The 131,102-nt window shown below is 42.2% G+C and overlaps 2 protein-coding genes and 2 pseudogenes across 6 annotated transcripts; 2 read left to right on the top strand and 2 right to left on the bottom strand.

The window, feature by feature from the left end:
* The first annotated feature begins 24,212 nt into the window (after positions 1 to 24,212).
* On the top strand, positions 24,213 to 33,115 carry AGT (angiotensinogen). Its single transcript, XM_053604588.1, has 5 exons — positions 24,213 to 24,331; positions 26,995 to 27,853; positions 29,147 to 29,414; positions 31,230 to 31,374; positions 31,983 to 33,115. Exons 2-5 carry the CDS (start codon positions 26,998 to 27,000, stop codon positions 32,172 to 32,174), a joined length of 1,461 nt encoding a protein of 486 aa, XP_053460563.1. The 5' UTR covers positions 24,213 to 24,331; positions 26,995 to 26,997; the 3' UTR covers positions 32,175 to 33,115.
* A 4,503-nt stretch (positions 33,116 to 37,618) lies between these two features.
* On the bottom strand, positions 37,619 to 105,459 carry COG2 (component of oligomeric golgi complex 2). 5 transcript variants are annotated; one of them, XM_053604583.1, is made up of 19 exons: positions 105,307 to 105,459; positions 104,615 to 104,722; positions 96,010 to 96,171; positions 94,443 to 94,508; positions 91,587 to 91,667; positions 89,646 to 89,749; positions 86,634 to 86,742; positions 85,879 to 86,058; positions 84,089 to 84,213; positions 61,107 to 61,233; positions 54,591 to 54,730; positions 47,604 to 47,665; positions 46,894 to 47,045; positions 44,562 to 44,759; positions 43,434 to 43,506; positions 43,014 to 43,156; positions 41,591 to 41,730; positions 39,887 to 40,067; positions 37,619 to 38,331 (listed from the first exon to the last, which is right to left on the bottom strand). In XM_053604583.1, the coding sequence occupies exons 2-19, from the start codon at positions 104,684 to 104,686 to the stop codon at positions 38,230 to 38,232; spliced, it is 2,217 nt and encodes a 738-aa protein (XP_053460558.1). In that variant the 5' UTR covers positions 104,687 to 104,722; positions 105,307 to 105,459; the 3' UTR covers positions 37,619 to 38,229. The 5 variants fall into 5 exon arrangements, with proteins under 5 accessions (XP_053460558.1, XP_053460559.1, XP_053460560.1 ...); XM_053604584.1 differs by lacking the exon at positions 105,307 to 105,459 and adding an exon at positions 105,248 to 105,266; XM_053604585.1 differs by lacking the exon at positions 105,307 to 105,459 and adding an exon at positions 105,195 to 105,213.
* LOC128595594 (centromere protein Q-like) lies at positions 56,627 to 58,469 on the top strand (annotated as a pseudogene).
* LOC128595593 (gamma-tubulin complex component 5-like) lies at positions 77,163 to 83,803 on the bottom strand (annotated as a pseudogene).
* Positions 105,460 to 131,102: the final 25,643 nt, after the last annotated feature.

Raw genomic sequence — 131,102 nt, 5'->3', positions numbered from 1 at the left:
CTCCCATTTGGATTCCCTTTATTTCCTTGTCTTGCCTAATTGTATTGGCTGGAACTTCCAGCACTATGTTGAATAGTAAAGGTAACAGAGGACAACCTTGTCTGGTTCCAGTTCTAAGAGGAAAAGCTTTCAGTTTTACTCCACTCTGTAAAATATTGGCTGTGGGTTTGTCATAGATAGCTTCAATCAGTTTTAGAAATGTGCCACCTATGCCTATACTCTTCAGTGTTCTAATTAGAAAAGGATGCTGGATTTTATCAAATGCTTTTTCTGCATCTATTGAGAGGATCATGTGATCTTTATTTTTGCCTCTGTTAATATGGTGGATAACGTTTATGGACTTGTGTATGTTAAACCAGCCTTGCATCCCTGGGATGAAGCCTACTTGATCATGATGTATGACTTTTTTGATGATAAGCTCTAAACTATTGGCTAGGATTTTGTTCAGAATTTTTGCATCTATATTCATGAGTGAGATTGGTCTGAAATTCTCCTTTTTGTTTGGGTCTTTTCCTGGTTTTGGTATCAGGGTGATGTTTGCTTCATAGAATGTACTGGGGAAGATTCCTTCTTCCTCAATTTTTTGGAATAATTTCTGCAGTACAGGAATAAGCTCTTCCTTGAAGTTTTGATAGAGTTCTGGTGTGAAGCCATCTGGACCATGGCATTTTTTGGTTGGAAGATTTTTTATTGTTTCTTTGATCTCAGTGCTTGAAATTGGTCTGTTCAGGAGCTCTATTTCTTCCTGGCTAAGTCTAGGGAGAGGGTGTGATTCCAAATATTGATCCATTTCCTTCACATTGTCAAATTTCTGGGCATAGAGTTTCTGGTAGTATTCAGAGATGATCTCTTGTATCTCTGTGGGATCAGTTGTTATTTCCCCTTTATCATTTCTGATTGAGGTTACTAGAGATTTTACTTTTCTATTTCTTGTTAGTCTGGCCAATGGTTTATCTATTTCATTTATTTTTTCAAAAAACCAACTCCTTGTTTCATTAGTTTTCTGAATGATTCTTTTGTTTTCAATTTCATTGATCTCTGATTTGATTTTGGATATTCCTTTTCTTCTACTGATTTGAGGCTTAGATTGTTCTTCCTTTTCCAATTCCATAAGTTGGCTTGTGAGATTGTTGATGCGCTCTCTTTCTGTTTTTCGAATGTAGGCATCTAAAGCGATGAATTTTCCTCTCAAAACTGCTTTTGCAGTATCCCACAGGTTTTGGTAGCTTGTGTCTTCATTGTTGTTATGCTCAAGGAAGTTAATGATTTCCTGTTTTATTTCTTCCTGCATCCATCTGTTATTCAACAGAAGATTATTTAATTTCCATGTCTTTGTGTGGGGTCGAGCGTTTTTGTTAGAGTTGAGTTCCACCTTTACTGCCTTATGGTCTGAGAAGATACAAGGTAAAATTTCAATTCTTTTGATTCTGTTGATATTTGTTTTGTGTCCCAGGATATTTTTGAAGAATGTTCCATGGGGTGATGAGAGGAATGTATATTTTTTATCTTTGGGATAGAGTGTTCTATATGCATCTATCAAGCACAGTTGTTCTAGGGTCTCGTTTAAATCTCTTATATCTTTGTTTAATTTCTGTTTAGAGGATCTGTCCAGCTCTGTAAGAGGAGTGTTAAAGTCCCCTGTTATTATGGTGTTATCAGATATCGTATTGCACAGACTGAGAAAGTTCTGTTTCAAGAATCTGGGAGCATTTAAATTGGGTGCATAAACATTTAGAATTGATACCTCTTCTTGTTGTATTTTTCCCTTGACCAATATAAAGTGACCATCTTTGTCTTTTTTGACTTTAGTTGCTTTAAATCCACATGAATCTGAAAATAAGATTGCAACTCCTCTTTTCTTCTGAATTCCATTTGCCTGAAAAATTGTCTTCCAACCCTTGACTCGGAGCTTTAATTTGTCTTTTGAAACCAGGTGTGTTTCTTGCAGACACAAATGGATGGCTTGTGTTTTTTAATCCAGTCAGCCAATCTATGTCTCTTCAGTGGGGAATTCAAGCTATTAACATTTATTGAGATAATTGATAAGTGTGGTAGTATTCTATTCGTCTTATTTGTGAGAGTCCATTGCTGAGTTTTATCTTTTGCATCAGTGTGGAGGTAGGTTCTGTCCTTTAATTTCTGAGTTCTTACTTTGCTGCTGATCCATTGTAGTGGTCAGTTTGCAGAACAGGTTGAAGTATTTCCTGTGGAGCTGGTCTTATTGTGGCGAATTTTCTCAATGTTTCTATATCCATAAATGATTTGATTTCTCCACCAATTTTAAAGCTTAGCTTAGCAGGGTACAGAATTCTGGGCTGGAATTCGTTTTGTTTAAGTAGATTAAAGGTAGATGACCGTTGTCTTCTTGCTTGGAAAGTTTTATTAGAGAAGTCTGCGGTCACTCTGATGGATTTGCCCCTGTAGGTCAACTGGCAGCTTGGAGAATCTTTTCTTTTGTCTTGACTTTGGACAGGTTCATCACAATGTGTCTTGGAAAAGCTCGGTTAGAGTTGAGGCGACCTGGGGTCCGATATCCCTCTGAAAGCAGTGCGTCAGAATCTTTGGTGATATGTGGGAAGTTTTATTTTATAATATTCTCTAGTATGGCTTCCATTCCTCTGGGGCATTCTTCTTCCCCTCTGGGTTTCCTATAACTCGTATGTTGGAACCCTTCATAAAGTCCCATAATTCTGACAGTGAACGTTCTGCTTTCTCTCTCTTTTTTTATGCCTCTTTTACTATCTGAGTTATCTCAAGAACTTTGTCTTCTACCTCAGAAATTCTTTCTTCTGCATGGTCTAACCTGTTGCTGAGACTTTCCATTGCATCTTTAAGTTCCCTAATTGACTGTTTCAGTTCCTTCAGCTCTGCTATATCCTTTTTATATTCTTCATAGTGTTCATCTCTTATTTGATTCTGTTTTTGCATTTCCTTTTGGTTATTTCCCACTTTATTAGCCATTTCCTTCATTGTTTCCATCATTTCTTCCATTGTTTTCAACATGTGTATTCTAAATTCCCTTTTTGTCATTCTTAACATTTCTTTGTAGGTGGAATCATCTGCAGTAGCTACCTCATTGTCCCTTTGCGGGGTTGTTCTGGACTGGTTCTTCATTTTGCCTGGAGTTTTCTGCTGATTCTTCCTCATGAGTGCTTTATTTTATCTGTTTCCTTGCCCTAATTTTCCTTTCACTTCCTCTTGCTCTTTAAGTTCTCGTGCCTGTGGACTAAGGGTTCAATGAGTCCTTTTGTTACAGGACCAGAAGGGTGAGACGGTTGAAGAGCAAGAAAGGGATGAAAGAAAGGAGGACCGAGTGAAAAGAAAAAAAAATAGAGAAAGGAGAGTGGGTGGGTAAAAGGAATATTGACAAAAAGAAGAGAGGCACAGAAAGAGGGAGACAGAGCAATATAGGTGTACAGTAGGGTACTTTGACACAGCCTTTAAAAAACCCAACCTTCTGGGGGTGCCCAGTAGGGTGGTTCCCTTGAGGTCAGCAGCTCTTTGGTAACCCGATCAGACACAGTACCCCACCTCCACCAAGTAGAGAGGAAAGACAAAAATGCTATAAATCAAACCAAAACAAGCAAACAGAAAACTTTACAGGATAAAATTGGATGAAAAACCAAATAATAGTGGTAGAAACACTAGCAAAAATGAAGTTCAAGTTACTGAAAAAGGCAGCAATGGGAAATCATAATTAAACTAGAAAAAATGAGAAAGAAAAAAGATCTGTATGGAAAAGGTTGAAATTAAAAAACAAAACAACATCAACAACATCAAAGTAAACAAAAAAACAACCAAACCAAAACAAAACAAAACAAAAAAAAGAAAAGAAAGAAAGCAGTATGTATATATCGTTGAATATTGTCTGGGCAACATGTGGTCTTCTGGGTATGAGATGTTAATCACAGTTCTGATACGACTGGAGGCTGCTGATTTCTCAAACCCCAGCAGGTAGACACCCTAAATCTCTTTTCAGCCCACTTAAAAGGCACTTTGAACTTGTAAACTTGCTGACCAGAAGCCTTCCCAGGAAAGTGCTTATTGCTGGAATCACTGCTCAAGTGACTATCCACTTACCCAGTGTGCCAAAACCAGTCTCACTCTGCCCCTGAGGGTTAGGGCTGCAAGGCAACTCAGACCCCACCCTTAGGCTACTAGGTGGCTGGGTTACCAGCTCCCACCCGATTCTAGCTCTGCGACCCTCAGTGCGGAGTTTTCCAGGGCAGATCACTCACAATGGCTCCCTGTGGCCAACAGCCAAACACTATTAGCTCCGTCTGGCTCAGCAGCTCAGACTGGGGTCTTAGACAATGGCCAAAGCTCTCCCCACTCCCGCTCAGGCTCTCCCCAAGGCAGTTCAACTGAGTTCCAAGTCCAAAGACGCCAGAACAGTTCACAGGTAAGGCCTTTCCGGTTTGCAGTCTCGCTGCTACTGAACTTACAGTTGCAGGCTGGTTTAGACCGATTGAACACACACGACCACTTGCCGGTTTTCCACTGTTTTAGTCCTCCTCTTGGGGTCCAGAAGTCTCTTGCTGACTCCCTGTTTCCTCACAGGGGTGATGATAGGCAGATCCCACCAGCCAGAGATGCCTGGAATCCTATCTCCCCAGACTCACGGTGCCCAGATGCAAGGAAGCTGTTACTCGGCCACCATCTTGCTTTTCTCCCCCCATTCATCAATTCTTTTCTCTCATCCCCCTTTCTTTCTTTCTCCTTCTTTTTACTTCTTTCTTTTCTTCTTCTTTCTCCCTGCTTGCTCTTTACCCTTCTCTTCTCTTTAACCTTATACCAAGAGGACACCCAAGGTGATTTAAAGCAAAGGCAGAAGTGTGAAGGAAAAAGGAGGCCAAGGAGGTTAACAGGAAGAAAATAAACATGAGGAGGAAGAAACAAAAATTCTGGCAACATGAAAAACCAAAACAGAGTAACTCCCTCCAGGGCCCATGAGACATCTACTGCAGAGGACTCCACCTGTAAAGAATTAATGGAATTGATAGAAAGGGAATTTAAAATATGGATGATTGAAACAATAAAGGGAATGGATGAGAAAGTGGAAAAACAGCACCAAATGATGGATAAAAGATATGAAGAATATCGAAAGACTATGGTGGAGCTTAAACAAATGAAGGAGGCAATCAGGAAATTTAAAGATGCAGTAGAAAGTTTCAATAACAGATCAGACCACGGAGATGAAAGCACCTCAGAGCTAGATGATAAAGTTCTTGAGTCAACCAGGTAGTGAAAGAGGTATAAAAGAAGAGAGATAAAAGCAGAACATTTGCTCAGAAAATAATGGGACTTCACATAGTGTTCAAACATAAAAATTATAGGAATCCCTGATGGGGAAGAAGATTGTCCCAATGGAATGGAAGCCCCATTGGAGAATATCATAAATGAAAACTGACCAAGTTTCACTAAAGAGTCTGACTCACTCCTTTTAGAAGTATATAGAACCCTGGGTCATCTCAACTCAAAGATAACCTCTTCAAGACATATTGTAATAACCTATACAAAGTCAAGATAAATGTGGTGCATCTTACAAGGGTATATGTGAAACTCAGTAAATGTAGAATGTAAATGTCTTAACACATAACTAAGAAAATTCCAGGAAGGCTATGTTAACCAGTGTGATGAAAATGTGTCAAACGGTCTATAAAACCAGCGTATGGTGCCCCATGATCATTGCATTAATGTACACAGCTATGATTTAATAATAAAAAAAAAAGTCAAGATAAAAGAGAAAATTCTGCAAGCAGCCAGGAAAAAAGCACCAACTGACCTACAGGAGCAGAGCCATTAGGGTGGCAAAAGAATTTTCAGCTGAAATTTTCTAAGCCAGAAGAGAATGGTCATCCACTTTTAATCTTCTTAAACAGAACAGTTTTCATCCCAGAAGTCTGTGTCCTGCCAAACTAAGCTTCAAAACCAATGGAGAAATCAAATCTTTTGCTGACATGCAAGCACTGAGGAAATTGGCTACAACAGACCAGCTCTACAGAAATACTTAGACCTATTCTCCACACTGATCATCACAATGGGCTACCAGCAAAGTAAACCCACAGCAACTAAAAGTCAAAACTTAGCTTCCACAATGGTTCAAAGGATAAAACTAGGCAATGAACTTTCAGAAAATAAGATGAATAGAACTCCACAACACTTATCAATTCTCTCAATAATTTAAATGGCTTGAATTCCCCACTGAAGAGGCACAGGCTGGCTGATTGGATAAAAAAAAGCACAAATGATCCCTATGCTATCTCCAGGAAACATACCTAATTTTGAAAGACAAATCAGGACTCAGAGTTAAGGGATGGGAAACAGTATTTAAGGCCAATGGAAATCAGAGGAAGGAGGGGTAGCAATCTTATTTTTAGATACAAGTAGATTTAAAGCAACTAAAGTTAAGAAAGACAAAGATGGTCACTTCATACTGATCAAGGGATCAATACAAGAAGAGAACATTTCAATTCTAAATATTTATGCACCCAACTTAAATTGCTCTCAGATTTATGAAACAGACCTTGCTTAGTCTGAACAATATGATATCCCATAACACCAAAATAGTTGGAGACTTTAACACCCCTCTGACAGAACTGGACAGATCCTCTAAGCAGAAATTAACAAAGATACAGAAGACTTAAATGTGACCCTAGAACAAATGGGCTCCATAGACATATACAGAATACACCACTCCAAAGCTAAGGAATATACATTCTTCTTGTCAGCCCATGGAACATATTCCAAAATAGATCATATCCTAGGATACAAATCAAACTTCAACAAAATTAAAAGAATAGAAATTATACCCTGTATATTTTCGGACCACAAGACAATATAGGTAGAACTCAACTTCAACAAAACGTTCATCCTCACACAAAGGCATGGAAATTAAACAACCTTATGCTGAATGATAGTTGGATAGAGGAAGAGATAAAGGAGGAAATTGTTAAATTCCTCAATCATAACAACAAGGAAGCAACAAGTTACCAAGACCCGTGGAATACTCTTAATAGGAAAATTTATCACATTAGATGCCTACATCCAAAAAGCAGAAAGAGAGCACATCGACCAACTAATGAATCATTTTATGGAAATGAAAAAAGAAGAAGAATCTAGACCAATATTAATTAATGAATATCGATGCAAAAATATTCAATAAGATCTTAGCAAACAGGATTCAACAACACATCAAAAAAATTACACACCATGATGAAGTTGATTTTATTCCAGGGTTACAGGGTTGGTTCAACATATGCAAATCTAGAAATACAATACATCACACCAATAAAATAAAAAACAAAGACCATATGATTCTCTCAATTGATGCAGAAAAAGCCTTTGATAATACCCAGCATTCTTTCATGATTAGAATTCTTAAGAAAATAGGCATAGAAGGGACATTTCTTAAACTGATAGAAGCCATTTACAGCAAACCCACAGTCAATATCATTGAATGGTGTAAAATTGAAAACATTTCCACTCAGGTCAGGAATGAGGCAAGGATGACCACTGTCTCCACTGCTATTTAACATAGTAATGGAAGTCTTAGCCATCACAATCAGGCAAGAGAAAGTGATCAAGGGTATCCAAATAGGGTCAGAGGATATCAAACTCTCACTCTTTGCTGATGACTTGATCTTATACCTGGAAAATCCCAGGGACTCAACTTCAAAACTCTTAGAAGTGATCAAGGAATACAGCAGTGTCTCAGGGTACAAAATCAATACTTACAAGTCAGTAGCTTTTATATACACCAACAATAGTCAAGCTGAAAAAACAATCAAGGACTCTATTCCTTTTACAATAGTGCCAAAGAAGATTAATTATCTGGGAATTTTTACCTAATAAAGGACATAAAAGATTTCTATAAAGAGAACTATGAAACTCTGAGAAAAGAAATAGCTGAAGATGTTAACAAATGGAAAAATATACCATGCTAATGGCTGGGAAGAATCAAATTGTTAAAATGTCTATACTATTCAAAGCAATCTATTGAACGCAATCCCTATTAAAGCACCATTGTCATACTTTAAAGAACTTGAAAAAATAGTACTTCATTTTATATGGAATCAGAAAAAAACCTTGAATCACAAATACATTACTCAGAAATAAGAACAAACCAAAAATTATCACATTACCAGACTTCAGGCTATACTATAAATCTATAGTGATCAAAACAGCGTGGTACTGGCACAAAAACAGAGTGGTAGATTTATGGAACAGAATAGAGAACCAAGAGATGAACCCAGCTACTTATCATCATCTGATCTTCAAAAGCCTATCAAAAATATTCAGTGGGGGAAAGACTTTCTATTTAACAAATGGTGCTGGGTGAACTTGCAGGCAACCTGTAGAAGACTGAAACTGGACCCACACCTTTCACCATTAACAGAAATTGATTCTCACTGGATAAAAGATTTAAACTTAAAACATGAAACTATAAAAATACTAGAAAAGAATGCAGGGAAAACACTTGAAGAATTCAGTTGGGGAGAATATTTTATGAAGAAGACCCCCCCCCACCGGCAATTGAAGCAACACCAAAAATACATTAATAGAATCTGATCAAACTAAAAATCTTTTGCACAGCCAAGAGCACTGTAAGTAAAGCAAACAGACAACCTTCAGAATGGGAGAAGATTTTTCCAGGTTATGCTTCTGACAAAGGTCTGATAACTAGAATCTACAGAGAACTCAAACTAATCACTAAGAAAAGAATAAATAACCCCATTTCTATGTAGTCAAGAGACTTGAACAGAAACTTCTCTGATGAAGACAGGCGCATGGCCTACAAATACATGAAAAAATGCTCATCATCCTTAATCATCAGAGAAATGCAAATCAAAACCACTTTGAGATATCATCTAACTCCAGCAAGATTAGCCCATATCACAAAATCCCAAAACTACAGATGCTGGCATGGATGCAGAGAGAAGAGAGCACTTCTACACTGCTGGTGGGAATGCAAGCTAATCTGACCTTTTTGGAAAGAAGTTTGGAGAACACTCAAGGGACTAAAAGTAGACCTATTTTGTTTAATTCTGCAATTCCTCTACTAGGAATATACCAGATGATCAAAAATTATTTTACAACAAAGACATTAGCACCAGAATGTTTATTGCAGCCCAATTCATAATAGGCAAGACATGGAAACAGCCCAAGTGCCCATCGACCCATGAATGGATTAACAAATTGTGGTATATGTACACCATGGAATACTATGCAGCCATAAAAAAGATGGAGACTTCACATCTTGTATGTTTACCTGGATGGAGCTGGAACATATTCTTCTTAGTAAAGTATCTCAAGAAAGGGGGAAAAAAGTATCCAATGTACTCAATACTACTATGAAATCAATATATAACCACCTACACACTCACACGAATGGCAAAACATAACTATAGTCCAGAAAGTAGAAGGGAAGAGGAGAGAGGGGGATGGTGGAGGGATATAGGAGGAGGGAGAGTATTTGGGGGGACCTCACCTAATGTGCATGATGCAATGGTACATTTCAAAACTATTAAGAAATGAGTATAATTGTGATGGATGTGTTACTTAGTTCAATGTAAACACTTCACATTGTATATTGAAGCAGTACCTTGAACCCCATAAACGCATTAATGTACAAAGTTATGATTTAATAAAAAATAATAAAATAAAAAGAAAAATCTAATCTCAAACCCAGCCAAAGATATAAAATAACCAAAATTAAATCAGAGATTAGTGAAATTGAAAACAATAGAATCATTCAGAAAATTAATGAACAAAAAGTTGGTTCTTCAAAAAAAGTAAAATCAATATACCTTTGGCCAGATAACTAGAAATAGAAAAGAAAAATTTCTAATAACTTCAATCAGAAATTATAAAGGAGAAATAACAACAGATGTCATGGAGATACAAGAGATTATCTCTAAATACTACAAGAAACTCTATGCCCAGAAATTTGACAATGTGGAGGAAATAGATTAACATCTGCAATCATACCCGCTGCCTAGACTTAACCAAGAAGAATAGATCTCCTGGACAGACCAATATCAAACACTGAGATCAAAGGAACAATAAAAAATTTTTTCAAAAAAAAAAATTCCCTGGACCAGATGGCTTCACACCAGAATTCTGTCAAACGTCCAAAGAAGAGCTTATACCCATACTGCAGAAATTATTCCAAAAAATTGAGAAGGAAATTCCCCCAACACATTCTATGAAGCAAACATCACCCTAATGGAAAAATCAGGAAAAGACCAAACTAAAAAGGAAAACCACAGACCAATTTTACTAATGAATATAGATGCAAAAATACCCAATAAAATCTTAGCCAATAGATTACAGTTACACATTAAAAAATCTATACATAGGCTTGGCACCCGTAGCACAGCAGTTACAGTGCCAGCCACATACACTGAGGCTGGTGGGTTCAAACCTGACCTGGGCCAGCTAAGCAACAATAACAACTGGATAAACAAAAAAAGTAGCCAGGGTGTTATAGAGGGTGCCTGTAGTCCCAACTTCTTGGGAGGCTGAGGCAAGAGAATTGCTTAAGCACAAGAGTTTGTGGTTGCTATGAGCTTAGACGCCATGACACTCTACTGAGGAAGACATGGTGAGACAGTCTCAAAGAATATGTGTGTGTGTGTGTGTGTGTGTACACACATATATGATGATCAAGTAGGCTTCATCCCAGGGATGCAAGACTGGGCTAACATATGCAAATTTATAAATGTAATTCACCATATCAATAAAAGCAAAAACAAATATGATCCCATCAATAGATGCAGAAAAAGCATTTGATAAAATTCAGCATCCTTTTCTAACAAGAACACTTCAGAAAATAGGCATAGGTGGCACATTTCTTTTTTTATTATTTCTTTTATTTTTCTTTCTTTTCTTTTTTTTTTTTTGAGACAGAGCCTCAAGCTGTCGCCCTGGGTAGAGTGCTGTGGCATCACAGCTCACAGCTACCTCCAACTCCCGGGCTCAAGTGATTCTCCTGTCTCTGCTTCCCAAGTAGCTGGGACTACAGGTGCCTGCCACAACACCCGGCTATTTGGGGGGGTCGGAGGGGGTTGCAGCCATCATTGTTGTTTTGTGGGCCCAGGCTGGATTTGAACCCTCCAGCTCAGGTGTATGTGGCTGGCGCCTTAGCTGCTTAGCCACAGGTGCCGAGCCAGGTGGCACATTTCTTGAAGGCATCTATGGTGAACCCCTATCTAATATCATACTGAATGGAGTAATACTAAAAGTTTTCCTATTTAGAAAATTTTATTTTATTCAGCCACTAAAAAAGATGGGGACTTTACATCTTTTGTATTAATCTGGATAGAGTTGGAACACATTTTTCTTAGTAAAGTATCACAAGTATAGAGAAGCAAGAATCGTGTGTACTCAATTCTAATATGAAACAAGTAGATGATCTAATACATGCCCATATGAGAGGAAAACTCAAATCAATTCAAGGTGGAGGGTAGGGGAATGAGGGAACAGGAAGAGGGAAGAGGATGGGTGTGTTCCCACTTACTGGGCACAATGTTAGAGTGTATGGCACACCTCTTGGGGGAAGGACACAATTATAAAAGGGGCTTTGCTTAATAAATACAAACATTATAACCCAATTCATTGTACCCTCAATTAACCTGAAACAATCAAAAAAGAAAGAAAGAAAGAAAGAAACAGCACCTTTGAAGAAGAAAATTGCCCTGAAAAGAAAATCTGAGCTAGGTCAAAAGTCTGTTTGGTTTGAAAGGTTGCTCCTTCTAGGAGTGATTCGTATTGTTTGATAAAAATTCTCCAGTAATTTTCTGGTTTATATTAAGGAGATTAAAATTCTTACATAGAAGACATGATAGTTAGAAGGCTGATAGTTAGCCTTGGGAGTGGATTAAGGACCTTTATCCAATCTCACAAAAAAGTTTAAGCAGACATTCTTTATTGTGTTCATTTTAGCAATGATTTTTTTTATTTTCTCCTCGCTAATATGCCATTATTAATAGAACTTTGGCTTTCTCACAAGTCTCTCTTTTTTGCAAAAAATTTTCAATGAACTTTAGCATGTGTTATTGTAGCAGACCATATACCTTTAAGGAAAGGAGGCAAGCTAAGCTCTGAATTCTCTGTAATCATAAGAAACACAGGTAACATCTCAGTAATATAACACCTTTGTAATAAGGGCATGGGGAGGGATTCAGCTCTCCTAACACGAGAGCTCCCGAGATGAGAACATCAAGAACTGGCAGTCTCTTCACCTGTGGTGCAAGTAACCACAGGATTGTGTCTATAAGAAGCTGCAGGAGAAGGCAGTCCGGGAGCATGTTCTTTCGTGGACCGGCTCACTGTGACTTTATCACTTCTCCTGCCTGCAGAACACCTGCATGACATCTCTCTACCAAGACTGCTTAGATTCATTCTCTCACTAAGACTGGTTCTCTCCCTCAAAGACTATTTCTCTCTCTCCCTTCGGCTCAGGCAAATAGCCCTCAGGCACCTAAGGGTAATTGTTCCTGAGCAAGACAGTAGCACAGTGGTCCAGTCCGTGTCCAGAACTTAGATAAGCTGGGGCCAGAGACCTGGCCAGTCCCAGCCTGACAAGTGGCAACCATGAAGGGACTCAATATGTTAAAATCCCCAAGTAGCTGCTTTCAAATGTCCTAAAAGCATCATTGTATGAATGAGCTCCCAGGATCTGAGGAGTTAAAAGAAGGGAGAACTATTAAAGGGTACCGTCTGCAGAAGATAACAGACCAGGAGGTGACCTGGGCCCAGGGAGTGGGTGGAAATGGCAGAGGTGGAGGACGGGCTGGAAGAGTGAGTCAGCTAGTGCAGGAAGGAATTGGTTTGGAGGTGAAGTGGGTATGGGGGGGGTCGTGAGTCCTAGATGAGAATGAACATGTGGGAATCAGGACTAGTAAGGCTCTCAGCAAGCCAGTGGAACATGTGAAAGCTAGGGAAGGCCTGAAGGACAGAGGAAGAAATTGGGGAGGGTGTGTCTAATCCCCTTTAATTTATAGAGAGGAAAGAGGGAATAGCTGGGGATCCCACAGTCCAGGGGTCCAAGTCAGTCACCCAGGGCAGATGTGCATCCCCACAGAAAAGTCCTAGGGCATGGCTAGGAAACAGGTTAGTACACTTAGCATACCACCTCCACCACACACACACACACACACACACACACACACACTCTCATGCATGCATGCATACATGCAAAAACTGCACACACAACCCACATACACATTGAATAAGTCCATTTAGTGTTGCTATACAGGAACACCTGAGGTGGACAGTCTATAAAGAAAAGAGGTGTAGTAGGTTCATAGTTCTTCACGCTGTACGTGAAGCCTGGTGCCAGCACCTGCTTCTGATGGCAACCTCAGGCTGCTTTCACTGACAGCAGAAGGTGAACAGGAGCCCAAATCTTCTTGCTCAGAGAGGAAGCCAGAAAGATAGGGGTGAAATGCCAGGCTATTTTTAACAACCAGCTGTCTTGGGAATAATAGAGCAAGAACTTAATCTTCAGCACCTCCAGGAGGACATTCATCTGTGGGATGTCCTAAAGATGGCCATGTATACATAGGGAAAATGGGAAATTGTATCTAGATGTAAATATTCATTACTAAATTTAACAATATATTTCTCTATGTGTTGATATATAAATGTAAAAAATATTAAAAATACAGGTTAGGCACAGTGGCTTATACCTGTGATCCTAGCACGCTGAAAGGCCTAGAAGGAAGGATCACTTGAACTCAGGAATTTGAGATGAGCCTGAGCAAGAGCAAGGTCCTGTCTCCATGTATTGTGGTGGGTGCCTATAATCACAGCTACTCGGGAGGGTGAGCAAAAGCCTTGCTTGAACTCAAGAGTTTGAGTTTGCAGTGAGCTATGATGCCATGGCACTCTACTGAAGGTGACAAAAAAAAGTTTGTGTATGTAGATATATAAAATATAACATGAGTTTGTTGATTTTTTTCTGTTATGGTGACTTTTGGGGCACCCTGTATTCATGAGGGATCTGCTCCTATGACCCAAATACCTCCTATCAGGCCCTACCTCAACATTAGAATCAAACTTTGACATGATTTGGGGGTACAAATATCCAAACTACAGCAAACACATACCACCTCACAACCTCACACATGCTTGCACGAACCATGCACACAAATACCACCCATGAAAACACATGCAAAACAACTCTCCCACTCCACACACCTCAGGATGTGCTTTTCTTGAGGGGGAAAAAATGCCTGTTCAACTCCACCCAGGTAGGGTTCTAAATTACATATCCATGGACCTCTGGGGATGTGTGAAGCCCCTGCGATTGGAGTAAAATTGTGTGCATACACGAGTGTTTTGTGTGTTCTTTGGACAATGGGTCTGTGGTTTCATCAGTTTATTTAAAAAGGGGCAGTCCCAGTCAGCTAAGAGGGACTGTTTATTTCTAGCAGAGGGCAGGACACTGCAGGTGGACGATAAACATGGAATAAATGTCAGAGAAACAAAAACCAGGTGATGATACTATCCCCTAACAGCAAGGCACAGGGAGCTCACCAGCCAGAATGAGCGTGGGGCATACCATCAAAGAACAGGGTGGAGGGGGGTGCACTGGTACCAGGATACAACAAGGGAAGAAGAGTAGGAACCAGCTAGTTGCAAAAGCAAGCACACAGGGGTGGAGTGGGCCTCTGACCCTCTTGGCTCACTCCCTTGCCTGGGCAGTGCAAGGAGGGGGAATCCAGGGAGCCTCTGTGTGCCTTTCTTAAGCAAGTCCCTTTGCCTTTGGGTTGCCTTCATGCCTTCAAGCTTAGTTGTCTCAGCTTGTGTACCTGGGGGCTTGGCAAGGTGGTGCACACTTATAATCCTAGTGCTCTGGAAGGCTGAGGTGGGGCAATCACGTGAGGTCAGGAGTTCAAGACCAGCCTGAGCAACCAGGCTGGTCCATCTCTGTCAAAAGTACAAAACTTAGCCAGACACAGTGGCATTTACCCGTAGTTCCAGAGACTCAAGAGGCTGAGGCAGGATTACCTAAGCCCAGGAGTTTGAGGTTGCTGTGAGGTAGGATGATGCCACAGCACTCTGTCCTGGGCGACAGAGCAAGACTCTCTCTCAAACAAAGAAACAAACAAATAAAATCACCAATAAAATCACCTTAAGCGGCTAAGGTGCCAGCCACATACACCTGAGCTGGCGGTTTTGAATCCAGCCTGGGTCTGCCAAAGAACAATGATGGCTGCAACCAAAAAATAGCCGGGCTTTGTGGTGGGCACCTATAGTCCCAGCTACTTGGGAGGCGGAGGCCGGAGAATCGTTTGAGCCCAGGAGTTGGAGATTGCTGTGAGCTGTGATGCCACAGCCCTCTACAGCTTGAGGTTCTGTCACATAAAAAACAAACAAACAAACAAAAAAACAAATCAGCAAAACTGTCATGAGTTCTAGTCAGCCCTTCACATCTCACAGACACATGCTGTGGACTGTCCATTTATTTATATTTTAAAAATAGATTTTTTGTTTCATGAGTCAACAGAGTCATTGTAAAAGAAAAAAAATCTTGAGGAAAATAATTTCAAAAACACAAAGAAGAAAATACATGTTGGGCAGTGCCCGTAGCTCAGTGGGTAGGGCACTGGCCACATACACCAAGGCTGGTGGGCCTGAGCCTGCTAAACAATGACAACTATAACAACAACAACAACAAAAAGATGGCCAGGTGTTGTGGCAGATACCTGTAGTTCCAATTACTGGGGAGGCTGAGGCAAGAGAATTGCTTAAGCCCAAGAATTTGAGGTTGCTATGAGCTGCAACACCACAGCACTCTAGCCAGGGTGACGGCTTGAGACTCTATCTCAAAAAAAAGAAAAAGAAAATACATTTCCCCCATAGCCCTGCTATTCAATACCACATGCTTTTATTATTAATATTTTGGCACATGCTCTTCCTGTCTCCTCTGTATTGGGAGGGGGACATGGAGGGAGACACACCCCAGAGACACTTCAACACTCACACTGCATGGCTAAACCTCTCCTGTTTTTGCTCTTGTTACCTTCCCAATGTGTCTCCTGACCAATCCTTCCATGATTTCAAGAAGTCCCCTTCCCACATCCCTGTCTTCTGTATTTATTTTACATAGCGCTCACCACTGTCAACCTAGAACAACCACAAGGGTCAGAATCTAGTTTAAAGAGAATTTTTCAAGCAAAAAGTCTGAGGACAAGCCAGATGGGAAGCACAGACGCTAGAAGGGAAGTCAGTGTTCCCAAGTGTAGCTGTTTGAGGTCATTTACGTACACAGAGTTTAGGGAAGGTTACAAGAACTTCAACGTCTTTCTATGCTAAGCTTAGTGCATAGTTACAACAATCTGATTAGTCAAGTTAGTCTTTTTCTTTCAAGAAAGGTACTTTTAACATTCCACCCTGAAGAGGATGTATCAGTCGTGGACCTTCTGGTCTAAGTAGGACAAGACAATGAGGAGGCAGTTAATCAGAGTAAAGATCAGAGACTGGGGGGAGGTCTGGTCTCTGTCTCTCCTCGTCACTTACACAGCGAGACCAGTGAGGAAGGAGGTTCACAACCTGAGAGGTGGAAGCTGCAAACACACTGCCTGACTCACTCTCTAGGGCTGAGCTTCTTCCTGGACAGGGAATTTAGCAGGGGTTCTCAAACTACGGCCTGCAGGCCACATGCGGCAGTGTGATTGTATTTGTTTCTGTTTTGTTTTTTTACTTCAAAATAAGATATGTACAGTGTGCACAGGAATTTGTTCATAGTTTTTGTTTTTTTTTTTTTGAACTATAGTCCGGCCCTCCAACAGTCTGAGGGACAGTGAACTGGCCCCCTGTTTAAAAAGTTTGAGGACCCCTGATTAGAGGGTCCTAAAATTTCATTTTCTTTTACACCACCTTCCAGCATATTGCCTTATCAGTTGTTATTTTTGCTGTTGAAGGGGGGGATCATTCCAAGGGGGGATGGCAGGCACAATGACCGCTCCCTGAGGACAAGGATCTTTGTTTCCTTCCCTGACATATCCTTAGCACGAGGCACAGTGAATGAATGAAATAAATTCAGAGGCTTTAAAGAGCTAAAGTATTCAAACACCTGGCACACAGTAAGTGCTCAATCAATGGTAGATCCTCACTTCCCCTTCTATGTCCAGGTCAGCTTGTCACTGATCCTTAGTTGGCAAGTGGTGCCTGGCAGATTCAGAGGTGGGGACCTGTGAGCCAAGTGGGACCCTAGACAAGTAATTTCTGTGGAGGCTCTGTCTATATGGACAGAGTCATTTCAGAAATATATTACAGAATTCCACAGGCCCATGTCAGATATTATAAATTTTTTAAATGAAACTTTAGAGTTATCAGTGGAGAAATGGGGCTTATGTACCAGCCAGTGAGTGGAAAGATTCTTGCTCGTTTTGTGATGGCTTGTGAACAAGTCTAATGACCCCTCTGTGTTGTTTATAATCCTCTCCTTTGAATGGAGAGGATTCCCAGGCTAGGAGGGCTTGGTGACCAGAATTCTATAAGCTTTTTTTCTTTTAAGTTTGTTTGTTTATTTTTAATGTCAATAAAGGTAGGGTATACAAGTGGTTTTCTTGATAAGTGAATGAATTATATAATGGTGGAGTCAGTGTTTTCCATGTGTCCATCACATAAATAGTGCACATCCTACCCGGTAGGTAATTTTAGATCCAGCACCTTTTCCCACCCTCTCCTCTTCTGAGGTCCATTATGGTAATCTGTGTGACTATTTGTACACATCACTTAGCTCCTGCTCACGAGTGAGTACACACGGTGTGTGTCATTCCATTCTATAGATTCCTCACTTAGGATAACGGTCTCCAGCTCCATCCAAGGTTCTGTGACTTATGGCTAAGCAGTGCTCCATGGACAACACGTCTTTACAAAGTCTCTTCTCTTGACCCTCACGGACATCCAGGCAGGGGCACTCCTACAGTGTGGTCTCTGTCAGTGCTGACCAAGCCCACCTCCCACACCAGTGGGAAAGGTGGCAGGGGTGGCTGAGGGCAAAACAGTCTCATTGCCCCAAGGAATGCTCCTTACTCATCTGGCATGACTGAAGACCCACCCTGGGAGCATGATGTCACCACATTGACAAGAGGGTGAGGCAAGAGGGCACCTGTCAGAATGGTCTTTAGCACACAGAAAGTCCTTGGAATAGATAGGACAGCCTCCCCTGGGCAGTGACATGGGTTGTAGAGTTTGCAGAGGGAATGACGTGGCCTCTAATTCCAAGTTAGAGGCAGGGGCACACAAGGAGAAAGACACTGCCGGCACCTGTGCCCACAGGTGCTAGAGAGCAGAGAGAACACCATGGGACACAGGAGGGTGAGCAGACACCTGAGCCTGTATACAAGCACAGGGACTGGAAGTGGGCTGTTGGTAGCTCCAAGCTCTGAGGTCTTGTGTGTGGCATGAAAATCTTTTAAGTTTGTTTGTTTGTTTATTTTTAATGTCAATAAAGGTGTATGAGTGGTTTTCTTGATAAATTGATGAATTATATAATGGTGGAGTCAGTGTTTTCAAGAAAACCACTCATATACCCTACCTTCATTGACATTAAAAAATAAACAAACTTAAAAGATTTTCATGCCACACACATCTCTCCACAGGAGCCCATCACCACCACCCTGGCAGCCTGGTTTTATGTGATTCTGCTGTTTAATACCAGTGACAGAAATCCTGTGCCAGCCATTCAGAGTGATTTAATCAGCAGACTGCCCTCTTCAGCTAGGGAGGCCCCCAAGGGTTATTTGGACATCTGGTCAACCCTAGAGCAGCTTAGAGGTGAGTGGGGGTGGGACTTCCAGGGCCATGTGGGTTATGGTCCTGCTCCCTGCCAACTCCGGGCACAAGAGGGGCACTTAAAACATTTAAAGCAGGGGTTCTCAAACTTTTTAAACAGGGGGCCAGGTCACTGTCCCTCAGACCATTGGAGGGATGGACTATAGTTTAAAAAAAAAAACTATGAACAAATTCCTATGCACACTGTGCATATCTTATTTTTAAGTAAAAAAACAAAACAGGAACAAATACAATCACACTACCTCATGTGGCCCACAGGCTGCAGTTTGAGGACCCCTGAGGAAAATGCTCTTAGATTCAGCTTGGGGTCTAGGTCAGTACCACTGGGAGGTTCCATTCCACTTCAGGGTTGCATGATTCACTCTTCTTGTCTTAGTTGGTACACTACCTCTGGAGCATTTAGAGATAATACATAAAAATCTGTTTATGCACATACCTGGGGATCAGGACCCCTGCCCCCAAGCTTCACAAGTTCAGTAAAAGGTGTGCAGAATGGTTTGTCTGGAGGGCAAATGTCCTAGCACTCCTGGATACTGCCTTTTTTGTTGAGACAAGGTCTTGCTTTGTGGCCCAGGTTGGAGTGCAGTGGCATCATCACAGCTCACAACAGCAGCCTCCAACTCCTGGGCTACATGTGCATGCCATGATGCCCAGCTTACTGTTTATTTATTAGTTTGCACATACAGGATCTCACTATTGTTGTTCAGGTGGGTGCTATCATTTTTGTAAAGCATTTGCAGTCCTCTGGCTATGACTACTCCTCAGAAATGAAACTTCAATTCCATATCAACAACCACAACCTAAATTGTGTTTGTAATGCTCAAAGCACATGACTGAGGGGAAGCAGACTACCAAAAATGTGGAGAGAGCACCCTTCCCTGCCAAGACCTTCCCCAGCTGGCTGTGTCTTTCTGTCTTGCAGGATTGGACGCGTTTACTTAAGTTCCTGTTCACCAGGACAGCTGCACATCATGTCTGAGAGGGGGAGGCTGAGGACAAGGACAGAGTCTACACAGGTGTGCACTGTCCATTCTGGAAGAATCATGGCCTACTCGATAGGTCGAGGGGTCTTGGAGACCCTGGCCCAGGGGCAACTCCACTCACCCTTGAGGTGCTGCCTTAACTGTGCCTTTCTTGAGGAGAGTTTTTTCCAGCCTCTCAGGCTGAACAGGCTTTCTGCTATGTGGTCAGAGGACTCTCTGCTCCTGCCCTTTCTAACATTTATCCCAACTGCCAGAAAATCATCATGTGTAATAATGGATTAATCCTTACTCCATGTGGGACTGTCAGCTTCATGAGGGTGGAGTGGGGTTTCATTTCTTCCCTGTGATCACCTCAGAGATGAGTTGTGTGCATGTAGTAAGTTTTCAATAAGAAGCTGTTGATCCAAAAAATGAATGTGTTAGAAAAAACATGGGCATCAGAGTCCATGACGCCCATCATTTTCTTTCTGGATGACATTTAGCTCCAGATTTAGTCCACGATTCATCATTTTCTTTCTGGATAACATTTAGCAAATGGCTGAAACTCTTCTGACCCCAGTTCTCTCTCCCTGGAGGCTGTGCATAATGAGACTCATATTGCAGGCATGTTGAGAATATTCATGAACCTGGCATGTAACAGCTACTCAGTAGATGTCAGTTCTTCCTTCCGCCCAAGAGTTGAGAACAGAGCCTCCTAGTCCCTCCTCTCCCTTTCATTACTCCCTTTCTCTAGAGAGGAGCTCACAACTCAATGTGTCCTTCTCCTCCCTCTGGCTTCAGTAACCATCTCCTGCTGGCCCTCCCAGAGGCCACTCTCCTGCTCGCCTGTGACATCCTCTTCCTTGTTGGTGACCTGTACAGAGTTAGGGAATGACTGATCAGGCCTGATTTGAGCAGAGGCATCTCAGCACCAGTGTTTTTAAGCCATTGTGACGCACTACCCAAAAGTCCTCATTCAGCCCCAAACTCCAAGCTTAACAACCCCCTCCCCTAGGCTTCTGGGACACCATCCCCCTCTTCTGGTACTGCCTGCAGACCCCTCCTGCCCCAACTTCTTACCCCTCCACCACTCCCGCATTTTCTGCTCTCTCTCCTCCTCTTTAACTCGCCTTGGGTAAACTGCCTCCATTCCAAGGACTTGAGTTATGCCTTGATGCATTTGCCTCCCTAAAGGAAAACCTGTTTGTCTACAACAGTGTTTTTCAAAGTTTTTTTGTCACATGGCACATTTGAATCTACAGTTAAACTTCTACAGCAACTTAAATTATGTTGTTAAAAAAAAAGAATATACTTACTGTGCTTTGAACCTCTTTCAAAAAAATTTAATTAATGATCTTTAAAAAATTTTATGGCACATCTAAAATCCTCTCATGGCAGGAGTGTGCCACAGCACAAAGGCTGAAAATAACTGCTCTAAAACCTGTACTGCTGACGCCAGATGAGTAGTGTAGGCAAGGTTTCCCATGCTGACCAATTCTCCAACACTCCAGACACCAACAGGGGGTCCTGCAATTCAGTTCTGATGCTCACTACCTGGAGCTGCTCAAGTGCTTGTTTACTTGGTTCTGTGTAATTTTTTTTTTCTTTTGTAATTTTTGGCCATGGCTGGGTTTGAACCCACCACCTCCAGTATGTGGGGCTGGCGCCCTACTCCTTTGAGCCACATGCACCACCCAGTTCTGTGTAATTTTAAAGTTTATGTGTATAAAGCGAAGCTGTTTCTGTGAAACTGTGTATTTTGTAAATAAATACATTACTACTTTGAGGCTCCAAAAAAAAAAAAGCCAGGGCCTCAGCATGGAAAGTCCATTTCCCTCACTCAAGACACCAGCCATTAATAGTGGGCATCCAGCTTACCCACACTTCTGTCCAGCTTGGCTACACATCAGGGCTTCCTATGACACCCCCATGTTTGATAATTTGCTAGAATTGCTCACAGGAATCAGAGAAACGCTTTACTTGCACTGACTATTTTATGTGCATTATAAGGGGTGCGTGTGAACAGCCAGATGAAAGGGTATAAGGGGGCAGTGTAGAAGGACTCAGGGCACAGGAGCTTCTGTCTCCAGGTGCAGGGTGCCACATTCTTGGCTTGTGGATGAATTTGCCAATCAGGAGACTCTTTGAACCCTATTGTGCAGGGTTGTTATGGGGGTTCCATTACACACACGTGATTGATTAAGTGACTGGTCATTGGTGATGGAACTCAATCTCCAGGCATTCACCCCTCCCTGGAGGTTGGAGGGTGGGACTGAAAGTTCTAACCATCTAATCCAGTGGTTCTCAACCTGTGGATCAAGACCCACAGGAACTGTATTAAAGGGCTGCAACATTAGGAAGGTTGGAGAACCACTGCTCTAATCACATGGCTGGTTCCTTGAGTCACCAGCCTTCATCCTGAAGCTATCTAAGGACTTACGACCATCAGTGGACATCTTTTGAGCAGAAGAAAGATAGTCTTATCAGTCTGAGATTCCAAGGGTCTTCAAAGCTCTTGTGTCAGGAACTGGGAGCTAAGATGAAATATTTTGGACAAAAGATTCTCTGATCACACTTAACACTCAGAATGTTACAAGGGTTTTAGGTGCTCTGTGCCAGGAACTGGGGGCAGAGATCAAATATGCCATACCCTACCCACGTGTCTCCCACCCAAATCTGCCTCCTGAGCTTTGGAATTGTCTGCCTGAGTATTCACCACTGCCTTCTGACATACACCTAAAAAGAAACCCATCCAAGGTCAAGCTCTTTGCCTCTCAGCTCATTTGCATTGCTGTAAAGGAAAACCTGAGGCAGAGTAATTTATAAAGAGAAGAGGTGTATTAGGCTCATGGCTCTGCAGGTTATCCAAGAAACCTGGTACCAGCACCTGCTTCTGGTGAGGGCTTCAGAGAACTTCCACTCAAGGTGGGAGGTGTAGGGGAGCATGTGTGTGTGGAGATCACGTGGGGAGAGAGGAAGTCAGAGAGAGGAGGAGACACCAGGTTCTTTTTAGTAATCATCTCATTCAGGAACTAAGAGTGAGAACTCCCTCAGTTTCCCAGGAACACACCCAGCCCCTTATGAGAGATCCACCCAGAGCCAAAACACCTCCTACCAGGCCTCACTCCAACACTGGGGATCAGATTTCAACAAATCATCCCCAAACCACAGAACCTTCTGAGCTCTTCTACCTCCTGTGTCCCTTGTTGGCTTTGGGCTCCCTTGTGCTCTCAGTTCCTGATGTTGGTACCTCGATGGCCGAGCTTTCCTACATGATCGCTCCAGCCTGCCTCTCACCACATCAGAGCTCTGGCTTCATGCCACTGCCTCACTCTGCTACTCAGACACTTTCAGTCCCTCACCCAGAGGCCTCAATGCCCTCCTCGCAGGTGTGGTGTCCAAGGGCTTCTGTCATAAGGTCCCTACCTCCCACATCAGGATGCTGAACAGGTTCCCACCTCCCGCATCAGGATGCTGATCAGGCTTCCTCCCAGAGTTTGGCCTGGCACTCTGGGACCCATAGGCTTGGTAGGGAAGGGTGCACAACACAGAACTTTGCTGCTGTCCCTGTGGGTGGCAGACATTGGCAGCAGCGGCAGCAATTTGGCCTGGTCTTTGCTGCCACCACACATGCTTCGCCCCTTTGTGAGGGTCACCCGAGCCTCTCCCGCCAAAAGCCCCTCTGAGTTCTAAGTCAAACATGCTTATGCTTCGGTGCCTGTGGCTCAAGGAATAGGGCACCGGCCCCATATACCAGAGGTGGCAGGTTCAAATCCGGCCCTGGTCAAAAACTGCAAAAAAAAAAAAAAAGGAAAAGAAAAAAACATGCTTATGCTTCAAGGTGTGGCTCTGGTAACATTCCTCCCTGAACCCTTCTCCAGCCCTACCTCCTTTCAATAGCCTGAAAGCATTTTGTTTGTGTCTTTCAACCTGGCCACACTGTCGTTGCTATTTATCTGTCTCCACAGCTAAATTGGAAGCTTCCAGAAGGTGCTTTTTGCTTGATGGTATGTTTCTCCCAGTGCAGGGGTAGGAGCCTGATGGCTGTTAGGAACCTCCCAAGGTCTCATGTCTGGGGTTGAGTCGAAGCGGCCCCAGGTTGCATGAGCTCAGCTCTTCTGCCCCTGGTGCGCTCTCTGCCCCACTTTAAGCCAGCCCATCCTGTGGCTTCTAAAAAGCACATCACAAAGGGTCAGAAGGCCTGGGCAGTTGGACATCATCACACAACACAGGGGACGCTCCCATGTCCGGTAACAGTGGCCTTCACTCCAGCAAACTACTGTAAATGAGTAACCCAGCCTGCACCGCTCACTCTGTTCAGCAGTGAAGCTACATCGATCAGCATGACGTCCTGGAAGGGGTCCCAGGGTAAGCACTGCTTCTGGCTTTCATCCTCCTGGAGGCCTATGGTCTGGCCAAGTGATGCAAGTGCCTCCCGCCCAGCCTGTGCACAGAATAGCCTGGGAACAGCTCCATCTCCACCCCTCGAATATAAATAGGGCCTCGGTAGACCAGCCAGGGAAGAGGCTGCTTTGTCCTGTGGACCACAGTGGAAGGTAAGGTGGGAGCCCACTCAGCCCCTTCTCCCTGTCTCTCTCAGGAGAGCCTTCGCATGGAGGGTTAGGCATAGGAGCAGAGTCACGGTGGCCAAGAGTCCACCAGGCCCTCTTACCATAAGAAGGAATAGCAAGGCCAGAGCAAGCAGGGGCTGGCAGGTTGGGTCAGGTAATCAGCCTGCCCTCCCCTGAGACACGCTACCCGGCTCTGCCCATTTGCTCATCTATAAAACGGGACTAATAGCAATGCCCAGTCCCCCTCTCTCAAGAGAACTAATATAACACAGGGTGTTTCTAAACTTCAGTATAAGCTAAAAAGGTATATTCTTATTTTTTCAAGGCAGTATAAATTGGGGCTTAAGCATGTGGACAAGTCAGACTATGGGGGGCAGGTCTTGGTTTGAGTTTTGGCTCTTACTCACTGTGTGATCTCAGGTGAGTCACTGTACCCCTCTGTGCCTCTGCAAAACACCATCAACTAATTCACTTGACACGCACATATCCAGGACTTACTATGTCCCAGATATTCTCTTGGGAATGTAGCTGTCTCAGAGAAATTGAAGGCACAAACCTGCCCCCAAGGGTTTTATGTTTGCATGGGAGGAAGCAGATGAAACACGGAGCACAGCCAACACCCAGCTAGGCATGCAGACCTGAACAAGAGGAGAGAACTGAGCAGGATAAGAGAGTTGGCAGGACCCAGCCTGGCAGGGAACATTGCAGGGAGGAGATGAGGGCTGTTGTGAAGACCAGGCAGATTGGTATAAGACAAGTGCTCAGAGGAGTGCCCCACGAGTGGTAGGTGTCACAGAAGCATGAGCTGTCACCTTCACCATCAGCCTTTAGGAGCCACAAGAAGGAAAGAGAAAGAGCAGGGGAGGCTGGGAAGGAGAGGTGAAGTAGGGGAAAGGCAGGAAGGGGTCAGGCATGCCACATTACGCTCCAGACCCTGCTGCCTACACACCTATAACCGGTATGCACTGGAGCAAGACAGGGAGTGGGTGCAGCTACTTGCATCATCCAAACCCAGGCCTAGGGGTGCCTATTAGACCAGGCCCTCACCCCCCAGCTGGTTCCCATAGGTTTCCCCTGCTGCGGAACTGGTGTGGCTGTCCAGATCAGGCATGAACTGCCAACCTAGGCTTGTCTGCACAGAAAGGCCTGCGAGGAGGAGGGGGACTTTCCTGTTCCTATTTTCCATGTCACATGACTTTGCATGAGAATGGTGGATGGAATCGAATGGTGGGGAGGGCAGGTGAGACTGCAGTTGAGGTCAGAAGTCAAAGTCCCCAGAGCGGCACGAAGCACACCATGCATTTGAGCTGTTGCTCCATGTTGAGGGCAAGTACAGGTTACCAGCCTGGTGCATTGCAAGGGAAGTAGCTGTGTGTGTTCAGGGGAGACAGGACAATGTAGACACCAAGGTGGCCTTGGACCCCAGGCCTGGACCTAGACACCTTGGACCACAGCTCCAAGAAAGCCCTGACCAGTACAGGGGGAAGGGGTAAAGAGAGAGGCAGGGACAGGAAAGCTGAGAAATGACTGGTATTGCAGTCCACCCCTATATGGGAAATGAGTGAGATGTGGCACAAATCATTCAAACTGAAGGAACCGAGGGAATGAGCATTCACCCCTCCAGGGAGCAGAGTCAGATGGGACAAATTAACAGGGCTCCTGGGCTCCATCCTGGTGTGCTGTGAGGGACAATGCGGGCTAGGGAAGAGGGCTTCCAAGAAGCAGGTGCCAGAGCTCCCCTGGCCCACCCTGGTGACCTGTGCCTGGGGCAGAGGAGCAGGGGATCTAAATCCATCTCTATATCAGAGTGACCTGAGAAGTTTCCAAAAAAAACATCTACACCAGGCCCTGGTGGGGGGCATGCCTCCAGTGGGTGGGTTTGTCACTCCACGTCGGGGCTATGCCATGTGGGAAAAGTTGAGAGTTGCTTTGGGTTTGAGACGCGAGGGAAGTTCAAGCCAAGTTCTGGAAAGTAAAAAGCCCATTCCCAGGCCACACCATTTATCTTCTCAAGGGGTGGGAGGTCTATACAAACATCTAGTGACCAGCACAGGCTTGAGTCCTAAAGGGAAACTTACAGCCATGGGTTCATGCTCATGCTCAGTGCCACAGACTTGGGGCTTCAACCACAGAAGTTTATTAATTGTCTCATGATTGTGGAGGCTGGAAACAGAAGATCAAGATGTAGACAGCGTCCGTTTTTCCTGAGGCCTCTCTTCCTGGCTTGCAGATGGCTGTCTTCTCCCTGTGTCCTCAACTCTCTATCAGCGTCCTAGTCTCCTCTTCTGAAAAGGAAACTGTTCACAGTAAATTAGGGCCTACCCTAATGACCTCATTTTAATTTAACCACCTCTTTAAAAGTCCCATCTCCCCTTGTAGTCCTGAGGACTAGGACTTCTACATTACGAATTTTGTGAGATAAGGGGGCAGAGGGGGCATGATTCAACCTATAACAGTGCACTTTGCACTTGGGTCAGATAATTTCCCTGGAAGTTTGCCCCCATTTCTTCTCTTCATTGTTTGCAGCGTGATGGATTTCTATTGGGCTGAATGGTACAGGGGACAGTGGAACGACTGGAAGTCTGGCTAGAGGGCTCTTAGTGGTTACTTATTAATCACCTTTTCCCCTTCCCAAAATGATATTTCAGGGTATGAAGGAGCGAGTGCCCTGGTCAGAAATGGCTTCTGCTGGCATAGCCGTGAGGGCCATTGTCCTCTGCCTTGTGGCCTGGGCTGGCCTGGCTGCTGGAGACCGTGTGTATATACATCCCTTCCATCTCCTTGTCTACACCAAGAGCAGCTGTGAGCAGCTGGGGAAATCTAATGCAGAGACACTCAAAGAACCAACCTTCACACCCACCCCAATTCAGACCAACACAGCACCGGTGGATGAGGAGACCTTGCACCATCAGCTGGTGCTGACTGTGGAGAAGCTGGAGGCTGAGGACAAGCAGAGGGCTGCAATGATTGGGATGCTGGCTAACTTCCTGGGCTTCCGCATGTACAAGGCACTGAGCGACACATGCAACACCGCTGGCGGGGCTGGCGTGCTCTCCCCAATGGCTCTCTTTGGCACCCTGGCCTCTTTCTATCTGGGAGCCATGGATCCCACAGCCCACAGGCTCCAGGCACTCCTGGGTGTCCCTGGGGAGGACCAGGACTGCACCTCCCGCCTGGATGGGCACAAGGTCCTCTCTGCCCTGCAGGCAGTCCAGGGCTTGCTGGTGGCCCAGGGTGGGGCTGACGGCCAGGCCCAGCTGCTGCTGTCCACAGTAGTGGGCCTGTTCACTGACCTGAGCCTGAGTCTGAAGCAGACATTCGTTCAGGGCCTGGAGCTCTTCACCCCCATTGTCCTCCCTCGCTCTGTAGACCTCTCCTCGGACCCAGATCTTGCTGCTGCAGAAATAGATAGGTTCATGCAGGCTGTGACAGGGTGGAAGATGAGCAGCCTGGCGGGAGTCCAAGCAGATAGCACCCTGCTCTTCAACACCTATGTCCACTTCCAAGGTAAGGCCAACCCTTTCATCCACCCTGGCCCCAGGTCAGTGCCAAAGGGTGGCAGTTCTATGTCTCTGTGGTCCCAGTGTCCAAATGTAGCTGAGCTAAGGAGGCCAGGCTTGAGGATGGGCAGGGCATGGCTGTGAGGATGTGTCCAGGGACCATGCTGGGTTCTGCCATGGTGGCTCCATCCGAGATCCCCACCTTGTCTACAGCCCTGTGAGTGGGAGGGCAGACAGAGGGCTGGCACTTGCCCCCAAGTCCTACTGCAAACCCTGTCCATAGTGGCAGGAGCTGCTGAGAAATGCAGCCCTTATCCACAGAGCCTGTGTGACTGGCTCTGTATGGGGACCAGAGGGCTGCCAGCAGTTTCTTTCACAGCTGGGCCTGGTACTGAGATGCACCAAGGACTCCCTGGCAGAGCTCCAGGTCTGTGGAGCACTGTGTGGTGGATGCTCATCGCCCTGCAGCTATCCAACCTCACATAGAGTATGGGTTCTGGGACAATGGTGTGTCAGTACAGGGTCACTGATAGTAACAAGTGGGCCACTCTGGTGGGAGATGTTGGTCAGGGGAGGCTGTGCCTTGTTGGGGCAGGTGGGCTGGGAGCCCTGCACACTCTGTTCAGTTTTGCTATAACCTTAAAGCCGTTCTAAAAAACATTTATTTAAGAAAAGGCAAGTCTGAGTAGCATGTGGCTCAGTGAGTAGGGTTCCAGCCCCGGGGGCCCTGGCCAAACTGTAACAAAAAAAATAGCTGGGTGTTGTGGCAAGCACCTGTAGTCCCAGCTACTTGGGAGGCTGAGACAAGAGAATCGCTTAAGCCCAAGAGTCTGAGGTCACTGTGAGCTGTGACACCACAGCGCTCTACTGAGGGCAACAAAGTGAGACTCTGTTTCAAAAAAAAAAAAGAAAAGAAAGAAAGAAAAAGAAAAGGCAAGTGTGGCAAACGACAGACTTCAGGCCAGGACAGATTTGGAGTTGAGGTTATCAGGTTGGGTGCTAGTGGGCTAGTTCCTTCAGGTGACAGATGTGGAATCTCAGCCCCAGTGCCGGGCACACCCTGTGTCTCTTGCAGTTGATAGGCACACTCTGTCTCCTGCCTTAGTGAGCTCAGATGCTGCATTTTGCAGAAGACTCTGGGGCTGGGGAGGTCCTGTGGCCAGGAGAGTGTGGAGTGGCCTGGAGTAGGACCGGGAAGGAGGCTGAAGCAGGACAGAGGGCAGGAGAGGGGCCTTGGTGTCAGCCAGACCCTGGTATTGCCCTGCCCCACTGAGTCTTACCCTCCTCATCTGGGTTTCAGGGAAAGTGAAAGGCTTCTCCCTGCTGGCTGGACATCAGGAGTTCTGGGTGAACAATAGCACCTCAGTGTCTGTCCCCATGCTCTCGGGCATGGGCACATTCCAGCACTGGAGTGACACCCAGAACAACTTCTCGGTGACTGGAGTGCCCTTGGGTGAGAGCGCCTGCCTGCTGCTGGTCCGGCCCTGCTCTGCATCCGACCTGGATAAGGTGGAGGCCCTCGCCTTCCAGCATGACTTCTCCAGCTGGATGAAGAACCTGTCTCCCCGGTAGGCACCTGGGGGGCTCCCTGGACAGTAGGGGTGCTGCGCTGTCCATTTGTCAGGGTGGGTGGACACATGTGCTGGCGTGTGCTGAGCCTTGGGGCCTTGCTCTGGCAAGGAGAACTGTGTGTCTGTCATCATCTCTCCGGCCATCCACAGAGCTCTTGAGCTGACATCTGCCTTCCAGGTGCAGGCAAGGTAATGGAGGTGAGCAGGAATGCTTTCCCTGTACTTATTTACTGGCCAGTTTTGGAGGGAGAGAGAACATTGCAGTCCCCTCTCGGGAGGGCACCTGTGGCCCCCACATCCATGGACATGCAGCACACAGGAGTGTCCTGCAACAGCCCCCCAGGACAGCCTGGGCCACTCTAAGACCTGGCTGGGGGCTTTCTCAGCAGGGTTCCCCTCCACTCCACCACCCTCCTGTTGGAGGCTGGGTAATGGGAAAAAGGTGTCATTAACTCCTCTTGACAAAAATAGCCACTTTAGTCCAATGGATCACTGGATATGACCTGCATATCAGGTCCAGGTCAGCGAGGCCTAGAAATCTGCTCCCAAAGACAGATATGAAGGGACACAAATGGCATCCTAATGTCAACTCTGCTTTTTTCAAGTGTGTGTGTGTGTGTTTAATTATGGTAAAATAGACATAAAATTTGCCATCTTAACCATTTTTAAGTGGCAGTAGCTGCACTCACATTGCTTGTAACTGTTACCACCATCCACCTCCAAAATTTCTCCTCTTCCCAAATTGAAACTCCGTACCTATTCAATACTAAATCCCCACTCACTTCCTGCCACCTCCTGGCCACCCCTGTGATGTCCCCAACCAAGGTCCATCCAGGTTGTGGCCCATGTTGGCGTTTCTTGCTTTGTAAGGCTGGATGTGTTTTCTTGAGTGGATGGACTACTTTGTGTTCATCTGTGCGTCCATCCATGAACATGGGGTTGCACCCAGCTTTTGCCTGCCGTGAACACTGCTGCTGTGAACATGGGTGTTCGGCTAGCTCTTGTGAGGTTTTGGTGTGTCCCTGGAAATGTCCATAGGCTCTCAGGGACATCAGGCCCTCTATGACAGTCTACGCAACTGACGCAGCAATGTGCTTAGCAAAGAGGATGGCACTCCCTTTCCGTAGGTGTCTTGCCATCACAAGTACTGTTGAGCGGTACTAGTGAGACGTGCTGCATTATTTTAGACAACAGCATTGTTAAAATTATCCACGTAACACATCTTCAACAGAACCAGTCTAAAAACAGAAGAAACTGGCTTGGCACCCATAGGTCAGTGAGTAGGGTGCCGGCCACCTACACTGAGGCTGGTGGGTTCGAGCCCACCCAGGGCCTGCTAAAACAACAATGACAACTGCAACAACAACAACAAAAAATAGCCCAGGTGTTGTGGCAGGTGCCTGGAGTCCCAGCTACTCAGGAGGCTGAGGCAAGAGAATCACTTAAGCCCAAGAGTTTGAGGTTGCTGTGAGCTGTAATGTCACAGCACTCTACTGAGGACAACATAGTGAGACTCTGTCTCAAAAAAAAAAAAAATTAAAAACAAGAGGGACCAAAGAACAGACAATCCTTCACAGTTAATGACCTGAGATCATGTTCTGCGTCCCTCTTGTAGTATTTCAAACGATGTAAACTTTTTTTAGTGTATTTTTTGCTATTTTTTTCCCAAGGGTGAGATGACCTAGTTGGGTGAGAAAAACAAATGTTCCCTTCCTCAGGGACAGGGGCAAGGTGGGCCTGGCTTCCCCGTGTGGCAGGGAAACTCCCTATGGGAGCTCTTTGTAACTTTTCTGACTGTGCCTTGTCTTCCAGGGTTATCCGCCTGACCATGCCCAAGCTGCAGCTACAAGGATCCCACGACCTGCAGGACCTGCTCTCCCAGGCCAAGCTGCCCACCCTGCTGGGCACCAAGGCGACCCTGGGCAAAATCAGTGACGCCAACCTCAGAGTGGGGAAGGTGCTGTGCGAGTTGGTATCTGTGTCTCACAGAGTGGGAGATGCCAATGGGAGGACATGGAGGAAGCACCAGGCAGGCCGGTGGGGTAGGAGGGAGAGGAGAATAGGGCCAAGGATGGGAGAGAAGGGGCCAGAGCTTTCTGGAGCCCTCCAGGGACAGTGCATAGCTTCTGCTCCTGCCTTGCGTGTGTTCTGCAGCCTGCTCAGCCTGGGATAAGGAAAGTGAGCATCCCCGGCCCAAACCCCTTCCACAGGGAATCCTTAGCAATAACAGACCTCCCCTCTGCCACATGGGACGATGCACACTGTGATCACCAGACACACCTGCTGCACTAGGCACCATGCTCGGTGCTGGGGAGGAGGCGGGTTCACCCAGCAAGGCATGAGCCCTCTGTGCAAAGTCAGCTAAGTGCTGGTAGGCCGCAGAAGAGGCACCAGGAATTCTGCCCTGACTAGCAAGGTGGAGAATGGAGGCCTGAGGGTGTGAGGGGCATGCACCTTTGCCTACCCTGAGGGACAGGCACTGCTGAGCTGGACAAACCTCCTCCTCAGGGCAGCAGCACAGCCCCCTGGGCCCTTGGGTGCCATCCCCATGTCACTGCTTTGCAGGTGATGAACAGCATTCTTTTCGAACTCAAAGCCGATGATGGAGACCAGCCCACAGAGTCTGCCCAGCAGCCCAATGGGCCTGAGGTCTTGGAACTGACCCTGAGCAGCCCGTTCCTGTTTGCTGTGTACGAGCGCGACTCCAGAGCCATTCACTTCTTGGGCCGTGTGGCCAACCCGCTGAGCATGGCATGAGGCCAGGGCTCCAGAGGAAGGGCCCTGCAGGGCCTCTGGCCTTGGCCCTCAGGATGAAGGCCAGCAGCACACAGCAATCCTGGGCAAAATAAGGGATTTGTCCAGTCCCTACCTTTTCTTCTGACGCGTCAACTCTAAGTTGGAAAGCAGCTTCTGTCTTTGGCAAAGTGGTGCCATGCAGAGTGAACAGGAGAAGTCTGACCTCACACACAGGCCTCCCAGGTTGCTGGGTATATTTTGGAGGCTGGGGGTGGGGAACCAGGAGCTGAAGTTTAGCACAGGACTATTTTCCCAGAAAGAATTTAGACAGACCAACTAGTTTGTGGAACCAAAAACTGTTCCTTTTTTAGGTGAGAAGAGAAATTGACTTTTCAAATTAAAATATGCCTTTTTTCATTGCCTTGGTTTATATTTAGCTTAACGAGTGTGAGACTATGACCTTCCTGCAGTTACCACACTAGTTTAGATATTTGTGAATTTTGAACAACAAATTACAAAAAACACAAATGTCTGGATTTGTTAGAATGTGAAACCATGGCCAGTTGGCCCGCACTTGTGTTAGTAATAAATGTCTTGAACAATAAACAAACAAAAAAAATTATCTTTCATTTAGCAGCAGAAGAGACACAGGCATTTGAGCTAACAGGCTGTGCAAAGAGAAGCCAGGACCGGGGGTGGAGTTTCCAATGCAGGCCTGGGCTGGCACTTAGTATCTGGAGAAGTTTTAGGGAATGGGTTTCTTTGGACATATCCATTTGTAAGCAGTGGTGGCCATCTGTGTGATGGCTGGGCGACAGGGAGCAGGAGAGGGCAGGGACCTGGACAGATGGGCATTTCCCCCCACCCCAGTGACGCAGGGTCAGATGGCTGCTCGTCCTGTGCCTGTAGAATGGAAGGCAGAGAAATAAATCTTCATGAATAAATATTAGCAAGTTCCTTTCTCTCTGTTGAGTGTCTCTGCTTGTTTCCCCTTAACAGGATTAGACTTGTGAGATCCTGGGCAAAGCAGAGGAGGTGGGCTCTTCCTGGGGATGTCAGCTGGTAATGGTGATGATGCTTCCTTATGTTGGGAAACCACTTTATCTTCCTTGCCTCCATAAATGTTGAAATAGGGAAGCAACACAGCACGTTAGCTGTCAGTCAGAGCCAAGGCGGACCTGCCACGCAGCCCTTCAGATGTCAGTCTCCCCCAACCCCGGGCGTCTCCCTCTGGTCTTGAGAGCATCTCCCTGCCTTCGACTCAAGAAGACAGCTCCTCCTTTAGTTCTCATGTTTGGGACTTTTTGCCACATCAGTTGCCTGTAGCTCCTTCACCATAAGGCACATCACCAGTTTTATTTGAGGTCACCTTTTGTTTCCATGCTTAGTGCTCCCTGGTTTGGTCTCGCCTCAAGGCTTGGATGGTGAACGCTGGTTACTGGCACTCTCTGAAATGGCTACTGGACACCAAGTCCCTGGAAGGACTGGAAGTACAGGGACCAGGAGTCCTTTACAGCCTTGCTGTTCAGCGGAGGTAGCAGCAATCCTGGTAGCTTCTTAGGGATACAGAATCTCAGGCCATGCCTGAGCCTGCAGAGGCAGCCTCTGCATTTTTACAGGAGGCCCAGGCTTTGAGGTCACCCATAACGCCCTGAGACGGCACTGCCGCACACTGGAGAACAGATTGTTTGAGCACAGACTTTATTTTAAAGGCAGTTGGCAGTAGACTAACCAATTTTACTCAGCAGCTGCTCAGCCTCTGGAAACCAGAAGCAGTACAGGCTTGGACTGCGTTTGCTGTGTGAGTTATGAGTGGGAAGCTGGGTCAGACAGATCTCTGGAGTGTTAAAAATGTCAACATTTGCAGGTTCCTTAACACACCTACAAATATTAATTCTAGGGGTCTGGTGTGTGTCTCTTAAGCAATTCCTCACTGTGTTCTAAGTTTTCCTGGGTGGCCATACACCTGTCCTCAGACAGGGCAGTATGTGGCAGCTGCGATCCCTGGTGACATGAGACAGGCTGGGCATAGGGACCACAGCTGGAGGGATGCTTCAAACTGCCCCTGAGGAAATCCAGTGGGTCCCAATCTCATAATGAATTTGGAAAGCTGAAAGATTTTTGTTATTCATTTGGGAGCAAAACCCAACCTGAACAGATGTGAGGCTGCCTAAGGTCATCACATTATGAAAGTTGACAGTGTGAATATTCCTAAATTCGCTCCTCAAAGATGCCTGTGTGTTTGATTATAAGATGACATTCCCAGGAATGGGTCGGGAAGTCTAGGATACATTATAGACAGTAAACCACTGTACCTTGCTACACCCCAAGACACTCCGACCCCCAAAACATGCGCCGAACGGCCGGGATGGGGTTGGAGTGTGAGCACCATTCCATGTGCGTCTCCCCAACAGACTATATTTTTTAGAGCAGTTTTAGGTTCATAGCAAACTTGAGAGACAGGTGCAGAGGTTTCCCATATACGCCTTGTCCCTCAAGACTTCCCCCACAGTCACCATCCCCCCCAGAGAGGGCCATTTCCCACAAGCCATAATGAAACATGAACACAGGATGGTCCACTCATCGCCAGTGATGTGGTCGTGTCGGCACCAATTCTGTAACACTAGAGCCACTGCTTTTGCTGCTGGAGCAACATCTGGACCCCAAGACCAGGGTTCCTTGGTTATTCAGAAGCACTTGCCTCCCACACCACGGGAGCTCAGGAGGGCTATCCTGTGGCATGTGGCAGCCCTGCCCATAGGCAGGTTTTGTGACTATGTGATTCTCACCTGGTAGTTCTACGAAGCCACAAGGAATTACTGGTAATAACCCCAGACAGGAGGTTAGGGAGTGTGTCTAAGGAAGTGCCAAGTCCATTTTCTTCTGTTAGTTCTGGACATGCAGCTTGACAATAGCCTCCAGCCCCTGTATGACTGAGCTCCATCCACTGGAGTGAGTGGAAAGTCTGTGCTCACCCAAACTTGGGCCATAGCCCCCAGTGGGTGTCCCCTCACACTCTCTCCCTTTCTGGTTGGCTGCAGTAGAAGGGAGTAGGCTGAGCAGTGGCCTCCTAAAAGACATGTCCAGGTCCAGGTCCTAACTCCCAGAACCTATGACTGTGACTGTGTTTGGAAAGATGTGACCAGGTTAGGGATCTCAAGATAAGATTATCCTGGATTAATCGGAAGGGTGTGGTGTCCTGAACCCAGTGACTGGTATCCCTACAAGTCCAAATGGGAAAAAACATAGAGGGAAGGCCACATGAAGACAGAGGCGGAGACTATGGCCACCTAAAGCCACCAGGAACTGGGAGGAGGTAGAATTCTCTCCCACAGCCTTCGGGGACTGTGCATGCAGCCAGCTGACTCCCTGGGCTTGGACATCTGCCTGCAGAGAAGACATTTCTGTTGTCGTAAGCCACCACATCTGTGGTAGTTTGTTAGACAGCTCTGGGAAATAAATATAGACAGTTCCCCAGAGAGAACCACAGGAGAGCTAGCCTCCTAACGGTGTGACATCTCCCCAGCAGGAGCAGACTTCCGTGCACTGCCTGTGTTTAAGCCACGCTGTGGAGTCTTCATATTACAAAAGTTGAAAATAATTAGTTTTACAGTAAAAATAGGTATTACTCCATCTTTAAACTTTACTCAGTGACTCTCCAAAGCAGAAGGACTAGAACATCTATCAAAGAAAGAAGAGATGCTCTGGGGAGCAACAGAGGAGCATTCTGAAACTTGGAGCTTTTTATCCAAAGTTTTGTTTCTTAAACCTAGACATAGGTATTACGACTTCGAGGCTATCACTACTGTGAGTTACCCTGTTTCCTCAAAAATAAGACAGCGTCTTATTTTAAGGTGTGCTCCTAAAGATGTGCTAGGTCTTATTTTCAGGGGACGTCTTATCTTTCCTGTAAGTAGGTCTTGTTTTCGGAGGATGTCTTATTTTCGGGGAAACAGGGTATTATATTAAGTCCAGGGCCTCTTGGGGACTGATGGAGGCCAAAGAAATCAATTTGTGTTCCAATCCTGGACTGCTAACATCTGTTCTAGTGCTGGTACTAGGGAGGGAGGGTTACCCAATGGTTAATAAACTGGGCTCGGGGACTACCGGGCCTGGGTTTAAATCCCATTTAATAGTTACCTGAATGACTTAGTTTGCCTGTTTCCTCAACTGTAAGATGGGAATAATAATGCTGGAATTCAATGGGGCTAATAATTATATCCTTCTTCTCTGTTTTGAAACAAATGAAAAAGGAAAAGAGGAAGGAAAGTAGGGACAGCACTAGGGGTCTATGGTTGATGGCTGGATTGACACAAGAGCCATGTGGCTGCTCAGACAGCTTCACACCAGGTCAACTTAACTAGGCTGAAAGCATGCCCCCACAACTCTCCGCAGATGGCTTGAGGCTGGCCTTGGCCACACACACACCTACAGGAAGCTGGGAAGGTGACGTGAGGTGGTGGTGTGGCCCTATGTGGCAGGCTGCTGCGGGATGGTGCTCTGAGCAGCTCGCCCTGTTCACACTGCTGCACACTCTGCTGCAGCTCCTTCAGCTGCCCCCAGATCCTGGGCCAGGTGCATGCATAGCTTCCACCTTCCGTTGTGGATCACCCCATCACCAAACCTGTGAGTCCTAGAGGAAGCCAAGGCCAGATGTGGCCCATTTACCCTGTGGGTTCCAGCTCACCCTTGCTCTCCCATTCATGCCTTTCTTCTGATAGCCCAGCTAGCCCTAGGCCTAGCACCACAGCCTTCCTGGCCAGCTCTGGCTCCCACACTGGATGTGTCAGGCCCTGAGAAGAAATCCCTCCTGCTCTCTCTTGTGGTTCTATCTCTGACCTGTCTTTCTACTCTGAATTCCAGTGCTCAGGCCTCTCCAGGGCAGGGCCTCCACAGCTAAGCCTGGAATGGAAGCTCTTTCCAGAGCAGAAAAAGGCAAGAGGGCCACCACCTCAAGACAGGAAGGGGAAGCTTTCCTTGTAGGGCTGGCTGAATATGTGGAAGCTCCCAGGACTCCATACACGCTTCTTGGTGTGTCCAGCCTCCCCCATCACTATGCTGAAAAGCCACTCCTGCCAACTCCAGGGTCTGCTTTAATTCCCAACCATTTTCTTTTCCTTTCTCTTCCTCCAGCTAACCTTTGAACAAAGAACTGAGGTGCACAGGAATGCAGACTGGTGCGTGCACGTGTGAGCTAATGAGCCAGCTGCACTAGTGCCACTCCCAACATCCCTAACTCTTCGTGCAGGATGGTCCTCCTTCCCCCTATGTCCACTTCAGCCTGGCAGAGAGGGTGGACCCTAGTGCACTTGCTGGTCCTCCATGGAAGGGGCCTCTGCTCACCTGAAGGGTCAGGGCTGGACAGGGTCCATAGGTGCTTAAGAAGCATCTGCCTGCAAGGGAACAAGTGCTGTTCTAGGGCACGAGTGACAAGAGGAATTTACAAATAAAAGGTACACACACTCTCAGCAGACACTTCTTTTATTCAGAAGTAAGTCTTTCCTGCTGGTTCTAGCTCCTGAGAGAGGCCTGGGTGAGAAGCAGGACAGACTGAAAGTGGAGGACTGCCACCTGATAGCCTCTTCCAGAAAGCCCAGAAGTGGACACAGTTCTGGCCATTTCAGAGAAGGGCATTTGCACATCACACAGCCACTCCACTATAGTCGTCACTCCCAACGCAGCCGCAGGGAGACAACCTTTTATACTTAGACATATATATTTGCTTTAATCATATTTTAGAAATTGGCTCTCCTACACCAAGATTTACAATAAAAATAAAACAATCTGTTCTGTAAACTATAGTAGAAAGTTTCAAAGGTTTAAAAACTATCTTCCATACAATGGAAAAGGCTTTTGTGTTCTTTTTGGGTGAAAGAAGACCCAAATATGCTGAGAAAAGATGCAGGGCGTGTTGCCAGAGTGACGATGCTGGAAGTACTTCTTTGCCATGGAGACTTGCTGAAAGTACAGAACCACTTTCTTCTTTGCCATGGAGGCTTGCTGAAAGAACAGAACCACTTTCTTCTTTTCTGGCTTGAAGCCAAACTTTCCTCTCCCCTGGGACCTTCCAAGATGCCTAAGGCTGCTCTGCCATTGCCTGGTCCTTGGCAGCAGCAACAAGCTCTGTGAGAGCTGGGAAGCTCTTTATGTTGCTTGTGTGTAGGCCCATCTTTTGTATCTGCAAAGCCATGGAAATGAGTGTTGTTAATGCATTTTAAGCTGAACGTGGAAAAGATACCCGTATAAAGAACAGAACATAATCTTCACTCCCACCCTCTAGTACACCAGAAAAATATAGTTCCCCAAAGACCTGGAGGGCATTTTTCTTCTTTACAGCAAAGGATTTGCTTATTGCAAAATGTTAGGTTTTAAGGTCAAACACTTAGCATTCTAATAAGCCAGTATGTTTATTTATCTCTATCGATCAAAGACGACAGGATAAAAACCTCTTTTGTGGACTTAAAATTCTAGAAAAGAAAATTCACACTAAAAGAAATTAAAAAGTGAACTATTTTGTAAGTGGAGAATTTTCAAAAAAGTATTGGCCTAAATTCTTAGTTTCTTAACATACTGGCAACAACCTTTTAGAATCTAATGAGCTGAAAACTCTTTGGCAGAGCAACTACTATGGATTATTCCAGTAACCAAGACGTGGCATACTATGTTCCCACTTTTGTTTAAAAACAACAGCAGCAAATACAAACACTGAAGCCTGTCAGCACTCTGCGGTTAGTTCTGTGGCTTGGGAAGACTTTCTCTTATCTTTCCACATCCCTCCTTCCTCCTGTCCTTTCTTTCGCTTACTGGCTCTCCACTTTTCCTAAAACAAAATTTCTTGCTCGTAAAAAGACAAAGTTTCTCTTGTGAAATATAGACATGTAGCAATTGACTTTTGCTGGAATCTATCTCTAAATGTACATCAAAGCAGAAAAAAATTTATATTTTCAGATGACCCTGAAATATAAAAGAAATTTCATAGTGAGTTAGAAAACAAAGTGTCTTCTGATGAAATTTTTATGAATTTACTTTTGTTCTCTGGCAAAGGTCTTTTTGAGGATCTTCTGCTATGTGGGAAACCTACAAAATTTAGAAAGCCAGTTTCTGAGTATCTAAAACTTTTATGATACTATGAGGACAACACCTCAGTAAAATCAAAAAGGCATTTGTTGCATTTTATCCATATCACCTCCTGAGTGATAACATATGCATTAATATTCAACCATATATTATGAGTCTAAAATCTGTGTTTTATAGAAAACCTATAAAACCCAGGGAGGCAAAAAAGTTGTGCTCAGAGGACTTCTCACATGCTACAGGAGGGTGATGCTTTCATAGTGATTCTAAACTAAACCAGCAAGAAGCTCAAAAGACATGGATTTAGTGCCAACTACCATCAGGCATTTTCTAGGTAGTCAACCAAAAAGACATGTCTCTGAGTCGACATTACAGTGGGCTCCATGAGCCCAGCCACTGGGCTACCAAGCAGAGGTCACTAGCACCACAGAACCCTCTGTTAGACTTCAAAAAGGGAATTCTCACTATTCTTCTACCTTTTTTCTCTCATAATACCAAGAGGCAAATTCTTCACCTTCAAAGTAACCCGAGGCCCAGGATCTACTTAACCCCTGGGGACAACTCTGCAGCCACCACAGCAGCACCCTAAGCTCCCATGACCTGCTGGGCCCTCAGAACTTGGTTTTGGATGTGCTGGACTGCTGATGCTGATGGGTCACCTGCTCTCCTAAGTATTCCACGTCTAAGGCCAGCTGCAGCCTGATTTTGTTGTCATCACTCATGCCACCGCTGGGACCAACAGGGTTAGTGGGAGTGGTTTTTCGGGCCTGTTTTAGGCGTTTCAGGCTCTCTTCCATTTTCTTCACAGAGTTCAGTACATCTGACACGGTTTCATAGTACCTTGAGCACAAAAAATGTTATTTGTGGGTAACACCAAACAGAATATTTGTGGGTAACAGATACTTGTGGGTAACACCAAATAGAGTAACTGGCTTTGTGGAACCAAGAAGACATTTTTAAGATAAAAACTAATTTCCAACAAAAATTCAGCCATGATAAACATTTAAAGTTTCTTAAGGTTGTTAAGAAAAACTTTAAGTCTCCAGCACAGCACTCCCAGAACTTAAAAAATACATGCATGGATTTTGTTTAAAATTCTAATTTCTAACACTAAGAGAAAAATCATAGGCCAATTTGTCTTTTGTCTGTTTAGGGTAGACAGCTGTAGCTCATTCCCCAGACCAAGTAACAAGTCCATTTCAAATCAGTTCTAGGAACTGTTCATCTTTCAAAGTGTACATCTATAAGTATTTCAGAATTTTAAATAAAATTCACTGCCTTCAAAATATTCTCAGTATAATCTTCCAATTATAAATGAATTATATGTGTGTCTATACACACACACATATAAATATATATATATACTTTTTTTTTTTTTTTTTTGAGAAAGAGTCTCACTATGTCACACTTGGTAGAGTGCCGTGACATCACAGCTCACAGCCACCTCAAACTCTTGGGCTTAAACGATTCTCTTGCCTTAGCCTCCCAAGTAGCTGGGACTACAGGCGCCTGCCTCATTTTTTTGTTACAGTTGTCATTATTGTTTGCAGGTCCGGGCCAAGTTCAAACCCACCAGCCCCGGTGTATGTGGCTGGAGCCCTAACTACTGTACTATGGGTGCCAAGCTAAGTGAATTATATTTTAAAACTTTGTCTACAAGCTAATTACTTGGCAATTAGAATATCTTTGCCTGAAAAAATAGTATTATATACATTGTTATGTTCTTAACCCATAAATGGCTGCTAAACAAAACAATATTGCAAAATTAACAATTATTAATAATTAAACAAAATCACTAATTCAACCAAATATTAATCTCTCCAATGTAATTCAACACTGGCATTTGGGGGGGAAGGTAGATTTAATTAGAAATGAAGTGATAATCAAAGGTTTTAGAAATTATTTGTCAATTGTAATTAAAACAAACGTTGTCCTTATGTCTCACTAACACAAGTCCTTTCATCACCTGGCATAATTACAGCCATTCTAGGCTGACAGGCCAGAGCAGAGACAGGACTTCCCAGAGGGACGTGGCTGGACCTGGGAGTGTGACACCTGCAGTAGAGGCAGGTGGGCCCTAGCAACACAGGGCACCAAGAATAGGGCTAGCCTGGCTATAGTTCAGGGCACCAAGAATAGGGCCAGTCTGGCTATGATGCAGGGAGGGAACGTGGCCCCAGGACTGTCCATGTGGGCCTCTTGAGGAGAGGGAGTGGACCGAGGACCACACTCTGACTTGTCCAGTGATGAGACGCTGGAGGTTCTCACTGTCTCACCTCCCTGGGACCCTGAGAGGGCCTCAGGGGATTTCCTCCTTCAACTTTTCTAAGTAAGGCCACCCAGTCTCCTTTTAGTTTACTTACCTGTGAGTGCTCTCAGAGAGAGCACCTTCTAACCACTGCTGAATTATTGCTTGTTTGAGCTTGTCCTTGTGTTTGCTCTGAAGCTGGTAAAATGGCTTCACAGCACTGTCCACATAAGAGGAAGCTGTAGTTGGGACCTCCTGGAATAATGTGGGTAGGGGTCAAAGACACATAGGGGAAAAAAAGGGAGTAAGTTACCCAAGCTTCAAGTTCAAAAGGAAACTGAGAATGTTTCAGTTTTGAGATAGGTACCACTTCCACCCCTCCCTGAAAGTAACACAGTTGCCTGTACATCTGCAGGGGCTTCCTGGAGAGCAGGAGCCAGTTACAAAGAACAAGCACAAGATGAAAGGCTGGACTAGGTAAGTGCTGGGACAGCCACCAAGAGCTCAGTCCCATAGGGCCCTGGCTCCATAACTGCATGCCCACACCGATCACCTGGTGATCTCACTGAAGTTCTTGCTGGGGGGGTGGGAAGATGGAGTGAAAGGGTTGAGTTCTAAGATTAGTTTCCCTAAGGAGCACCGACCCACTAGGTGAAGTTAATAGTCAACCGACTGGCCTCTGAGAAGCGAGCTTCCAGAGTGAGTAATTCAACCTTTCTTAGCTCTCGTTCTTTCATCTGTAAATAGGGACACTAGCACAGCTCCTTGAGAGAAGTAATGGTAATGCATATGAAATGTTTAGCATAGTGCCTGCCTTTAGTGCTAACTCTCAAGAACAAATATACTACTATAACTTCCTAGCCTGACTGGGAAGGCAAAGTTGGTAGATTATCCCGCCCCCCCCCCCCAAAATCAATGTAGAAAAGGTCTCTCTCTCCCTCCCACTTTCAAGTGGGAGCTTCAAGTCACACCAGAAAGAGCAAATGAACAATGTTATCTGCAGTGCAACCGATGTGTACACTTCAAATCACCTTAGGTTACTTATGACACCTAACCCTATGCAAGTTCTGTGTCAACAGTTATACTATATGTTTTATTTGTGTTATTGTTTATTGCTGTATTGTTATTTTGTTATTACTATTTTTTAAATTAAAAGTAATGTTTTTGATCTGAGTTTGGCTGAATCCATGGATGTGGAACTCAGGGATCCCGAGGGCCAAGTGTACTTTCAAGAACAATATGAAGGAAACAAGATATAAAGCTTGAAATGCAAAAATATGACGACAAAAAAGTATAGGACTTAAGAATGTTACTAAAGTGCTTTTTTTTTTTGAAGAAAGTACTATTTCTTAAAGCCAAAAGACTTGAGAAAAAGATCATACTCCAAAGTCCACCCGCACAGTTCCTCTGTCCAGAGCACCTTCCTGCCCACCTACACAAAACAGGATGAAATTAAGTCTGTCTCAGCTACCCCTATCTCTGGCTGTTCTAATACTTGTTTTCCCACCTCAGAGTTCTTTTCAAGGAATGGTGCTGACCTTATTGGTTCTTCGGTAAAGCCTGGGAACCTCCAGGACACTTTTCAGGTAGCTGAAGCAAGAGTCACTTAAATCTTTAACAATCTTGCTGCTCAAGGAAGGCATAGAAGCTGACAAGGAATACTGGGAATCCTTGAGGGCTTCTGTTGAAATATAAAGATTGGATTTAATCGTTCCATCCAGGCCCAGATATAAACTTCCTACTGTCGTAATGGAGCATATAGTCTAATAAATCAAATCAAATTAACAGAATTAAAACAAGTTTTATTTAGGTATATTACTATCACAGAACGGAATAGAGAAACAACCAAGGATTTACAACTAGAAAAGAAAATGTTAATTTAAATATATCCTACAGTCTATGAAACTTTAAATTACTTTTTATTCAAAGATTTGCTGAGTCTGAAAATTCATTTTTACCTGAGATAGAAGAAAAATTCTTAAAGCCAATCATTTCAAGTTTTGGCTTGATTGTTTCCAAGAGTTCTGGAAGCTGAAATAAATATGCACTTTATATTTCAGTTACTTTTCAAAGGAAGAGGCAATTCTATTTGCATATACAAACTCAAGAATACTGATAATGAATGGCGAAACTAAAATCAAAACTTTCAGTAATTTTCATTACAGAAAAGCAACAGTCTTAATGCTTTCACTATAAAAGATTTAAGCAACATGGGAGACCGCATGGCTTCATGGCTATTCACAGGCATAAAAAAATAAGCAGAAATATCAGCTATTCTGTGGCTCTCTGTAATACAAAAATAGCTCACAATAAAGGCCATATTCTTGCTCAAAACATACAACTGCTTTTATTCAAAATAGAATTGATTCAAACACCACCAAATATTTAAACTTGAGAAAAGCAGAATTGTGTATCAGAGGATTTAATCACTGAATTCACCCCACCAAGTTCTCTTAACGTTAAAAGCAAAAACATATGGGACCTACAGAGAAAAAAAGGAAGATGATTTAATATTTTAGCACTTTCAAAAGATAGCTGACAATTAACAGTAAACAGAAAATATTTGGGAATGTGAATTAAAAATAATGAGAATCGGGCGGCGCCTGTGGCTCAGTGAGCAGGGCGCCAGCCCCATATACCAAGGGTGGCGGGTTCAAACCCAGCCCCGGCCAAACTGCAACAAAAAAATAGCCGGGCGTTGTGGCGGGCGCCTGTAGTCCCAGCTACTTGGGAGGCTGAGGCAGAAGAATCGCCTAAGCCCAGGAGTTGGAGGTTGCTGTGAGCTGGGTGACGCCATGGCACTCTACCGAGGGCAATAAAGTGAAACTCTGTCTCTACAAAAAAAAAATAATAAAATAATGAGAATCTAGCCACTAAAGATCGTGCCTGAGTAAGCAGAGGTAATGAAAATAAAAAGTGGAGCATGACTTTGCTCTGAGCTTGTCCCATTGCTGCTGAAAAGGAATGAGCACACCCAGAAGGGAGATGAAGAAGAGCTCTCTCTCGAGGGCATCTGCCTTTTGCATATGCTGCCTTCTGTGAGAACCCAGAACCAGGCACCTTGCACCCTCTGAGACACAGCTTACCTGCTCCTGAAGCCTGTCCAGGTCTGCAACCACACACACAAGCTGAGCACTGGAGATACAGACCACAGGTTTTGTTTCTGGAGGACTGCCTCCTTGGTCTTCAGTACTTCCGTGGGCAAGGGAAGGTTCTTTGCTACCAGCTACCAAAGGTTTTTTGATCTCCTTGGCACTTTCATTAGAAATGGGCCTGAGTGAAAGCTGAAAAAGGATTTCACCAAGTATTTTTACGCCAGCAAGATACATGTACATTACACATATACATATATGAAGTCAACGACTCCTCATAGACACAAGTTGTCTCAAAGCATTCAGTACAGATTTATTAGTGAAGGAACACGCATCGTATCTCCACAGGTAGGATGAGGAGGGAAGAGTGGAACAAGGACACACTGTAACCCTGTGCACATCTGCCCTTCTTAAACACAGGTCTAACCTCTGGTAGTGCAACATAACATGCAAAAAGGAAATGACTGAGTCCCAACCACAGTAAAGTTAATTTCTGGAACATGATAGGTTTTAAAAAATTAACTATATTAGGTAAGTAACTTACAAAATTTACTTAATAAATTCATAATTATAATTAATCAGAGTAAGAAAATCAAAACCCAAACCTCATTCAGCTTTGAATAATACAAACAACAAAGTGTTCTCTGCATAACATATTCTATGCAAAGGAAAGTCCAAAGGGAAGTACACTATCTCAATGAGAGAATGGGCTAGTGGTACTCAAGGTAAAATGAGAATCATTGGCTAGCAAGAATGCATGACTTGGCAGGTGCAGGCCTTTAACCCAGTATCCTAGGAACCACACGTGGTCTTCAGAAATGGTGATGGACCAGGCAGTCTGCCGAGACCCTTCTGAGTAGAGGGAAGGCAGCAAGGAAAGAGGAACTAAATTCCACTGAATTCCCACTACCTGCCAGGGGCTTCTATCCACAAATAAATCCTCATAAAAGTCACATGTACACAATAGAAGCTGTTTCTCCATTTCCAGATGGAGAATCTGAGACTCAGCTTAATTTTCCCAAGTTCACAGAAGTAGAAAGTGGAAGAGTCAAGGTATGATGTTGCCTGACTCCAGAACCTACGTTTGTTGATTAAAAGGAAAGAAGGTGACCACGTTCCTCTCCTCCTCCAGATAAAAAAGATTATATTCTTTTCAATGTGTGCTATCTTCATGTTGCCTTTTTATTAAAGAACATAACTCTCTTTCCATACTTCTCACACTGTGATGACTGGTTTCCATGAGTATCTGTCACTGAGACTGTCCACAGGCAGGGCAGCTCTGCAGACAGAGGCTAGGGCAAGGGACTGGCAGGGCCTGCGCTCAGCACTGCGCTATACCCATGCTCTCATGGATCCAGATTGCAAAGTATTACTAAGTCATCAGGGTATGACTATTTGAAAAAGGAAAAAATAGGAACATTCCAAAAAACAATGATTAATTTTACTAGCTTTTTATCTCAATGCTCATATAGTATTTTTAAATTTCCGAATAGTAAGTATTAAAATACATACACTTCAATTTCTAATCGCTTTCACTAAAATGAGCATCTCTGTCTTAATTTGGAGGCACTTCAAAGACTTGGATTTTGAGAAGGAAAATGGATTTGTCAGGGTGGTGTTTCTCAATAAGACAAAACACTCTGTGACTCCTAAAGGTCAAGTTTGCAGGAGTGAAGACAAAACAGAGACAGAGCTAGACACACACTTAACAAGTCAGCCTGTGGGTGGTGCCTGTAGCTCAGTGGGTAGGGCCATATACTGAAGGTGGTGAGTTCAAACCCGGCCCCAGCCAAACTGCAACAAAAAAATAGCCAGGCATTGTGGCAGGCACCTGTAGTCCCAGCTACTCAGGGAGGCTGAGGCAAGAGAATCGCCTAAGCCCAAGAGTTTGAGGTTGCTGTGAGCTGTGATGCCACAGCACTCTACCAAGGTGATAAAAGTTTTTTTTTAAAAAAAAAAAGTCAGCCTGTAGCTCTGCACCCATAGCTCAGTGATTAAGGAGCCAGCCACATACAATGGGGCTGACAGGTTCAAACCCAGCTAGGGCTGCTAAACAACAATGACAACAACAAAAACATAGTGGGGCGTTTTACTCGGGAAGCTGAGGCTTAAGCCCAAGAGCTGGAGGTTGCTATGAGCTGTGACACCACAGCACTCTACTGAGGGTGACATAATAAGACTCTGTCTCAAAAAAAAAAAAAAAAAGAAAAAAGAAGTCTGTTTGCTCTCAAGCTCTCGTGACAACATGGCATTTAAGTACTCAGCATAATGTATCTTTAATTTTTATCAGTACTGATTACTGATGAGCTACACAGCCAGCCCTTACCTGGTTGACAAACACGCAGTAGCGCGCCAAAATCTGCAGAGAGAGTCTCCACAGACGATGCACCAGCAGGGGCAGAAACATCTCGTCTGACCAGCACCGCCTGAGGCTGCTCCATGTTCTATGAGAAGCCAAAAGGCAATATGGACTTTCAGCTGGAGAAAAAACATGTTTAAGGAATTTCAGTCAATTATGGGCTACGATCTAATGTTAGTTTTTTTTTTTAATGTTTGATTTACGGGTGATTCTGAAAACTGGCCTCTGAAGACCACCACTGTGACCTGACAGGCTAGGGGCCTCGCCATGGCACATGGGCCAGCTGTGAGCCCTTCCCAACAAGAGGGGAACACCCTGACCCTTTACCCACAGACCAGCACATCTTCCCTGGGAGGAGGGCAGATCACAGCCAGTTTGCTACAGAAAAGAGCTCTTTCTCAAGTATACCAAGGCTACATCCTCTTATAAGGTCTGTTCACTAGATTCCCAAAGTATCCTTTTTATAATCTCTGTGAAGCAAGGTTTGTGGAATTTAAAAAATTGGTTTCTTTTTACCTTATTTAAAAAAAGAAGTGAAACTAAGTGTCTTTAAGGTCCAACTTCCTATATGATGGAAAAAGATCAAAGTACCCTCAGGTATTAAGATCTGGATAATCTGGTGAGCTTAACAAACAAATTTAGAGACATTCTGCTATTTATCACTTTAAGGAAGTTACCTGGGGCGTCTTCCAGTACGTCTGTAAGTGCTGCTTCTAAGGATCCTGCTATTTCTCTAAATCTGAGAATACAAGAACACAAATTAGTATGTGCAACTGTGCTAGGTGCCTTTCCCCAGTCATTCTCCTCACAGTTCTTCCTGGCATGGACTGCTGGTAAATCTGGCTTGGAATGCCTATTCTCTCTCTCCGTTTTTTTTTTTTGTACTCCACAAGAAATACTGACAAACTACTATTATGTAAGGTTTCTGTTAGTTGTAGCTGTTCTGAACCATAACCAACCCCGTTTCTTTTCTTTTCTTCTTCTTCTTTTTTTTTTTTTTTTTTTTTGTAGTTGTTATCATTGTTGTTTGGCAGGACGGGGCTGGGTTCAAACCCGCCAGACTCAGTGTATGTGGCCGGCACCCTAGCTGCTGAGCTTACAGGCGCCAAGCCCAATCCCATGTTTCTTAACCGAACAGCCCCTTAACTCTTTATTTAAGGTGTTCCTGGTAAGTTCCACCTATTTATAATCATCTAATCACTTGAAGGCCTTAAGCCTTTGGCTTCTCTATTCCATCTACATTAACACAACCACAGGGAAGTAAGTGTGCCTAGGCCAAAGCTACATTCTGCACCCTAAGAAAGCAAGTAGCCAGTCAGAGCCAGGACTTGTTGCTCAGGGCCCTTCTGATCTCTGAACTAACACAGGCCTTGCTGGTGGTCACTGCTGCCAGTATTGTCTGTACCATGGCTCCCTAGATGTGCTCATCAGGCACATCTGCCGGTTCGCCAGGCACCTCAGATCATCCAATCCCTGACTTCTGTTTGAAAAGCAAATATGGATGTATTTTTATGATTTTGTGAAATGTACCTCTTTTATGTTTATCTTTTTAATAAGCCACTTCCACAGACATTGTTTTCTAACTATGTAACTCTTCCATTTCCATACTTTTCTTTCCCAGCACACTCTTCTGTAGCCTGCTAGTTCCCTTGCTAGCAACAAATTCTGACACATGCTTAAGATCAATTATCCAATTGATAATTTTGGTTTCCGATAGTACATATGTGCTTTTTAAAAAGCAGCTCCAAGACTCAGCTAAGGCGAGTGAGTGTTTGAGGAGTAAGAGGAACAGCAGCTTAGATAAGACACAGAGCCCCATGAGAATCGGCTGAGTGCTGGCGACACTAAGGCTGCCCTGGACCGTGAGAACTGGCTGGTTCCCTATGCTGCGGGTCTGCACGGTGGAAGAAAGGAGCTCTATGACTGCCCAGTGAAGCTTACAGCAGGCTCGTCCTCCACACTGCAGCTGAGAGGCACAGGAGACAGCAGAGCATGGGAGGGCAGCATGGGAGGGCAGCCAGGGACAGCAGCAGGTGGGGCGGTGACGACGAGCACGATGGCAGAAGGAGCTGCTCTGCAGCTGGAGGACCAAGCAGTGCTGAGAGCTCAACTTCCAACCCCACCTTTTTCCAATTAAAAAACAGTAAATCAGCCTTGGTACAGAAAAGGCCTGATGGCATGCACTATTTATACCAGGAAAATACTGAAGCATCCTCAAGAGCCAGCAGTAAGGAGATGCTTATGTCATCTGGGGTACAGTCAAGGGACTAGTATGCAGTATTAAAGCAGAAAGCTTGACGCTATAAGCAGTGGTTCTCAACCTTCCTAATGCCCTTTAATACAGTTCCTGTCCTGTGGGCCGTGACCCACAGGTTGAGAACTGCTGCTATAAAGCAATAAGGAAGTTAGGGTCTGAAGCACTGGGCATGGCTGGTCCTCCTTGGCCAGAAGCCAGGACCACCCTCTTGAGTACCTTTGCTGTGCAATAACTTCCAGGAGTAAAGCGACAGAACATATTTCTCCTTGGAAAGTAGCAAAAAGGAAGAGAGAACGCTTGGGTGAAATTTGAAAAGCCAATCTGGTTTTCACAAGCCTACAAAATGCCATCCTACGCTCCAGAGTGCAACTCTCACAGGACACACATAGGAAAGCCAACTCCAAGTATTAACATTTGTATCTTCTTAGGTTTGGTTTGGAGAAGGTATGTAGACATATCCCTCCATGAACAACACAGGTCTATAGTAATAATAGATTACATAAAAATACATAATGGCAATTGTAACAGTGATGGGTGCTGGGTTTCTTCTCCTCTCTGAAGTATCAGAAACAGCTTGAGCATATGCATATTTGAGGAGGAATCAGGGAAAGTGAAGCAAAGTGAAGCAGCCTTTCCCTGACTCCTGGCACACAGGTTCCTCATTGTAAGGCGATAGGAACATGACACCTGCAGTGCACATCATGACTGTTCTGAGAGTACGTAACTTTCTAGAGCAGTGGTTCTCAACCTTCCTAATGCTGCGACCCTTTAATACAGTTCCTCAGGTTGTGGTGACCCCAACCATAAAATTATTTTCGTTGCTACTTCATAACTGTAATTTTGCTACTGTTATGAATCGTACTGTAAATATCTGATATGCAGGACATATTTTCATTGTTACAAAGGGGTCGCGACCCACAGGTTGATAACCGCTGCTATAGAGGGAGTTCAATAAACACACACCCCACCCCCCAAACTAAAACTTGGCCTTTGGCATTTAAAGGGCTTACCCAAAGTTTCCAGGCAGCCAATGATTCACTGTAATTTGAGGCTGTTTTGGTCACGTTTGCATTTGTTTTCTTGCTATGAGAAACTAATTCCTCAACCACTATCCCATTACGCCCAATAAGAACTGAAACGCAGACACAGTGGGGTCTCCAGACGTTGAGGGTACTACTGAGTTCACCAGAGTGCGGGTGGCACCTCTTCTCCTGAGGACGCCTGGGATGTGTGCACACAGTTGGATCCAGGAGCAGGAATCTCTTACTGAGATGCACAACAGTAACATTTCTTCTTAGAAAAATGTCAAAACATCACCACCTGCCCTCTTTAGGTTTACTTTAAGTGACCCTAAAGTAAATCTGATGACAATGCCACTCTGCCCCAGCCGTGTTTGCAGAACTTCTTGTCATCCCTCAGAGTAAATAATCCAATGTGGTAAAATCAATAGAAAAGTTCCACAAAGTCTTAACTTGAATTTATTTCAAATAAAAATACATATACTAAACAATGTACTAAAAAAGTTCTACATTTCATAACTCAATTATAATTTTGAAAAAATCATATATTAAAATAAAGCAGTCTAAAAAAAAGTTAAGCAATACTTTTGAATACTCCAGCTAAAATCTGGTGATGATAAAGAATTCTCTCAGGGAACTGGCTGAGTCAACACAGCTTCAGACACAGCTGAACACATGGGTAGAAATAGCCTGCGGGGCCTCCAGAGGGACAGTGGTGGGGCAGCAGAGCACAGTGACCAAGCTTGGGTCACAGGGTCTTAGGTAAGAAGAGTGTAGAGACAAAAGGCAGAGGACCACGTCTGTAACATGCTGGCATTTGACATCTAAAGGCAACCAACTTCAAATCCAGGCTACAGAAGAAGTGGGGGAAGTTAAACACTATTTCTCTATCACAGTCTTATTCCATAAAACGCTGTTTCACTACTTTATTTTATTTTATTTTTTATTAAATCATAGCTGTGTACATTAATGCGATCATGGGGTACCATACACTAGTTTCACAGACCACTTGACACCTTTTCATCACTCTGGTTAACATAGCCTTCCTGGCATTTTCTTAGTTATTGTGCTAAGACAGTTACATTCCACATTTACTAAGTTTCACATATACCCTTGTAAGATGCACCACAGGTGTAGTCCCACCAATCTCCCTCCCTCTGCCCACCTCCCCCCTCCCTCCCCTCCCTTTTCCCTATTCTTAGGTTATAACTGGGTTATAGCTTTCATGTGAAAGCCATAAATTAGTTTCATAGTAGGGCTGAGTACACTGGATACTTTTTCTTCCATTCTTGAGATACTTTACTAAGAAGAATATGTTCCAGCTCCATCCATGTAAACATGAAAGAGGTAAAGTCTCCATCTTTCTTTAAGGCTGCATAATATACCATGGTGTACATATACCACAATTTATTAATCCATTCATGGATCAATGGGCACTTGGGTTTTTTCCATGATTTAGCAATCATGAATAGGGCTGCAATAAACATTCTGGTACAAATATCTTTCTTATGGTGAGACTTTTGGTCTTCTTGGTATATGCCTAGTAGAGGAATTATAGGATTGAATGGCAGGTCTATTTTTAGATCTCCAAGTGTCCTCCATACATCTTTCCAAAAGGAATGTATTTATTTGCATTTCCACCAGCAGTGTAGAAGTGTTCCCTTTTCTCCACATCCACGCCAACATCTCTGGTCTTGGAATTTTGTGATATGGGCTAATCTTATAGGAGTTAGATGATATCTCAAAGTAGTTTTGACTTGCATTTCTCTGATGCTTAAAGATGATGAGCATTTTTTCATGTGTCTGTAGGCCGCGCACCTATCTTCTTCAGAGAAGTTTCTCCTCAGATCCCTTGCCCAGCCTGCAATGGGATCACTTGAAAGCATCCCTTCATGATCAGAACACTTAAGAAAATTGGTATAGAAGGGACATTTCTCAAACTGATAGAGTCCACATACAGCAAATGCACAGCCAACATCATATTGAATGGAGTTAAATCGAAATCATTTCCACTCAGATCAGGAACCAGACAAGGCTGCCTATTGTCTCCATTGCTTTTTAACATTGTAATGGAAGTTTTAGCCACTGCAATTAGGGAAGAAAAGGCGATCAAGGGTATCCACATAGGGTCAGAAGAGATTAAAACTTTCACTCTTCGCAGATGATATGATTGTGTATCTGGAAAACACTAGAGATTCTACTACAAAACTCGTAGAAGTGATCAAGGAATACAGCAGTGTCTCAGGTTACAAAATCAACATTCATAAATCGGTAGCCTTTATATATACCAACAATAGTCAAGTTGAAACAGTAAAAGACTCTATTCCATTCACAGTAGTGCCAAAGAAGATGAAATATTTGGGAGTTTATCTAACAAAAGAAGTGAAAGATCTCTATAAAGAGAACTATGAAACTCTAAGAAAAGAAATAGCTGAAAATGTTGACAAATGGAAAAACATACCATGCTCATAGCTGGGAAGAATGTCCATACTACCCAAAGCAATATATAATTTTAACGCAATCCCTATTAAAGCTCCACTGTCATACTTTAAAGATCTTGAAAAAACAATACTTTGTTTTATATGGAATCAGAAAAAACCTCGAATAGCCAAGACATTACTCAGAAATAAAAACAAAGCTGGAGGAATCATGCTACCACAGCTCAGACCATACTACAAATCGATAGTGATCAAAACAGCATGGTACTGGCACAAAAACAGAGAAGTGGATGTCTGTAACAGAATAGAGAACCAAGAGATGGAATCCAGCTAATTACCGTTATTTAATCTTTGACAAGCCAATTAAAAACATTCAGTGGGAAAAAGATTCCCTATTTAACAAATGGTACTGGGTGAAATGGCTGGCAACCTGCAGAACACTAAAACTGGACCCACACCTTTCACCATTAACTAAGACAGACTCTCAACGGATTAAAGATTTAAACTTAAGACATGAAACTATAAAAATACTACAAGAGAATATAGGGAAAACCCTTGAAGAAATGGGTCTGGGCGAGTATATTATGAGGAGGACCCTCTGGGCAATTGAAGCAGCTTCAAAAATACACTATTGGGACCTGATCAAACTAAAAAGCTTCTGCATAGCCAAGAACATAGTAAGTAAAGCAAGTAAACAGCCCTCAGAATGGGAGAAGATATTTGCAGGTTATGTATCTGACAAAGGTTTAATAACCAGAATCCACAGAGAACTCAAACGTATAAGCAAAAAAAGAACAAGTGCTTCACTACTTTAAATCCTGCTCATGAATCAAAAAGATTGCTTGGCCCAGTTTGATCTTGATCATCACATAACACGTATTTCCAGTGCAGCTCATGAATAATGAACAAACCTTTAATTTCCCACTGAACAACAAACTAGATGATGTGACCTTAGAAAATTAAGCATAAAACCCAGTACTGTATGTGAAAGGGCACCTTACTACTTCACTCCGAGAACTGATTTCATTATCAAAGATGTTTATAGATACTCTCAGTCATCTCAAGCAATTAATTATCTTTCCCTCTCTGTAATTATTCCTCAGAACTCTGGGGAACAGACTGCATCATTACTAATGAAAGCATTCAGCAATTTAAACAAAAATGGCTGTGATTCTTCAAAGAGCATTTCAACTAAAATGCAATGTTAACACCATTCTATGGAGGAACTTACCATAACCTCATTCAAGAGGCAATTATTTATCTTCAAGTACAACACACGGTGTTACAGGTTTACCTTAAACTTCCCCAAGTATTTTATAGAATCACTAATTGACATAGGTGATAACACTATGAAACCTGGAAGAAAAACATACGCTGTTTTCCAGAAGAGAGGGTAAATGTCACAAAGATTCTAAGCGGAGCTGAAAAAATAACAAGGATTCTCACAAACAGATAGATGAAATCAGCTGCAAAGAAAACTTAAAGCTATGCTTCTCCTCACTGGAGAAGAATATCTTCTCCCCAGTGTATCTCTGGGGATACACTGCAGATGAACAAAAAAAAAAAAAACAGAAGTAGGCTAGGGCCATTATTTGAGGGAGATGAGGAAATAGAGAAAATGGAAAAAAGAACTGCTCGGGGGCTCCTACTTCCTCTCTCTTCACAATGAATGAGAGTACAGTGTGTGGGAGACTGGGGGACTCTGCTCACTCCCACTCTAGCATTCTGAGCTCTCTGATTACAGCAAAAAAAAAAAAAAAAACCAACTTATCTTTTTGTTGTGCAAGCCAGACACTGCCAACCATGCTTGTAAATTTCTACTTTCAATTTTATCTCCCCGAGGATAATAGATGATCTGTGAGAAGGAGTTATTAATTGGGGGCAATATCCTTAACCATCATTCGAATTCTGTTCAGAAGGGTAGAGGTAGGGGGTAAATAAATGACTAACCTTATTTGAAAATAAACAGGCAAGTTCCACTTATTATTGAAGCTATGGTAGGCAGGATGAGCTCTTAATCTCTTTATACTGGCCTGTGATCCACATTGCTGTTCAAATCTTCTTAGGAAATCCATACTTATGATATATTTCTAAAATAAGAACAAACAGGTACTGTCATTATCAAGAAATTAATCAGAATTAGGAGCACATCCTGAAAACTATAATCAAGATAAAGAAGATGAACACACAGAATCAGTTTCTAGAGTTAATAGGGGCCTTACAAGATAGATCTTCCTTTTGTCCCATTTAAAGATGTGGTAACACCCAAAGTGGTTCTGTGCCATGCTCAGATCTCACATAGCAAAGCTCACCAGAAACCCAGGCACTCTAGTGCACAGCTCTCTAAAGCTGGAATAGACAGCAGATTAAATGGTATAATTCAATATCCTCTCAAGGAGGAGGAGGAGGAGGAAAAAACTTCAAAAAGGAAAGAGAATCAAACCGAGTGAGTAATCACATCATATTTAGAGATTAGACAGCATGAAAACAAGCAGGGAGATCCACCACAGAGAGCAGTGGCTACACTCCCTCAGCATTCATCATCAACATCCTGCACTTGGAACAGAAGTATTTTAATTTAGCCACAAAACTATCTTAGAGTGTGACTACTGTTCTTATTCTCCTCCACTGTACAGATGACATTTCCCTTTCTGTTTAGGCTCAGAGAGAACCTGCCTAAGAGACAAAGTTATGAAGTAAACGAGACTGTCAGCCAGCCGAGCAAAACTGCAGCTGCATGGCTTGGAGCCTGTAGCTCAGCAACTAGGGTGCCAGCCACATACACTGGGGATGATGGGTTTGAATCCAGCCCAGGGCTGCTAAACAACAATGACAACTATAACCAAAAAATAGCTAGGCGTTGTGGCGGGTGCCCAGCTACTTGGAAGGCTGAGGCAACAGAATCACTTAAGCCCAAGAGTTGGAGGTTGCTGTGAGCTGTGACGCCACCACACTCTACTGAGGGTGACATAGTGAGATTCTGTCTTAAAAAAAAAAAAAAAAAAAAGAACTGTAGCTGCACATTCCTTCTGTGGGTCTTCTATTCCCAAGTCCCTGGGATTTATGGAAAAGATGCAGGACTTTTTATATATTTCTTAATTAAAAGGGACTCAATTCCAGGTTTTATGTTAAAAACCTTTAACCTAAATAAGCTGAAGCCTGTGTTTAGACAAGAATTTCTGTGCAGCAAAAACTATAGGTTTTAAACTCTCAACTGGTTTTAAGCAACACTATGGTATCCCCTAAGGGTTGTGTAGGTGTGTGGAGTTGAGACAAAGAAAGGGATTATTCCTTCTTTGGGGGATAAAGCTATACCTCAGCATAGAAAGGATGCGAAAGAAATACAAAGATAGTTTCTACTTCTCAAGAAACACTTTACACTAAGGCTTCAAACTGAAAGTATTCCTGGAAAGAAACTTACAGATACCAGATGGAAACTGTCCCTACAAACATTAGTGGTCTTAGAACTCTAAAGTCAAAGCTCTAGTGGAAAAATTGATTTCTCAATGGAAACATTTCCTGATCTAACATGATCAGTATGATTCTCTGCAGAACACAGTAAATGTAAAGCTTCCCAAATTGCTGGCATGGAAAACCATTATTGTACTCTGCTATGATATCTAATTTTAAAAGCCCTACTTTTTTACATGACAGAAGTCATTATAACAAAATTTACTGAAAACAACACAACCATATTATTCAATATGTTATAACATGAGAAAATTAGCCCAGAGAACAGATAAATGGTATTTCTGAGACAATAAGACTCCAACTTTGTTTGCTTATCTGTTCTGAAGTCTAGGAAGCCCCATGCTTTCCATGCCTACCTTGTGCCTTCCTCTCTATAATAAGCAAACTAAACTGGTCAAATAGAACTTTTAGAAATAAATTAAGACAAAAAAATTGGAAACTCAATGTACAAGTGAAACGTTTACACACAACTAAAGAAGGAATTAGTGAACTAAAAGACTGAGAAGTTATCCAGAATGCAGCAAACACAGAAGACGAGGTGAGAGGGTCTAATCAAGAGCTCTAGAAGGAGACAGCAGCAGAATGAAAGAAAAACACAATTGAAGAAATAATGGATAATCATGTTCTGGAACCAGAGAAGAAGCCAGTTCTCAGATTCAGAAAACCCAACAAATCCCACATATAATAAACAAAAAGAAATTAATACAAGACATATCACTGTGGAGCTTAGCACATCAAAGTCACAGAGATGTTAAAAACAACCAGAGGAAAAAAGGCATTATCTAATAAAGGAAAAAAAAAAAAAATAGCTAATCATATCATAAGTGAAAATATAATGGTCAACATATCTTCTGAGAATTCTATATCCAGTAAAATGACCTTTTCAACATAACAGTAATATAGGCATTTTCAGACAAACACAGAGTTTATTATAAAAAAAAGGAAAAAAGTTTATTACCGACAAAGCCTTACTAAAAAGTCTTCTAACAGATGAATTTCAGGAAGAAGGAAAATGACCCAAGAAGACCAGGCATTCGAGAAGGAATAGTAAACAACAAGAGTGACAAGTATGGTGGGGTGAATCTCAAAGGATGATGACTATATAAAACAATAAAGGTTCGGGAGTGAATTATTCTGAGCATGACTCCCGGAAGTGTTTCTGAGAAATCAATCAAGATGCCTGGTAAAACACACTTCCAAGAAGAAGTCTCAAGAGTTAAAAAGAAATTTAAAAAGAAAAATCAACAATGAAGAAGAGTTGTCAAGAGAAAAAGGTTAGAAACACAGCAAAAAGAAATAAAAATCATTAAAAGCATCTGTCTTCTGAAGGACAAACAAAGCATACCAATATAAAACAGATAAAGATACCACACAACAAAAGAAAAACCTGGCAACCTCTTTCAAAGAGTAGCAGAAAGCATTTGCAAACAATAATGGAATCAGAAATAACAATTTTGAGTAACAGTAGTAGAGAAAAAGAAGAAATGCTATATCATCTCAACTTATTGAAGAAAAGATTGCTACAACTCTGTGAAACCCTGAGAGTCCGTCCTGAAAAGCTGAAAGATTTAACTCACGTGTCAAGTGTACTAGATGTGAAAAGGGCACAGGGATGGCTCAGCACCTGTGGTTCAAGCAGCTAAGGCATCAGCCACATACACCTAAGATGGTGGGTTCAAATCCAGCCCGGACCCGCCAAATAAGAATGATGGCTACAACCAAAAAATAGCCGGGCCTTGTGGTGGGCGCCTGTAGTCCCAGCTACTTGGGAGACCAGGGCAGGAGAATCGTTTGAGCCCAGGAGTTGGCGGTTGCTGTGAGCTGTGATGCCACAGCACTCTACCCAGGGCAACAGCTTGAGGCTCTGTCTCAAAAAAAAAAAAAAGGAAAGAAAGAAAAGAAAAGGGCACAGGAGCAAGCTAATAAAGAAGGTCTGGCATTACTGTACGAAGAAACAGAAAGAATAGTAGAGACTGCGGAATTGATGACTGAGGATATTCAGAGCCTAAAGAACAAAATTGAAATTCTGGCAAGTGAGGTGGAGAAGAAAAGACACTAAAACAGGTGCTTCAAATGGAAAGTGAGAGTGTACTCTCTCTTCCAGAACTTTCTCAGAAAAGTCTCAAAGCACCCACACTTCAGAAAGAAATTTTGACACTAATTCCAAACCAGAATGCTCTTCTGAGGGACTTGGATGTTCTTCATAATTCTTCCCAGATTAAGAACATGTTAATACTCACTGAAGAAGCCTATAAGAAACTGGATGCCACCCGAAGAGTTTTTTTTCTTAGATTATCTCATATTACTTTAATGTTTATGATTTATAAAGCTATTAACTTACAATATTACAGAGATTGAGGCTTCTGCAGGATTTATTATGCCCTAAAAAGCACTTTAAAATTATCCTCTGTAGGTCTATCATTAGCATCTAATGTAGTTCTAAAAAGTCTTTTTAGCAGTTGCCAAATCTAGGAAATAAACATATTGTTGTATCTGCAATTACTTGCCTAAAACCATTAAAAGAATAGTAGACATGAAAAAAAAAAAAAAAAAAGAATAGTAGACATGACCTAACAGTTTATAATGGTTAAGTGGAATTCATTTACTGGTTAAATATGGAAGTGTGGTATGTAAATTATGTATAGTAACTACCCTGTTTCCCTGAAAATAAGACAGTGTCTTATATTAAGGTTTGCTCCCAAAGACGCGCTAGGCCTTATTTTCAGGGGACATCTTATCTTTCCTGTAAGTAGGTCTTATTTTTGGAGGATGTCTTATTTTCGGGGAAACAGGGTAGTATAGAAAAGCACAGGTGTTTGCTATTATTAATTCTATAGCTGACAGCTTGCATTTTCTGCTTGATCATTTGGAAGCTGAAAAATCCTCACTTTTAACCTAGTCTCCTTAGTCTTTTTGTGAAATAGTTAAGAATTGCCAGGTATGTTTAACTTAGGAGGTAGCATCAACATTTTATTTCTTTGGCAGGCAAGTGAATAGATTTATTTTATACTGTCATGAAAGCATACCTTTACTTAAAAAAATTATTTTAAAAGGAACCTTAGCATGTTTATTCCCTTAAAACAGAAAACAACAACAAAAACCAAAACCCTTCCTTATAAATCTTTCCTAATGTATAATTAGCTTTTATATGTTTATGTGAATAAATTCTCATTTAAATATATCAAAAATCCTTTCTTTTTCTTGTTGTCTTGCTTTTATCTATTTGTAAAATAAAATAACCACAACTTTAAAAAAACAATAAAAATAACATCTAAGAGCCTGAAATGATAATATACACCATGAGAAGGCATGACTAGCATTAAGGTTCTAAGTTCTAGGTACTGCTCAGGAGGAGGCACGAGAACATCAATGAACTTTAGATTCTGTTTAGTAACCACTAAGATTATTTCACATATACAAACATAAACTTCCCAATCAGCAGAGGGAAAATACAGACACAAGAAAAATCCACAAAGGTCTAAAATACAAAGAAGGTGGAAGAAAAGGAACAGTAGAGAAAAAGACAGGAGGAAGGAAAAGAGGGAAGAAAACTGGGACAAATAAGACCCAAATACATCAGTAATTAATCATTGTACATTTAATAAACTACCTAATTAAGAGAAAAGGATTGTCTCATTGAATAAGAAAATCAAAAATCTGCTGTTGTGGATGTGGAAAGAAGGCAACGCTTTTACACTGCTGGTGAGACTGCAAACTAATACAACCTCTTTGGAAAGAAATATGAATCCTCAAAGAACCCACATTAGACCTACCATTACATCCTGCAATCCCATTACTAATCATCTACCCACAAGAAAAAAAAATCCATTTATCATAAGGACATTTGCACTAGCTTGTTTATCGCAGCTCAATTTACAATTGCCAATATGTGTATACAACCTAAACACCCACCAACCCAGGAATGGATTAACAAGCTTTGGTATATGTATACCATGACTATTCAGCCACTAAAAAAGATGGAGACTTTACATCTTGTGTATCAACCTGGATGGAGGTGGAATACATTCTTCTTAGTAAAGTATCACAAGAATGTAGAAACAAGAATCCAATGTATTAAATACTAATTAATATAAAGCCAGTAGACGATCTAATACATGCCCCATTAAGAGAAAAACTCAAATCAATTCAAGGTGGGGGGTGGGAGAATGGGTGTGTGTGTGTGTGCGCTCCCACTTACTGGGGACAATGTTAGGATGTATGGCCACCTGTTGGGGGTGGGACACAATTATAAAAGTAACTCTCCCTAACAAATGTAAACATTGTAAGAGAGTGAGAGAAAGAAAACCAAAATCAAGGGAATGAAAAGGAAGAAAGGCAATAAGAGACTGGGCAACCCACTAGCAGGGACTGGATCAGGCCATCTGTCTCTATCCTTACCTATCACACTACGTACCATATTTAAAAATGACACAGTGGGAAACAAACTTGGAAATTTACTTTCAAAACCCTAGCTATGAAATCTTGATAACTATAATTTTTTTTAAAGAGAGATAAACATTAGAGCTTCCTAATTTTTTTAATTATAAAGAACATTTATATATTAAAACCCAATCAATGCTTTTGTTTTCCTTCAAAATTAAGTATATAAACTTAATTTTTCATGGAAAACAACTACAAAAACACTGTCTTTTAATGTTCTCTAGGACATTTTTAGGAAAGTTAGAAAATAACATACATATCTAATCACAGTTGTATCTAAACTGAATTACATTTTACACCCTACAAATGCAAATAATGTAACCTAATCAGCCATACCTTCTTATTAATCCAAAATAAAAAATAAAAAGAAAATGCTCTTATTCTTAAAATTATAAAAACAAGGTATGTGTCTTAAGGTAAATGTTCACTGAACAACTCAAATGTTCATTTTTAACAAACCCCAGAACCAAGGCCATATAGGAAAAGATAATGCTTTTTCTAAAGTCTCAGGTTAATATTTTTAAGAATCAAGATGACAGGTGTGGGAGGAGTTACCTCATGAAATGTGTCAGGATTCCCAGGGTTAAAAAGTGAGGGCAACTTTTCTTCTAATCCTTGCACTATTGCTGGCCAGACAGAATTCACCAAAAAGTCATATCCAGGAACAGTATTGACTTTTTCACTGTAAGATAAGAGCAAAATTTCAGTAAAATGGACCATAATCTTCTATTTACAAAGAGCAAATGTCCACGATGCTGCTCCTACTCAAAGGTCTTCAGCCTAAAACTTATTTTAATGTTTTTTTAAAGTCATATTTGTCAGGTGGCACCCATAGCTCAGTGAGTAGGGTGCCAGCCATATACACCAAGACTGGTGGGTTCGAGCCCATCCTGGGCCTGCTGAACAACAATGACAACTGCAATCAAAAAATAGCCAGGCATTGCAGCGGGCGCCTGTAGTCCCAGCTACCTGGGAGGCTGACGCAAGAGAATCACTTAACCCAAGAGTTGACCGTTGAGGTGAACTGTGATGCCACGGCACTCTACCGAGGGCAACTAATGAGATTCTGCATCAAAAAAAAAAGTCATATTGTCAGTTGGTTTCTAGACTCAAATTTCTACTTCAGTCCTTGAACTTTAAACCTTAGAAATATCCTAGGTCCTGACTCCTATATCTGTTGTTGAGGATAAGGCAAAACCCGCACATAAAATTGCCTGGGTACCATTTCTCCCTCTAAAATAGGTTATCACATTCTGTACTCTTATCTTCGAAAAAAAAAAAGTACAATAGTCTAATATGGCAGGAAAAGTATCTTCACATTCAACCTGAATACCATGAAACAACACATTATAAATTATGCTAATATATCAATTACAGACAGCTTTACATTTATTTCTAAGATCAGTTCTAAAATTCTATAACTATTTCATATAAAATCTTGATTATAAATTTTGATACAAAAAAATTAATGTGTTTTGTGTTTGCCTACCTGCTTTTTTTAGCATTGGACTTTGGATTCCTAATTCACGAACTTCAGTAAAAAGTAGCACTGAAATTATAGCAGGCACTCTGGAGCTAGAGCACCTGGGTTCAAATCCTGGAGAATCATTCAACATCTCTGTGCTCTGGTTTCTCCATCTTTCAAACAGAGATCACCATAGTATCAACTTCACAGAATCATTATAAGGATTAATATTATAACACCAGGAAGGGAGAGGCAAGATGGCTGACTGGAGCCAGTTTTCCACAGAGGCTCCCATCAAGAAGGAGAGTTAATGGACAGAAGCTTATCAAGTAAGCTGATGGTTTGGAGCTGAGCCAAGAGATCAGATTGAAGAGTACACATTACTCCTGCTGAGGCAAGCTGCAACCCCAAGGAAACAAACAATAGGGCTGAGTCATAGCTTCTGTGAACTCAAAACGTGCCTGGCCCACAGTGAACACAGCCAGACAGAAATGCAAATTCCGCAAGAATAACCCAGGGCCAAGAGGTTGGGAGTCCCCTCCCCCATGAGAACAGCTCACAGTGTACTTTCCACAAAGAAGCGAGCAGAGTTAAGATCTCTTCCTATTTTATCCCATGGGAGAGACCTGCTAAAAACCGGATCTCCTTCCCCAGAGAGGGGCCATTAGTGTGTCATGGCACTCTCCCACAAGGCATAAAACTGAACATATACTCTACCCACAATTCTGAACTCCCAGCACTCCTCTCCACTCCCACCCCGAGGTCTGGAAGCCAGTCCCCCGCAGAGTCCAGACTCTTGGACAATTTCCCAAGAGGTACAGGCAAGGTATGGGCTGCTACAAGTCTGTGTTGAATCAGCAGCACTCGAGCAAAGAGGAGACTGTGGCATGAGGGAGCAAAGTGGGTAAGGGAGAAACAGGGCCCTGCAGCAGAGCATGGTAGCGGCGCGGGCACCTGCAGGAACAATAGGGCTCACACCCCGGTGGCATTTTGGAGAAACGCTTTCCATCTTTCTTAGCAACCAGAGGGAGCTGGGCCTCTACTCCAGGGACAGCCACAGGTACAGTAGATCTGGGACCGAAACACAGGCCCTGTGAGCCAAGGGTAGGCCTGCAGCGATTCCTGCCCAGGCAGGGCTTGGAGGAAACTGAGACTAGAATACGTGCACACAAAGCATACCCCCAAGGCAGAGCTGAGTCAGAATTGTTGCTTTTGTGAGCCCAAGACACACCCAGTCCCCAGTGAGGCATAGGTGGGACAAGAGGGTGCGTGGCAGCAACATCAGCCCAAGGTGGGGCAGGAACTGAGAGCCCTTTGTGAGCTCTAATCATGCCCACCCCAACAAAGACTGCAGCGGTGACAGAGATGCCAGCTCTTTGAGAATTTGCGAGGCGGCAAAGGGTGGGGCTGAGTCTCAGCTTCTGTGAACTCAAAATGCACCTGGCCCACAGTGAACACAACCAGACAGAAATGCAAATTCTGCAAGAATATAAATGCCAACAATATCAGCCCAGGGCAGGGCTGGAACTGAGTGACATTCCCCAGCTTCCATTGAGCACCTGAGGTAGTCAGGCTTCAGCTCCCCCTCCTGGCTGGCAGCAGAGTGTGGTGGCCTGGCCGATGAGATATTGATCTCCCTGTAACTCTGGCAAGCGCAAACCCCTGGTGCTCATTGGAGGAAACTGGGTCAAAGCCCTGCATGGTTACCAGTGACTGGGTGTGACGGAGGAGCAAGGTGGGGAAGGAGGCATTAACCTCCCTGCAACTAACTCATTTGCTGGCAGGCCTTTCTGATTCCACGGAGCACCCGAGTGAGCCACACCTGAGCTGCCAGTATACTCCTGCCATCTAATTGCTAGAGACCTACTGAACTCTCCTACTTGAGAGTTGGTGCTGACTGGGTCAATTGGTTTGGAACTCTTGACCTGGGCCAATCACCCAAGGATCCTCCAAGGTGGTTCCCTGGTTGTGTTGTAGTGGGAAGGTTTGATTTTCCTCTTCCACTTGTTGCCTGTGAGGGGAAGGCTGTCTTAGTTGCTTGTATTCTCCAAAACTGAGACTTCAACCCAGAGTCACTGATTCATTAGGATTGGACAGATACCAGCTGAATACAAGACAGAGTCACCAAGCCCCACCACACCAAGCAGGTTTCCAGAGTCACAGGCTGTAGTACTGTATGGGTTCTTTACAAAGCTATAGGGGAAAAGCTGCAGTCACCAGTCCCAGTTCTCTGGCAAACAGCTGGTTCATCCCTACTCCAAGAGCCCCCAATTCAATTTCACCTTACCTGCTCATCTAGCCAAATGGTGAAAAATAATCATGGGGCGGAATTAGCGGAAAAACTCCAACAACATGAATAATCAGAGAAGATCAACTCCCCCAAAGAACGACAAGGTGTACACATCAGAAGATCCCATTCATAAACACGTGGCTGAGGTGTCAGAAATCAAGTTTAGAATTTGGATGGCAAATAATACTAACAGATTAGAACTAAAGCTGGAACTAGAAATTCTAGGAAAAATTCAAAAGTTATCTCAAGAATTCAAAGACAAAATCACCAAAGATTTTGACACATTAAGAAAAGAATTTGCAGCCCTCCAAGATATGAGAAATACAGTAGAATCACTCAGTAACAGAATGGACCAGGCAGAAGAAAGGATTTCTGACATTAAAGACAAAGCTTTTGAATGATCCCAAACGCTCAAATAGGAAGAGAAGAGGAGAGCAAAAAATGGATCATTCTCTCAGAGAGCTATGGAACAACTCCAAGAAAGCAAACATTTGCCATATAGGCATTCCTAAAGGCGACAAGATTGTTTCAAAATGTCTAGATCGGGGGTCATCAAACTACGGCAGGTCACATGAGGCAGTGTGATTGTATTTGTTCCCGCTTTGTTTTTTTACTTCAAAATAAGACATGTGCAGTGTGCATAGGAATTTGTTCATAGTTTTTTGTTTTTTTTTAAACTATGGTCCAGCCCTCCAACAGTCTGAGGGACAGGGAATTGGACCCCTGTTTAAAAAGTTTGAGGACCAGATGCTCTACTTGAAGAGATAATCGAGGAGAACTTCTCAAACATGGCAAGAGATTCTGAAATTCAGATAGCAGACAGTTTCAGGTAATCAAGGAGAACTTCTCAAACATGGCAAGAGATTCTGAAATTCAGATAGCAGACAGTTTCAGAATGCCAGCATGACTCAACCCAAAGAATCTCCCACACACATTGTAATTAACTTTGTCAAAGTTAATATGAAGGAGAAAAGTCTGCAAGCAGCCAACAAGGGGAAGAATATTAGAATGACTGCAAATCTCTCTGCATAGACTTTTCAAGCCAGAAGAGGATGGTCATTGACCATCTCCTTTAACCTCCTAAAACAAAACCATTTTAACCTCAAGGATCCCGTATCCAGCTAAACTGAGTTTCATTTATGACAGAGAAATTAAATACTTTAATGACATTCACATGTTGAAGCAATAACTAAACCATAACTAAACCAGTTCTCCAGAATATTCTCAGACCCATCCTCCACAATGACCAGCACAATGCTCTACCACCAATGTAAACACACCCAGAAACATTTGATCAAATTCCAACTTCCACAATGGTGAAAGGATTAAAAAGGTCCACTGGACTTTTGAAAAACTCGAAACCTAAAATAGTACCAGGCTTATCAATTCTCTCAATTAATGTGAATGGCTTAAATTGTCCTCTAAAGAGACACAGGTCAGCTGACTGGATATAAAAACTCAAGCCAGATATCTGCTGCATACAAGAATCTCATCTTACCTTAAAGGATAAATACAGACTCAAGATGAAGGGATGGTCATCTATAATTCAGGCAAATGGAAATCATAAAAAAGCAGGTGTTTCAGTTTTACTCGCAGATACAATAGGTTTTAAACCAACAAAAGTAAGAAAAGCTAAGGATGGTCCCTTCATATTTGTTAAGGGAAACACTCAACATGATGAGATTTCAATTATTAACGTTTATGCACCCAACCAGAATGTTCCTCAATTTATAAGAGACCCTAACAGACATGAGCAACTTGATTTCCTCCAGCATCATAATAGTCAGAGATTTTAACACGCCTTTGGCAGTGTTCAATAGATCCTCCAATATGAAACTAAGCAAAGAAGTTTTAGACCTATAATTAACAATTCAACAATTGGATTTAACAGACATCTACAAAATAATTCATCCTAACCAAACTGAATACACATTTTTCTCATCAGCCCATGGAACATCCTCCAAAATTGATCACATCTTTGGTCACAAGTCTAACTTCAGCAAATTTAAAATAATAGAAATTATTCCTTGTATCTTCTCAGACCATCATGGAATAAAAGTTGAACTCAGTTAACAACAGGAATCTGCAAACTCACACAAGACATGGAAACTAAATAACCTTACGCTGAATGATAGCTGGGTCATAGATGAGAGTAAGAAGGAAATTATCCAATTTTTGGAACAAAACGATAATGAAAACATGAATTATCAGAACCTGTGGAATACAGAAAAGGCAGTCCTAAGAGGGAAATTTATAGCACTGCAAGCCTTCCTCAAGAGAATGGAAAGAAAGGAAGGCAATAACTTAATAGGACATCTCAACCAACTGAAAAAGGAAGAACACTCCAACCCCAAACTCAGCGGAAGAAAAGAAATAACCAAAATTAGAGCAGAATTAAATGAAATTGAAAACAAAAGCATTATACAACAGATCAATAAATCAAAAAGTTGCTTTTTCGAAAAGGTCAATAAAGGGCAGCACCTGTGAATCAGTGGGAAGGGCGCCGGCCCCATATACCGAGGGTGGCAGGTTCGAACCCAGCCCCTGCTAAACTGCAACAACAACAAAAATATAGCTGGGCGTTATGGCGAGCACCTGTAGTCCCAGCTACTCCAGAGGCTGAGGCAAGAGAATCGCCTAAGCCCAAGAACTGGAGGTTACTCTGAGTTGTGATAACATCGCACTCTACTGTGGGTGACAAACTGAGACTCTGTCTCTAAAAAAAAAAAAAAACAAAAGAGAGATAAAAAAAGAAAAGGTCAATAAAATAGATAAACCTTTGGCTAACCTAACTAGGAATAAAAGAGCAAAATCCCTAATTTCATCACTCAGAAATGACAAAGAACTGATCCCCAAAGATGAAAATAACAACAGACTCAGAAATTTAAAAACTCCTTAATGAATATTACAAAAAACTGTTCTCAGAAACATGAAAATGTCAGGGTGTGGAGCATGATGGCAGACAGGACGGATGTGTAGCCCACCTCTCCCAAGCCACCAGGTGAGAGGAAAGGCGGTCTGGACCTTCCCTGTGTGTGGATTATTGGAGTGGACAGACAGCTGGAAACGCCCAGCGAACTGGTGGATTGCTATATATGAGGAGTAATTAAAAATCACAGACTGTGTTGTAGAGATTCTTCCCTGCTCGCCGTGCCAGCCAGCAGGCCCCTCACCTACAGAGGTCAGCAGCTTGTAAATGCTGACAAAACCCGATTGACAAACAATTATTCCTGAACTGAGGGAGGCATCTGAAAGGAGAGCCACTCAAAACCACGGGGAGCTGGGCAAACTGTTGGACAATTGAAGGGAAGGGATCCTGCCCGGGAAACAGACATTTTGAACTACCCAAAAGGGCGGGCACCTTTCCCCAGGTGTTGGAGGGGGCTGGCGGTTTAGGCTGCACGGGGAACTGGCGGGCACCAATCCAAAAGAGAAACTCTGAACCGTAAAACCCAGAATAAGTCCCCAGAACGCTCCAACTCCGGGACCCGGCTTGCAGCCGCGGACCTGGCTTTGGCGGCTAAAGCCAGGAAGCTACTGAAGTGCGGACCCAGCTTTAGCTGCTGAGGCCATGAACTTGGCTTCAGCCCCGGGAGCCAGCTACAGCAGATAAAACCCAAGCCCACCAACAACTGAGCGAACTCAGCACCACTCCCCCTACAGCAGATTGTAGTCGCCAGTTTGCAGGAGAACCTGGGAACAGAGAGGAAAGACCTGAGAAGCATGGACTCCTGCACCTAGTGGGAAGGTCGGTTGCAAGTGCTGTCTGGAAAAGAACACCCGAGGTTACACAATTCTTAGGCAACAAACTTTTGCAGAAATTCCAAAATGGCGATCGGCCATGGAAGGTGGTTACCATGGTAACAGTATAAACTGTAAATCAGGTATAAGCCTCGGAACTACTCACAGCGCCACCAGGAGTCCAGAAAGTATACTGCAGTATGAATATATTCCTACGAAAGTTGAGCCCTACAGCAGACATATAGATATATATAGGTATATTTCTACACGCAAGAACATTTTTGTAGTTGGTGCCTTTTTAATTTTATTTTTTTTTGGTTTTCATGTTTTTTTTGTTTTTGTCTGTTTTTTCCTCACCATTTTCTTAGAGGAGATTTCGATAATTTTTTATTATAACTTTTTATATAAATATATTTTTTATTTCTATGCCTTCTCATTTTAATTTCTTCTTTCTTCTCATTTAACATTCCTAATAACACCACTTTTTCTCTCTTTTTTTTCCATTCTTTCAATTATTTTACGATTATCACTATTTTTATTGCAGTTGTTCTTATATTGCTGTTGTCGTGGTGTTACCTGTATGTCTATGTGTTTCCGTCTGTCTCTGTATCTATGGGCCCATGTGCCTGGTAACCTTTGTATCTGTTTATTTGTTCATTTGGTCTCAATGAGCTTGGTGTTATGACCTGCAACTCTGAGCTCCTAACACTCCCCTCCACTCTCACTCCGTGATCTGGAGACCTGCCCCCCCAGGAGTCCAGATTCTTGGGTGAACTCTCAAGAGTTGCAGACATGACCTGGACTGCAGCTGGCCAGTGCTGACTCTGTAGCAAAGGAGCGAAAAGACGACAGCCAGCTAAGAGGGAATTACACTGGAGCGGTGGTGCCCCGAGGTGCAGAGCAACAGCCGTCTTCAGCAATAACAAGGCCCACACCCAGATATACCATAGCCTTTCCTACTATCTTCCTGGGCAACCAGATGAGGCCGAGCATCTTCTCAGATGGCAACCACCATGGAACAGACCTGAGACTGAAAAACAGGTACCGTGAGTAAAGGGTTTGCCTGGGGCGGCACTGACCTGCGTGGAACACGGGGACTAGAAAACACACCCACAGAGCCAGGAAACTCCTAAGGTGGGACTGATCCAGAGGACTGCTTCACTGAGCCTAAGACGCACCTGGCCCTCAGGGGATCACAAGCCTATAGACAAAGGAGGCAAAGAGGCTGCAGCCGACAACAGATCGTGCTGCGAATACAAACCCGCAGGACTAAAGACAGGGCCTGAGGCACAGGTTCTGGGAACTCAAATCAGCCTCTCCTCTGCAGAAGCATCTAGCAGGGTCAGAAACAAACTCCCACACGGTTGTTCCGTTCACCCAGTAACATGAACTAAGCGTGGGGCTAGAACTGAGTGAACACCTCCAGCCTCCATCAAGTGCCTGAGGTTGACAGGCCACACCATCCCCTGCAGGATAAAGACAGACAGTAGTGGCCTAGACGAGCAGACACAGACTACCCTGTGACTTAGGCAGGTGTAAACCCCTGGAGTATCTGCTTACTGCAGACAACTGACTGGGTCACAGCCCTGTGGGGCTACCAGAGACTGGGTGTGACAGAGCTAAAAGGTGGGGAAGGAGGCATAAATCTGCCCAGACTGATCTATTTACTGGTGGCTCTTCCTGACTCCACGCAGCACTGGAGCAAGCCATATTACAGCAGTCACCAGACCCCTGTGATCCAGTTCCCAGGGACCTCTTGAACTCTCCCACCCGAGGCAGCTGCTGACTGAGACAACTGATTTGGACCTTTTGAACTGAGCCACTCACCTGGGGACTATCCAGGTGGTGCCCTGGGTGTGTGGCTGTGGGAAGTTTTAATTTTCCTTCTCCATTTGTTGCCTATGGTGGGTGGGGTGACTTAATTGCTGGTGTTTCTCCACAGCTGAGACTTCAACCCAGAGTAACTGTGTCACTAGGGTCACATAGAAACCAGCTGAAAACAAGACAGAATCACTTAGCCCCTCTACACCAAACAGGGCCCCAGTTTCTCAGGCCACAGCACTGTACAGGTCCTCGAAAAAACACCAGGGGAGAAATCAAAGGGAGTAAAACAATCATGGGGCGGAATCAGCAGAAAAACTCTGGTAACATGAATAACCAGAACAGATCAACCCAACCCCCCCAAGGAAAGATACGGCAGATGTAATTGCAGATCCCATTCACAAACAACTGGCTGAGATGTCAGAAATCGAATTCAGAATTTGGATGGCAAACAAGATTAACAAAATGGAACTAGGAATTCGTGGAGAAATTCAAAAGCTGTCTGAAGAATTTAACGAATTAAAGACAAAACCACCAAAGACTTAGACACACTGAAGCAAGAATTTGCAGCCCTCAAAGATATGAAAAATACAGTAGAATCCCTTAGCAACAGAATGGACCAAGCAGAAGAAAGGATCTCCGACATCGAAGATAAAGCCTTTGAACGCTCCTAAACTCTCAAAGAGGAAGAGAAATGGAGAGCAAAAATAGATCACTCTCTCAGCGAGCTCTGGGATAACTCAAAGAAGGCAAATATCTGACTCATAGGAATTCCTGAAACAGATGAAGTGGCCTCACTGGGCGCAGAGGCGCTTCTGCATGAAATTATGAAAGAGAATTTTCCAGACATGCCTAGAGAACCTGAAATTCAGATAGCAGATAGCTTCAGAACCCCAGCACATCTCAACCCCGATAGGAAATCCCCAAGGCATATCATAATTAACTTCACTAAAGTTAACGTGAAGGAGAAAATTCTCAAAGCGGCCAGGTGAAAGAAAACTATTACCTTCAAAGGGAAGAACATTAGAATGACTGCAGATCTCTCTGCTGAAACTTTTCAAGCCAGAAGAGGGTGGTCATCAACTTTTAATCTCCTCAAGCAAAATAACATTCAACCCCGGATCTTGTACCCAGCTAAACTGAGTTTCATTTATGATGGAGAAATTAAATACTTTAATGACATTCATATGCTAAAGAAATTTGCCATAACCAAACCAGCTCTTCAGGATATTCTCAGACCTGTCCTCCATAATAATCAACCCAATCCTCTACTATAAAAGTAAACTCACTCAGAAACTTCTGATCAAACTCCAACTTCCACAATGGAAAAAGGATTAAAAATGCCCACTGGACTTTCGAAAAACTCAATACCCAAAATTTCACCAAACTTATCAATACTCTTCATTAATGTGAATGGCTTAAACTGCCCTCTAAAAAGACATAGGTTAGCTGACTGGATACAAAAACTCAGGCCAGACATTTGTTGCATACAAGAGTCACATCTTAACTTAAAAGGCAAATACAGACTCAGGGTGAAAGGATGGTCACCACTTCAGTCAAATGGTAACCAGAAAAAAGCAGGAGTTGCAATTTTATTTGCAGATACAATAGGCTTTAAACCAACAAAAGTAAGGAAGGACAAGAATGATCACTTCATATTTGTTAAGGGTAATACTCAATATGATGAGATCTCAATTATTAATATCTATGCACCCAATCAGAATGCACCTCAATTTATAAAAGAAACTCTAACAGACATGAGCAACTTGATTTCCTCCAGCTCCATAATCGTCGGAGATTTCAACACTCCTTTGGCAGTGTTGGATCAATCCTCCAACAAAAAGCTGAGCAAAGAAATTCTAGATTTAAATCTAACCATCCAGCATTTAGATTTAGTAGACATCTACAGAACATTTTATCCCAACAAAACTGAATACACATACTTCTCATCAGCCCACGGAACTTACTCCAAAATCGATCACGTCACATGTCTAATCTCAGTAAATTTAAAGGAATAGAAATTATTCCATGCATCTTCTCGGACCATCATGGAATAAAACTTGAGATGAGTAACAACAGGAATCTACATACTCATACAAAAACATGGAAGTTAAATAACCTTATGCTGAATGATAGCTGGGTCAGAGATGAGATCAAGAAGGAAACTGCCAAATTTCTGGAACAAAACGCTAACACGTTCTATGAAGCAAACATCACCCTGATCCCCAAACCAGGAAAAGACCCAACAAGAAAAGAAAATTATAGACCAATATCATTAATGAATATAGCTGCAAAAATATTCAACAAGATCCTAACAAACTGAATCCAGCAACGTATCAAACAAATCATAATCATGACCAAGTCGGTTTTATCCCAGGGTCTCAAGGCTGGTTCAATATACGTAAATCTATAAATGTAATTCAACACATAAACAAATTAAAAAACAAAGACCATATGATTCTCTCAATCGATGCAGAAAAAGCTTTTGATAACATCCAACATCTCTTCATGATCAGAACACTTAAGAAAACTGGTATAGAAGGGACATTTCTTAAACTGATACAGGCCATGTACAGCAAACCCACAGCCAATATCATATTGAATGGAGTTAAATTGGAATCATTTCCACTCAGATCAGGAACCAGACAAGGCTGCCCATTGTCTCCATTGCTCTTTAACATTGTAATGGAAGTTTTAGCCACCGCAATTAGGGAAGAAAAGGCGATCAAGGGTATCCACATAAGGTCAGAAGAGATCAACCTTCGCTCTTTGCAGATGATATGATTCTATATCTGGAAAACACTAGGGACTCTACTACAAAACTCTTAGAAGTGATCGAAGAAGACAGCAGCGTCTCAGGTTACAAAATCAACATTCATAAATCGGTAGCCTTTATATATACGAACAACAGTCAAGTTGAAAAAACAATTAAGGACTCTATCCCATTCACAGTAGTGCCAAAGAAGATGAAATTCTTGGGAGTTTATCTAACAAAGGACGTGAAAGATCTATATAAACAGAACTATGAAACTCTAAGAAAAGAGATAGCTGAGAATGTTAAGAAATGGAAAAATATACCATGCTCATGGTTGGGAAGAATCAACATTGTTAAAATGTCCATACTATCCAAAGCAATATATAATTTCAACGCAATCCCCATTAAAGCTCCACTGTCATACTTTAAAGATCTTGAAAAAACAATACTTCGTTTTATATGGAATCAGAAAAAACCTCAAATAGCCAAGACATTACTCAAAATAAGAACAAAGCAGGAGGAATCACGCTACCAGACCTCAGACTATACTACAAATCAACAGTGATCAAAACAGTATGGTACTGGCACAAAAACAGAGAAGTAGACGTCTGGAACAGAATAGAGAACCAAGAGATGAATCCAGCTAATTACCGTTATTTAATCTTTGACAAGCCAATTAAAAAAATTCAATGGGGAAAAGATTCCCTATTTAACAAATGGTGCTGGGTGAACTGGCTCGCAACCTGTAGAAGACTGGAACTGGACCCACACCTCTCACCATTAACCAAGATAGACTCTCACTGGATTAAAGATTTAAACCTAAGACATGAAACTATAAAAATACTAGAAGAGAGTGCGGGGAAAACCCTTGAAGAAATTGGGTTGGGCGAGTTTTTTATGAGAAGGACCCCCCCAGGCAATTGAAGCAGCTTCAAAAATACACTATTGGGACTTGATCAAACTAAAAAGCTTCTGCATAGCCAAGAACACAGTAAGTAAAGCAAGCAAACAGCCCTCAGAATGGGAAAAGGTATTTGCAGGTTATGTCTCTGACAAAGGTTTAATAACTAGAATCCACAGAGAACTCAAATGCATTAGCAAGAAAAGAACAAGGTATCCCATCGCAGGCTGGGCAAAGGACTTGAAGAGAAACTCTCTAAAGAAGAGAGGCGCACGGCCTTCAGACATATGAAAAAATGCTCATCATCTTTAATCATCAGAGAAATGCAAATCAAAACTACTTTGAGATATCATCTAACTCCAGTGAGACTAGCCTATATCACAAAATCCCAAGACCAGAGATGTTGGCGCAGATGTGGAGAAAAGGGAACACTTTTGCATTGCTGGTGGGAATGCAAATTAATACATTCCTTTTGGACAGAGATATGGAGAACACTTAGAGATCTAAAAATAGATCTGCCATTCAATCCTGTAATCCCACTACTGGGCATATACCCAGAAGCCCAAAAATCACATCATAACAAAGATATTTGTATCAGAATATTTAATCCAGCCCTATTCATAATTGCTAAGTCATGGAAAAAGCCCAAGGGCCCATCGATCCACGAATGGATTAATAAATTGTGGTATATGCACACCATGGAATACTATGCAGTCTTAAAAAAGATGGAGACTTTACCTCTTTTATGTTTACATGGATGGAGCTGGAACATATTCTTCTTAGGAAAGTATCTCAAGAATGGAAGAAAAAGTATCCTATGCACTCAATACTTTTATGAAAGCAACTTATAATTACTCACACTTTCCTATGAAAGATAGATCACAACTATAGCCCAGGATGAAGGAGAGAAGTAGAGGGGGATCGGATGGGAGGGGAGAGGTTTGACAGAGGGAGGGTAAATGTTGGGACCGCACCTACAGAACATATTGTAAGGGTATAAGTCAAATCTACCAAGTATAGAACATAAATATCTTAACACAATAATTAAGTAAATGAGGTGAAAGCTATATTAATTAGTTTGATGTAACCATTCCAAATTGTATAAAAAAAAAACAACACATTGTATGCCACAAATGCATAAATGTATGCATGATCTATGTGTATATAACTTAATAAAAGCAAAAAAATTTTTAAAAATTTAAAAAGGATTAATATTATAAAGCATTTAGAATAGCATCTAGCATATACTAAACATTCTATGTTAATAATGGTTACATAAATAGATAAATAAATAAAGTGGGCAGATTAAGTTTCTCATGAACTAAAGGACAAGTAAACATCTCCTAGGCAAATAGCATTTCACTGATTTGCCTCCACTGATGGCTGTGTATTGAATATTATACCTATTATGTTTACAGCTTAAGGTAATTCTTTTTAAGTGGTAACAATTTAATAGATGGTCTTATTTTAGCTTTAAACCTGGGAGTCTGCCATATCAAATTGTGACTTAACATTCAGGTAAGTATTAAACAAAAAAAGTTTTCACAATTCTTCTGCTTGGCAAAAATTATCAACAATAGGTTATCAAGGAAGCTTTGCTTCACTGTCCAGAAAGAGTTGTTAAGTAATCTTATCATAGTTTCAACTAAGTATTGATAAAAAAAAATTAGAGGTGGGGATACAAGAGGGTCAGGGAGGAGAAAGATGCCTGCTTCCCACATAACCAATTCTACACATTACATACTTCCCACCCTAAGAAGAGCAAGCTCTGTTAAGGTATCTAAAGGAGGAAAGAAGAAAGTTAAGGTTATTCGTTCTTTTTAAGAGAGGGGCTCTCACTCTCTCATCTAGGCTGGAGTGCAGTGACATGATCATAGTTCAATGCAGCCTTGACTCCTGAGCTAAGCCTTAGCCTCCTAAGCAGCTAGGACTACAGGTACGTACCACCACAATCCTACTAAATTTTTTTTTCCTTTTTTTTTTTTAGTTTTTGTAGACAGAGTGTTGCTATGTCGCCCAGGCTGGTCTTTAACTCGTGGCCTCAGGCAATCCTCCTGTGTCACCTTCCCAAAGCGCTGGTACTACAGGTTCAAGACACAGCACCCAGCCAAAATTGAGGATGATCAACTACAGATACACATAACATGGCCAATGTTAAACACCTAATTCTCCTTGTCCCCAATGTTAATGTCTAATAAAAGCTCCAAAAAAGAAATTTGAAAGCCTCCAGTGTAACAGCTGACACAGATGATGATCATGTGAACAATCACAAATGCTGTTGTTGTTGCCAGTTATAAAGCTCATGATGGGCAGAAGCTGGTGAGAATGACCTCACAAGGTTTGATTTAGATCACTCAAATTTCTGAGGCTTCTACAAGAATTCTGCCACACTGAAAACTGTAGAGAAGAACTTTAAAGCTTTGAAATGACATTTCAGGACCAAGACCAGCCTTGTCAAATTTAATGACTGGCTTCTTTAATTTATACCATGACTTCTACTAAATTCTTATCCCCAAATCTGACCCAAATCCTCATAATCACCAAACAAAAGTGGCAAAACTAGGTTCCACCTGACACAGTACAGTGGAAGAAGAGTGGGCACTTCCAAGGGCAAACAGCACCATGACTACTCCACGTTTTCTCAAAGAGCGAAAGTGCAACACCAAATACAATGCTCACTCCAGGCAGACAGGGCAATGCCTTTCTACCATTAAGAACAGCTTCACTTCTGCATTTTGCAAACATTGGTAAGCAACTGCTCTCTTCAAGACACTGTGTCAAGAGACGGGGAAGGTACGGTCAGTACAGCAGGGGACCACAGTGAGAGATGGGTATCAGCCCTCAACAGAGGAAGGAGCAACATGTCCTGGAATCCAGAAAGTATGATGAATAAAGAATGTCAGGATAATATAGAATAAAGGGTGGTCTCTAGAAGGGAGTGGTATCTGAGCTGGCGCTCCATGAGAAGGAACAACAGTTCCCCAGGAAGACAACGGGGCAACAAGAGGCAAGACAGAGACACACGTGAGTATGAGGCTGCTGGGGAGAGGTGACCAGCACTGTGTTTGGAGCAACGGGAGCCACAGAGAAAATCCATGGTACAGAGCTCTACATGGGAGAGCTATCAGGGTCAGACCGCAGAGGGCCTTATACCCTGTGCCAAGAACCCTGGATCCTTCCCTATGAGCACTTAGAAGCTTCTTTTCTTTTTTTTTTTTTTGTCAAGGAAGAAAGGATTTATTTCAGAGAATGCATCATCAACTGGGAGTGGGGGAGGCACAGGCTACCTCAAATCCATCTCTCAGATTAGCAGGGTTAAGTGGTTTTTATGGAGGTGAAAATGAATAATGCATAGAGGGAGTGTGCTTGTATGTTTGAGGTGGAATGGAAAACACCCAAGTGCACTGGGGAATCTTGCTAGTTCATACACCCCATGAACAGAAAATGGTGGTGAATACCTCCCCAGGGTAGGACTTTCAGTATTATAATGAGCTAGGGATTAACATTGTTCATTCTTTCACCCTTGTGCATAGGCTCAGTGGCTCTTGCTCACAATCTGTGGTTGTGTATCGCTTAACTTTCTCTGTATATTCTGGTAGAGTAAGGTGCTGTAGTTATCTCAAGGCTTCAAGGTTCTGCTATTTCCACCAAGCCTCCAGGCCTGTCTGTCAACCATCTATAAACATGAGAGCCAAGTTCAACACTTTCATGACAGCTTCTTTTACAAAGCTGTCGGTGGTAGTGATGTAGTTGTGTAAGCTGTTTACAAAATGTATGAGCTTCACTCATAAGAGGAACATCGATGAATCTGCTCTCTTACTGGTTCTGTGCTCTGCACTGAGCAACTGCTTCTTGTTCATGTAGAAGGCCTTGTTTAAGTTGTGGTTTTTCAGCAGTACTAACCAGTTCACCAAAGAGTAAACCATCTAGACTATATTTTATCCACTTTATTTGCAATAAGAGAAGGAATACTTGATTATAAATTTTTTGACATTCCAAACTTATAACAATGTCCACAGGCCATGGCACCTTGTAGCTCAGGGTCAGACCATCTAAGACATGAACAGGTAGTTTCTTTTTAGCTGTGTCCACATTTTCAAAAGATACAATAGACATGAACTATCTTCAGGATAATGCTGTCCTACTGCTTCTTGGAGTTGGACATTAAGAAAAGACACACTGTACCAGGCTTCCTTTTCTCTTATTTATCAAAAATTGATGTGCAGAAGTCATACATGGAATCTCCACCTTCCATTAAAAAGAATTTCCATTAAGAAAAATTCCTCATGGCCTGCAAGTACTCTACCAACTTATAATCTTTTTTAAGAGTCTGTGTAAGATTTCCACAGCAATCCAGGTACTGCTTATCACAGCAATCAGGATACTGCTTATATGAGGATAGAGGCACAATCTCAGTGTTAATTGAAAAGTCTGGCATATGCAGTTAAATAACCTTATGCTGAATGATAGCTGGGTCAGAGATGAGATCAAGAAGGAAATCGCCAATTTTATGGAACAAAATGACAATGAAGACACGAACTATCAGAACCTCTGGGACACCGCAAAGGCAGTTCTAAGAGGGAAATTTATAGCACTGCAAGACTTCCTCAGGAGAACGGAAACAGAGAAAGATAACAATTTAATGGGACATCTCAAGAGACTGGAAATGGAAGAACACTCCAACCCCAAATCCAGTAGAAGAAAAGAAATAACCAAAATCAGAGCAGAACTAAATGAAATTGAAAACAAAAGAATAATACAACAGATCAATAAATCAAAAAGCTGTTTTTTTGAAAAGGTCAACAAAATAGACGAACCTTTGGCTAACCTAATCAAGAAAAAAAGAGTAAAATCTCTTATCTCATCAATCAGAAATAACAAAGACGAAATAACAACAGACTCCTCAGAAATCCAAAAAATCCTTAATGAATATTACAAGAAACTTTATTCTCAGAAATATGAAAATCTGAAGGAAATTGACCGATACTTGGAAGCACGTCACCTTCCAAGACTTAACCAGAATCAAATGGAAATTTTGAACAGGCCTATATCAAGTTTGGAAAAACATCAACCATACAAAACCTCCACAAAAAGAAAAGCCCGGGACCAGATGGTTTCACGTCAGAATTCTACCAAACTTTTAAAGAGGAATTAGTACCTATATTACTCAACCTGTTCCAAAAGGTAGAAAAAGAAGGAAAACTACCCAACACGTTCTATGAAGCAAACATCACCCTGATCCCCAAACCAGGAAAAGACCCAACAAGAAAAGAAAATTATAGACCAATATCGCTAATGAATATACATGCAAAAATATTCAACAAGATCCTAACAAACAGAATCCAGCAACACATCAAACAAATTATACATCATGACCAAGTTGGTTTTATCCCAGGGTCTCAAGGCTGGTTCAATATACGTAAATCTATAAATGTAATTCAGCACATAAACAAATTAAAAAACAAAGACCATATGATTCTCTCAATCGATGCAGAAAAAGCTTTTGATAACATCCAACATCCCTTCATGATCAGAACACTTAAGAAAATTGGTATAGAAGGGGCATTTCTTAAACTGATAGAGGCCATCTACAGCAAACCCACAGCCAATATCATATTGAATGGAGTTAACTTGGAATCATTTCCACTCAGATCAGGAACCAGACAAGGCTGCCCATTGTCTCCATTGCTTTGTAACATTGTAATGGAAGTTTTAGCCCCCGCAATTAGGGAAGAAAAGGCGATCAAGGGTATCCACATAGGGTCAGAAGAGATCAAACTTTCGCTCTTCGCAGATGATATGATTCTATATCTGGAAAACACTAGGGACTCTACTACAAAACTCTTAGAAGTGATCAAGGAATACAGCAGCGTCTCAGGTTACAAAATCAACATCCATAAATCAGTAGCCTTTATATATACCAACAATAATCAAGGTGAAAAAACAATTAAGAACTCTATCCCATTCACAGTAGTGCCAAAGAAGATGAAATATTTGGGAGTTTATCTAACAAAGGACATGAAAGATCTATATAAAGAGAACTATGAAACTCTAAGAAAAGAGATAGCTGAGAATGTTAACAAATGGAAAAACATACCATGCTCATGTCTGGGAAGAATCAACATTGTTAAAATGTCCATACTACCCAAAGCAATAAATAATTTCAACGCAATCCCCATTAAAGCTCCACCGTCATACTTTAAAAGATCTTGAAAAAACAGTACTTCGTTTTATATGGAATCAGAAAAAACCTCGAATAGCCAAGACATTACTCAAAAATAAAAACAAAGTAGGAGGAATCACACTACCAGACCTCAGACTATACTACTAATCGATAGTAATCAAAACAGCATGGTACTGGCACAAAAGCAGAGAAGTAGATGTCTGGAACAGAATAGAGAACCAAGAGATGAATCCAGCTACTTACCATTATTTAATCTTTGACAAGCCAATTAAAAACATTCAATGGGGAAAAGATTCCCTATTTAACAAATGGTGCTGGGTGAACTGGCTCGCAACCTGTAGAAGACTGGAACTGGACCCACACCTCTCACCATTAACCAAGATAGACTCCCACTGGATTAAAGATTTAAACTTAAGACACGAAACCATAAAAATACTAGAAGAGAGTGCAGGGAAAACCCTTGAAGAAATTGGGTTGGGTGAGTTTTTCATTAGAAGGACCCCCCCGGGCAATTGAAGCAGCTTCAAAAATACACTATTGGGACTTGATCAAACTAAAAACCTTCTGCACAGCCAAGAATACAGTAAGTAAAGCAAGCAAACAGCCCTCAGAATGGGAGAAGATATTTGCAGGTTATGTCTCCGACAAAGGTTTAATAACCACAATCCACAGAGAACTCAAATGCATTAGCAAGAAAAAAACAAGGGATCCCATTGCGGGCTGGGCAAGGGACTTGAAGAGAAATTTCTCTGAAGAAGACAGGTGCGCGGCCTTCAGACATATGAAAAAATGCTCATCATCTGTAATCATCATAGAAATTCAAATCAAAACTACTTTGAGATATCATCTAACTCCAGTGAGACTAGCCTATACCACAAAATCCCAAGACCAGAGATGTTGGCGTGGATGTGGAGAAAAGGGAATGCTTTTGCACTGCTGGTGGGAGTGTAAATTAATACATTCCTTTTGGAAAGATATATGGAGAACACTTAGAGATCTAAAAATAGACCTGCCATTCAATCCTGTAATTCCTCTACTGGGCATATACCCAGAAGACCAAAAATTAAATCATAACAAAGATATTTGTACCAGAATGTTTATTGCAGCCCTATTCATAATTGCTAAGTCATGGAAAAAGCCCAAATGCCCATCGATCCATGAATGGATTAATAAATTGTGGTATATGTACACCATGGAATACTATGCAGCCTTAAAGAAAGATGGAGACTTTACCTGTTTCATGTTTACATGGATGGAGCTGGAACATATTCTTCTTAGTAAAGTGTCTCAAGAATGGAAGAAAAAGTACCCAATGTATTCACCCCTACTATGAAACTAATTTGGGACCTTCACATGAAAGCTATAACCCAGCTACAACCTAAGAATAGGAGGAAGGGGGAAAGGGTGGGGGCATGAGGGTAGAGGGAGGGGGATTAATAGGATTACACCTGCGGTGCATCTTACAAGGGTATATGTGAAACTTAGTAAATGTGGAATGTAAATGTCTTAGCAAAATAACTAAGAAAATGCCAGGAAGGCTATGTTAACTAGTGTGATGAAAATGTGTCAAATGGTCTATGAACCAAGTGTATGGTGCCCCATGATCATATTAATGTACACAACTATGATTTAATAAAAAAATAAAATAATTTTTAAAAGGTAAAAAAAATAAAAGTCTGGCATATTACAGAATCCGATGATCTGTCCACACAAACATCTCTACGAGCAAAGTTCTCATAAGTCACTCTGCTCCAAAGACAACTTCATGAAGTTAATGGTAAGCAGAGGATAGTGAGTATCATCCAATTCCAGATGCCTTTCAGCAATGGACTGCCTGTTCACTAGGTTCTCTTTGGTTGGTTCTTGCTCAATAAGAACCTGTGGGGTGGAATCTTCTCCAGATTCCAGAACGAAGTGTACAAACTTTTCTTTCTGCATCTCTGGCAGCTGCTGGCTTGTGGTTCTCCTTTGCACACTGCAGGCTCTTGGGCAGCTGCACAGACTTGCCAGCCATTATGATCTGCCTCAGTACAAGTCTGAGGAAGGACCCATGGAGTGCTGCCTGCTGGAGGGCCCCTGGTCACTGCCAGAACTTGCACTAGCATTATCACTTATTTTTGTCTTCATTTTGTCTCTTCCGATAACACTGTATAATGTGTAAGTAGCATACCAGAAGTCTCTGTGATTTACCGGAACATCTTTGGTTCTCTGGATGATGAACTCCCTCTTGCCATCCCACAGTGCCTGTGCACAATCCCCCATCTGTAGGTAGGGCCATACTGTCTCCACCCAGAGAGAAAACAGGTTTGAGACAGTTTGCTCAGGGCTTCTCCAAAATTGTTATATCCAAGAATGGCCTTGTACAGGCTGTTGAGCAGGTGAGATGCCCAGATGACATTTCAAGTGTCAATACTAAACACATTGTGTAGAACCTTGAGCTGAGTCAATCAAGGCGACGACTTATCCACCACTATTGTGAGAGTTATCGTAGTATCATCATTGATGATGCACTTTTCAAATTCCTAAATTCTTCTTTGAAATTAATTAAATATTTGTACAGGGCCTATATGAAAGCATGGCAGTTTCTGAAGGGAGCTTCAGGGGACTTCTTAGGAACAGAACTCTTTCCAGGTGGCATGCTTTCAGAGTTGTGTCCCATGAGTTCACTGATGAACTCTTGGGAGTCGAAACACCACCTGGCCATATGCTGCCATTTGTTCCAGCACAAACCATAAACAGTTATGTGTCAAATGAGTTACCATAATATTGTTCCTTGCTGTTATCTAACCACTGTTACCTATATCAACTGAAATATAAAGAGTTTTTTCACCACTGAAAGTAACCATAGGTTTTCCCAAATAACTTGTGTCTCAGTAACAAAGACTCTGTCATCCGGAACATAGAACGGATCATTGCTATGCAAGTATTAGTCCCAGACGGCAGCTAAATTAGAGCGTGAATGTAAACTATGAGGGAAGAGTGAGGGCCTAGCTGTCCAGTACTGATAGACTACATGCTATTCCAACCAGCTTCGGTCATCTGGTTCATCTGCTTTCCAGCTGACACAAGAAGCCAGTCTTCTGTTTGATCTTGTTCTTCTAAGTGTCCTGTCTCCCTGAATTCCAGAGTCCTCTCTGCTTAAGGGCTGTTGATCATCTGTCTTCACTTTCTTCAGACTAGATTGATGTGTTCACATGGGATCAAAGTAAATTTCTTCACCTTCCATCAAGAATTTCCCCCAAAATCATCAAAATCATCTTGATGATCATCAAAATCATCAATCATTTTGATGATCATCAAAATCATCTTTCTTTTCGCTCTTTATCTCTTGGTGTTTCCACATAATTGCTGTTTGAAGGAGAATCAGACAGACATAGAAGCGACAGTATAGAATAATGTGCATCTGTCTTCATTTCCTTTATGCTAGGAAGTGATGTATTTAGAAATTCTTCAGCTAATCTCTTCCAATTAGCAGCTTTGCTAAGATCAGAATGAATGATAAATTTTTCACATATCCCTTCTATTGTCTTTTCTGTTTTGTGGCTGTTGACATCCAAGAAACAATGAAATATGAAGTTGAACCAGGCAAAGTTTAGGGTCAGCTGGAAGTTGGGGCCTCCTCGTCCTGGATCCAGCGATGTGCCAGACGAGCATAAGTCACACTCCTGCTCTCAGTCCTGGTGGCTGCAGGATGGCCTGGGCCATGCCATGCCTCCATGAGCTAGGGGCTGTTCTCCACTCAGAAGCCTCTAAAGCAGCGGTTCTCAACGTGTGGGTCGTGACCCACAGGAACTGTATTAAAGGGTTGCGGCATTAGGAAGGTTGAGAATCACTGCTCTAAAGGTTTATGAATCTCAGATGTGGAGTAAATGTCCCAGAGGGGAAGAGTGGAAGAAGGGAGGCCCAGTGGGGAGGTGCTATCATTCTAGACAGCAGATGGCAAGGTGTGCAACAGGAAATGGCTACGGAAAAGCAATGGGGCATTTTGGAAAGAGACTTAGAAAGTCATGAAAACTGAACACAAGGGAAAACTGAAAATGACTCACAATCAGCATAAAACTCACTGAGTTGACATTTACAGACAGATTGTGACATGAGAATCACAAAAGAAAAGCAATTTTGATTTCAAACTAATTTAGGAAAAAGACAATGCAGAGGAGAAATAAAGATGAGCTTTGGATTCAGAGATGCAGGCTTTGGTCTTAGCTTTGTATCCATTTCCTCATCTGTGAAATGAGGCTAATGGAACCTGCCTGGCCACACTGTGGATGGGAACAATGAAGTATCAAAGTTTGTGATGGGCCGGTTCCTATGAGCAGTCAAGCATTACCCTAGCAGTGAACAGGAGCCGTCTCTACAACGAAACAGTGTTTAGGTTACCTAGAAACTGCTCCTCCTGTAACTTCCCGAAGAAGGCGGCAATGATGAGGAACGAACTCCAGGAGTTTATTGTACATGATCTGAAGGCCAGTGGGATGAGACCCAGAAGAGTGCTCTGCAATCACCTAGTAAAAAGAGTATCATTTTTTAAAACATTTTAATAAAAGAGAAGCATGAAATATACACTTCAGAGGAAAAAGAAAACTAAAAATATGCTTCCTCATACTCAGTCTCCCCCTCAGTTGACATGTTTTCTAAACATAAATAACAAGTCCCACTGAAAACTAGCTCCTAGAATTAGGCTGACATGGGCAATCATAGGGAGAGGTGACAGAGATTGACCTGAAACTAATAAGCCACACACACAAATTCGCTTCCCTTTGAGTATGACATAAAATACCTGTTTAAAGAAGATTAAAAGCAGAGCACACATTCCCCTACTACAACTCCACACCATCTTTATCTTGGCTTTCGCTTCTGCCATCATGCAGATTGGGGGACATTTGAGGGAAGAAAGTACTATATTTTACTTTATCGTTTTATTTTTTGTGATTAAGTTGGGAATTAAGAATGGACTGACAGGATATGAGTTTAAATAAAATACAATGTGGCTATGGTTTCTTTAATATGCCACTGAAACTTCGGGTGTTTCTTTAATTTAGCATATGAGATTCAGTTCAATGAAAAAGGCTAATCAGTGAGTAAAAGAATTAATAAAGAAACAATGTATTATATTTTTTTACCCCTGTAGCCTTCATTTATGAGACTACAGAGGGAATTGAAAGATTAGTTATTTCTAGTAATCCTAACAAAGCCAACGGGATTATTGAAATTAAACTCTAAATTTCACTTTCTATCACTGTCATTTAATTTCCCCCTAAAAAAATAGAAGACCTTCACCCTGAAGTCATGGTGAGTTTAATCCTTGCACTTCACGGACAGAAGGAACATTCACCCTGACAGGGGCCTGGGGGAATGTCCCCACACACTGAGGACAGGCTCTGCAACTCATACCAGTTTGAAACAGAGGAAGCTGCTATTTTAGTATGTCAGAAAAGCACTGAGTATCAACAACTGTACATGGCACAACCTATCCACAACCCAACCTACCTTGTGACTACACTTTCACTGTGTATTACTTCCTATACTTTAGCTGTATCCTAACAGGTGAAAGATACTGCATAGCCAAGTTCTGGATCTAGGGTATTACTCTGCTAATTTGCCATAAAAGTCCTTCATCTTTGAACATTTCTCCTTTCTTCCTGGCCAGCAAACTTTTCCAAATTTTTTCAAAAAGTGGACCCAATGTCATGTCTTCACTGAGGACTTGTGGGTCTACAACTGTTCCCTCCCACCACATGCACATGCCTTCCATACTCACAGTGTTCTTTGTACGCTGTAGCATCGTCACTGCATAATCACCTTGTTCCATTGACAAGACCAGGGGTTTGAACACTTTTAACAACTTTACTGAGGTATAATTTACATGCCATGAAATTGACCTAAGAAGCATTTTGATGCACATCTTTTTCCTAGGCGATACTCTTACCTCCACTAAGTTAAGATATCCTGAGCCAAAGCATCACTAGGACATACCAGAGCTCACCCAATTCCTGCCATGCCTATTATAACAGACAAGGAGCAGCCCTTTCTTACAGGTGATACTGGAGTAGCTATGAGAATCTTCCCAGAAAGATCTCTGTTGTATTTCCTGATATCCCTCACGCCCAATAAGGAGCTTAAGACCAAGCAGATATTTTATGAGTGTCTGTTCAATGAGGTGCACAGACCTCCTCTATGTATGGCTTCACTAGTACTTGACCAACTAAGGCCTCCGCATCCCGTGTCTTGTCAATTGTGGCGTAAGTCCACAGGCAGTGTCGTACGATGTCGATGTTGGACGTCTGAAAGCCTTCTAGCAGGAGACTCTCCAAGGACTGCTGCAACATAGCTGTGATGGCAGCTATGCGCTGCAAGAAAAGATGGATAAGAAAGCTCCAGCTGGGACAGCTTCTAAAAATTCTAATATACACAGAACAAGTCTCTTATACCAACAGAAGATGATATATGTAAAATTAAAGTATTACTATTACTACAATGACTCCCTCCTTCTCTCCACAAGTAAATGCTGCTGCATCAAAGTAATTAGACAAAATTACAGAATGATAAAAAAGGTATTTTCCTCTTCAGCTACAGAGTCAATCTTTATGATACACAACATGGATTTAAAGCCCAATTACTTAGGCTTTGGATAAATTAAATATGTCTACACATTGCCTACAATTTAATATGTTAAATTACATAAAAATCAGAATTAATTTTACTTTTATAATTTAGAGAACGTGACTAAGGTCTTTACACAAAACCTATAATGTATGACACATAATGTATAATGTAAAACAGGGCTCCCAAAACTGAAAAAAATTCAAGGCCAGCTTCGAAGTCCTATACATCAATAATTAATATCAGGGCCTTTACTAGGTTTAATCAAAATTATTTAGCACATAATAAGCATAAGATTGTGAAAATCCAAAACAACACTTACTGGTCTTACTTTGTCCAAAAGAGGCATGCCTTTGCTCTGAACAGCATGAAATTGTAACTGATTAAACTCTGTGGCAATTCTCTCCAAAATTTGTCCAGTTGAAAGTGGGCTAGTAGAAACAGCAATATAGAAATTTAATTCCTTAGGTTTTTATTTCCATGAGAAAACATCAACATTAGCAATGTGATGCTTTAACACTTACTACATTTTAACTTTTACCAAGTGATTTTCCATGGCCATCTTGTTATAGCTAAAGCGCCTTTTGCCAATTCTCCCTATGAGCCGTTTGCATAGCGCAGTCTAGGTGCAATGGGGAATGAGGTTGAATACAAGCTATTGGTGCTGCCTGGCCTGGCCGTAAGCTGCAGGGCCCAGACAGATGCAGGGCTGGCCAGGGTGGGTGCAACTACATGTTTCTACCACATTCTTCAAGCCATTTCTGACCACCTTCCTCATTTCTATCTCCTCTCTCTCTCCCCCTCCGTCATCCTATCCTATTGTTTACACCTGGCTCCTTACTCTTCTATTTCTCTACTGTCTCATTCTCCCTTATAAACTATAGTATCTCTACTATTTTTAGGACACCAGATATTTTTGTCTCAATAAAAAAACTGGCCCTCCAGAAGCAATAAAATACCTCAAACAGGCTTACTAAACAGCTCAAAGTAGTCAATCGATATGCCCTGGGCCCCAGTGAGAGGGCATTCTTTGTGTCTCTGCCGCGGAGTGTAATAAATATACTCCCTACCATCCCCACCAAACACATTAAAAGTGTTAATACCATTCCAAAGGAAGTAAAATAGTAAAGAAGTATAAAGGCCTCAAAGCACCTGCCGGGCTTTGCTGAGGCTTCCTATGTCTCCTGATGAAAACTCAGTTAGTGAGGAAAAACATGTTGTTTCCAATAACTTTAGTGAAAAATACAGGAGAGTGGCAATGGGTGGCTTAGGAATTTAACATTTATCCTAAAAACATCTGGAAACCTTTGGAGGACACACCACAGACTGAGATGTTATGACATATTTGAAAGATGTTATGACAAATTCAAGTTAGTGTCCTAGAGAAGATAAGGGGTCAGCGAGGAGGCCACTGCCTGAGATAAGAAGTGGAAGAGCTAGACCAGAGAAGACGGACATCTCACCATCTCAGAGACGACAAAGGGGCAGACTCCAGAGGAACTGCCCAGTGACCAGAAGGAGGAGACAAATGGAAGAAAAAGAGAAAGACTCCCCTAAGATTTCCGGCCTGGTTATTGAAGGAAATCGAGGTACCATTTCCTAAGATGAGGAATGAAAGAGAAGAGTGGCATTTTCTTGTTTTTTTTTTTTTTCCCCCCCATAAAGGCAGGGAAGCATGAGTTCAGCTTTCAACAACATAAGTGTGAGATGCCTACAGAATACGCAACAGACTCCCAATAGCCAGATGGACATGGAGCCGAAGACTAGAGAAGTCTGTCTGGAGAGCACCACTCAAGGGGTAGTGAAAACCACCCCTCCTGAGTCTGCAGGAGGCCACCCATAGTGCTGACTAAGGAGGGGCTGAGAACAGTGCCCTAGGGAAGCTGGCATCAAGGGGGGAGCAGAGTCCACTGGAGAAAGAGTGTAGGAATAGCCAAAGATGGAAAGAAAACTGGGAGGGAGGCATCATGGATGCCCAGAGAGTGAGAACAGAAAAGGAAGGGCTGAAGCTGTAGAGTGCAAGAGAGAAGCAAAGCAGGTAGACGTGCACTGGGCCCCCTGGCCTTCTCAGAGTGGGCATCAACGTTGACTCTGACAAGCACAGATGAGGGGAGTGGAAGGGGCAGAAACACAGTGCAGTCAGCTGAGAACAACAACAGCAGGGACTGACCCCTTCTTGTGTCATGATCAGGAAAGAAGGCGGAGATCTGGGACAGGAAATCCCTTCCTTTCCAGGTGCCTTGTTTCTTAACCTATAAAACGAGATGGGAATCCAAATCTAAAATTCTGATTCCCTAAAAAAATCCACATGCCTTCACAGTAGGTCAAGACTTAGAACTACTGGTATATTCCGTTTGGTCCTGGTCAGTTTCCCTGCAGCTCATCCTGTGTCAGTCACGGAAAATGTGGAGACCATCAAAGTCACTTTAGAGATGCTAGTGTTAGATCTAAACCGGACATGTGTCAGGGCTGGCTGGCAGTGTTAACTATTGGCCTCATATTATAGATAACTACACTGACAAAGTTCTTGACTTGACTCAGGCTACCCAGCTGGCACATGCAACAGAAGCCCATGCTCTTCCCACTGCACCATGAGGTTTCCTGCTGGTATTGACACAATCTAGTCAACTCGTTTCCCAAGTCACTCACTAGCTGGCTGATTTTAAATTCAGAGGAAGTTAATAAGACAAATACAGTATAACAAAAAAAATGATGGGTTTTTTTTTTATGTCATAAGCTTTTTCTTTGCTGTGTATAAATTTCTACTAAATGTGTCCTGAGCTATTTCTTAATCATATAATTAATGTTAGTATATGTTCAACCCCAGGATACATCAACTGTAATAAAACACCTGAAATGAATACTGTCCTACATCTTGAAGATCAGTAAGAATTTTGCTAATCCATGGAAGGAAATTCCAAAACTAAAAATTTGTCACAGAAAGCACACTGTCTGATTTCCTGAAAGGTGCTGTGTTTGAACCTTGGCTGCAACCCTGAAGATTTTCTAAAAACAAGTATCATAAACTTTACCATTTCACACACTCTACTTTCCTCGAGCTACACTTAAAAACATTAAGCCATAAACTTGGTTACACTATTTGGGTGACAGGATACACTTAGCTGTGACTCTAACATTACAAAAGTGATCCAGTAACCAAAAACATTTTTACCCCCATAGTATTCTGAAATACAAATAAACAAATGCATACATACATATAAAAACACTAAGACACAAACTTGGTTTCTTTTTTATCAGAAATGAATTCTAACTGTAAGAACATTTTAGCCTGGTGTGACACATTAATTTGTGTTATTTAGTTAAAAATACCTACCTGCTCGCTTCTAGCAAAGATGTTTCTTTAGAACTTTGAGAATTTAAGATTTTTTCAATTTTCTCAACTGATCGAATAACTTGTATAAGCCTCAACACACACATCTATGAAAATAAAATTTAAGGGGAAAATGTTATGATGTTTAATCTTAGTTACCTTGTCATCCTAAATGCAAGATAACACAAAGGCAAAAGTCAACACAAAATACTTACATTTTGGATATTCCTACATAACTCTGAATTCCCAAGAATGCAAACCTTAATTCTTTCTAAAACAAGTATATTTCACTATTCTATCACAAGTTAATGGTTTAAAAAACAACTAGACTTTTTTGCCTTCTTATGAGCATATTCTTCATTCTTATTCCTTCTTTCTTTTCCCATCTGAAATGAACCTTTCTTTTGGCACATTTATTTTCTTAAGATCCTTTCTTCATGTTTTAATTTTAGTTTCTGATCACATATATCCTTTCCATTTACATGTTCATCATATACCTAAATACCTAAGTGCCAATTTATTAAATACATTTATTACTAAAGAGTTTAAAAAACATTTTAAAAACTCTTCACCCTCATAAGAACAAAAAAAAAACTACAAAGTCACTCATGAAATAAATAGTTATTAAGCATTGATTATCAATCAAGACATCCTTCTAGACATTAGAGACATGAGTGAACAAAACAGGTAAAAGCCCTCTGGCCATGGACTACATTCTTGAATCTTTAGACAAAAACTGAGAAGGGGCTCAGCGCCTGTAGCTCAAGCAGGTAAGGCGCCAGCCACATACACCTGAGCTGGCAGGTTCAAATCCAGCCTGGGCCCACCAAACAACAATGACGGCTACAACCAAAAAATAGCCGGGTGTTATGGCGGGCGCCTGTAGTCCCAGCTACGTGGGAGGTGGAGGCAGGAGAACTGCTTGAGCCCAGGAGTTGGAGGTTGCTGTGAGCTGCCCAGGGTGACAGCTTGAGGCTCCGTCTCAAAAAAAAAAAAAAAAAAAAACTTGAGAAGGGACCTACAGGAGAGTTAAACAAAGTCCTCTCTCCTTTGAGATTTTAAACCAGTGCTCTAATGATGAAATCTAGGAAACACAGGGAAGAGCACCAGGCAACACTCAAAAAGTTTTAAATTCCATTTCCAATTCTGCCGTTATGTAACTATGATAACAAAAGATCAGAAAACACAGGACCCCTGAAAAGTAAAGGCAGTGCATACAAAGAAATACACAACATGAAAAACAAGAGCAGCAACAACACACTCCTTTAACTGCAGACCTCCAGTAGAATACTGAAACAGCTTACTTAGAAAGCTTACTTCCTCCCTCATCTCTAAAATGCGAATAAAAACACTTCTTTATAAGGGGTGTTGAAAAATACATAATATGCTTGTAAAACTCTAAAGAGTGCTTTATGGTCAGCTTTCACTGTTTCTTCTCCTGAAGAGGAATTTTAATTTAGTGAGGGCTTGGGTACCTCCAAGATTCTGTCTTCTTATTTCAAATAGGTAACAAGATGGAAGGCATGAGAAGGCACCAGGAGGGGCTATGAGCAGGGATGTAATGCAAGAAATCTGTGGCTTTCTTTAAAAATGTCTGTGCTGCCATAAGTAAAGCACAAGACAACATGCAATTTTCTTCGGCATTTTTAAAAAATTAGTTACTTTGCTCCATTCCTCTTGTAAATAAAACTTTCATCAGGCCAGGAATGAGGAGACCTGGGCCTCCTCAGGAGGCCTGCCTCGCCTTGCTGAGCCAGCCTCGCCTTGCTGAGGAGGCCTGCCTCGCCTTGCTGAGCCAGCAAGCCCTAAATGTAAAAGACAAACCTCATTTTCCTCTCTGCAAAGGTATTAGTAAGAGGAAAGCAGACTGCATGCCTGAAAGTGACTGTTACTCCAAAGTACTAGAGTGAGTCGATGCTTTAATGTGGCAACATGTGAGCATACCTTTTTATTCCTAATGTCTTCTTGTTTAGACATTCGTTCATCTACTGTCCGAATTCCTTCACTGACAGATGATCTAAGACTCTTCAAAGAATTAAAAAACAAAACAAAAAAAACTGTACTGTAGAAATTGTTTTGTAACACGAGATTCACACATTGAATTCATAGGATCTCTGGGCCAGTATTATACAGATATTGACAAAATTACAAAATATTAGATACAATTGCTACTTTGGGGACTCATGATTTAGGGGCAAAGTGACATATAAAGCCAAAGTCACACAGGATTAACTATCAAAAGAAAATAGCTACGTATCACAGGTGGCCAGGGTAGAGACAGAGCACAGTGAGTCAGAGTCAGGGCCACCTGGAATGGGGAATGGGACTTGAGGTAGACTCTAAAGCTCCGTGGACACCAACACACAGAGACAGGAGACTATTAGAAGACAAAAAGTAGGAGGGTACAACTGGTGTGACATATTTGGGGCTGGTGAAGCGTAACTCCAGACTTCGTTTTGAAGAATAAATACATAGAATAAATACGAAGGGGCCAATTTAAGAGAACTTTGACAGATAAAGACTTTAGTCTAGATCCTAATTTATGTGTTTTAAGCATTAATACACCATGATGGAGATGTAGTTTGGGGAAAACTAGGAATCAAGACATTAAGAAGAGAATGGCCAGGAAAAGGGACAGATTATAGGTGGAGAAGCATGTCCAAAAGCTAATGGATTAAGCCAAGTATGAGGTAATTAGAAACTAGGGCTAAAATGAAGGTAAACGACAGAGTAAAGTGGACAAATCACAAAAATTCTGTAGAAAAGTGAATTCATCCATTCAACAAGTGCCATGAAATACCCACTAAACGTCAGCTACTATGCCAGCCAGTGAGGTGCCAAGACAGACAGGACAGAAACAGTCCCACTCTGCCATGATCTTAGAACCTCAAAGTTGGAAGTCAAAAAGGACAGGTCAGGTCTACGGACAAACCAATTAGGAAAAACGCATCAGGAAGCTGTGGGGAACGGGAGGAAATATGCTGCTGGTGTGTGCTGAGGCAAGACAGAGCCTGTGAGTGTGAGACCAGTGCACAGGCAGAGCAGGGGGAGGGAGAGCATTTAGGGAGATAAGTGGGGAGCTGAAGGCTAAGGCTCAGGAAATACCGCCTCCAAGGCAGGGCAGGACAAGATACGCCTAACAGAAGGGAAGGAAAGCCACGCCAGCCCCACAGAGGCTAATGTGAAATCCAAGAGTGAACCACAAACACCATTCCATTCCAGGGAAAGCACTTTAACAAGAATTTAAAAAAAAAAATCAAAACAATGGGCAGCACCTGTGGCTCACTGAGTAGGGCACCAACCCCATATACCGAGGGTGGCAGATTCAAACCTTGGCCCCAGCCAAACTTCAACAAAAAATAGCCGGGCATTGTGGCAGGCGCCTGTAGTCCCAGCTACTGCTGAGGCTGAGGCAAAAGAATCACTTAAGCCCAGGAGCTAGAGGTTGCTGTGAGCTGTGATGCCACAACACTCTACTGAGGGCAATAAAGTGAGACTCTGTCTCTACAAAAAAAAAAATTCAAAACAAGATGTAAACATTCGAAAATATTTGCTTGTACTAAGAATTCTTAGTAAAGCATCACAAGAATGGAGAAGCATGAATCCTATGTACTCAATTTTGATATGAGGACAATTAATGACAATTAAGGTTATGGGGGGGGGAGGAAAAGCAGAAAGAGGGACGGAGAGAGGGGGGTGGGGCCTTGGTGTGTGTCACACTTTATGGGAGCAAGACATGATTGCAAGAGGGACTTTACCTGACAATTGCAATCAGTGTAACCTGGCTTATTGTACCCTCAATGAATCCCCAACAATAAAAAAAAAAAAAATATATTTGCTTGTTCCAGGCACAGCTCAAGACCTCTGTTTCGTGAATGCTTTCTTGCCTATTGCCTCATGGACTTTCAAGAACTGACATTTCTGTCATTGTACATTTTTTTCAGCACTATATATGCACTGGACACTTACTATGTCATTTACTGTGAGCCTACAATGTGCCAGGCACTGTCCTCAGGGGCTAGGTGCAGAAAGTAAGGCCATCTGAAGCTTCACATGACCTAGTGGAGACTCACACACATAATAACAGCATAGCTCACCGAGTTTATGGCAGTTCATCAGTGCTAAGGAAGCCTGGAAGCCAGGGTGCCTGACACAGGCCTGGGGGTGGACCAGTGGGGAGAGGACAGGGAAGCACAGTTTTCTATCTGAAGTGATGCCAAAACTCCCCGCTCTATTGTTTGTCCAGATGGAGCCTCTGTCCCCAGTGGCTTAGAGGTGGGCAGTGCCATTGCCATGGCAGGCATTATCTCAGAGAAACATTAAAATACAATTTTTATTAGGTATTACCTCAATTTTATATTATTCTTCAGTTACATTCGGCTTTAAAGACCTTTTATGACTAGTCTAGGAACCTAGCCATACATAAAATATGATTTGAGAAAATACATGTAAAACTATAAATTTTTAAAACATAATCCATTCCTAATTTGGTGACTATGTACATATAAGTGGGATGGCACTAACAAACTGAATTATTCAAAGAGCCTTCTGCTCCCCCACATTTTAAAGCTGTATATTCTGAGAATCTGTCATCTTCAAATCAAACGTGTCTTTTAGGTTGTGGCATCACATGCAAAAAATACAGAATCATTCACAAATTCTTTGAGTGTGAGCACTGTAATCACTAAACATTCGAAAAACAAACAACAACAAAAAAAACCAGCCTAACAGTTTAAAGGAATTCTTGGAGGAGGCAAATGAGCATATCATGCTTCACATAATATTATTTGGGGAACTTACCAGAACCTCTTCTCGTAGCTGTCCCAAAGGCACAGAAAGCTGGTTGAGGGCTTTGTCCATGCCAACCTAAAGGCAAAAATCATGTTGGCACAAACACATTACAATCAAGTTTCTACTTAATGATTAAAGCAGAACCAAACTTAGGTTAGTCTTTCTGTACAATAAAAATCCACAACTAAATGTAATCAAATAAGGTTATTTTGCTATAGCATCAATAAAATATGAAAAAGACCTGTTGATAATACACAAAAATTATAAAAACCAAGGAAATCATTATAAATGAAAACTTTCTTATGCACGATTTGCCTTTGGATGAAAATTTTTAATGAATTTGAATAGCTATCTGTCTATAATTTATGATACTCAACTGACTGATGTGAAATTTTGATGGACTACCTCTCTCCTAAACATAACTCTTGAGAAAAATCCAAAATAAATCAAATAGAAATACAATTTGCTGGGTTCCTAACCCTACTGGAGCATTTAACTTAGCAATACATTTCCCAAGAGCAAATACGGCTCATTAGTTTAAATGCTTCTTCAAATTCGAACAAAGATGGCCATTTTCTTCTTTGGACAAATAGATGTGGGTTTTTTTTTTTTTTTAATTTGAGATAGAGTCTCACCATGTTGCCCTTGGTAGAGTGCCGTGGCATCACAGCAACCTCAAACTCTTGGGCTCCAGTGATTCTCTTGCCTCAGCCTCCCAAGTAGCTGGGACTACAGGTGCCCACCACAACACTTGGCAATTTTTGCTTGTAGTTGTCATGGTTGTTTGGCAGGCCAGGGCTGAATTTTAACCCACCAGCTCTGGTATATGTTGCTGGCACCCTAGCCGCTGAGCTACAGGTGCCAAGCCACAAATAGATTTTAAAAGCAAAATAAAATATGAACAAGGAGACTAAAAGGCAAAGTTTGGGAGTATTAGGGGTTGAGCACCTCAAAGCTATTTTTACAGGTAACTTATATGTTCATAACAAATGATGATGTTTTGTTTTTGTTTTTGTGACAGAGTCCCACTCAGCTGCCCTGAAGTTGAGTGCCATGGCATTATAGCTCACAGCAACCTCAAACTCTTGGGCTCAATTGATTCCCTTGCCTCAGCTCCTGAGTAAATGGGACTACAGGTGCCTGCCACAACTCCTAGCTATTTTTTTTTAGAGATGGGGTGTTGCTCTTGCTTAGGCTCGTCTCAAACTCTGTAAGCTCAAGCAATCCACCTGCCTCGGCCTCCCAGAGGCTGCAATTACAAGTGTGAGCCACCGTACCCAGTCTACAAATGATGAAATTTTATAAATCAAGCCTCCTAAGGATCAACATTGGTCAATGTTCCTTCAGTAATATCAAATTCAAAAAAATATTCAAGCTAGAGCAGTCTTAAATGAGTAAAAACAAAAATGTCTTTCTAGAAAGTCTGGTTCTTTTATTAATGAAATTAATGAGCTCTTCAAATTTCTGAGGGAAATGAACTAAAAGATTTCTAAAAACACTCAGCACTTTAAAAAATAAACATGAGTGAGGGAGAAACCATGTGTGTAGACATAGGAATAGCAAATTTAAAGTTTACCAAGTTTGTTGAAAGGTTGACAAAGTCCGCGTAGTCCTTGTTGATGAGCTCAACCATGGCTGTTTTGAGCAGCCTGTAGTAGAGCTCCAGGTCGTCTCTCAACTCTTCCAGTTGGACCCGCTTCCTACAGTCAGACACAAAATGATCCACATCAAAATCTTCCTGAAAAACAAAACCAGGAGAGAAAACAACTGTAATGGTATCACAATCCATACGCCTGGGGGAAAAAAATGAGAGAGAGAGAGGGGCCCCTTCTAATAATCCACAAGACCACACTGCTGCCGGAGAAAGTGCTCTCACCACACGTGACACAGAAGGTGCTACTTCACTTCATAAAGGCGACAGCCCCAGGACATTCTCTTGTGCTGCCTCAATTCTATAAATGAAAACTCATTTTTCAAAATGACACATTTCACTTAGGGTTTTCTCAAAACAGAAATAGCTTTTTCCTCCTTAATTTTAAGGAATAAACATTCAAAGTGAAACTTTCAAGCAATAAGGAATTATATAAAAGAGAGTAAAAAACCATCCAAACTCTCGTGCTCTAAAGAGAAGCACTATTAATATATTTTTTTGTCTCTAACATTGCGATTTACATCCATCCAGACTTTTTTTCTACATGTGCACACACACAGCCTTAATACCCACGTGCCGTATAAATGCTTTTCCCCATAGAACAATACAATTTGGATGTCTTTTGTAACACAAATTTGCACTAATATTTTATAGAGATGTTGAGCGCTCCATATGAACAGGTGTTTAGAAGCATGCTTAATCAGTTTTCAAGTACTGGTCTCAGAAGATTAGCCACGCTTTTTGCTTCCCCTTGATAGCATTCTGATGCCCCTAGCAGGCTGGCAACATTCTTGTAGCCAGCAGGTTACGGTCAACTCCTATGACTTGGACTCTTTCTAATTGAGTTGTTTAAACATCAAGAATCAGACATGATGACTCTAAAACTTAAGGCCACTTGAACTTATAGCCACAATTACATAATTTTATCAAACATTGTATAAACTAGTGAAATATGAATGAAACAAGATAATTTTTCTGAGAACTACAAGTAATCTTAAGGAATGGTGCATATAGACCTCAGTATTTTATTTTAAACATATATGCGTGCATTTATTTTCTGCTGATGTAGTATCAAGCTCTTTTCTTTGAAAACTGATATGCACATTACATTTTAGGTAGATGCTTTGGAAATATCTGATACAGGCAAATTGCTAAGAAAATTTTTGCTGAATCAGATATGATGAGAAAACTATGAACCTGGGAGGACAGGGGACGGCAGGACACTACAAAGCTAGAAGGACTCTATGGCCAGATTCTTTGGAAATGTCTTCAGGTGCTCAATCAACTGAAAGAAATAAACTGAATGCAAAAATGACAATATGGAAATGTAATATGCATATCAATTTTCAAAGAAAAGAGCTTGGAACCACATCAACAGAAAATAAATACATGCATATATGTTTTAAAATAAAATACTGAGGTCTATGTGCACCATTCCTTAAAGTACTTGTTTAGCATTTTTAGTTTGATCAACCAAATGCCTGCCCTGATAATGTAAAATAAAAAGACTTCTTAACTGTCCATAATTTGACAAACACCTACTAAGAAACCATCTGCTTCTTTATCTGTGGCTAGAATCAGCCAGGACATTTTGCTTCTTGAGACTACCTCAGACAACACCCTACATTCACAATTATGCAGCATGTCGCAGAAAGAACCTGGGAGCAGGACTCAGCTTGCAATCTCAGTCTTGATTGTAAGACTTAAGGCAGATCACTTTACCTGCCTCAGCTAAATATTCTTTGAAGTTCTGTCCAAATGTGAACTTCACGAAATTGTACACTCCAGTTTCCATGAACAAATACTATTGGGTAATATTACTACTCAAGTTCCAATTATGTACACGTATTTCTTCTCAGATAACCATGCTGCATAGCATAAAAACCGAGTCACTTAGAACATCTGCATCAGACAGCTTTCTCTAACAACCCCCAAATCACAATGGCTTATGACAACAGACACTAATTCATGTGCCATAAACAGAAAAAGCATTTGACAAAATCCACACCCATTGCCATAAATGTTTTTTATATTGTAGATCTATTAAACACTTAAAAAGAACTAAAACCAAAATATATTTATGGTCAAATGATTTTTGACAAGGGTGCCAAGACCATCGAGTAGGGAAAGAAATGGTGTGGAGACGGATGGATGCCCATATGCAAACAAATGAATCTGGACACCAACTTCACCCGATACACAATTTAACTCAAAATGGATAAAAGACTTAACTGTAAGAACTAAAAAACCCTTAGAAAGAAAACAAAGGTAAAAATCTGCATGACCCTGGGCAATGGTTTCTAAGATATGACAACACAAGCATAAGCAATCAAAGAAACAATAGATAAACTGAACTTAAAAATGTTCATGCATAAAAGGACAGTATTGAGAAAGCAAAAAGAAAATACAGATAAAAAATACTTACAAAATGTACATCTGGCAAGAGTTCAAAAGATGCTCAACATTAGTCACTAGGGAAATGTAAATCAAAACTACAACTAGATAAAATTTCACACCCATTAGGATGGCTATAGTGAAAAATAAAAAAAAGAGAAAGAGGGTGGGGGAAGCAGAAAGCAAGTGTTGGTGAAGATGTGGAGAAACCAGACTCCTCATACACCGCTAGGGAGAATGTAAAACGGTGCAGCCACTATGGAAAACAGCTCAGCAGTTCCTCAAAAAGTTAAACATAGAATTATCTAGAAATTCCACTTCTAGGTTTATCTGGTAGAGTTGAAAACTAATGTTTACATAAAAACTTACACACGAATATTCAGTTACCCTGACTCATAACAGCTAAAAAAAAATAGAAAAAAAAAAGCGTATCTCATCAACAACTGATGAAGAGATAAACAAAATGTGATATAACTATATACAGAGGTACCAACACAATGGGTACACATTTTAAAAAAGGAAAAAACTGTATTAAAATTATAATACTCAAGTCATGTTTGACTTCCGCAATCACAAGAGATACAAGATACACCATACGAGATAACAAATGTTATCAGTATATACTAAGTATTACAGTTTGCTTTATTGCAGGTTACCTTGAGGGTACAAAGAATTAGGTTACAATGTTTGCATTAGTTAGGTGTAGTCCCTGTTGTGGTTGTGTCCTGCCCTGAGGTATATCATATATGCCCACATTGTCCCCATGAAGTGGGAGTACACCAAAACACCTCCCTTCTTCCCCTTCCTTCTCCATCTCTCCATCTTGAATTGAACTGAGTTCTTTTTAATATGGTGTTTTCCTTTCTTACAATGTGTATACATTTTTGACACCTTCTATAATGGAATATTATTCAGCCATAGAAAGGAATAAAGTACTGCTACACTGACAAATTCAAAAATATTACCTAAGTGATGAAAACTATACATACACTGCCTGATTCCATTTATATGAATAGGTCCAAAATAGGCAAACCCATCGAGACAGAAGGTAGATGAGTGGTTGCCAGAGATTAGAGAGAGGGGAAAATTGTAGTTAAGTGCTAATAGAAACTACAAGGTTTCTTTGCGGAATGATGGAAATGCCCTAAAATTAGATAGTGGTGATGGTTACACAAAACAGTAAATACACTGAAACCCAGTGAAACGTACGTTCTAAAATGCTGAATTTTATGTTATATAAATATATCTCAAATTTTTAAAAAGAAAAAACTTAAGTATTACCAATTAAATGTTCAGATGTATTAAAGATTCTAAGGTAACAGTAATTAGAAAGCCTGAGAACTATATTAATGTCAGATAAAGCAGATTTCAAAGCAAGGAAAATTATCAAAGAGGAGCACTACAGTACAATGGAGGTGCTGGTTCTCAAGAAGACATGCATATTCCCAACAGCAGCATAGCAAAATACACGTGGCGAGAACGGAGAGTTACCAGAAGAAACAGATGAATCCACTATTAAGCTGGAGGCTTCAACATTCCTCTATCAAAAATGGACAGATTCAGCAAGCAGAAAATAGGTAAGGACATAACTGAACTCAAAAGCACCATCAATCAACTGAATATGATGAAAACCTACTAACTATTCAACAGAATACACTTTCTTCTCCAGCTCACATTGGACATTCACCAAGATATAACCCATTCTGGGCCATAAAACATCCTTTAAATTAAAAATAGTAACAACAAAGTATACTCTCAGACCAAGTTGTATTAAACTACAAATAAATAATAGAAAGATTTCTACAAAAAAAAAAATAATAATACTTGGAGATTAAATACACTTCTAAATAACAGGTGAGCCTGTAATTGTCACACTCTGGGAGGCCGAGGCTGGTGGATTGCCTGAGCTCAGGAGTTCAAGACCATCCTGAGCAGAAGTGAGACTCTATCTCCGCTAAAAACAGAAAAATTAACCGGGCATGGTGGCAACTGCCTGTATCCAAGATACTCAGGAGGCTGAGGCAAGAGGATACCCAGGAGTTTGAGGTTGCTGTGAGCAATGATGCCACTGCATTCTAGCCTGGGCAACGGAGTGAGACTTTCTCTCAAATAAATAAATAAATAACTTAAGAGAAATAACTTAAAGCTAAAATATGCAAAGAGTTATTAAAAACAATAAGAAAACACAACCATTATAGAAAACAGTACCGAGGTTCTTCAAAAAGTTAAAAATAGTCCTATCATAAGACTGAGCAAGCCCACTACTGGGTATCTATCCAAAGGAAATAAAACCACTATCTCAATGCATTATCGGGCACTCCCATGTTCACTGCAACATTATTCACAACAGCCAAGACACGGAAACAGCCTGATTTCATGTTGTTGATAAATGAATTGATAAAGAAAATAGGATATCTACATACATATGGGATGGAATGTTATTCAGTCTTAAAAAAAGAAGGAAATCCTACCATTCTTCAACAACCCGGATGAACTTGGAGGCCTTCATGCTAAGTGAGACAGGTCAGACACAGAAATACAAACACTGCATGATCTCACTGCTAACGTTTGGATGTATGCCACAAAGTTCGTATGCTCAAAATCTACTCCTAAATGCAGCATGTTCAGAGGAGGGACTTCAAGAGGTGATTAGGTCATGGGGGCTCTGCACCATTTGATGTTTGCATCATGAATGACACAGCAAGATGGCCCTCGTTAGATGCAGCCCTTGGATCCTGGACTTCCCAGCCTTCAGAACTGTGAGCCAGATAAACTGTTTAAAAATTACCCAGTCTGAAGTTCTCTATTATAGCAGCACAAAACAGTCTAAGACTCTCACTTATTCATGAAATCTGAAAAAGTCAAACTCATTCAAACAGAGAGCAGAATGCTGGTTACCAGGGACTGGGGGATGTAGGTAATAGGGAGATATTGGTCAAAGGGTAAAAATTTTCAGTTGAGTTAAATTCTGGAGATGTAACTGTACTAACATGATGACTACAGTTAATAACAATGCATTGAATACTTGCAATCTGCTGAGAGTCGATTTTAAATGTTCTCACCACACACAAAAATGAGGCTTAACTATGTGAAGTGATAGATACACGAGATAGAATATGGCAATCTATTTCACAACATACATGAGGTCTGAAGATTAAGTTTGTAAACTCATCCTAGAAAAAGTGCTAAGTACCACACTGCTGAATGTCACTATAGCCATCTTCAAAATGCTCCCCTTGGGAAGCTATGCATCTTTCAAAGTAATTTTGGTTAGTGGAATGATGGGGCCAGAGCCAGAACAAAGTGAGCTTAAAAGTAAAAGGAAAGAAAGTAAAGATAACTCTGGAGCATGTGGGTATGAGATGGAAGAGAGCAACAGGGCAGTAACTGTTGATGGGAGGATCAAGTGGAAGAGACTAAACAGGAGTATGCCTGAGAGCCAATGGGAAGGAGTGTGGTGAAGCAGAGAATAGGGTCCTCAGAAGGTGAGAGGGTGTAAGATCTGAGCCTGGGAGACAGACCTCAGGAGACAGGGGAACAAGGGAATGGGAAGAACAGCTGCAAAAGCTACAATGGGGTTGTTACCACCACGAAGGAGAAGCTCCTACCTGATGACCTCTATTTTTTCTGTGAAACAAGACTTAAAGTCATAAAATGAGAAAGAAAAGATGTGATTTCAGCAGCACACTTAGATAAGTGAGTCTAATTTATTCTTGTTAATACACCACTTTCTCTCCTACTACCAACATCTCATATCCCACTTCATCTATTAGTTGGCTGTCAACCCTCTCTAAGGGGGTTTGTACTTTTTTTAAGCTGAGAAAGCAAACAGTACGATACCACCACCAACCCTGCCCAGTGAGTCTTCCATCTGTTACTTCTGCTTTTGATCACTTTTATCTTTCACAAATCTGTGCCTTCCCCCATATTTCATAGATCTCATAAGGAACACTGAAATAATTGTTTAAGTACCCTCCTTGCCAATGCAACAAATTTCACCATGTAATTTCCTACTTTCAACTTGCCTCCACAATGAACACTGCATTGAGCACAAACCCCTAAGGATGGTATACAAGGCCCATTACAACTTGCATCCCCAACCCAGCTACCTTTCCGGTCTTATTCCTGGTCATTTTTCCACACTTCAGCCACTTTGGACTAAGTGCAGTTTCTTAACTCACACATTTTCCCTGTCCAAAACCATACCTTGCACCTTCATATCTTGATTGCTGGCTGCCACACAGTAGGTGAATGCGCTTGAACAACCGCTACCATTGCACTAGCATGGCCTCATCATCTTTGACAACCTAATGACAGTTTCCCACTAACTAACTGGATTTCAGGCAATCTCAGCTCTCCTGATGCAAACCAGATATACCTTAACCTTCTAACATAAATAAAACCTATCCAATTACAAAATGTGTGGAATGAGACAGATGTAGAAACATAAGCTGGACAACAAGTACTCCACCCATCCTTTGTGCCATGAATTATAACTCATAAAATGTCTCTTTAAAGGAAGTACAGACTACAAATAACCTTTATTTTCAGGTTCCGCCTAGAAAATCAACATCTTATACAGAACAGCTATTCTGTGTAGTATGTATTTTCCTCCATGTATGAAGTTGTCACATTTATTAACACTACAAAATTAGTGGCATATTCAGAGATATAAGAGCAGTGAAAGAATATAAAATTACTGGCATTCCAGCCACTTCCCCAGTTTTCTCTCTCCGTATCTTTAAGCTCTATTTTAGAACTTACATTTTGTGATTTCTACTTCCTGAAACTGTATTTAGCAAAGGCATTCTGTCAGCTCAGAATGAGAAAGGTGGTGAGGCTAGTGAGTCAGAGGGTGCTGGCTGTGGGCTTGAAGGAAGCCTGAAGTTGAGAGACAGACAAGATTATTCTGTACTCTGAGATTCAATTCAAAACAAAGCTCCTGATCTCTTGTGTGCCCTCTCTCCCTCCAACGCACCTCTCCCCATCACCTAATCCTTGTTTCTTTCTACCCTTCTTTCAGGGTAGTTCTTAGCCAGGGAGTGGAACAAAGAGTTTCTGAATCATTGAGTTGACTACGTATACTCTTTCAGACATTTCATTCAAGTTATCTATTAGGGCGGTTTAGCAGGAACATCACTGTACAAGAACAAAGTGCATTACTCTTGGGTGTAGATAAGTCACTCTGCAGAAGATCCAGATACAAACACTTTCTTTAAAACAGAACTTTGGAGAGTAGTCTGAATGCAAATATCAAAAAGAGACTAATCAACTAGAAAAAGAAAAAACATGACTTGGAAAGGCAGAACAACGAGAGATGTTCAAACTCCAATTGTTCAAAATTGGAGGCGTCTACTAATGAGCGAAAACTTAACTTTTTAACAGTGAAACCAGGTACTAAGTGTGTCAAAAATCCCACTCCTTAAGAAATATAAACATTTTTTTTTTTGGACTGGTTAAAGTTCAGACTCAGAGGGATACACCAAATAGGTAAAGTTTCCTCCTAACTCTGGCTTAATGCCTGGACGTTTCAAGGCTGCGCCTGATGGACCTTTATCATCAGTGAAAAGTGTTCAATTACATTTCTTACTGTAGGCTTATGTCCTACAATCACCTTCAGAAAACAGGAATGATTTGCTTTGTTGTATGAATATCCTGTTCGAGGAGCTCTAATTGTACTTCAGGCAAAACTTTAGATTAAGTTCTTTTTTTTTCCTCCAAACCCGCCTCTTAGATAGGCACCTGGGTTCACAGACTTTTTCAATACACACTTAATGAGCTCGAAAGCACTGGACAATAAACTTTTCTGACAAGGAGACCGGCAAGGTGACTGCACTGCACAGTTACAGGGCCGGGTAATAAAACGGGCACTGAGTTTAGATCAAAACCACGTGCCCAGAACTTTCAGGCCTTTTCAATTAACATGCAAGATTTTGCAGAAGTGCTTTCTCCAGGCTGCACCTGCTAAGCCTGAGGCCACTGCGAAGTGCAGAGGTCCGAGTCGAGAAACCGACACCGGGCAGGCGTGCGCGGCCCAGGACGCAGAAACGGAGTAGCAGCCCGAGGAGAGCGCTCCGAGGAAATGGTGGGGCAAGCAGCCCACGGCCCAACGCCGGGGAGGGGAGGCCGCGCGCACCTTCATGAACTCGTCCTTGTCGAAGCAGAGCGTGTCCGGCCCTTTGGGCAGGTTCATCCTACTTTTCTCCATCCCGCCGGCCGCCGCCTCTCTGTGTAGAGATCCAAGCTAGAAGAAAACACCAGAGGCTGAGCAGACCGACCCAGCGGCCGCGGCCACCGCCAGTTTCCACCGCACAGGAGACTCCCCTTCCGCCAACATGGCAGCGCCGCGCCGCAACCAATGAGCGAGGGCGCCGCTAGCCGGCCTCCACCTGACCGCCGCCAAGAGGGGCGCGGGGGCCGCCGGCGTTGAACAAGCGAGGCAGTACTGCCCCCAGGCTCCAGAGGGCGGAACTGCAGGCTCGCGCCGGCCCTCGCGGCTCTGCCCTGCTCCCAGGAGGGCGCCGCCGAGCGCTGAAGGAATGTGGCCAGCAGGCCAGCTGGGTCCCTCCCCAGCCCGGCGTTTCCACTGAGGAAAATCGGCCCTTCCAGTATTGTCTCCCCTAAGACCGCTCCGATTCGTTTTGCATGGTCGAAAGGAGACCCTTTTGTTTTCAGGCCCGTCTTCCAGGCTGGATGTGTCACTTGTCTCTGCTCACCTTCCCTGCGCGCGCTCACTGTCCTCTGCAGAGACTGGCGTCTCTGCCCTTACCTCAGCGCCCGCGGAGGAGTGTAATGTCGCCTCCTGTGGTTGCAGTTACAAGGACTTACAGAGAAGATGGTCAGTGGGGCAGTCCCGGTTCCTCTGGGCAGCTCCCTGTTCACCTTGGGGCTCAGACCCAGGGCGGGCAGCCCCTGGGCGCATTTTGGGTCTTCAAGGCGCTGCAAGGAGCACCCAACTACCTGCTTAGTCAGAACGCAGCAGACTGACACGTGTGCGTGCGCATATTTATTTTCGATCTCAACCAGGAAAGGGCAAATAAATATGCGTGTGAGGCCAGCACTGGTGCAATCAAACCCCATCCCCCAAATTCTCCATCTGTCTTCCTTCCACCCCCCAACCCCTGTTTTATTCTGAGATGTTCTTCCTTTTCTCTTTCCTTATTGTCTCCTCTTGTCCCTTCCTTTACTTGTATCGTGGTCAAATGACAATGAGTCATTTCTCTTGTCTCCTTGAGAGTCTGACAACGCAAACCACAAACCTCACTTTACACTCCACTCTGCAAATCTTTACTTCTGCTGGGTTGCTTTTATAAACGAATCTAGGCCTCTTCTCTCAAGTTTTCTCATTGGAGAAAATATTAATGACATGATAGCCCCTACAAACAATTGGGACAGAGGAAGGCAATACCTTACCATGAGACTTATGTATTTCAGGTCTCCCAAACAGGAAACTGGTCATTTTTTTTAAGCGGGTGTAGAATCCAAAACTATCAGCTCCCTAGCTTTGAACCTGGCAATAGATGTGTCCATGGTAGTATCTACAGAAAATGATGGATAGGATGAGAACTGGAACTCTTGAGGGAGTACTTGTCCCTGACACCAAATCAATGAGAACAAAAGACAAGAAAAAGTGGTTCGAGGAAAAGGAAACAGATGTTTATTAATTTTGCCAGCAGATGAGAGTGGCAGACTAGTGTCTCAAAAGACTACCATCCTGCCTTTAAGCAAAAATACAGGGCTTTTTAAAGGGGTGGGGTTCAGGGGCTGGGCTCAGGTCTATGTGACCATTGTCACCTGTTGTGGCTTCTTGCTAGTGTTATCTAACTATAGTTGGTGGCTCCAGTGGACCTTATCTCCAGCGAAGACAATTTTCCTGCCCCTTTGATTACTAGGCTTGAGCAGGCATGCAGGTTTCAATTCCCCCAAAAGGAGAGGGGGGCTTACAAAACAAATCATAAAACATTTCTCCCTTTTACAGACCTTTACCTCTGTTATAGAACTTGACCAGAGAAGTGATTGGGCAAAGGTACATCTAAATCCCTGTTACGTTCCTTTGGATGTGGGCAAGGAATAAAAGCCTCATTTTCTAATTTTTTTGTTTACTCTTATTATGAAAATTTTCGAATCTACACAAAGTCTAGAGAGCGTGAGGACCCCACAGCATGTATTCACCATCTTGATTTCATCATTATAAGTCTGTTTCCTTCGTCTTCTCCCCACCATTCACTACACCACCAGCAGCTTTTTTTTTTTTACTAGAATACACATATATTTTAAAGCGAATCCCAAACATCTCATCATTTCCTATCCCCCAAGACCTCAGTATACACATCAAAAATGAAAAACAAAAAGCACAAAACTTACTGACCCTTACTAACCCACAATCTCATTGTCACAGCTAACAAAGGTAACCATTCTAATAACGAGCCTGAACCGGATCCGAGAGGTATGGCCCTTATCTCAAGGTCATGCTGTTAATGACTGGCAAATTGCAAACCCAGACAGCCTGGCTTCAAAGCTCAGCACTAAGGAAGGGGAAATAATTCTGGGCAGATGAAACAAAGATGTCTGTGGAGTCCTGTTTCCTTTCTCGAGGCTCTGTAAGAAGTCTGGATAAGCAAGAATTTTCCTCATTGTAATTCCCTTCTAACCTTATTCTCAGGCCTTTAGCAAAGAAATGAAACTAAATTTGTCCAGCCCATTCTGCTAACCTTGGGCATGCTGAAAGGATTGAGTGGCAAAGGGGAGTGAGAGTTCTTGAAGCCTGCTGTCCATCCAAGATTCATTAGGGAGCTCCCAGGCCTCCCCTGAGCAGGTTGCCCCCTGGAGACACAGGATGTGACGGTGCATACCATCACAGCCAGGAGCAACAGGAAGGAGCTTGATGCTGGCAAGAACAGAGACAAAGCCCAAATCTGCCTACAGAACACTGCCCTGGGATTGCACACAGAGTATTCAGATGGCACACACCATGTCAGCCATGCTACTTAGTAAATATTGAACACCTGTAAACTAAAAATAAAATCCTAAGCCCCAATCCTTAATTAAACAGATCTCCTTTTGGCCTAGGGGACCCCAGAGAAACCTTAAACCTTCGCCATAAAGAGAAGGGAGGTTGGATGTGCCTCCGTACCACCTCCCTTTTGGAATTTAGACACAAAAACTGACCAGTATTAATGTTAAAATACAGATCATAAGACTGATGAAACAGACTCTGTGCCAGTAATATACTAAATTATAAACAGTACCTAAAGCCATGCAAAACAATCATTAAGATATGCCCGTAAGACCATCAGTTTGCATTTTGAGTTCTTATATTTTGGCTTGCTCAATGATTAGTAGACTTCTTAGCTTCACTTAAAACTTTTCCTTTTTACTGACAGCAAGCTTTTAGACCAGTGATTTTCAAACAAGGTACACCGGTGTGCCGCAAGCGGATCTTAGGTGTGCTGTGAGAATTTTTAAAGATCATTAATTAAATTATTTTCAAAAGAAGTTCAAACAGTAAGTATATATATATATATATATATATATATTACTCCTTTTTTTAAATCAACATAATCTAACTGTGCCATGGAAGTTTATCTATAGGTTCAAGTGTGCCGTGAGATTAAAAAAAAAATAAAAATAAAAAGTTAAAAAACACTGCTTTAGACAAAGCTTTATTCCTTTAACCATTTATACATTAAAGAATCTCTGAATTCACCTATAACTTGTAAGACCCTGCTTCAAGGTATCCCCCCTTTTGGGGCCAAACCATGTATACCTTCCATGTATTGGTTTATTACCTTACCTACAGTTGCTGTCTCCCTGAAATATATAAAACTAAACTGTAATCTGGTTGCCTTGGGCTCATTTTCTCAGGGTCTCTGAGACTGGGCTACAGTGACTCACATTGGCTCAGAATAAACATGTTTAAATTATTTCACAAAGTATGTTTTTTCCTTTTTCCATTAACAACCTAAAATGTCGGTGAACAGCCAGTACAGAGCCTGCTATATCCCTGCTGCTGTTCTGACCCCTACCTTGGCCTCCTGGCCCAGCCATTGAGGGTTAACACCTGGCTCAGTAGGGATCCTCTAGCTGGCTTCTGATTGGCTAATGCCTATGCTGTTAAATATTTCTCTAGTAATAAATACAATAAAACCTCCATAGTTGGCCACCTGCCTACACCGACCACCTCCTTAAGTTGGCCTAATTTTCACAGACTGGACATATGCCACATGTACGATACATGTGGAACTAGGACATATGCACCTTGTTCCTTATGTTGACCCTCTGTGTGTGTTGAGCACTTCATCGCAGTCCCTTGGGTGGTCAACTTACAGAGCTCCTACTGTATTTGAATATCATCTCTGCTAACCATACCTATTTCATAGTACTCAGAAACAGAGTAAATTAAAATGTGCATATAAAGTACCTAATCAGTACAAGACATGAGAAGCAGTATACTTTAGTTTTCTTCTCCTTTCTCTGATCTGTACCTTTCTTCAGAATGAAACTTAGTAGACACATTTTTCTGCTGTCTTAAGTCTCTCTCATATGTTCCCTAACTTCATCCTCTCTTGTCATTTTTTATACAGCATGCATCTGCTACTTCATTTCTAAGTAGATAATAATTCCCCTCAACTTCACATCTCTGGAAAATTCTTAGTTCCCTTTTTTTAAAGGCATTGTGACAAGCCCCACTTTTCCTTCCCACTCTTCCCTAATTATAGGTTTCATATTTTTGGCAGTTTTCTACAGAACATTCAAAATTTGAAAAGAGAAATATTATGGTCAGGAAAATAATATGGGCATTTTCTTTAGCAAGCGTCACTAAGTTGTCATTCTGATCCTCTTTTGAACTGTTGTACTAAAGCAGCCGAATTTTCCAGCAGCAATCAGAGTTGCCCTTGTTCACTACTGAAGGATACAAGGGTTTCCATTTTTAAATGGATCATGTGTTGGAACTGAAGGCTGAGTATGCAGTCTCATAGGCCCACATTCTGAGAGGGAAGCAGGCATGAGGCCAGAGAAGGGCAGGATGGGGGGACAGGGAAAGCAGTCACCTCCTTCACAGCTTCCACTCTGACTAGGAAAATTTGTCAGTGAAACTGACAGTGAAAATGGGAGAGGATACCCGAGAAGGGTAAGGTCTAGAAGAACAGGTCTTCTCAAGGAGACCACAAGGATACACCTGCAGGGTCCTCTCCATGGTGACTCAGCTCTTGGGAATGTGTAAACTTAACTTGCTGGAACTTGGAAATTTCCACTTCTGTGAAATCCTGTAGTTCTGTGGGGGCTAGAATAGCATTGCCTGCTTGATTCAAACTGGCCAATTGAGAAGGGTACCTATGGGTTGGAACTTTTTGACCGGAGATAAAAAGGGAAAGACCAAGCCAGTCTGGGAGCATGGCCATTTGGAATTCTATGCCATAAGCTCCTGGCTGGTGAATAAAGCCCTTCCTCTTATAAACATGATGTTTGGGGGCTCTTTCTTTCCACTGGGCCTCGTTTTCCTGAAACATTTTTGGTTCCCTGACTGCGAAGCAAACACCCACCTGGTAGTTGCCACCAATACTCTGCACGCCCCTAATAGGCCTGGGCTATTGAACCACTGAGCGCACCGGGGAGGCAGTTTGGGGACACCTTGACCGGATAGAGAAAGGACCCCCTCAGCAAATCTTCAAGGAGTCAAACAAGAGGAGGAACTGGCATGTAGGAACATGTACCTATACAGGGAAGACGTCTCAGGCAAGGTACAATCAATCTGGGGTTCTCACCATTTGGGTGGAAGCAGGGATCTGATCAACCCCTGGGGCGTTAGATCTCTGGCATGTCTGTTGAGAGGTGTATGAGAGTATGTGGATATAGTGTGACTGAAAGAAATCTGAGGGTGGGGTTGGACCTTCCCTCACAGCGCCTAGGGGAGTGTTGGTTTGTCTCCTTTGGCTAAATGGCAGTTTCAGTGGGAAATTGAGGCTGCCAAGGTTAAGAAATCGGTTGGAATTGTGTGCATGTGAGTGCTTGGAGAATGACCGAGATGAGTAACAATAGGCAGTGTTTTGCCCCCCACCCCCCTTCACCGGGTGAAACAATTGTGTGAGTGGCCCCTTCTTCCCTGCTCCAAGCTTGCCCCCAGGATATTCTGAGAGAAACTGGATGTTCTAGGTTTTCTGTTTTCTATCTCAGAAACAGACCTAGTCTTTGGCAGCCACATAGCCATGTGAGACTTAGGGGAAAATGAAAAGATATCAGAAAGAATGATTGTGTTATGGTTTTGTTACTGGAATTTCTTCAGTGAGTCCTTGGTATCAGGGATTAAAAAATTGAGCCCACAGGCCATGGATCAGTGATAAAATGGGATTTTGTTGGATGGAGGGGCATGCACAGAGAGTGGAGAGCCCCAGAGCTACTGGCAATGGGGAAGCCCAAGTCGGAGGTCTCCTGCATGGGTCCTTTGTCTAGGGGTAAATAATTGGCCCTGTGAGATATTTTGGCCAGAACTTGGTAGATGGAAAAACACCTTTACAAACTGAATGAGTGTTCTAACAAATGAATGAATGCAGCCCCTCACTTTGGGCAAGGTTATTAGGTCTTTGCGGGGTTTTTGTCTGGGGAGGAGATTTGGGGTGTGTGCTCCCTAGTCAGGGTGGAGCCATCCAAAAGGTTCCAGGCTGCTTTGTTCATGACCTTGCTAGGGCTCAGAGGGTATGGCCTGCAAAATGTTTATGCTTAGAGATGGGAGTCTGATGTCTGTGCTCACCTGATCCTGAAAAATGTGGGTTTCCTATCCAGCCCTGAGTGGGAAAATCCTGTATCAATGTTATGTATCATGAAATGTTTCTCATTTATAAAATGTAATATTTTGGTTGTTTAAATTGTTGGGGAAACTGAGTCTTTCTCAAAGAAAATGATTCTTGCCTTTTAAACCTTCTAATTATTAGTTTGGCCAAGTGAACAATTGACTTCATAGTGAACTGTGATCCTGTTTTGCAGGAAGTGGGTTTTTGAGAGTAAGCAAAATTAGACAGAAAGGAAAATGGCATTGTATAAGGAAAGAATCTTGTGTGATAAATTTTGTCCTGAAACAGAATGTTTCAGGCAGTGCCTGTGGCTCAGTGAGTAGGGCACTGGCCCCGTATACTGAGGGTGGCGGGTTCAAATCTGACCCTGGCTGAACTGCAACAAAAAAGATAGCCATGCATTGTGGCAGGCACCTATAGTCCCAGATACTTGGGAGGCTGAGGCAAGAGAATCACCTAAGCCCAGGAGTTGGAGGTTGCTGTGAGCTGTGTGATGCCTCAGCACTCTACGGAGGGCGATAAAGTGAGACTGTGTCTCTACCAAACTAACTACATGAATAAATAAAACAGAATGTTTGTATAAGAAAGTGAAAAGGCATGGCAAAAGTTAAAGAAAGTTTAGAATATTTGTAGATTGTGCAGGTTAAATGAAGCTCATAAAAGGGAATTTGTGAAGGAGTTTACACATAATCCAGTTGACTATGTATTTCCTTTAAAATCTTTTGGCTTGTAATCTTGTTTGGACAAAGGTTTTAAGCCTTTGACATCTGACAAACCTTACAAAATCAAAACTCTAAATTTGGGGCTTGGTGCCCATAGCACAGTGGTTGTGGTGCTGACCACATGCACTGAGGGTGGTGGGTTCAAACTTGGCCGGAGCCAACTAAACAACAACAAAACACAACTCAAAATTTGGTCTTTTTGAAATATTAAGACCCCTGAAAACCTGAGGAAAACAAATTAGACTTATTTGACTTATTAAAATGTATAGGAAACATTGTCAAATGTTAAATAGTAATTAATTTTGTGTGAGTTATGATTATATGTATGTTCCGATATTATAAAACATAGTCTGTCCTAATGTATATTGGCAGTAATAATTTTAATTCATCTTTTTAAAAAAAAGTGTTTTTTGTAACTGGCTGAGTCCAAAGTTTGTCCTAAAAAAAGAAAGAAAAGAAAAGAAAAGAAAAAGAGGGGGCACCTAGTGGCTCAGTGGGTAGGGCACTAGCCCCATATACTGAGGGTAGTGGGTTTGAACCCGGCCCTGGCCAAACTGCAACCAAAAAATAGCCAGGCTTTGTGGTGGGCACTTATAGTCCCAGTGACTCAGGAGGTTGAGGCAACAGAATCACTTAAGCCCAAGAGTTGGAGGTTGCTGTGAGCTGTGACGCCACGGCACGCTACCAAGGGTGACATACTGAGACTCTGTTTCTAAGAAAAAAATGAAAAAAAAAGAGAGAGAGAGAGAAAAGAAAAAGAACGAAATATTAAGAGAGGATGACAAATTCTCTTGAATTCAAATTCCTGATGTCTTTGGAAATTGGACTAAAAGCAGACTTTGGACTAAAAGCAGACTTTTAGAACTTTGATTGAAAAGTTAACATGTCAATGAGTATTGCTAACCTAACTTCAAACAGAACAGAAATCAGTTACATGGAAGTGGGCTAAGTTTGTTATGGCTTTTTGTTTGAAATATTCCTGATTCTTTCTGTGTTCTGCTTTCCAGAAGTCAGGAAAAACATTTTCTGTCTTTTGAGCTATTTGTAGCTTTTCAAGCAATGTATGTACTTAATGGGCAGAATTTGAAACATGTATTTTTTTCCTCTCTCTCCTTGATGTCTCCAGAATTTGAAAGCCATTTGTAAGTATTCTTAATTTCTGACAATATAGTGATTTGCATAAGTTCAATAAGAATCTGTTTTGTTCTATAGGACATGATGAAGACACTGGTTATTTTACCAAGGCTTTGGCTGGAATACCATTTCCAGAGGTGTCCAGACTGCCTTAAGGAATTAAGGTTGACTTTATAAGATCAATTAAAAAAAACCCTTTGGAAAAACTGGCCAGATATCCATCAATAACATTTCCTGATCGGTGTTAAGTAACAAAGGTTGCTTTCTGATGGATCCAGGAATCAAAATGTGCTTGGGGACCTCAAGAGAAGAGAAATTTACCCAATGCATATAGGTATCTAATGGCCCAGATGAAACCTGGGCTTCTGGGAGGCTTTCAAGTCTAACCTGAGATTCCTTATGAAAGATTCCAGCAAAGCCAATTTTAAAGGAGAGGAGAGCCTAGATGCTAATAATTATTTATTCTTGCTGTACTTTATGCAAATAATCAGACCCAGTATACTGGTATATTTTGGCAACTGATTTGGTTCTGCTGTAATTTGTCTTTAGTGGAAAGAGAAATCGTAGAGAGAGAAATGGTTTAAAAGGAGAAAAGAGGCTGTGGCCCACCTGTATTAAATCCCAGCCTTGTCTGTACTGTCAACTCATAAAATGAGACATAACTATTTTTACTAAACTGATCTGTTACGTGGGGCTAAGAGACTGGCCAAAGAGAATAGAGTTATATACAGTAGCTATATTTGCTCTGAAGCCTTAAGACTCAAGGCTACACTGGAAAAATTTGTGCAGTGTTAAATGTTATCTGCTGTGTCAGTATAGATACCTCAGAAACCATTAAGACCCGGGGAGAAGAGACACGTTTATTCAAGACTGGGTGGGTTGCTGGCAGCCATCCTTGGAAGTGGCCCACCACAGAGGGAGTTATGAAATAGGAGCCTTCTGGCTTCTACTTTGGCATTTCAGACCTGCATAGAAGGGTCTGACTGTCTTGCCAGGCTTATGTTCAGTGGCATCATCAGAGCTCACTACAACCTCAAGTTCCTAGACTCAAGCAATCTTCCTCCTACAGTTTCCCAAGTAGCAAGAATACAGGCTCACAACACATGCCTGGGGAGAAGAGAGTGACTCACCAGGAGAGTTTGCTTTTGCTGTGATTTACAGTGTATAAAGTTATGTAATTAGCTGGATCCTGAAGCAGTGGAAGCCTCCAATATCCCAGAGGCTCCTGTCCAGAAGGAGAATTAAAGGACAGAAATTTAGCAAGTAACCTGGTGGATTAGAGATGCACCAAGAGAGAAGGTTGAAAAATGCACATCAACCATGCTGAGGCGAGCTGTGACTCCAAGGATAAAAACAACAGGTACAAAATTCATCACCAAGTGGATGGGAATCCCCTTCCCCATAAGAATGGCTTGGAGTACCCCATAAACAAACAAGCAGAGTTCAAAAGTCCTCCCATTATACTCCACGGGAGAGACCCTCTAAAAACTGGACCTACTTTCCCTACTAAGGTGCCATGGCGCTCTCCTGCCAGGCATAAAACTATGTAAAACTGTATATATTCGCTACCTGCAATTCTGAGCTCCCAGCACTCCCATCCACTCTCACTCTGAGGTCTGGAGGTCTGTCCCCCAGGAGTACAGATTCTTGGGTGATATCTCGAGAGGTGTGAACAGGGACTGGGCTGCAACTGGTCAGTGCTGATTCTGCAGCACGGGAGTGAGGAGAGATTGGCTGACAGGGAACCACACCGGAGCAGCAGTGTCCTGAGGTGCAGAGCAGCAGCTGTTTTGGGCAACAATAGGGCTCAACCCTGGATATTCCGGAGTCACACCCCCTGTCTCTCTGGGCAACCAGAGGAGGCTGGGCATCTTCTCAGGTGGCAACCACTGCAGAACAAATCTGGGACAGAAATGCACGCCCCATGAGTAAAGGGTTTGCCTGAAGTGGTACCGGCCTGGGTAGAGCATGGGGACTAGAAAATGCACACACAAAGCCGGGAGATTACCAGGGCGAGGCTGACCCAGAGGACCGCTTTCCTGAGCCTAAGATGCACCTGGCCCCCAGGGGATCATCAGCATAAACAAAGGAGGGCAGGGAGAGCCTAGAACTGACAGGTAACCGTGCTGCGAATACAAACTACAGCAGCATAGACAGGGCCTAAGGCACAGGTTCTGGGAACTCAAAACATCTTCTCCTCTGCAGGGGAATTTAGCACGGACAGAAACAAATTCCCACGAAGTTGTTCTGTTTTGTCAGTAACATCAATCAGGGGCAGGGCAGGGACTGAGTGAACAGCCTCAGCCTCCCATGGATGTCAGGCCTCACCTCCCTCTGCTGGATAGAGGCAGTGAGCAGCAGACTGGCTGAGGAGACATATATGTCCTTGTGATTCAGGCAAGTGCAAATCCTTGGAGTATCTGCTCATTAGAGGCAACTGGGTCACAACCCAGCAAGGTTATCACTGACTGGGTGTGACAGAGGTGCTAGGTGGGGTGTGAAAGAGATGCATCAACATTCCCAGACTAATCAATTTGCTGAGTGGATCCTCCTCACCCCAAGAAGCACCGGAGCAAGTCATACTTGAGTTGTCAGCAGACCCCTGCAATCTAGTTGCCAGAGACCCTTTAAACTCTTCTACCTGAGACAGGTGCTAACTGAGACAATTGATTTGGACCTTTTGAACTCAGCCAATCGCCCAAGGACTATCCAAGTGGTGCCTTGGGTGTATGGTTGCAGGAAGGTTTGATTTTGCTTTTCCAATTATTGCCAGTGGGGGACGGGGTAACTTAACTTCTGGTATTTCTCCACAGCTGAGACTTCAACCCATAGGAACTGTTTAACTAGGGTAGAACAAAGACCAGCTGAAAACAAGACAGAGCCACGTAGCCCCACCACACCAAACAGATTCCCCAGTCTCTCAGGCCGCAGCACTGTACAGGTAATCAGCAAAGCTCCAGGGGAAAAGTCAAATGGTGCAAAATAAGTATGGGGCAGAATCAGTGGGAAAACTCTGGTAAAATGAATAACCAGAGAAGATCAACACCCCCCCAAAGAAAGATATGGAAGATGTAACTGAAGATCCCATACATAAACAGCTGGCCAAGATGTCAGAAATTGAATTCAGAATTTGGATTGCAAAGAAGATTAATAGAATGGAGGAAAATTTGGGATTAGAAATTCAAGGAGCAATTCAAAAGTTGGAATTAGAAATTTGAGAAGAAATTCGAAAGTTGTCTCAAGAGGGACTTTGCCTAACAATTGCAATCAGTGTAACCTGGCTTATTGTACCCTAAATGAATCCCCAACAATAAAATTAAAGGAAAAAAAAAAGAATTTAACAAATTTAAACACAAAACCACCAAAGACTTTGACATAATGAAGCAAGAATATGCAGTCCTCAAACATCTGAAAAATACAGTAGAATCGCTCAGTAACAGAGAGGAGCAAGCAGAAGAAAGGATTTCTAACATTGAAGACAAAGCTTTTTTTTCTTTCTTTTTTTTTTTTTTCTAGAGACAGAGTCTCACTGTACCACCCTCGGATAGAGTGCCATGACGTCACACGGCTCACAGCAACCTCTAACTCTTCGGCTTATGCAATTCTCTTGCCTCAACCTCCCAAGCAGCTGGGACAACAGGCACCCGCCACAAAGCCTGGCTATTTTTTTGTTGCAGTTTTCCTGGGGCTGGGTTTGAACCCGCCAACCTCAGCATATGGGGCTGGTGCCCTAGTCACTGACCCACAGGCTCTTGAAAGCTCCCAAACTCTCAAAGGGGAAGAGAAATGGAGAGCAAAAACGGATCACTCTCTCAGAGAGCTCTGGGATAATTCGAAGTAGGGTAATATCCACCTCACTGGAATCCCTCAAAGAGATGAAGCGGCTTTGCAAGGCACAGAGGCCCTTCTCCATGAAACTATGAAAGAGAATTTTTTAGACATGCCAAGAGATTCTGAAATTCAGAAAGCAGACAGTTTCAGAATCCCAGCACGACTCAACCTGAATAAGACATCCCCCAGGGACATGATAATTAACTTTACTAAAGTTAATATGAAGGAGAAAATTCTGAAAGCAGCCAGATGTAAGAAAATCATTACCTACAAAGGAAAGAATATTAGAATGACTACAGATCTCTCTGCTGAAACTTTTCAAGCCAGAAGAAGGTGGTCATTGACTTTTAATATCCTAAAATAAAATAACTTTCAACCCTGGATCCTCTATCCAGCTAAACTGAGTTTCATTTATGATGGAGAAATTAAATATGTTAATGACATTCACATGTTGAAGAAATTTTCCACAACCAAACCAGCTCTTCAGGATATTCTCAACCTATCTTCCATAATGACCACCCCAATCCTCTACCACAAAACTAAACCCACTCAGAAACTTTTTTTTTTTTTGTAGAGACAGAGTCTCACTTTATGGCCCTCGGTAGAGTGCCATGGCCTCACACAGCTCACAGCAACCTCCAACTCCTGGGCTTAAGCGATTCTCTTGCCTCAGCCTCCCGAGTAGCTGGGACTACAGGTGCCCGCCACAACGCCCAGCTATTTTTTTGGTTGCAGTTTGGCCGGGGCCAGGTTTGAACCCGCAACCCTCGGTATATGGGGCCGGCGCCTTACCGACTGAGCCACAGGCGCCGCCTCACTCAGAAACTTTTGATCAAACTCCAACTTGCACAGCAGTGAAAGGATTAAAAATATCCACTGGACTTTCGAAAAACTCTATACAGAAAATTTTACCAGACTTATCAATATTCTCCATTAATGTGAATGGTTTAAACTGTCCTCAAAATAGGCACAGGTTGGCTGACTGGATAAAAAAACTCACACCAGATATTTGCTCATATAAGAGTCAAATCTTACCTTAAAAGATAAATATAGACTCAGAGTGAAAGGATGGTCATCCATATTTTGGGAAAATGGTAATCAGAAAAAAGCAGGTGTTGCAATACTATTCATAGATACAATAGGCTTTAAACCAACAAAAGTAAGGAAGGATAAGAATGGTCACTACATATTTGTTAAGGGTAATATGCAATATGATGAGATTTCAATTCCTAATATTTATGCACCAAACCCGAATGCACCTCAATTTTTAAGAGAAACTCTAACAGACATGAGCAACTTGATTTCCTCTAGTTCCATAACAGTTGGAGATTTCAATGCTCCTTTGGCAGTGTTGGATCCATCTTCCAATAAGAAGCTAAGCAAAGAAATTTTAGATTTAAACCCAACCATCCAACATTTGGATTTAGCAGACATCTACAGAACATTTCATCCCAACAAAACTGAATACACATATTTCTCATCAGCCCATGGAACATATTCCAAAATTGATCACATCTTAGGTCACAAGTCTAACCTCAGTAAATTTAAAGGAATAGTAATTATTCCTTGCATGTTCTCAGACCACAATGGAATAAAAGTTGAGCTCAGTAACAACAGGAATCTTCATACACATACAAAAACATGGAAGTTAAATAAACTTATGCTGAATGATAGCTGGGTCAGAGATGAGATTAAGAAGGAAATTGCCAAAGTTTTGGAACAAAATGACAATAAAGACATGAATTATCAGAACCTCTGGGATACCATAAAGACAGTCCTAAGAGATAAATTTATAGCACTGTAAGCCTTCCTCAAGAGAACAGAAAGAGAAGAATTAACAACTTAATGGGACATCTCAAGCAACAGGAAAAGGAAGAACATTCCAACCCCAAACCCAGGAGAAAAAAAGAAATAACCAAAATTAGAGCAGAATTAAATGAAATTGAAAACAAAAGAATTATACAACAGATGAATAAATAAAAAAGTTGGTTTTTTGGAAAGGTCAATAAAATAGATAAGCCTTTGGCTAACCTAAACAGAAAAAAAAAAAAGAGTATAATCTCTAATTTCATCAATCACAAATGACAAAGACGAAATAACAACAGGCTCCTCAGAAATTCAAAAAATCCTTAATGAATATTACAAGAAACTTTCCTCTCAGAAATGTGAAAATCTGAAGGAAATTGACCAATATTTGGAAGCACGTCATCTTCCAAGACTTAGCCAGAATCAAGTGGAAATGTTGAACAGGCCCATATCAAGTTCTGAAATATCATCAACCATACAAAATCTCCCTAAAAAGATAAGTCCGGGACAGATGGCTTCATGTCAGAATTTTACCAAACCTTTAAAGTGGAACTAGTACCTCTATGACTCAACCTGTTCCAAAATATAGAAAAAGAAGGAAGTCTACCCAACACGTTCTATGAAGCAAACCTCACCCTGATCCCCAAACCAGGAAAAGACCCAATAAGAAAAGAAAATTATAGACAAATATCACTAATGAATATACATGCAAATATATTGAACAAGATCTTAGAGAGAGGAGCATGATGGCAGACCTGACAGACATGTAGCCCACTTCTCCCAAGCCATCAGGTGAGAGGAAAGGTGGTCTGGACCTTCCCTGTGTGTGGATTATTGGAGTGGACAGACAGCTGAAGACACCCAGCGAACAGGCGGATTGCTATATAAGAGGGGTAATTTAAAACCAGACTCTGTTGTAGAGATTCTTCCTGGCTCGGCCGTGCCGGCCAGCAGGCCCCTCCCCAATGGAGGTCAGCAGCTTGTAAATGCTGACAAAACCCAATTGACAAATATTTATTCCTGAACTGAGGGAGACATCCGAAAGGAGAGCCACTCAAAACTACGGGGACCTGGGCAAACTGTTGGACAATTGAAGGGAAGGGATCCTGCCTGGGAAACAGATATTTTGAACTACCCAAAAGGGCGGGCACCTTTCCCCCAGGTGTTGGAGGGGGCTGGCAGTTCAGACTGTGTTGCGAACTGGTGGGCGCAGATCCAAAAGGGAAACTCAGAACCATAAAACTCAGAATAAGTCCCCCGAATGCTCCAACCACAGGAACTGGCTACAGCTACAGAAGCCGCGGACCCAGCTTTAGCTGCTAAAGCCGCGAACTTGGCATCAGCCCCGGGAACCAGCTACAGCAGCTTAAACCGCAAACCCTCCAGCAACCGCGCAAACTCAGCACCGCTCCCCCTACAGCCGATTGCAGTCGCCAGTTTGCAGGAGAACCTGGGAACAGAGTAGAAAGACTTAAGAAGCATGGACACCTGCACTAAGTGGGAAAATCGGTCGCAAGTGCTCTCTGGAAAAGAACACCCGAGGTTACACGCCTTTTCTTAGGTGACAAACTTTTACAGAAATTCCAAAATGGCGATAGGCCATGGAAGGTGGATACCATGGTAACAGTATAAACTGTAAATCAGGTATAAGCCTTGCAACCACTCACAGCGCCATCGGGTGTCAGAAAGTATATTGCAGTATGAATACATTCCAACGAAAGTTGATCCCTACAGTAGACATATAGATTTATATAGGTATATTTCTACACGCAAGAACATTTTTGTAGTTGGTGCCTTTTTGTTTTGTTTTGTTTTGGTTTGGTTTGGTTTTCATATTTTATATTTTGTTTTGTTTTGTTTTTGTCTGTTTTATCCTCACCATTTTCTAGGAGGAGATTTCGATAATTTTTTATTATTACTTTTTATATATTTTTTATTTCTATGTTTTCTAATTTTAATTTCTTCTTTCTTCTCTTTTCACATTTCTACTTACACCACTTTTTTCTCTCTTTTTTTCCCTTTCTTTCAATTATTGTACGATTATCACTATTTTTATTGCAGGTGTTCTTATATTGCTGTTGTTGTGGCTGTTGCCTGTATGTCTATGTGTTTCCGTCTGTCTCTGTATCTATGGGCCCATGTGCCTGATAACCTTTGTATCTGTTTATTTGTTCATTTGGTCTCAATGAGCTTGGTGTTACGACCTGCAACTCTGAGCTCCTAGCACTCCCCTCCACTCTCACTCCATGATCTGGAGACCTACCACCCCAGGAGTCCAAATTTTGGATGAACTCTCAAGAGGTGTAGACAGGACCAGGACTGAAGCTGGCCAGTGCTGACTCAGTAGCAAAGGAGCAAGAAGATGACGTCGGTTAAGAGGGAATTACACTGGAGCGGTGGTACCCAGAGGTACAGAGCAACAGCCATCTTCAGAAATAACTAGGCCCACCCCCAGATAACCCATAGCCTCTCCTCCTGACTTCCTGGGCAACCAGATGAGGCCAAGCATCTTCTCAGATGGAAGCCACCATGGAACAGACCTGGGACTGAAACACAGGCCCCGTGAGTGAAGGGTTTGCCTGAGGCGGCACTGAACTGGGTGGAACACGGGGACTAGAAAACACACCCGCAGAGCCGGAAAACTCCCAGGGTGGGGCTAATCCAGAGGACCACTTTACTGAGCCTAAGATGCACCTGGCCCTCAGGGGATCACCAGCCGATAGACAAAGGAGGCCAAGAGGAGGCTACAGCCGACAACTGATCATGCTGCGAATACAAACCTGCAGGACTAAAGACAGGGCCTGAGGCACAGGTTCTGGGAACTCAAATCAGCCTCTCCTCTGCAGAATAACCTAGCAGGGTCAGAAACAAACTCCCACACGGTTGTTCCATTCACCCAGTAACATAAACTAACGGTGGGGTTGGAACTGAGTGAACACCTCCAATCTCCATCAAGTGCCCGAGCTTGACAGGCCACACCACCCCCTGCTGGATAAAGACAGAGAGTAGCGTCCTTGACGAGCAGACAGACTACCCTGTGACTTAGGCAGGTGCAAACCGCTGGGGTATCTGCTTACTGCAGACAACTGACTGGGTCACAGCCCTGTGGGGCTAGCAGAGACTGGGTGTGACAGAGCTGCAAGGTGGGAAAGGAGGCATCATTCTTCCCAGACTGATCTATTTACTGGTGGCTCTTCCTGACTCCACGCAGCACTGGAGCAAGCCATATTACAGCAGTCACCAGACCCCTGTGATGCAGTTCCCAGGGACCTCTTGAACTCTCCACCCGAGGCAGCTGCTGACTGAGACAATTGATTTGGACCTCTTGAACTGAGTCACTCACCTGGGGACTATCCAGGTGGTGCCCTGGGTGTGTGGTTGTAGGAAGTTTTAATTTTCCTTTTCCATTTGTTGCCTGTGGTGGGTGGGGTGACGTAATTGCTGGTATTTCTCCACAGCTGAGACTTCAACCCAGAGTAACTGTGTCACTAGGGTCAAATACAAACCAGCTGAAAACAAGACAGAACCACTTAGCCCCTCTAAACCAAACAGGGCCCCAGTTTCTCAGGCCAGAGCACTGTACGGGTCCCCGACAAAACACCAGGGGAGAAACCAAAGGGAGTAAAACAATCATGGGGCAGAATCAGTGGAAAAACTCTGGTAACATGAATAACCAGAAGAGATCAACCCCCCCAAGGAAAGATACAGCAGATGTAATTGAAGATCTCATTCACAAACAACTGGCTGAGATATCAGAAATTGAATTCAGAATTTGGATGGCAAACAAAATTAACAAAATGGACCCAGGAATTTGTGGAGAAATTCAAAAGCTGTCTCAAGAATTAATGAATTTATAGACAAAACCACCAAAGACTTAGACACACTGAAGCAAGAATTTGCAGCCCTCAAAGATATGAAAAATACAGTACAATCCCTTAGCAACAGAATGGACCAAGCAGAAGAAAGGATCTCCGACATCAAAGATAAAGCCTTTGAATGCTCCCAAACTCTCAAAGAGGAAGAGAAAAGGAGAGCAAAAATAGATCACTCTCTCAGAGAGCTCTGGGATAACTCAAAGAAGGCAAATATCCAACGCATAAGAATTCCTGAAACAGATGAAGTGGCCTCACTGGGTGCAGAGGCCCTACTGCATAATATTATGAAAGAGAATTTTCCAGACATGCCTAGAGAACCAGAAATTCAGATAGCAGATAGCTTCAGAACCCCAGCAGGACTCAACCCCAATAAGACATTCCCCAGGCATATCATAATTAACTTCACTAAAGTTAATATGAAGGAGAAAATTCTCAAAGCGGCCAGGAGAAAGAAAACTATTAACTTCAAAGGGAAGAACATTAGAATGACTGCAGATCTCTCTGCTGAAACTTTTCAAGCCAGAAGAGGGTGGTCATCAACATTTAATCTCCTCAAGCAAAATAACTTTCAACCCCGGATCTTCTACCTAGCTAAACTGAGTTTCATTTATGATGGAGAAATTAAATACTTTAATGACATTCATATGCTGAAGAAATTTGCCATAACCAAACCAGCTCTTCAGGATATTCTCAGACCTGTCCTCCATAATAACCAACCCAATCCTCTACTACAAAAGTAAACTCACTCAGAAACTTCTGATCAAACTCCAACTTCCACAGTGGCAAAAAAGTGCCCACTGGACTTTTGAAAAACCCAATACCCAAATTTCACCAAACTTGTCAATACTCTCCATTAATGTGAATGGCTTAAACTGCCCTCTAAAGAGACATAGGTTAGCTGACTGGATACAAAAACTCAGGCCAGATATTTGTTGCATACAAGAGTCACATCTTAACTTAAAAGACAAATACAGACTCAGGGTGAAAGGATTGTCCTCCGTATTTCAGGCAAATGGTAACCAGAAAAAAGCAGGTGTTGCAATTTTATTTGCAGATACAATAGGCTTCAAACCAACAATTAAGGAAGGACAAAAATGGTCACTTCATATTTGTTTTTTGTTTTTTTGTTTTTTTTTTATTGTTGGGGATTCATTGAGGGTACAATAAGCCAGTTACACTGATTGCAATTGTTAGGTAAAGTCCCTCTTGCAATCATGTCTTGCCCCCATAAAGTGTGACACACACTAAGGCCCCACCCTCCTCCCTCCATCCCTCTTTCTGCTTCCCCCCCCATAACCTTAATTGTCATTAATTGTCCTCATATCAAGATTGAGTACATAGGATTCATGCTTCTCCATTCTTGTGATGCTTTACTAAGAATAATGTCTTCCACTTCCATCCACGTTAATACGAAGGATGTAAAGTCTCCATTTTTTTTAATGGCTGAATAGTATTCCATGGTATACATATACCACAGCTTGTTAATCCATTCCTGGGTTGGTGGGCATTTAGGCTGTTTCCACATTTTGGCAATGGTAAATTGAGCTGCAATAAACAGTCTAGTACAAGTGTCCTTATGATAAAAGGATTTTTTTCCTTCTGGGTAGATGCCCAGTAATGGGATTGCAGGATCAAATGGGAGGTCTAGGTTGAGTGCTTTCAGGTTTCTCTATACTTCCTTCCAAAAAGGTTGTACTAGTTTGCAGTCCCACCAGCAGTGTAAAAATGTTTCCTTCTCTCCCCATCCACGCCAGTATCTGCAGTTTTGAGATTTTGTGATGTGGGCCATTCTCCCTGGGGTTAGATGATATCTCAGAGTTGTTTTGATTTGCATTTCCTAATATATAGAGATGATGAACATTTTTTCATGTGTTTGTTAGCCATTCGTCTGTCGTCTTTAGAGAAAGTTCTATTCATGTCTTTTGCCCATTGAAATAAGGGATTGTTGGCTTTTTTCATGTGGATTAATTTGAGTTCTCTATAGATCCTGGTTATCAAGCTTTTGTCTGATTGAAAATATGCAAATATCCTTTCCCATTGTGTAGGTTGTCTCTTTGCATTGGTTATTGTGTCCTTAGCTGTACAGAAGCTTTTCAGTTTAATGAAGTCCCATTTGTTTATTTTTGTTGTTGTTGCAATTGCCATGGCAATCTTCTTCATGAAGTCTTCCCCCAGGCCAATATCTTCCAGTGTTTTTCCTATGCTTTCTTTGAGGATTTTTATTGTTTCATGCCTTAAATTTAAGTCCTTTATCCATCTTGAATCAATTTTTGTGAGTGGGGAAAGGTGTGGGTCCAGTTTCAGTCTTTTACATGTAGACATCCAGTTCTCCCAACATCATTTATTGAATAGGGCATCTTTCCCCCAAGGTATGTTCTTGTTTGGTTTATCAAAGATTAGGTGGTTGTAAGATGTTAGTTTCATTTCTTGGTGTTCAATTCGATTCCAAGTGTCTATGTCTCAGTTTTTGTGCCAGTACCATGCTGTCTTGACCACTATGGCTTTGTAGTACAGACTAAAATCTGGTATGCTGATGCCCCCAGCTTTATTTTTGTTACTAAGAACTGCCTTAGCTATACGGGGTTTTTTCCGGTTCCATACAAAACGCAGAATCATTTTTTCCAAATCTTGAAAGTACGATCTAGGTACTTTGATAGGAATGGCATTGAATAGGTAGATTGCTTTGGGAAGTATAGACATTTTAACAATGTTGATTCTTCCCATCCATGAGCATGGTATGTTCTTCATTTTGTTAATATCCTCTGCTATTTCCTTTCTGAGGAGTTCATAGTTTTCTTTATAGAGGTCCTTCACCTCCTTCGTTAGGTATATTCCTAGGTATTTCATTTTCTTTGAAACTATGGTGAAGGGAGTTGTGTCCTTAATTAGCTTCTCATCTTGACTGTTATTGGTGTATACAAAGGCTACTGACTTGTGGACATTGATTTTATATCCTGAAACATTACTGTATTTTTTGATGACTTCTAGGAGTCTTGTGGTTGAGTCTTTGGGGTTCTCTAAGTATAAGATCATGTCATCAGCAAAGAGGGAGAGTTTGACCTCCTCTGCTCCCATTTGCATTCCCTTTATTTCCTTGTCTTGCCTAATTGTATTGGCAAGAACTTCGAGCACTATGTTGAATAGTAAAGTTGACAGAGGACAACCTTGTCTGGTTCCGGTTCTAAGAGGTAAAGCTTTGAGTTTTACTCCATTCAGTAAAATATTGGCTGTGGGTTTGTCATAGATAGCTTCAATCAGTTTTAGAAATGTGCCACCTATGCCTATACTCTTCAGTGTTCTAATTAGAAAAGGATGCTGGATTTTATCAAGTGCTTTTGCTGCATCTATTGAGGGGATCATGTGATCTTTATTTTTGCCTCTGTTAATATGGTGGATAACGTTTATGGACTTGCGTATGTTAAACCAGCCTTGCATCCCTGGGATGAAGCCTACTTGATCATGATGAATGACTTTTTTGATGATAAGCTGTAATCTATTGGCTGGGATTTTGTTGAGAATTTTTCCATCTATATTCATGAGTGAGATTGGTCTGAAATTCTCCTTTTTGTTTGGGTCTTTTCCTGGTTTTGGTATCAGGGTGATATTTGCTTCATAGAATGTGTTGGGGAAGATTCCTTCTTCCTCAGTTTTTTGGAATAATTTCTGCAGTACAGGAATAAGCTCTTCCTTGAAGGTTTGATAGAATTCTGGAGTGAAGCCATCTGGACCAGGGCATTTTTTAGTTGGAAGCTTTTTTATTGTTTCTTTGATCTCAGTGCTTGAAATTGGTCTGTTCAGGAGGTCTATTTCTTCCTGGCTAAGTCTAGGGAGAGGGTGTGATTCCAAATATTGATCCATTTCCTTCACATTGTCAAATTTCTGGGCATAGAGTTTCTGGTAGTATTCAGAGATGATCTCTTGTATCTCTGTGGGATCAGTTGTTATTTCCCCTTTATCGTTTCTGATTGAGGTTATTAGAGATTTTACTTTTCTATTTCTAGTTAGTCTGGCCAATGGTTTATCTATTTTATTTATTTTTTCAAAAAACCAACTCCTTGTTTCATTAATTTTCTGAATGATTCTTTTGTTTTCAATTTCATTGATCTCTGATTTGATTTTGGATATTTCTTTTCTTCTACTGAGTTTAGGCTTAGATTGTTCTTCTTTTTCCAATTCCATAAGATCTCTTGTGAGATTGTTGATGTGCTCTCTTTCTGTTTTTCGAATGTAGGCATCTAAAGCAATGAATTTTCCTCTCAAAACTGCTTTTGCAGTATCCCACAGGTTTTGGTAGCTTGTGTTTTCATTGTTGTTATGCTCAAGGAAGTTAATGATTTCCTGTTTTATTTCTTCCTTCACCCATCTGTTATTCAACAGAAGATTGTTTAATTTCCATGCCTTTGGGTGGGGTTGAGCATTTTTGTTAGAGTTGAGTTCCACCTTTAGTGCCTTATGGTCTGAAAAGATACAAGGTAAAATTTCAATTCTTTTGATTCTGTTGAGATTTGTTTTGTGTCCCAGGATACGATCAATTTTCGACAATGTTCCATGGGGTGATGAGAAGAATGTATATTCTTTATCTTTGGGGTGGGTGTTCTATATGCGTCTATCAAGCATAGTTGTTCTAGGGTCTCATTTAAATCTCTTATATCTTTGTTTAATTTCTGTTTAGAGCATCTGTCCAGCTCTGTAAGAGGTGTGTTAAAGTCCCCTGTTATGATGGTATTATCAGATATCATATTGCTCAGACTGAGTAAGGTCTGTTTCAAGAATCTGGGAGCATTTAAATTGGGTGCATAAATATTTAGAATTGAAACATCTTCTTGTTGTATTTTTCCCTTGACCAAGATAAAGTGACCATCTTTGTCTTTTTTGACTTTAGTTGCTTTAAATCCACATGTATCTGAAAATAAGATTGCAACTCCTCTTTTCTTCTGAATTCCATTTGCCTGAAAAATTGTCTTCCAACCCTTGACTCGGAGCTTTAATTTGTCTTTTGAAGCCAGGTGTGTTTCTTGCAGACAGCAAATGGATGGCTTGTGTTTTTTAATCCAGTCAGCCAATCTATGTCTCTTCAGTGGGGAATTCAAGCCATTAACATTTATTGAGATAATTGATAAGTGTGGTAGTATTCTATTCGTCTATTTGGTGAGAGTCTATTGCTTAGTTCTATCTTTTGCATCAGTGTGGAGGTTAGGTTCTGTCCTTTGATTTCTGAGTTCTTACTTTGCTGCTGATCCATTGTGGTCGTCAGTGTGCAGAACAGCTTGAAGTATTTCCTGTAGAGCTGGTCTTGTTGCGGCGAATTTCCTCAATGTTTGTACATCCGTAAATGATTTGATTTCTCCATCAATTTTGAAGCTTAGCTTAGCAGGGTACAGAATTCTGGGCTGGAAATTGTTCTGTTTAAGTAGATTAAAGGTAGATGACCATTGTCTTCTTGCTTGGAAAGTTTCATTAGAGAAGTCTGCGGTCACTCTGATGGATTTGCCCCTGTAGGTCAACTGGCGCTTACTCCTGTCAGCTTGCAGAATCTTTTCTTTTGTCTTGACTTTGGACAGGTTCATCACAATGTGTCTTGGAGAAGCTCGGTTAGAGTTGAGGCGACCCAGGGTCCGATAGCCCTCTGAAAGCAGTGTGTCAGAATCTTTGGTGATGTTTGGGAAATTTTCTTTTATAATATTCTCTAGTATGGCTTCCATTCCTCTGGGGCATTCTTCTTCCCCTTCTGGAATTCCTATAACTCGTATGTTGGAGCGCTTCATAAAGTCCCATAATTCTGACAGTGAACGTTCTGCTTTCTCTCTCTTCTTTTCTGCCTCTTTTACTGTCTGAGTTATCTCAAGAACTTTGTCTTCTACCTCTGAAATTCTTTCTTCTGCATGGTCTAACCTGTTGCTGATACTTTCCATTGCATCTTTAAGTTCCCTAATTGACTGTTTCAGTTCCTTCAAGTCTGCTATATCCTTTTTATATTCTTCATATCGTTCATTTCTTATTTGATTCTGTTTTTGGATTTCCTTTTCGTTATTTTCCACTTTATTAGCAATTTCCTTCATTGTTTCCATAATTTCTTTCATTGTTTTCAACATGTGTATTCTAAATTCCCTTTCTGTCATTCCTAACATTTCTATACTGGTGGAGTCATCTGCAGTAGCTACCTCATGGTCCCTTGGTGGGGTTGTTCTAGACTGATTCTTCATGTTGCCTGGAGTTTTCTGCTGATTCTTCCACATGAGTAATTTCTTTTATCTGTTTCCTTGCCCTAATTTTCCTTTCACTTCCTCTTGCTCTTTAAGTTCTTGTGCCTGTGGACTAAGGGTTACAGGACCAGGAGGGTGAGAAGGTTGAAGAGCAAAAAAAGGGGATGAAAGAAAGGAGGACCGAGTGATAAGAAAAAAAGAAAGATAGAGAAAGGAGAGGGGGTGGGTATAAGGAATATTGACAAAAAGAAGAGAGGCACAGAAAGAGGGAGACAGGGCAATATAGGTGTACAGTAGGGTACTTTGACACAACCTTAAAAAACCCCACCTTCTGGGGGTGCCTTGTTGCGTGGTTCCCTTGAGGTCAGCGGCTCTTTGCTAACCTGATCAGACACAGTACCCCACCTCCACCAAGTAGAGAGGAAAGACAAAAATGCTATAAATCAAACCAAAACAAGCAAACAGAAAATTTTATGGGGATAAAATTGGGTGAAAAACCAAATGATATCGGTAGAAACACTAGCAAAAATGAAGTTGAAGTTATTAAAAAAGGCAGCAATGGGAAATTATAATTAAACTAGGGAAATTGAGAAAGAAAAAGGGATCTGTGTGGAAAAGATTGAAATTAAAAAAACAAAAGAACATCAGCAACGTCAAAATAAACAAACAAACAAAAAAACAACCAAACCAAAAAAAAAAAGAAAAAAATACACAACCAAAAACAAAGCAGTTTGTATATGTTATTGAATATTGGCTGGGCAACACGTGGTCTTCTGGGGTATGAGATGTTAGTACAGTTCTGATACGACTGGAGGCTGCTGATTTCTCAAACCCCAGCAGGTAGACACCCTAAATCTCTCTTCAGCCTACTTAAAAGGCACTTTGAACTTGTAAACTTGCTGAGCAGAAGCTTTCCCAGCTTTCTCGCTGGAATCACTGCTGAAGTGGCTATCCACTTACCCAGTGTGCCAAAACCGGTCTCACTCTGCCCCTGAGGGTTAGGGCTGCAAGGCGGCTCAGACCCCACCCTTAGGCTACTTGGTTGCTGGGTTACCAGCTCCCACCCGTTTCTAGCTCTGCGACCCTGAGGGCGGAGCTTTCCGGGGCAGATCACTGACAATGGATCCGTGTGACCCACTGCCAAACACTATTAGCTCCGTCTGGCTCAGTGGCTCAGACTGGGGCCCTAGAAAACACCCAAAGTTCTCCACACTCCCACTCAGGCCTTCCCCAAGGCAGTTCAACTCAGTGCCAAGTCCAAGGACATCAAAACAGTTCACAGGTAAGGCCTTTCTGGTTTGCCGTCTCGCTGCTACTGAACTTACAGTTGTGGGCGAGTTTAGACGGATTGAACACACGCGACCGCTTGCCGGTTTTCCACTGTTTTAGTCCTCCTCTTGGGGTCCAGAAGTCTCTCGCTGACTCCCTGTATCCTCATAGTAGTGATGATAGGCAGTTCCCACCAGCCAGAGATGCCTGGAGTCCTATCTCCCCAGACTCACGGTGCCTAGATGCAAGGAAACTGTTACTCGGCTGCCATCTTGCTCCGCCTCCGGTCACTTCATATTTGTTAAGGGTAAGACTCAATAGGATGAGATTTCAATTATTATTATCTATGCACCCAATCAGAATGCACCTCAATGTATAAGAGAAACTCTAAACAGACATGAGCAACTTGATTTCCTCCAACTCCATAATAGTCGGAGATTTTCTCACTCCTTTGTCAGTGATGGATCAATCCTCCAACTAAAAGCTGAGTAAAGAAATTTTAGATTTAAATCTAACCATCCAGCATTTAGATTTGGCAGACATCTACAGAACATTTCATCCCAACAAAACTGAATACACATACTTCTCATCAGCCCATGGAACTTACTCCAAAATCGATCACATCTTAGGTCACAAGTCTAACCTAAATTTAAAGGAATAGAAATTATTCCATGCATCTTCTCGGACTATCATGGAATAAAACTTGAGATGAGTAACAACAGGAATCCGCATACTCAAGAAAAACATGGAAGTTAAATCACCTTATGCTGAATGATAGGTGAGTCAGAGATGAGATCAAGAAGGAAATTGCCAAATTTTTGGAAGAAAACGACAATGATGACATGAACTATCAGAACCTCTGGGACAGCACAAAAGCAGTTCTAAGAGGGAAATTTATAGCACTGCAAGCCTTCCTCAGGAGAATGGAAAAAGAGGAAGTAAGCAACTTAATGGGACATCTCAAGTGACTGGAAATGGAAGAACACTCCAACTCCA

Source organism: Nycticebus coucang, chromosome 10 (genome assembly GCF_027406575.1).
Source record: "Nycticebus coucang isolate mNycCou1 chromosome 10, mNycCou1.pri, whole genome shotgun sequence".
NCBI lineage: Eukaryota > Metazoa > Chordata > Mammalia > Primates > Lorisidae > Nycticebus > Nycticebus coucang.
The sequence above is the reverse complement of the archived record's forward strand: the minus strand, read 5'-3'. Positions and strand labels throughout refer to the sequence as shown.

Bases quoted from the DNA above. Each gene is read 5' to 3' on its own strand.
- AGT (XM_053604588.1), top strand. From the start codon at position 26,998: ATGAAGGAGCGAGTGCCCTGGTCAGAAATGGCTTCTGCTGGCATAGCC. The intron at 29,415-31,229 runs GTAGGCACCTGG...CTTGTCTTCCAG, and splicing joins ATGAAGAACCTGTCTCCCCG to GGTTATCCGCCTGACCATGC. The intron at 31,375-31,982 runs GTGCTGTGCGAG...ACTGCTTTGCAG, and splicing joins CCAACCTCAGAGTGGGGAAG to GTGATGAACAGCATTCTTTT.
- COG2 (XM_053604583.1), bottom strand. From the start codon at position 104,686: ATGGAGAAAAGTAGGATGAACCTGCCCAAAGGGCCGGACACGCTCTGC. The intron at 43,157-43,433 runs GTAAAAATGAAT...ATATTTCAACAG, and splicing joins GAATTTTTCTTCTATCTCAG to AAGCCCTCAAGGATTCCCAG. The intron at 40,068-41,590 runs GTAAGTAAACTA...TTTGTGCTCAAG, and splicing joins CTCTCTGAGAGCACTCACAG to GTACTATGAAACCGTGTCAG.